This window comes from Gouania willdenowi, chromosome 10 (genome assembly GCF_900634775.1).
Source record: "Gouania willdenowi chromosome 10, fGouWil2.1, whole genome shotgun sequence".
NCBI lineage: Eukaryota > Metazoa > Chordata > Actinopteri > Blenniiformes > Gobiesocidae > Gouania > Gouania willdenowi.
The window spans coordinates 13,479,703-13,591,910 of NC_041053.1; the positions used below are offsets into that span (position 1 = coordinate 13,479,703).

Sequence of the window (112,208 nt, forward strand, 5' to 3'; positions counted from 1 at the left end):
GCTGTGGCTACACTAGTAGCTTACCACCACCATGTATGAGGTTGGCTAACTATAGTTCAGCGTTGAGTTAACACATCGCTATACGATTAGCTGCCACGCCGCTAGAGGGTTGTGTGTGTTGTTATAAATGAGCATTAAAAAGCCCTTGTTTATCTTTCGGTCACAGAAAACAATGTTTTGTGTTTTTTATGCATCTTAAAATGTAATTTATTTCTGGATTTATTACTGTTCCTAACCAGGTGTGTTGCGTTGGACACAAACATTAAAACAACGGTTTCAGAACGCGCTTTGTTTTTCAATATAAACATATGCAACATGCAAACAAAGTATGAAAATTTATCAAGTGGACTGTCAACAGTCACGCTGGGGGCGAGGAGGCCCTGACCCCGGCCTGGGGCGGCGAGGGAGCAGCGAGGTAACCGGGTCCACGGCCCCAGGAGCATAATGTCATGTTTGCTCCTCTGGCCTTCACAGCATGTCAGTCATTGTTTACTGGTAATGAAACACACAAACACATAATAACAGTAAACACACGCATTTGTCTGTGATTGACTCTGTTTGGCGGTGCTTCACGTGCTGCAGCCATGAAAGGAAAAAAATCAAACTCTTTAGTTCGTCTCGGTTCTCTCTTTCACTCAATTCACTGTAGAAACAACTCTCGTATCGCTACGCTGAAAGTTGAAACATAGCAGTGTGACTGGAAAAGGCAGTGACCAGTCACAGTCCTTATGTTCCATGTCGCCTCAACGTGTAGTCGGGATTTAGTCAGGTTACGGGGGGGTCTACGTCTACATAGAGCGCTACGTGCTTCTACGGCGTCAATTTTATGCAGAACCATATATCAGGCTTTACTCCCAAAGCAGAAAGACACGCCCAGTCAGGCAGCCGGTCAGCGCTGTGCAGCAAGTTCACAGCTGAGATGTGTCACTTCTATTACAGGTACACACAATCACAACGTGAAGCTCACACACAGCCTCACAGACACCACTCAGGAGCAAACAGCCCTGCTCTCCCACCATCTCACGTACACACATAAACCGTACACGCACGTCCGCGCGCACTCAGAGACAGACGGGAATACACACACAATGTGTCTGCACATACACACATAGCTTGATCAACCCTTTGATTAGACCAGAATCTGTTCTTTATAGAAAAACAGAGTCAAAAACATCACCGCTGAAGAAAGGAGTTCCTCATTAAAACTGTCAATCAATGCTCACTGAGAGCTGTGATTGAAGGAAACCGTGCTCCCTCCTCTCAGCTTTTATAGGAGGGGCGGGGCCAACAGTGAAAACGATGACACAGGGGAATTGTAAAGAATCTGTTTCAGGCAGGATTTTGAAAGATTCAATTGTAATAGCCGGCGTTCAACCCTTAGTAACTCTGACATTTTACAACTAAATATGCAAAATTTAAATACTTTTACTAAAATGTGAAGAGTGGGAGTAATAAGACATGATAAACAGCACTACTTAATACCCAAAAACATATGCATTCAGTAGTGGGTTTGGGATTTAGTTACTGTAATATTTATGCTCAAACTGCTTTCTGTGTAACACACTGTCTATGGCTGATGTGATGCTAGAGACAGAGTCCACCATAGACAGGCCTCCATCCCAAAAAACATCACTGTATGAATAAATAAACTAAATAAATGTGGATGAAATGAACTGCTCTTTCTTCAGATCTCAAATACCTTCTGTAAAATGCTCCTATGACACAGCAGTCTGTGTGTTTGTAACCTGCCCAGCCTGTAGCTGTACTGTAACACCATCCGTAAACCTGAGACCAACCAGCCCAGTAAATTCTCCCTCCCTCCTTCTTCCTGGTGTCCCGTCATTCGGTGTCATACTCTATTTAGGGCTCTCCTGCTGTTCTTCATTCCCACTCAATTTCTCTCTTCAATCCTTATATCAAGGCTCCAGGATTTGTATCAAGCTAGGAAGGCGTCAAACCCACAATCAGAGATGAAACAGGTCTCTGGAAGGAGAGTGTATCTGTTGGGAGAACATTTGTGACTTCAGATTTTCTTCCTAATGGTTCCTCGGACTGTATTCTGGATTAAAGTCAGGACAAACAGATTAGGCTAGGAAAGGAGTGTCTGCGTTTAGCTTTGCTGCCTCATGGATTCACTTGGAGTCCCGAGTCGATCATCTTCACTCTCAGATGAGGACTCCCTGGGTCACACTCCAGCTCCAGATTCCTCCCGTCACACGTCTCACACGGGTAAGCAGAGTGGGCTCAGCAGCCTGGGCTATGGGGTCTTGGTGTTCTGGCAACAACTGAGACCCTTCATCCCATTCTTCCTCATCAGCTTCATGGTGGTGGCTCTGGTGTATCTGATGCAGGCCATCATCTACGGGGGGCCCTTTAAAGACCCGCTCTTCTTCGTCAAGTTCAACAGACGCTGGCCCAGACCAACCCCCCATCAGGACTCTGTGTTCACCTCCACAGTCTCCACTCACTTCTCCACACTGGAACCAGATCTCCTGGACTGAGAATATGAGAAGATGTGAAAGAAATAAACTCATTTTTTTACGTGTGGGTGTAGAGGAAATACCTCTCCGTGGACTTGTGCACCTTTACTAAGGATGTTCTTCATGTTGACCTTTGAACCTGACCCCATCATGGAACAGGGTGAACTATCGGAGGTCTATCTGAATCTGCTTGTCGCAACAACAATAATGAGACTTCAGTTTTCATGCTGCTATATGATCTAAAGGCAGATGTGAAAGTAATAGATTACAAGTTCTCAAGTACTAAATGTAGCTGTACTTAGTCCGAGAATTTTTTGTTTTTTTTAAATTGAATTAATTGGTGTTATTTTATAAAATAATTATTATTAATAATAATAATAATAATAATAATAATAATAATAATAATAATAATAATAATAAATAAATATAAAAAAATAATTGTACATTTTAAGTTGTGAGATGAGATGTTTACTGTATGCAAGGGAACCGTGGCAAGATTTATTACTAAAAATAAACATGGGGGGGGGGGGGGGGGGGGAAAGTAACTAGTAACTTTTATTATAAATACTATTTAATTGAAGTACTTTTTACTTGTACTTGAGTATTTCATGTATGACTTACTTGTACTTGAGTACAATGTCAATCAAGTAACAGTATTTCTACTTGAGTAGGATATATCAGTACTCTTTTACACTTCCATTTTGTGCTGATATATGGTTTAAAGGCAGAAGTGAAGTACTCACGTCACTCTAATTGAGTTGCTTTTATGGGTACTTGTACTTTTTTGAGTAATTTTCTAAATCAGTTATTTTCCTTAAAGAGTAACTAAACCCCAAAACCATGTTTTTTCCTGCTGAATACAAATGTATTTGGGAATGAAGTAGTGATTGATCCTGGTCCAAGTATTTCAATTTAGCATATTTAGCTGTAAAATGTCAGAGTGACTGCCCTCTATGGGTTGAAACCTGGCTATTACAGTTTATTTTTGCTATTGGCTGAGAACAAGATCATGTGACGTTTTGGGAAACGAGTACTGTTAGCCCCGCCCCTTTTTATAAAAACTAGCACTTTCACTGAGTAGGTTGGATTGAGAGAAGAATGAAAAGAGAGGTATAGTGAGTAATGAGTAACTACTTAACATAGCATTTATTGTTCATTTGACATTTTATAGTATAGACTGGGCGTGTCTTAACTGCCCATAATCAAGGCATTTTTTGAATTTCCCAGATAGTGGCAGGTCAGGAGAAAGTAGGGGTTTAGTTACTGTTAAAGTACGTTTTTTAAAAGAAGTAAAGTAATTTGTTACATTTCTACACCCAACCATTATTGAGTAAATTTTTTTCGTGATTATTTTTTCAATTTCCATTTCATGGTCTCTTCATTGAACATAATCCATATGTTCTTAGTTGTGCCATTTCTGATCAACTGTTTATGGTTCAGGGTGAGGTTTCTACCTTTGATGTTGTTACCCACATGGCACATATTAGAGCCTCAGGATTGTTTTTATTTTGAATTTAATTCATTGGCGTTATTTTATTTAAAATAATAATTATAATTGTACATTTTAACAAACATTTTATTTTATACAGATGCCTTTGTGGAAAATAAATAAAGTTCCAAATAGTTCCAATCCTTTTTAAGTTTATACATGAGATGTTTAGTGTATGCAAGAGAACCGTGGAAAGATTTATTACCAACAATAAACGTGGGTGGTGAAAATAACTAGTAACTTTTACTTTGAGTACTATTTAATTGAGTTTTCTCATCTGTAACCTCCTCCTCAGCTTACACTCGTTTACAGTCTTTTTGGTTAAACTCAATCACAGTCATAATGATGGCAATGTTGTTCTTTCTTACATTAATAAGAAGGTGGCGTTGGGGCATATGAGTCAGATGAAAAAGTGATGTCAAAATTTGAATGTGACGTCTTAAATTGTGTTCCTCACAAACACCAAGGCTCTCACCATAGATCACGTAAACCGGCTTTTTTTTTTTAGTCCATTTGCTGTCAAAATGCCCTTTCTACTGTCAAGTTTTCACATTTTCATTGTTGAAACATATTTCACAGTTTGTAGCACCAAACATGTTATTAATTTTCTTCTGGTAAATGGAGTTCAGTTGAACGTTGGTAACAACAACGGCATAGCATGTTATAGCACTGCATCTGGAAGGGAGGAGGTAATGACAGCTTTGTATATAAACTGGTTAAATAAAAAACTTGGTCATTACCAGAAGCGTCAGGGGCCCGACCTGGCCCACGGGCCACCGATTGAGAAACCAACATTGCAGGGTCACAGAGCCTGAACAGGGCTAACATTCCTCCCTCCACGTGATCTCAAGTTTTCAGTGGGTCATGGGTATTTGAAATAACAAAATAAGATTTAAAAAAAACACACTCACAAAAAGGAAATTATGCTTTTATTTTGATAAGAAAATGTATTATATTACTATCTTACTTCTAACAATAGATTTTAATGGAGTTTTCACTATCTAACTACTGATATTATGCACATTTATTTTTGAAGTTAAGATTTGCGTTTCTGGATTTAAAAAAATATATATTTAAAACAATTTTCTTAGCAAAAACAGAGACGACAAAATATTATTTTACAACTACTTCATGTAAGTGCAGCATATTAATCATGTAAATATATAATATTTTCTTTTCTTTTTTAATAGTAAATAAAAGTGCAGAAGGTTCCTCCTCGATCTCATGAACACATGGAAAGTGTTGTTCATCATCTTCTATAAATAGACACATGACACGGCATGAGATTAACTGTCTTTGTTGTCTTAGTGTGTTTCCCCTCGTGTCATGTTTACTTTGATCTAAGATGATCTCACTTTAATGTGTGTGTGTTCACTGTTTGAGGGGCTTTTACTTAAACAAACAACATGATTGTTAGAAGTTTTGTTGTGTAACTCTGTACGAAGAGTGTCCTTTACCTCAGTAATGTGCCATTTATAGGGTGAAACCACACTTGGGTGGACACGTGTCAGTAAAGTGATGCCATGCACATAATCATCAATATGAATAAAATAAATCCACCATGAAGATAAAGAGAAGGGGTTGAAAATAAATCCAGGTTAATTTCCTTTTCACCACCCTCAAACTCACCACAGTATAGATTCCTATGGTGAACACGTGAAGGAGGAAAGCTCTTTTTTGTTCCTCATAAGTTATATTTAACTGTAATGATCATCTTTTTTCCCTCAAATAATTACAAACAGTGAGAAAACAAAGCAAATATGCACTAAAATTAAATATGCATGTAACTTGAGTTACTTTCATTGTAACTAGTAATATATTACCACTTTTCACTTTTGTAATGAGTTACACTTCTGAGTTACTTCAAAAAGGAATATATTACTGGTCATAGATACACATTCTCATTTGATACCAAATAAAATAACATATTTAAATTTTTTTTTAGTTTAGAAATATTCTAGAAGTCAGAGAAGATTTATTTATATACTTTCTTCTTCTTCTTCTTCTTCTTCTTCTTCTTCTTCTTCTTCTTCTTCTTCTTCTTCTTCTTCTTCTTCTTCTTCCTCTATTAATTAATAAATAAAAAATAAATAAATATTAGAAAATAAATAATTAAATAAAATAAAAATATCTTACTTTGTAAACAATTTCATCAAATCAAAAGTAAAAAGCTAGGCCTAATATTCTAAATCAATTCATTCAGAAAAGCTCAACAACTACTAAGGTACATGTATGTTTTAATAAAAACATTAGTTCAAAGATAGTTGGAAAACAGCCAAAAAAATATTTTATTTTATTCTTCGTGACTCTAATTTAATTAATAATAAATGATCTAGGAAGTTTTTTTTTTTGTTTTTTTTTTAAATCCCTCAGAGGAAACATAAAGTGCTTGTCAATCACATGTTGTGGTAAAGTTGTACGTGGAGTTTTTGTTGTAATGTTCCATCGGTTCTATCACCATCACTGCCCCCTACCGACAGACATGCGCACTGCATCACCGACGGACAGTCACCTGTTGATGATCTTGCCGACCCAGACAGTGTAAAATATTAAATAAAACCCTTAACACTGTCTATCAGATTTTTTTGTAATTATATAGGGGAAAAAAGGTAATTTTGTGTGACTCTGAAGGAGGAAGGCATCGTTAAAGACAGAGAGCTGCAGGTAAGTGCAGGCCTTCCCTCATTAAATCACGAGCCAGTGCGACGCTACTGAGCATGTCCGTTAAACTAGTCATTATTAATTTAGTTGTGAAACACTAACTAACTACCTGCTGGTCAGTAGTGACAGGTTAACACGTTTATGCTGAGGAGGCTTTAATTGTGCGCTCACTGTTAGCTAGTGACCGTGCACATCCATGAATTAGCATCAGATGCTAATGCTAATTTATAGGTGCTCGGAAGTCACGTGTCACATGGCATCTGGAGCAGAATCCGCTTTAAAATGAAGGTTTAAAATCTACTTTTATCCTGCTACTACTTATTACGTTTAATAAACCACAATGATACACATTCATCTTCTTCGCTGACTTTTTTTTCTGTAGGTTTCACCACAGCATCTTATCTTTTTCCATCTCTTTACGTCACTAATGAAATATCAACTATCAAATTATTATTTCACACGCATTAACCGTTTATGGGGTACTGAACATAAAAACTCGGTCACTTTTTCATGTCCTGAACATTTAGCTAATTTTTCTTTCATTTTAGATTTACATTCATGTAAAACAGGTCTATATAATTTTAAAAATGTCTACACATGAAAAATAAATCTAAATGTAAATTTTAAATCTAAATGCCTCGTGATCGACAGGTGCTGACCTAACCACTTATCATACTCATATAATTTCTAAACATTTAGCGTTACACGTAGCGACCGATTTAACATTTAGATTTAGATTTAACATTTTCTTCACATTTTCTAGTCTAATAAACTATGATTGTGCTTTATAGTTGTCAATAATGATCAACTCCGCTCAAATTAGTTTGATACTTTAAATCAGACATAGGCAACTGGTCATATGCGGCCCTCGGTCTAATTCTATGCAGCCCCCAAAGTAAATGTACAAAATGACAGAAAAATACACAAAACAAGAGCAAGAATACATTAAAAATTACAAAGAATTACAAGATTGTGGGAAAATACAAGAGAAAAACACAGCAAATACTCCAAAAACACACAAAACTACTAAAAAAAATTAAACAAATGACAACAGTAATACACAGAGAATTACTTTGAAAAATATACAAAGTTACATAAACTGACAACTAAAACACAAAAAAATAACTCCACAAACCCACAGTACTAACAAACAAGCAAAAAAACAACAGGAATTCTCCAAAAAATGTAAAATGACAGCATAAACACACAATATGACTCCAAAAAACATACATTTTTCAGGAAAAATACACAAAAGGGCAACAGGAATGCACAAAATGCCTCACAATGAGCAAGACAAAAACAAACATACACAGAATGACACACACTCAAAATTACTATAAAAACTTTTTCAATGAAACAAACAGTTTTGTGGCCTCGCTGTGTTAAAAGTTGCCTACCTTTACTTTAAACTATTTTAAAGAAAATCTATACAAATCTCAACAATTGCAAACCATCAGATATTTGCTTTCAAAAGTCAAATATTTGATCTCAGCATTCATAATAAAAGTCCAAAGTTTGTTCACTGATGATGATGATGGTTTGGTGCCAGTTCAGGTTCATCCGTCACACAGAACATTTGTGCTCTAATAAATCCTGTTGTTCACCTTTCATGTCCTCTCTGCAGTGGATGGAGACATGTGGTGCTTCCAGATACCACAGTTTGAAGCCCATGTCATCTCAAAGTTGCAGAAGCAGCAGCAGTGCAACCAGTTCTGTGACACCTTGCTCAAGGCTGAAGGTTCTGCTCACAAAATAATGAACAAACTCAGCTGTAATGAAAAGCATTTGCACAAATATCAAGCTGATAAAAGGGAATATTTGTGAGTCATGTAGAATGATGGACTAAGTAGAGGCTGGTGAAGGTGAATGTGTTTCTGTCCCTCAGGTGTGTCCATACCTGCACACAGCTGGATTCTGTCGGCCATCAGCCCGGGCATCTCCTCTGCATTCGCTTCCACGGCGGCGCCGCCCGTCGGCTTCACCCAGCTGCTGGAATTTGGAGCGTTTGGCGCCTGCTCGCTGTTTCACGTGGTCCAACTGCTGTACTCTGGTCAGATGATGGGGAAGGGCGAGAAGGAGAAACAGGAGGCCTTTTCTGCTGCTGCCAGGCTGGGCATCCACGGGCTGGTGGAGGTGACGAGGACTGACAGGAAACAGAGGAACCAGCAGGAAGTGAGGGAGGTGGGCGTGCAGACGGAGCCGGAGGAGGAGGAGCGATTGAGGAGAGAGACGAGAGGCAGTATCCCGCCACGGCAGCAAGAGACAGCGTCAGGGATTGGAGTCAACATGTGGACTCAGACAGAAGAAATAAAGGCAAAGGAATCTCCTCCTGAACTAGCGGTCACCTATCAGACCCTGGACGTGAGTGCTCTGCAGATGGAGACCAACGAGGATTCCTCACACATGATCCCTATATCTTTCATCTACTCTCCTGATGAAGACCAACCAGCCCAACCGTTGTCTCCTTGGTCACCATCAGAATTCACAGATTCTCAGCCAAATACATTGGTTTCATCACTTCCTCAGTCTATAATAAGTGGTCTTGATGCTAGTTTGGCGATCAGTCCTTTACCAGTGATAGCAGAAGAACAGGACAAGCACTTAAAACAGTTTGAAGGAAACATCTCAGGGTTCATAAGCAACTTCCTAAACCTGAACCGAGAGAGCGGTCCCTGTGGTAGGAGGCCAAGGAGGCCACAAGGTGGAAGGCGGCGAAGGTCGGCTGAGAGGAAATCACCCAGAAAACACTATGTGAGAAGACAGGGTGTGCTGACTCAGATAGTGGATTTTCAGCAGGTGTGGGTGGTGAGCAGGCAGCACAAGCTCTTCATGCATCGAACAGGGTGGAGGTCGTGTCCTAAAGGACAGGGTGGAGGCGCTGTGGGCAGGAGGACACACCTGAAGACCAGAGTGCTGCTGAACACCTCCACCAATCAGCAGAAGACAAGAGTGCGCAGCAAAGTGTGGGAGGTGAGCCCGAGTGGAGATCTACGGCTGAGATGTGGGAGGAACTCCACAGCACAGCTAATGAAGCAGGTGAGCAGCACATCAATGTATCATGTCTGTGGTTTCCCACACCTCTAACACCTGTTCATCAGAAACAAAACTATTTAGAAAAATCACATGTCAAAAAGGACAACTTAGACCTTATAAAACCCCTTAAAATACTGGTTTATTTTTGCTTCATTTTTTTCAATTATTGAGAAAAACAACACAACAGACAATTTAAGAAATACTAAAAGACAAAACATTTATCAGATACCAAATCACTTTGTCACTGTTTGAAAAAAGCTGATTTACGGTCAAACTGGAGTTGTTGTACTTTCTTTGATGCTTAATTATAGGATTATAAACCAAATGTACAGTGTACATTTTAGGACCTCCTCAGGTCATTTGTCAAACCAAACGGATTCACTTGTCAAACTTAACACTATCAGATGAAACGCCCTCAGGCTTCAAAATAAAAGTCATCAGATCTCAGGGGTGATGGGGTTAAGTAGGCGACGACACGTCACAGCAGAAGCATCTTATTTACAGCCGGATTGGTGATAATTAAGGGTAAAAATTTTTTTAATTGTAATAATAGTTGACTTTGAAAATATTAACCTTATTTTATCATGTTTGGTACAATTTTGGGAAGTCTAATTTGAGGAAGCTCGAAGCAAAATAGAGCGAATATAATACAATTTATGGTCTGATTTTTTTATTAATCGTTTCAATAATCTATGACTTGTCAACTATGATAATAGTCGTTAGTTGCAGCCCTACTATTATGGGAATCTTGGTTAGTTTCTTTCCCTCTGCTTAGTAATTTGCGCAAATCCAGTGGATCATCTTATCTGTTCATCAGAAGAAAGAATTTCGTCAATATCACCAAGAAAATAGCATTATTTAGGGTGGCGAGTTTTATTTAGCATTAACTTGACAAATGGTGACATAGGAACTTAAAAATGTCTCGTTCTTCCACGAAAAGTACAACCAGTAAATATGAATTTAAAAATGCTTTTAAGGCCTGTAAATATTTTTGCGGAGCGACCGTGACTCAGTGGTAGAGTGGGTTGTCCAATAACTGAAGGGTTGGGGGTTCGAATTCCACTCTATCCTAGTCATTGTGTCCTTTACGCACATTACGTTGTATGAATCAGGTATGAATTGTGTATGAATGTTGGTGGTGGTCACAGGGGCCGTAGGCGTGAAATGGCAGCCACGCCTGTCAGTCTGCCCCAGGGCAGCTGTGACTACATTGTAGCTTACCACCACTGGTATGACTGGTGTGATTGGCTGGTGTGAATGAATAATTGTTAATTATTGACAGCGCTATATAAATCCAGTCATTATTATTATTTTTCCATGTTACTTCATTCAAAAGAAGTATGTTACTCATGATGACATTTTTGTACTTTGTGCTAGTAACACTTTCCTGTTCACAGGGCAATCTCTCTGCCTCCCTGGGTGAAAGGTCAAAGGCCAAATCAACCCTAACCACCACTGTTTCTACTCAACCTGTGCAAACCTGGGATGCTGAAGCTCCTCCTGTTCCTGGTCCCGTCCTCCAATTGTCTCCTTCAGCTTTACACTTTCTGCACCCTCTTCAGACACCTCTGTCTCCTGATCAGCCTCAGTGCATTAATCACCTGCTGGAGAAGGTCCCAATGGGCCAAGAGATTCAGCCCAACAGAGACCAACTGCCCTCAGATACAGGGACTGTCACCTCTATCTCCTCTGTTGGCAACGTTGCCCCAGACCATCCTCAGGGCAATACTCTGAGTCTCCAAAGAAGCACAGAGGCTGTTAATGGACTAAAGAGAGGTGCTGGTTTAAAACCAGACCATGAGGAGGACATAGCTCTGGAAAAGGAGTGTGAGGGAGAGATGAACCAGATACTGGAAAAGTTCCTGGAGTCGTTTGAGCAGCACATTGACTGTGCCCAAGAGGAAAGAGATGCAGGCAGCGATTTCACAAGCTTCTTTGAAAGCTCCATGACCACGCCCCTCCCACCAAGTCCCCGAGCAACAGCGCCTCAGAGGGATGAAAGACAGCAGATCAGCTCATTGCCACACCCTGAACCCAACGGTACACCAGCCAGAAGTCTGACCAATAGAGGACCAAAGAGCTCTCAGCTGTTAGAGAAGATGCTGAAGGACAGAAACATGTGGCTCAATAAAGACGTGCTGCTGTGGAATCCTGTGGTGAAAGTGAACAGGATTAAAGTGATACCAGTCAAAGCGACGCGGATGGGACTTGACTGTCCAAATCCCAGAAACAAGGTGACGACCCTCCCACTAACTCACCACCAACACATTTATGTGTTCACCCTTGACTGCTGTACTGCTGCCACATGTCCCACTTATAGAGCCTATAAAATCAATTTAGTTTTTTTCCAAAGTCTGTGTTTTCCACATTAATTTTTTTAAATTCCTTTTTTTTTTTTTTTTTTTTTTTTTAATTTCTTTTAGGAATATGAATTAGTTTTGTCAGAAAATATTATTTTTTACTCCTGTGAGGAAACAACATAAAAACTATTAAAAAAGAAAACCATAATTAAACAAAAATGTATGTCATAAATAAAAATGTAGTTTAAAATAATGAGTAAGCTACAATTAAAAGGTAGATATAAGTTGTACTGACATGGATTATTTTGACTGCTCCTTTTTAATTATTTACCTGTCATATAAAGATGTATGAGCAGCATTAATTCCCCCTCAGGGATCAATGGTTTACTGAATCTGAGCCGGTTTATTGATTTAGTTTTGATCAACTTACTTTAAATTATACTGATGACATCATTCCAGCCTCATGTGGCTCCTTGACTCTTTTGCAATAGCTTTAAAAAGTATTGAAATATAGAACTGTTATTTTTTTAAAGAGGGTGTTAATGATTAATGACATTGACACCAAATAAAATCACGATATAACAATTTGTCAACCTATAAATAATTTACATTGTGCAATAACTCGGCCACCTTCCTACTTCACCTCCTGCATCACATTTCATTTCCTTTAATCTGTGGCTAACGTTTTAAATCCCTGGTAAGATAACTACATCAATTAAAAACTATTCTGGAAGAAAATTAAGATTTTAATTGAGTGGGATACAAATTAAATTAACTGCCAATGTGCCGGCTAAATATGCATGCTTGATATGTGGCAAGAAATGTGTTCACCCACATGATCATGTGTCATCAAATTCAAGTTATGTTTTGTAGCCCTTCAAATACATTAACTAAAAAAATGATTTACATTACATTATTCAATATAACTTTAAGTGTATATAATTTTATACACATATTGTCTTCATTGAGAAGGTATTTTTTTGGCTCCAAAAGAACTTTAATCCAGGTGAGATGAGGCAAAATGGTTCCTTTGAGAATAAAGGTTGCACATCAACCAGAATCTAATTTTTCGTGAGGAAATCAGATATTTTATTTTTAGGCCATATCGCCCAGTCCTAGGACCACTGCAATAAGCCCTTTAATCCATAAATCATTAACTCAGTCTTTGATGTAATAACATTTCTACACTATTACGGGAAAAATATTTTCCCCCATAATTTAATAACGACTGCAAAAAGTTTTTTATGTTTTTGGGCTCTGCATCTTGTTACATTATTGACCAGTTATTACAATGTTGGACTCAAACAGGCCTGCAGTTTGGACACACCTTTTTCTAAAACCTGTTCTGTTTACTTGTTGAAAGAATATATTAAGAATAATTAAGGATACTCCGATCAGGTTTTATGCTGCCAATCACCGATGCTGATCAGCCAAAGTGCCGATCACCGATACGGATCACATGGATTGGCTGTACATTTTTCAATGTAGTTATGATGAGTGCTACCGACTAGATGGTTTGGAAAAAAGGAACCATAAAATCACCTAATTTAGACAAAAGCATGTTTTTACAATTTCAAGAGAAAAATACAAAAACTTTGCAGGCACAATGCAGCAACTATTCAGTCAAAGAACAACTTAAAATGACCTGCTATTAGTAACACAATCTTTAACAAATTGAAAACATTGAGGCTCTCAACAGGCTAAATAGTGCAGAAAATCAAATAAAAAAGGCAATATATCTCACAACACTGTCAAGTCACAAAGGATACATTCAAAGTCAAATGCAGGTTGCTTTCAAATAAACTCATCATAAGTTAATAAATCAAAAATACCTGAGAACATGGCTTAGCAAACTCTGTTGTGCATTGTCAAAGAAAAAAACAACTTGATGCTTACCTTTCTTATAATTTATAAAATAAATAATATAATGGGTATGTTGCTTCGCATGTAAAATAAAATTGCCCATTTGTCACTTAAATGACAACATAAATATGGTCTTAAAGACCTTGAAACAGAAAAATAGCACAAGTGAATGTAAAGTGTTTGCTTTGAACAAGAAAAATATGTTAAACAGCATTTGCACATGCTAAATGTCTATGACTTGTTGAGAAGCATAGTTAGAAGATTATTTTTAATAAAGAGTAGCATCTCTGCTTTTTTGGTCATGATGTTGGATGCAGCGCTGAGTAAGCACTCACTCTCCGCACTTGTGCAGGGTGCGGACGGGGGAACTCGGTGTCTTCCACCACTGAGAAAGGCTGGTCATCTAGTTCGATGAATGTAATTATTTTCCTGGTTATTTGCTTTATCCTTCTGACTGTCACGCTCATACGGACGAGTGTTGAGAAGCGTGGACTGTTGCCGTCTTCTTTTCTTTGTCTGCCTGGAGCCTTGAAAACTCACCATACTCCATCAAATGTCAGATCAAGTTTCTTGTGTTGAAGCCTTTTAACGTGCTTCCCCCGCCAGGTATTTTTGCATTGCATGTGTTGAAGGATGCAAACTTTACATCGCTCTCACAGATCTTAGAAAAGCTCCACACGGCAGACATGTTTGTTGTTGTGGTTTGCTGCGCAGTGTCACAGAGACTCTGCTGGTTGCAAAGTATGAGCTACAGGTAGGGATGTAACGATTCACGATACTGGGTTCACGATACGATTTATTTTACAAAATGGGACTGTAGACAAATGATGATTGAAAAATATTCCTTTATTTTTTTTGGAAAAAAAAACTAGAAAATACTGTATTATTTTCCTTTTATTTTTCATTGTCAAAAGAATACAATGCAATTTCACTAAAAATAAATCTTGAATTAAATAAATAAAGGAATAATACAAATGAAGAAGCCTATTAATTTAAATTATTTCAAAAAAAAAAAAAAACAGTCATTGCACAGTATTTATGCCAGATATTTGTTTGAACCAGCAGAGGGCGCTGGTAACCCAGTGGTCGGTTGGCATGCATCCCTAGCTACAGGTGATTGATTTTTGTGATCAGCAATGAAAGGCATTGATCGACAAATGCCGATCACATAGTTTTCCACGGAGATCGACCGATAATGATTGGTGGCCGATCGATCGGAGCACTTTTAATTAAATGCATCTTTTTTTTTAGGGCGGTGGAGAATCTAAAAGGAAGCGTTTGAAAGCTGAGCGTCCGCCAACAGCAGACAGGCGTCAGGTAGGCGTTCACAGAAGGAACAGGTGTGTGAAGAGCAACGGTTCAGATATACGGCCAGTAGACGGTCGGTCTAAGAGTACGGAGAAGATCGCTCCGAAACAAGCTAAGAAGAGAGGAAGAAAGAGGAAATCAGACTCCAAAGATGTAGTTTCTGCAAAGGTTTGCTTTGATCAAAGATGCTCACCTGCAGACGCCACCGCTGTGGAGCCAAACTGCAAAAGAGAGCCGAGCACAGATAAGAAAAGTAACCAAGATAAAGAGGTTGGACACACAGACACAGCGTCTGTTTCAGCTTCTGCTGACGTCAAAACTCTGCCGGAGCTCAAGGTGGAGTCAGCAGGAAACCAGGGGGAAGACGACTACATTGATGTGGTCACAGCTGCAAGTCCGGCCCCTAGTCCAGTTATCTGCTGGATCGAGTCTTCAGCGGGTGAGGAAGAGGAGGAAGACATCGACGTGATTTCATAAGATTGTGAGTGTTGGTCTTCTGACCATAACTGTTGCAAGTACTGCAGAGTTTGTTGAAATCTGAGTGACTTTGGTTCATTTTACTATTCTCTGCTCTCAGTTTGTCATCTACAACAGGTTGGTTCCCCAGTGATTATAAGTGGAGGTCACTAAAGTTTTAAATAATCCAGTGGTTTTAAAAAGAATAAGGCACAGACAGTGTGAGTTCTGGTTATGCTGATGTTTAGAAAGTAGTTTCTAACCTGTTTTCTACAGACTGAGATTTAAAGTGAATCCCCTCAAAGCTCAGAAGTGCTGAAAGAGTTGCATTAAAACACAATTATGTCAATTCAGGGTGTATTTAGATTCTGTTCATTAGTACACAGAGCTGATGTACCAGGGCTTGTTCTTTCAAATATGTTATTGTTAGTTTCTTCTCATATGTTCAGCAAAATGTTGAAGGAAAAAAAAAGCACTTAGCTCAGCAGTTTAGAGCAAGTTTTAGTGAAAATTAGTGTTTTTATGAGACGGCTTTACAACTGTGACTGTTATTAGTTATAAACAAAACCAGGAACGTCAGTGTTTCAGGAAAACATTCCAGTCTTCTTTGTTCCTTGTTTTTTCACTGCAAATGACTGTTAGGTTTGAGTGTTTTTATTATATGTTCCTACAGCAATGACTGTATAAGTTTAAACACAACTAGATTGTTTTTTGTTGTCTCGGGAAAACCATCTAGTCTTTTCTCATGTCTCATCCAGCTGTTTGTCTCTGTTATCTGTTACTTTTGTTACCACGTTGCAAGTTTTCCAATAAAATATCTTCTATTTTTTGTGTGACTTTTGTCCAAACATTTATTTAAATTAAGATAGAAGTGACCACCTGTGTTCATATAAACAAATGGTGTTGGGTGTCAGTAGTAGTTGGAGTAGACAGAGACTGGAGAGAAGAAATCACAGCGAGGGCCACAAAACTGATTTCTGATCCAAGGGCATCGTCAACATGTAAAGCTGCAGCGTGTAATTTTTATTATTATTCATTTAGTCAAAAATACATGCTAATCTTTGATCATGTTGTAATCCCAAGTGTTCTGAGAGCACACTGGACCTCTTTTCCGTCTCTTGGCTCTGTGACCCCTGTGTGACTCTAGCCCGTGGGACTACGGATGGAAATTATCCTTTGGCTACAATCCTGTTTCTTCATTAACATGCCCTGTCCCAATCAAATAAATAAACAAATAAATATTTAAGCTTTAGAAATCCAGAAGCATAACGTAACTTTTCAGCCACTCAGAGATCTTTTTACAAATAGAGTTCTCTGTTAGCTGCTTTGTTTAGATAAAAGACAGAGTAAATAATTTGTAAACCTAAGAGAAGCATATCCAAGGTGGAGAGAACATGTGCATTTTATTCTCCTGTCTGGAGTTAAGCGCTTTTTTTTCGCACTTGCAGTTACGTGCCTCTCTCCTGTGCGTGTTCTCTGGTCCAGGCTCCTGACACGCTTACCGTGCGTAAATCAACCAAAAACACGTAGTCTGTGAATGAAGGCGCTCTGAAGCAAAGGAGGCGGACTGGGCCATGATGTCATTATTTTGGGGCAGTTTAGAAATGATGGAACATTTTTCTGTCTGAGCCACAGTTAAAATCTTTTTTCCCCCTCATACTAATGATAGATTAACATTTGTTTGTGTGAAAAGCCTGATTATATTAACTTCTTACATTCTGCATTCAGAAATGATCATCTGTCATCAATGTTTCACTTGTTATTTACTCTGTCGTGGATCAAACTGTGGCATTATGTTATACACAGTGTTAAAATAGTTTAATCATTCTGTCAGGGTTTCATTTATTGAGCTGCAGCTGACGTGCACACCTCGGGTGCACACAGCTGATCAGCTAAGCGACACAGTACCCCCCCGTCCTCCCAGGACGAGGAGAGGACAGCACGGATAAAATGTAATGAGATGTAACACATTTTGTCCTGTCTAGAACTGGTAAATGTGAACATATTAGAAATACTGATGGTCAATCCTATAGCGTGCCAATGTTATTCCCTCTGCAACCACTGTGACAGTGTCAGTTTGGATAGATTCTCTCTGAGTCTCTTCTACAATATTATGAGTCCGTGTGGCTTCAATTGTAACTAAGTCCAGATTTCTAGTGCAACATAATGTTTCACCTTATCGTGGCTCTGTTCCTATTCAAGGTTCAGAAGAACGTAAAAGGACTTAAGCAGACAGGAGAATACGCGCAAGGCCAGATTAGAAGATGAACGCCCACATTTCAGGGCTGCTCCACCCACAGTGCGTAACTGGGATGGAGGCGTGCAGTGACTGACTTAAGTACAGAGGGAGAATAGCGCGCTGCCAAAAACAACGCCCCTGCACGGCTTTTTTGACTTACGCGCATGGGAGAATAGATCCCTTACTGTCTGGATGCGGAGTGGTGTGGGTCTGCTTTTGAGGACAGTAACTAGAGAATGATATGTGCTTTTTCTAAAACATCAGAAAACTCCAATAACACAAGATAAAGTCCCTACATTTGTCACTAGTCTCGTTTGAAAACAAAGTTGCTCAGAGCTCCACAGTTCTGCGCGTTCACGAGGATACCGGTGAAAAAGGGAGGGGGGGAGCGTGGTTGATTCCATACATGTCATGCGTTATTCTGCACTTTTAATGTCAGCATTTAGAAAAATGACCGATCTGAGCATTAATACAGCCAAGGCTTTTGTGTGTTTTTGTTGTTGTTTTGTTTGTTTTTGAAGCCTTTTGGGTATTATCATTGTCTTTTAAATTTTGTGTGTTCTTGTTTGTGTAATATTGTAGTAGTCTTGTGTGTTTTTGGAGTGATTTTGATTATTTTTGTTGTCCTTTGTGAATTTTTGTTGTACTTCAGTGTATTTGCTGTCCTCTTGTGTATTTTTGTGTGTATGTCTCTGGAATACAGCAGTGCATCATAGCCAGTTTCCTGAATCGATTCAATTTGGATTAATAAGGTTTTAAAGGGGACATATTATGCTAAATCCACTTTTTTAGCCCTTAAATGCATTTTGTTGTATATTTAGAGTGCTTAGAAGTACAGAAAAAATCAAATTAGTCTCTTCAGGTGCTCCGTAGATATCTTTATATTCTGTTTTGCTCATAATTTTCAATCTGTTCCGATTTTTCTATTCTGTATTACGTTTTTTGAACTATTACATCACAGTATTTGCAGTGGAACTGCCAAATTAGTACATCAACTCCAGGTCCAACACTTCGAGCAATCCGCCATTTTTATTTCTCGCTTTTATTTTGTAGTCCAAGCTCAAAGATGCCGAAGTTACGAGAGGATAAGTCAAAATGTTCGGTTGTTGGATGTAGTAACCCACACGCTTCATTACACCGTCTCCCAGCATCAGAACCTTTTCAAAGTGCCTGGTTGAGTTTTATTTTTCACAGAAATGTACCCACATCTGTGGGTAAGATCATTTTTGTGTGCGCGAAACACTTCAAGGATGACTGCTTCATCAACCTCCACCAGTATAAAGAAGGATTTGCCGAAAGACTTCGTCTGATTGAGGGTTCAATTCCTTCTATCTTTGGAGACGATGAACAGAGCACTTCGGTAAGCTGTAAATAACGCTAAAAAGTGTGATGATAAGACGTCCCTGTCATTGTTTTGTTAGCATTAGCAGTTGCACCGTCTTCATATGTTTGCGCTGTGTGCTCGTTTTAGATCCTTGATGATATGGCCTACGTGATTTAATTTAAGTCTAAAGTTTTCATTAGTCATTTCATTTTGCCGTTTTTGTCTCCGAAAAGACTGTATTAAAATGCATTTCGTGAAGTTAGCTTGGCGCTAACGTTAGCTCGGTGCTTGTGTTAGCTCACTTGTTAGTGTTCTGCAGGTTCATCATCTTCATTTTCATCTCGCTCCGCCGGGTCAGACTCTGGCTCGAACATGTAAGGCTGGATGGACAAGTCTTCTGTTGTTGACATTTTGTAAATAACCTCTGAATAAAAAGTTTATGTGCCGCTACATAGCCGTATCTCTTCTATCAAACTACAAAAATGGCCGAGCAGGGTGGAGTTGAACCGAGTGTCACCTGAAGAGGGGGCGGGGTATGGAGTGTCTCATTTGCATTTAAAGAGACCGCACCAAAACGAGTTGCTCTCAGAAGCACATCAGAAAAGTGGTAGAAAATGGGCCTGTGGAGCTATAATAATGAGGAATTCAGACCCAAGCATTGCAGTTCTGCTTTATATAGACCACAACTGTATGATTTATATGTAAAAAGGAAGGATTTAAAACCATGATATGTCCCCTTTAAATCAATTAATTGCAAGTTGATTTTGATTCAGTATTGATTTTTCAAATTTATTTGGATATTAATACGATGGTTCCAAACTTCTGACTTAAAGTCACACACACTTTTTGACCTAAAGAATTGACTCATATGAGTTATTTTAAATGATTCCTCAGGCCAATATACAGCACTTGACAGTATTAATGCTCTGAGCGGGGCTTCCCTCTTGAAATACCGAATATGTAAATTTGAAGAGATGGACCGTCTTTAGCCAGGTCATGTGACCTGAAGAAAGCCTGGAGAACGTATCACTTTACGGCAGTCACGTGACCATGAATATACTCATTGGGCTAAGGCTTTTGCTGGTATTTTTCCACCTATTCAACTCCTGGTCATGGCCGAGGCAAGCAAAAAGTTTAAAACTGCTTCTGAGGAGGCTAAAAAGACGCCGCCTTCCACCCGGCCCCCTCCGCCAACCCGCCTTCCACCCGGCGCCGGACACCGACAGTGCTGCGGCGCCTGTGACGTGAAAGTTACAGGTCTAGCGCCCCTAGTGGCCAAAAGTTACTCAGTGTTCCTTTAAATTAAAGCAGTTTACACAGCGGAGCTTCATCTGCCGTGTTTGCAGTGAACTGAATGCACTCTCGAGCAATACTTGACTTTGCTAACGCGAGACTACAGGAGTGAGAGTAAAAAAAGAATGTATTACAGCACCTATTAATCACTTTTGGAAAATTTCAATGAAATCGATTCAAGATCAATTAAATCGATTTTTTTTACTCAGCTCTACTTTTAAAGCTGTTTTGTGGTCGTGTTTTGTGTTTTTTGTGTCTGTAATTTGTGCTTTTAATTTAGGGGCCAGACAAAGTTAGACGAGGGCCTCATCTGACATTGTTCCCTCTGTTTGTAGACATGTGTGATAATAGTGTGATAATAAATGTCTACCAACAAACAGTGTAAATAACATATTATGTGCAGATTGTTTTGTTTTTCTGATCCGACATAAACCAATGAAATGGAGTCGTTCAGTTCCTCTGCCTCCCTGTAGGGGGAGTATTGAGCACATATGTTTATGCTTTTTCTGCTCTTATTTTTTTTCTTCCTATAATCATAAAATCAAATAATTCAATACGTTGAAGACATCAATATTATCTATCCATTTCAGGAACTCCTCATCCTCTATTCAATAGCTCCTGTAAGTGAAGGTCTACTAACTATTCTCTCCTAGTCAATCCTCAAACCAAGTTGAAACCCAAAGGTGATGGTTGTTGGTTCTAAGCTGTGGAATAATTTACCCCTTTGCCATGAGATTATCACCATCCAGTGGAATATTTAAATCCCACCTAACAACATTTATTTCTTTTGTCTATCCCACTATTCCCATGGAAATACCCCTGGGTTGTATCTGTTATCTGTTATATACTGCATTGTATCTATTACTTGTTTGTTTTTTGTTGTCAAGCCCTTTGGTCAACTCCAACTGTTTTTAATGTGTTCTACAAATAATATAATATAATAATTAGTGAGCATATGCCACAGTTTTTAACTGATTTTGACAAGTAAGGTGTCAAAACCTGCAGATAATTTCTGGACATTATTATTATTACGCTATGTATTGGATTCTTTATAACTCTTTAACCTTTTGAGTTATTCCACTTTTTCATTTTAAATTTTCCCATTCATTTCCCCTGATGGTAAACTTTAATGTTTGTCACCAGCCAATCAGGAGCCAGTAGAGGGAAATCCTCGCCTTTGATGTTTGTCGCCATCATTTTAATGCAATTGATGAAATATGAATGCTTCATTAGGGAAATAAAAACGAAATAGTTTTTCTAATATTGCAAAGCTATTAATTTAAGAATGGAAATAAAGTTAAGGAAACACTAAAATAGTTCAAAGTAATCAACTCTCTCTGCATAAATCCAGTCTATTTCAGTTAGTTTGACTCTTTGGTTAAAGTTTCTTTAATGTGTTGATAAGATGTAATTCTCAGATTAAAATGGACTTTTAGCGTAGTGTGATATTATTGACGACACATTAATTATTTCAAGACATGAAGTGAAAATGAGTTTATTAGTCAAAAACCTGTGTATCAACCTCCAACACTAGACACCAAAGCACACGTGGCTGCACCATCCCAGTCTGCAGCTCTGAGGACACTGCAGTGCCTGAGTGAGACTACAGCTTAGTGTGTGTGTGTGTGTGTGTGTGTGTGTGTGTGTGTGTGTGTGTGTGTGTGTGTGTGTGTGTGTGTGTGTGTGTGTGTGTGTGTGTGTGTAAAGTGACCTTTAAAACCACATAAAAAAAGACACTGTGTGAGTGTCGACCGTGTATGTGTGTAAGTGTGTGTGTGTTTCCCTGTGCTATAACGGTGTGATATTGTCTTTCATCACACTCTGGCAGCGGTTGTAAATCAGTGGTGTTTTCTGGTTTTTGGGGCGGATGTTGAGGCTTAGGTCAGGAGGGAAGGAAGGAATAAAGATGGAGAGGAAGAAATAAGGGGGGAGGAGTTAGGGGGAGTTAGCAGTGGAGCTGTGCCCTCCTCAGTGCTGGATACGCCTGATGGACTGGATCTGGGGAGTCTGACAGTGGGAGCCCCAGTTCCTCCAGTGCTGGTAGTCTCCACTGTGTCTCTCACACTCCATGATGTACTGCTGACCCCTGTAGCCGGGGAACTGGTAGCACACAAAGCTGCAACAAACAAGGAGTCAGTGAGAATCTTTTAGGATAGTGGTTCTCTAACTTTTCATAGTCCCCTTCAGACATTTAACCTGTAGCCACCTGTACCCCATGCTCCTGCACACTTGAAAAACATAATAATGTAATGTCATGTACAATGTAGCCCTACAATGAAATGTGTCTCTGAAATCATCCTATCCTGTTTAGGAATAATATATAATAAAGATAAATTATAATCTGTAAGGACACAAGAAAACATCTTACTCAGAATTATCACTTGATCAATTTATTTAATTAATAAACAGCCTACTGGCATTTCCATCGAGAGACAATCTATTATTTTGGGAAAATAAATCTACCAAACATTTGTTGATTGAACATATATCAGTAATGCAACATATTCATCACCCTGAAACTGTGAAATGCAACTCTACAATGTTTGGATGAATTTGAGAGAGTCAGCGTCTTAAATCGTTCTCCAAAAATAGTCTTGTTCTTTATTTTGTTTTCATGTTCATCAAAGCTGAAAATCCACGTTCACACAAGTACATGGTGGCAAAGTTTGGCTAGCGCAAAGCAATGTAGCTATCGTCAGATTCGTCAGATTTTTTGATGAGCTTGTTTTTCTGTCGCCACTAGAGGGCAGTCTGACAGAGGACAATGTGTCATTTGTGGCAATGCATGGAGGCTCCTGACTACTGCTCTATTTATATTCTAGTTCACAATGTTGTCACACTTTTACATTTTTATTCACGTACCCCCCTATGGCATTTTGTGTACCCCTGGGGGTACCCTATCCCACTTTGGGAACCTAGGGTTTAGTGTATTTTACAGATGATTTAAGACTAATCATAAGAGAAGCTAACTGAAAGCTAACAAAAAAAAGATTCTAGTATGTATAAGAATAGAAAAGACAGTAAAAATATACAGAAACATTACATAAAAAGACACATCAAGACACATTTTCATTACACCAACAAATACATAAAAATACATGATATATAATTTAAGATTGGTAAAAATCTGATTTTAAAGATTTTTTAAATATGCGTAAAGTTAACATGTCTTTCAGGTCCCTAGGCAATTTATTCCATAAGTTAAAAGCTCTAAAAAAGACAGACAAATTGTGATTAATGGCAATTTAATTGTAATTGTAATTGACTTTCAGGCCAAAAATAATAATTGTAATTTTAGTTGTAATTGGAAAAAAATGCTGGTTACTGTAATTTTAATTGAGTTGTAATTGATCATGGATAACTGAAGACGGAATTACAATTGAAAAATATAAATGACCCCAACCCTGACACACGCTATGACTGTAACATTAAGTGTAGTTAACACTTACGCGCCACACTGCACGTGCATGGAGCCGACCTGAGGCATCATCCAGCCCATGCCCTGCAGGGTGGGGTAGTCATCACAGACCTCCACGCTGCGGCCCATTAAGTTCTCCTTCTCAAAGATGATCATGCGGCTGCTCTGGTGGGACTGGGAGCAAAAACAGAAAAGCATGTTGGATGGTGTGTATTTGACAGAGTGATGCTGCAGGTGTACGTACAGCGCAGTAGATGGGGCGCAGGGACATGAGGCGCTCCACGTGGTAGGACAGGGACCCGCTGTAGGCGTCCCAGTGGGGGTACTCTCCTCTCTCCAGGATGAACTGCTGCCCCTGGAAATCGTGGTGCTCAAAGCCCACCCAGCTTCATAGAGACACACACAATATTACCTGCATTACTTGTACATGTGTTCATATTCATTCTTTAACTGTATTATTATTATTATTATTATTTTTATTATTTGCACTGTTTCTGGTTTATTTTTGTTTTTCACACCATCCACCAAGTCACACTCCTTGTATTGTTTTCAACTCTACTTGGCAATAAATATTATGATTCTGACATTTACGTGTTATATAAGTTGATATAAAGCACAATTTACAGACAGAGAACATAAAACAGTGGTTCTCAACCTGGGTTCCAGGGGTTCAACAGGGGTCGAAACACACAGCAAAAATGTATAACGCAAAAAGAGTTTATTAGAAAATAAACTACGATAATGTTGAATTGTATAATATATATATATTCATATATATAAATATATATGAATTTTAAACTAAAATTGAAACTAAAAGCGTTTTAAACAAAGCTAAAAAAAGATGTGACCAAATAAAATGTATACCTATTTTATCTAGTCAATTACCAAGGTTTCAGATTTCAGTACCTTCACTAAGATTCAAAACCAAAGGCATAAGAGGAAAAAAAAAAAAAATAGCCGAAGTCGACCTGAAATGATTTCTTGATTAAACTGATTAGAAAAATTTGAAGAAAATGAGCCGATGCAAAAGATTGTTCAACAATATTTGGCTCTGAGAAGTAAGATCTCATGTAATCTCTGTATTTTTAAACATTTCAAAACATAAAGTTTCTTATGTCGATACATGGAAACCATATATATTTTTATTACATAAAAACAGAAACTATAATGTATACATATTGATAAAACACTTAATAACTCAGAGCAATGATTACTTAAAATAATGTTGTGGTTTTTGCTTAATGTTTAAAGAAGCTGAATTTGTTATTGACATATTGTGTGGTTGGACATGCCCCTATTGGTGTTTATATCGATCTATAAGCAATAATGCACATTATCACAGCCTAAAAAAGGTCAAATTCTGTTTTCTGACTGATGAACTTTGGGAAAAAGTGGTTTTACCTCAGTTTAGCACAGTGGTTGTATTTATTTAGGCATTGTTGTTTATTATTAGGCCTTTATTTTAGTAATACTATTTCAAAATCCACAACTTGTATGTGGAACAAAAAGTGCTCTTGTGACATAAATCTGCAAAATGTGATTTCTCTTATATCATTATTTGATTACTCAGTTAAGTAGTATGAATAGATTATTTGATTACTATTTAAAAAATAATTGTAAATAAATTATTATCAATGATTTTTTTCCCCCCTTTGATTGTGACCCAAAAGTCTATTATAAAAAGGTTTGTATTTAGATGTTTGTGCTCTGGTTGTGTTCAGTGACACTCACGCCCCGCTCTCCACCCTGATGGAGCGGATGTTGTCCAGCCCACACTCCTGGATGTTGCAGCACTCTGTGGTGAACTCCTGGCACTTGCCTTGGAAATGCTCCTGTTCAAAAACTGTCACCTGGAAACAGAGAGAAGTTCATCACACACACACACACACACACACACACACACACACACACACACACACACACACACACACACACACACACACACACACACACCATTACACTACACAGAACCCATCATAATAATAACAACTGATTTAAAAGCACTTTAAAAAAAAAAACTCTTGACACTTTGGTTAAAACAACAACAGTAAGCATTGTCTTGTTTTGAAATATCTGGAATACATGCACATCTGACGACCATTCAAAGCTCTGCACCAGTGATTGGAAACCACTGGCATTTTGAAGGTCCATGTTTTAGTGCTGAATATGAGTTTACCTTGAAAAAAGGAGCCATTCCCATTCCAGAGTTGACCAGCGGCTGCATCATTGGGGATCTTATAGTTCTGTACATCTTTCCTCCTGACAGAGATGACATCATCAACAGAGGACAGAGAAGGATGGAGACTGTAACTGGAGTAATAGCAATCATTATAATAATGATCAATTCATAGTGTGTGTGTGTGTGTGTGTGTGTGTGTGTGTGTGTGTGTGTGTGTGTGTGTGTGTGTCTGTGTGTGTGTGTGTGTGTGTGTGTGTGTGTGTGTGTGTGTGTGTGTGTGTGTGTGTGTTACCGAACACTTTATTGGATCAGCTCGGTACTGTGCGCGCCTGCCGCCTGCCTCGTAGAGCTTTAAGGGAACCTGGCGCCCCAGTTTTATACCGACACCCGGGGCGCGCCCTTTACGCACAGGCTTCGGCCCGAGGCGCGCGCCCGTGTGTTGCGCTGTTGTGTTCCGTGTCCATGATGAGCCAGCTCAGCAGAAACAGTGTGAGAGGCAGACAAAGGCGCTCCGGTATGTTCGGACCCCGGTCAGCAGTCCAGCCCCCCGGCACAAAGGGCCCAGAATGAGGGGATTAACGGGGGCTGAGCCTCATGGAAACATGTCAACCACATACAGCGCTCACCACTACAACCCCCAAGAGAAAAAAGAACACTAATGTTTCATACAAAATCACACTAACACATGTTAAAAATATACGTCACAAATATGGGCCACCGATTGTGAAGTTGCGCATGCTTAAAACAAACATTTAGCTACAAACCACTTTTTAAAAAACGTATGTGATTTTTTTTTTTTTTTTTTTTTTTTTTAATGTTGTTTTTGAACAAATTAACAGCAATATTTATGAAATTTGTGATATTTTTCATTATTTTCAATGTTAACTCTAAATGTTACATGTAAATCTTAAATGTTAAATCTAAATCTAAATGTCACTGGTGAAACATTAATTAGCTTTTAGATTCAGCATTTAACATTTTGAATTAAAATTTCGATTTTGATTTAACATTTCGATTTCGATTTAGCCTTTACCATTTAGATTTAACATTCATATTTAAATGTAACATTTTAACATTTCTATTTATATTTAACATTTCGATTTAACATTTCAATTTTGATTTAACATTTAGATCACAAATTTTACAATTATTGCTGTATATCTGGTTGAAAGTAACATTTAAAAAATTCACATAAGTTTTTTAAGTGTGGTTTGTTACTAAATGTTACAAAAAGCTGCTGCTTATTTTAGCATGTGCAACTTTACAATTGGGGCTAAAATAAACGGAAACTTTTTGCAACATTCACCAACAAAGTTTACAGCAATATTGGTAAAATTTGTGAATTTTTTCTCTTGTAAAAATATAATTTCAATGTTAAATCTAAATATTAAATCTCCATCTAAATATTAAATCTCTATCTAAATATTAAATGTAAATCTTAAATGTAAATCTTAAATGTTAAATTTAGATTCAACATTTAGGATTTAGATTTAACATTTAGCATTTAGATTTAGATTTCATATTTAACATTTACATTTCATATTTAACATTTAGATTTAGATTTAATATTTATATTTCATATTTAACATTCAGATTTAGATTTAACATTTAGATATAACACTAACATTTTACATGAAAAAAATTGCTGTAAATATGGTCAAAAGTAAAAATTCACGTACGTTTTTTAAAATGTGGTTTGTTGTCAAATGGTGCAAAACGTTGTTTATTACAGCAGCTTTACAATCGGTGCCCCATACACAAAAGCCTAATTTCCAAATATTTAGGAAAATGTATTCAATAATGTATGTATGGAATGCACACTCTACTTTTGAAAATGAGTCATATCTTCCTTAAAAGTAAAAACTAGAAAGCCACCCAGTTATTTTCACTATATCAGTGGTTCCCAACCAGTATACCCTTAGGGCTACTTGGAAACATCTCAGGGGGTACTGAAAAAAACAACATTTTAAACATTATTAGACAAACGTATAAATGCACACAAACTCATTAATCAATAATAAATGGGGCACAATTCTTTGAAATACGTTAAAAAATTAAGTTCAAAATCTAAAATGGCCAAAACATAAAAAATAGATTAAAAAAAGACTTAAATCCATAGTTAGTGTTGGACCAGACACAGGAAAGAGTTCAGATGCATAACATGAACTAAGGGATACTCACAAAAATAGATAAAGGGAACATGTAATAAAAAGGTTGGAAAACACTGCACTACATGTTTCATCAGACTTTGATGCTACGCCTGGAAAATAGAAACGTCCCATTTCCACCTCAATATTCAACATAAGTTTGACAAACTGTATCTGGTTGTAAATGCTGTCCATGTATGAGAATATTCTTTCCAAAATAAAATCCATCCAAAGCATGTTTTGATCTGTAAACACTCGGTTAATTGACATTGTCGGAAAAGTTGCTCACATTGCATTGTGGGATGTCCTGTAGAGAGATGCATAGAAGTGTTTGAACTTCATTCTTAGAGTGATTTCTTGTGTTTCTTTGCAGGAGAAGGAGAAGAGTGATTTGATCTACTTGTTCACGTTTGTTCCCAGTATTCCCTGATTTAGATCTTTGCATATAAACCCCAAAATAAACATCCACCATTGCTTTGCCACAACCACCAGTTCATGAAAACACCAAAAATGTGTTGGGAAGTCACTTCAGCAGAGTTTCTGGGGCAAACACACAGAATTGAGAATGAAATAAAGATACCTCTGTGCATTCGTCTGCAAAACTCCACATCCCACAATGCAACGAGCAACACCTTTTATTTATTTATAGATCAAAACCAACTTTCAAAAGGCAATTTCAACCTTTTACAGAGCAAATGATCTTTGATTGATTGATTGACCTATGTAGCTTACACGTTGTCTTTATCTGATAATTGAATGATCATCTCCACAGAATTGGTCACTAGGAGTTGTATGAGATTATTCATAGCCCTCAATAATCTTAAAAGTAGAACCCCTGACTTCTAGTAGAACCTGGGAGAATGTTTGACACATAAACAGTTTTATCTTGGAAGTAATGGTTTTCTTTAGCCACTAAATGTGGATCTTTAAGACTTGAACCCATGACCTTCCACTCTTTGTCCTAAACATCTAAAAGCTACAAATTCAGCGCTAATCACTCAAACTGTCAATGGATATTTATGTTAATAGATGTATTCTAACTCCTAATTGTGAAAGCAAACAGACAAATGAAAGATACCAACATGTTTAGGCAAAGTCTTACTACAACTCTCCCTCTTACTACAAAAAAAAAAAAACAATAAAAAAAAAACACAGACTGCCAGGTTTTGTATTTGGAGTTTGGCAACAATTTTATTTGAAAAAAAGGTCTAAACACTTTTTATACGCCATTATTTGACCATTAAAGGAAATCAAACATTGTTCGAGAACCTTCGAGACGTTCGAGTCGATCAGAAATCATCCCAATGGATATGTTTTATACTCTAGAACCAAAAGTCCTTTGTATTTTGACTTTTTTATACACCTTTTATCTTCTAAAAGAAAAGATACGGGTCAAATCTTTGATACTAAACTTTAACTTATTTGATTCGAACCTCCGGCTGTTCCTGTGTCTATTCGCTCAGCTTCTGTCTCAACTGCCCCTGCCATCCGTCCCTCTATGATGATGCAGATCTTTCTTTTGTGTTTCCACTCTGACCTCAGCAGGATTGCTTTACTCCCTGTAATCCCTCTCCTGTGGGCGCCAGGCTATAAAAGCGCGGGGCAGACTGGGAGCGGTACACACTGAGTGAGGCTCAGCACAGGCACGGCACACACAAACAGGTAAGGTACAACACGAGGGACCAAGACCACGCCACATTTCATCAAGTTTTCAGTTCATCTAACTTTGATTTATTCACAATATGTACTCCTGTGCTTCCACTCAGTGATCATGTCCAGTGGAGATAAGTCCAAGAGTTCCTCCCAGACTGATGGGAAGGCTGCTCAGAGCAAGAAATCTGAGATGGGAATGATGTCCTACAAGGTGTGTTTGTGTGGGGGGTTCTTCTTCAGAACCAGATAACAGTCCCATTAATTACTTAATAACTACTTTCTTCATGCTTCTTCCAACCAGATGTACGTGTTCGACCAGGAGAACTTCCAGGGTCGCATGATCGAGATCAGCAACGAGTGCATGAACGTGTGTGAAATGGGCATGGACCGCGTGCGCTCCCTGCGTGTGGAGAGTGGACCGTAAGTATCAAACGCACTCAGATTCATCTGTGTCCTCACATGGAGGTCCTTCATCAGCTTCTCTTCTGCAGCTTTGTGGGCTTCGAGCAGATGAACTTCTGTGGAGAGATGTACATCCTGGAGAAGGGAGAGTACCCCCGCTGGGACTCCTGGAGCAACTGCCAGAAAAATGACTACCTGCTGTCCTTCAGGCCTGTCAGAATGGTATTAAAGAGTCTCTATTCTGCTTTATCTTCCTCTTGCTGTGAGTTTACAGTTCATCTCCTGATGTTTTCTCTTCATTAGGACCCTGAGAAGCACAAGATCTGCCTGTACGAGGTCGGAGAGTTCAAGGGTCGCAAGATGGAGATCATGGACGATGACGTTCCCAGCCTGTTCTCCTACGGCTTCACAGACAGAGTGGGCAGCATCATCGTCAGCTGTGGAACGTGAGTGCCAAACACACACACAACTCAAAGTAGAAATCCAAGAGAAACTACCAAACGCTCATTGTGTCACGTCTGTTCCTCTACAGCTGGGTGGGATACCAGTTCCCTGGATACCGTGGCAGCCAGTACCTGCTGGAGAAGGGCGACTTCAGGCACTTCAACGAGTACGGCGCCCGCCATCCTCAGTTCCAGTCTGTGAGGCGTATCCGTGACATGCAGTGGCACCAACAGGGCTGCTACACCATGGCCAGCAAGTGAGGCTCGGCCAAGGAGAGGAAGAGAAAGAGTGGAAGTGAAGGAGATGGGAGAAGGAAGAGGGAAAGGAGGAGAGATGTCTGGGATGTGAAAGAGTGAGGAGCATCAAACACCCAGTGAAAGGACCAGCTGAACAACCACCGAACCCCTCTCTAACCCCCCTCCTCCTCTACAGCTCTGCTCTTCTCTTTCTCTCCTTCGGGCTGAGCTTTCCTCCACCACTGTCCTCCGATTTTTTAGTCTCTCACTTTCTTCTCCTCCACAGTCCTGTGAGACTAAAGAAGAAGGGGTAGATCGCACCTCTTCCTGTTTTACACACACATCTGATTCTGGGGTCAGGGTATGGTTCACCATGGGAAAGAGTCCTCAGGGCTCGTCACCCCTGTGCATTGCATGCTCACTCTGCTGTACAGATTACAAAGTTTTCAATAAAAAGAGAAATCTTGTTGTCGAAACATGTTGTGATGTTTATTCTTTAAAGGTTCACTCATTTAACATTGCTTTCCTAAAGCACTGATTTGGCCTCAGAATTGCAGAGCACAGGCAACAGCTGTGTGAAAAATGATGACTATTGATTTCATAAAAATAGTTATCATCATCTCTACAGATATTCAAGTGGTTTAAGGTACATTTTTGAATATTTAAATAGTAACTAAACCCAAAAAATACTTTTTTTTCTGCTCAAATCAAATGTATTTGGTATGAAACATGTGTCATATTTTGTTGTAAAAATGTAAGAGTGACTGCCCTCTATCGGTTGAATGCTGGCCAATACAATTTAATTTTGCAATTGGCTGAGAATAGTGGTTTTGACATTTTGGAGCGGATTAGATGATTTGTGATGCACTTTTGAACTGTAAGACGTTATTATAATTATTATCAGCATATCTAAACCCATTAACGTGCATGTGCATTAAGGCATGTTAGTGGATTATCCCCCGCTAAACTAGTAATTTTTATTTGTATTTTCATTTTTTGTATTTTCATGTTTTATTACTATTATTATTATCATTTTTTTTCATTGTGAAATACACTGCTGTTGTTTTGATGTTCAAAAAAAGAGAAAAAAAATTCTAAATTCTTCTTAAAAAATTAAGGGCTCATTAGCAGATAAACAGCGTGTACTTCACACAGTTTTATCTACACCCATAGGCGATACATATCTTCTTCTGTTTTTATCAAACAATACGCTTTTCATTAGTGTTATTTGTGGAAAATGTGCAAATGAAGTGTTTGAATATAATCGCCTCACAGATTTTTTTTTATTGTTGTAAGTTATTAATGTTTCTGACTTTGTTAGACATTTATTTAATGGATTCATATTGGTACATAAGTGCATAGTAAAAATCTAATGTCTATTTTCATATAAAACATAATAAATATATTTTCAATATGTCCTGTCTGGATGTAGTGTTTTTTTAATGACCCCCTTTTTTTCTTCTTCTTTTGTTTTTTAAGAAAATCAAAGAACATTTAAACCAATACACCCTGTATACAATACACGTTAACACTTTTTTTTAAAACCAAATTAATGTTGGCTTTAAATATGTCAAAAAAGCAGGTAAGCTGTTTACACTAATTAATAATATGAATTTACGTTAGGAAAAAAATATATTTATGGAACTACATAAACATATATTGTATTTACACATACATATGACGGTGCACTGTATAAATATTGTCAATCAATCCAGTTATTGATGACAAATTACGGAAAATCCCAGTTATGTCACTAGGAATCAATGATTTCGAATGACCAGCCACTAACTTCCGGGAACAAATTCGGTCAAACTTCCGCTGTCGCAACTCTCTCTAAACGGCTCTGGGTTAAAAACGATTGTGATTGGCTAAGGCAGCGTCATGTTTCATGGTAGCCAATCAGAGCCAGTGTTTTTACACATGTGCCACACACACACACACACACACACACACACACAGAGATGGTGAACGTGGAGCGGTCTGATGAAAAGTTTTTTAAGGTGACGATACAAACACTACTTTAAATTAATTGTGGTCAAAGACAACAACGTGCATGTGAAGTGTTCGTTATATCCAGGAGTGAAGACTATGTCTACATTTGTTGTAAGCAACTCTAATTTAATGAAGCACCTCACGACGACACACGCATCTAAAAAAATCTGAATTCTTTGACATATAGCAACTTTTTAAAATAGTTACTTTCCTTGGTAATGAGTTACTTTTATTATAGAGTAATTCAATTACTAACTCAGTTACATTTTGGATCAAGTCGTAACTATAACTAATTACTTTTTTAAAGTAACGTTCTCAACACTAGTGGACTTGTGAATAGAAAGCTATAGTGAGTGTTTAGTAGATAGTTAGCATAACATAGATTGTTCTTTGAAGATATTATAGTATAGACTGGGGGTGTATTAATTATGAGCCCCGCCCATATTTTTTAATTCCCAGCTGAGAAACACGTCAGCAAGAACTCTTTTTTTTTTTTTTTTTTTTTGTGGATAATATCAAATAATTTTGACAAAATTTAGCTACATTCAAATGTCATTTTAACCAATAGAGGGCAGTCTTACATTTTACAACTAAAATGTAGAGTTGGAACAGGATCAAGCAACAACAACACAACTTATTACCCAAATACAAATATGTACTGAGCATAAAATAAATAAATAAATGAGGTTTAGTTACTCATTAGAAAACACAAATGGTTACAGCTGCCTATGACTAAATAATTCTTACTCTGTACTTGACACATTATTCTTAAATTCTTTAAACTTCAGTTTTGATTATTTAATTTCCATTCAAATGTAATTATTTTTCTGCTGCTGGTAGTTTAAACATATTTGTAAATGACTTTGAATCACCTTGTTGTAGAAATGTGCTATAAATATATGTTTTTGCTCTGAATTGATTCTCACAGGAAACCAAAAACACACTCTATCTGTGTGAAGAACTAGCAAGCCTTTCAGTTAATGAAATTTGTAATAGTTTTTTTAATCATAAAAATATGACAACAAATTTAAATGTCACAGGTGAAACTAAATATTTAGCTAATATGCAAATTCACCGGAAGTACCAAAATAAATGTCATCCGTGACATTTAGATTTAACATTTAGATTTAGATCTAACAATTAGATTTAGATTTAACATTTAGATTTACTATTTAACATTTACATTTAGCATTTAGATTTAACATGTATATTTAAATGTAACATTTCGATTTTGATGTAACATTTTTGATTTATATTCAATGTTTAACATTTAGATTTAACATTGACATTATATTTTTATGAGAAAAAAATATTACAAATTTCACTAATATTGCTTAAATCTTGTGAAAAGTAACATAAAACATTCACATATACGTGGTTTGTTGCTAAATGTTGCAAAAAGGTTGCTGTTTATTTTAGCATGTGCAACTTTACAATTGGCGCCCCATATTGTGTTACTGTATGTTGTGTTCTCTTCTTGTGGTGAAATGGTTCCTAGTGTGATAGTGCAGATAGTCACAATGCAAAAGAGATTGTATTTATTTAGAAAAATATTTATTTAAATTTTACAATATTACAAACACACGGAGAATAAAAGCTTGTTTATAAAAATATATTGATCAGTCATACAGTTGGTAATGTGAGGATATGTTTTAGCTGTTTATACACGTTAAGCTTCGTTTCACCCTAAATGTTTTATTATTTAACTATAAAAATGTACATTTTTTAAGGATGAACGCAGTGCACAGCACAGCAGAGGGTTCCTGTCTCCTGATGGCGTCCATCAGCGGGACATCATCCGCACAAATTCTGAAAGGACAAATGACACCAGTGAGGACGATTACCATGATGATGAAGGCACTGTCTGACAGATCTAATGGAGGCTTCTTCTGACCCTCAAAGTCCACCTGGCCATCTCCGTTCAGGTCCACGTCTCTGAGGATTTCGTTGATCTCTTTGTTGGTCACCTGTTCTCCCATCAGCTTCTTCATGGCCTCACGCAGCTCATTCAGGCTGATCTGACCATCACCGTTAGAGTCAAACTGAGACAGAGGAAGAATGAGACTGAGATTCAAACAGAAGACTCCAAAGAACCTGAATTTAGATTTTTATTATAAAAGTTGTTTTACAAGTTAGAAAAGTTTTATCAGCCATCAACGTCGTGTGATGGGACTCTGGAAGTCGGGCATCCAGGTAAGTTGTGATGTTTCTGCCTAGCAATGCCAGTCGCCATATTTGTTTGAGGGTAAAACAACATTAACAACGTATTGACTCCCATTGTAACAGAAAAGGGTTCGCCATGCCGAAGGGCTGTTGTGTGTTTGGCTGTTCGTCCAATGTAAAAAATAAAAATAAAATACAGATATAATTTTTTATATCATCCAAAAAAAAAAAATGAAGAAAACGTTGACTTTCCTTCATAGGACGGTTGAAAAAATGCTGTAGTCTGGTCGGGTGGAAATGGGTAAAAAGTGGTCTCCGAAAATGTCCCATTCCTACGTATGCTTTCTACATTGAATAACCGGTAAGTGAGCAGTTAAGATCTGAAATGAGGATTGAGGAATAAAGTACACTGTGATTAATGGTGAGTGAGGATTTTAACGCACAATTTTTCATAAAATGTGCTTTATCAGGCAAAGCGAGCATGAATATGTTGATGGAAATAAAAGTTAAAATACTTTGAAATTCCATGAAAGACTTTAATATAACTGACAGACATCCCTAGCACTGATAACTTAGCTTTATATTGTTCCCTGGCCTATTCTGGTAGTGTTTCTTGATAGTTGTATGCCATACCTCGATCTAAATCCCTCTGGTATTTAAATAAATATATTTTTGTCATTGGACAAACAAGAGGCCGTACCAGCTGTTTTCCCCTAATTCCAGATGGCGCTTATTTATTTACTACCGCTAACGTCATCTGTGACTTAAGCCCGACTTCCCGAATTACAAAAGAACTAAAAACATGAAAAAAAGAAGTGGACAAAAAGCTGGTCCGTGGTACAAGCTGGTACAATGCACGGTTGAGTATGACTAGTGTGCCCACCGTGCGTACTTAAAAAATGTCTCAATATAGTATACATCCGGGTATTTCTCGCATATTAAATATTTTCATACTATTTAAAGTGAACACACTACATACTATCTAATACAAACTTAGTATGAGTAGTACGTTAGTATGGGTAGTACGTTAGTATGGGTAGTACGTTAGTATGGGTAGTACGTTAGTATGAGTAGTATGTTAGTATGGGTAGTACGTTAGTACGAGTAGTACGTTAGTACGAGTAGTACGTTCGTACGAGTAGTACGTTCGTACGAGTAGTACGTTCGTATGAGTAGTACGTTCGTATGAGTAGTACGTTAGTATGGGTAGTACGTTAGTATGGGTAGTACGTTAGTATGACCTCTGACCTCTTTGAAGGCATCACGTAGTTCTTTGACTCCGATCATGTCTGCTGTCTCTGCCAACATCTTTGGTCCCATTAGCTCCACAAAGTCCTCAAAGTCCACTTTACCTCCACCTGTAGATCAGGTCCAAGGACTCTGTTAAGTTTCATCTACTTCATCTACAAGGATATTTGGTGTTATTAGTACTACTACCATAGCGTTTACTTTTTACTGGTAATATATTTGAAGTTTACTAGTACTGCTATTCATGATTTAGCTTTATTATTAGGGTTTACTCGTGCTATTAGCCAGAGTTGTGTAATCGAGTTAAATGACTTGGACTCGAGTCATAAATTTGGTGACTTTAGACTCGACTTAACAGAATCATGAAGGACTTGCAACGTAGACTTGAAAACAAATGACTCGTTACTTAACTCAGACTTGAACCTTTTGACTGGGGAAGACTTGACTTCCTATTGTATAAAATGCAATAATTATTAATGATCAATAAGTCTGCTCAAACAGGTCCACCTTTAAACAAACTGACAGCCAATCAGAAAGCAGCTGAAAACATCAAGCTGGGCTGAGACGTGTGGGCACTAGATTTGGAAAAAAAATATACCTGGTTCTACTTGATGTATAAATGTATGCTTAAACAGCTTTCCATACATGGCAATATATTTGACTTGCTTGATGATGTTTCCATGGCAACACCACAAGGAGAAGTTGAGGATTCACTCACTGATCTGCTGGCTCAGCTCGATGAGCTCCATCTCTGTGGGCATGTATCCCATGGTCCTCATGCACTCACCAAGGTCCTTATGGCTTATGTAGCCTTTTTTATTCTTATCAAACTCCACAAACGCCTCCCGCAGCTCTGAGGTGGAGAAACAGGGAAGTTATCTCACATGTCACACACACACACAGACACACACACACCTGAAGTCAAAAAAAAAAATCTCACCATCGAGCTCCTCAGGTCTAAGTTCTCTGTCCTGGGGAAAGAAAAAGAGTCACACTTTAGGTTTGTGCAATAAAACAATCAGACAAAGCAATAAACACAATGGAAATGTTGAAATGAATAGGTTTGTTATCAACGCACAAACACTTAAACACCAGATGAATTAAACTCAGATGAAACCTATTTTTCTACGACCAAAAAAAAAAACTTCACACAAATAAAAAGTTTGTTCGCTGTCTGAGGAGCAAGTTTTAAGGTCAATTTCAGAGTGTAATGATGTTTCTCAATCCATATGGATTAAATGGAGCATCCCGTGCTGGTATGTGTGTATGTTTCCCAGGAAACACAGTGAATAACCAGATTAATATGTAACATGTAGAGATTAGAAGACACAGGGATGTTAGGGATGCAGATATTATGGACGCATGGCAACAGGTCAGATAAATCCAGACACATCCATACACTGATGTGTAGCTCGCTCACATGCTAGCATTGATGCACGCACAAATAAACACACATTGGAGATTGTGATTGAGTAAAGAGGATGTGAGCCCGGGAGCATGAAAGAGAAGAGTATGGGACAAATCCTCTGAAGAAACATTCAGAACAAAAAGACACATTCATAGCCTCGAGTTCACACACACACACACACACACACACACACACACACACACACACGAAACTACATGATTTCAATTCTTGCTGTTTTTGTCACAGAGAAATTCTATCAAAAATGTCTTGTTTTGTTCATAGGTTTCCGCGTGGATGGTGTTAGTGTTCCATGGTCGTCAGTTTGTTGTTTTTTTATCCCTGATTTTTTTTTTTTTCTCTGGTTTCTGTCTGTGTTGAGGTCCTTTCTTGCGTATTTCACCCCCTGGTCTGTCTATGCGAGGGGTCTCAAACTGTTTTTAGTTCAGGAGGCCAAAAACTGACCTGTTTGATTTTAAATTGGCTGCAGGTTATAGATGGAGAAAATTGATAATTTCAACACAGTGGTTTAGTTTGCACTTCTACATATAAATGATCTATATACGGAAGCATGTAAGGCAAATATTCGCAATTTTTTGACCACTTTTTATTTGATTTGAGGATGGAGCTAGATTTTGGAAAAATAATTATTTCAACAATTTGAGAGTAAATAAATGACTGCAGTCATGTGATATAAGCATGGGAAATATATGAGCCCTTGCAAATATTGTGGACTTCCTAGTCTCTCCAAATTCAGAAATTGAATTATAAATTGACAATTTGAATAATACAGCTGTTGATTTCTTAGTCCCTTCAAATTCAATTTGTGAATTTGTGATTTATGTCTGTCATGTATACTTTCTCCTGCAGGCCAAATTTAATTCTCCTAAAAGCCGAATTTGGCCCCCAGGCTTTGAGTTTGACCCAGGTGTTCTCTGTAAATGTAGAGAAAGCATTAAATCATCTCCATCTTCTTCCCTCTGTTGTCTCACAGGTGAAGCCCGTCTCCATGATTACCCTCACTTCCTAAGGAGTGCATGATGAACATTTTCTGATTGATATGTCTACACCTCGTGGGCCTGTCCATATTTTCCAGTGGCTTATGGTTTGAGGAAAAACATGTAGGACTATTAAAAAGAATAATAGATATTCACATTTTGTATTAGCTCTGCAAAATCATGGGAAAATGTCTTCATTTTAAATTATTTCACTTGTAATTAAATCTAAATTTAATAGTAGAATAATAGAATAATAAAATCTGAAAAATCTTTAAATAACTAGTATTTATTTTTGTGCAGAATTTTAGGAATTTACAGAATGAAGAATTTTGAAGTGTTGAAGTGACTTTCATTTTCAGTTCTCTGCAGTTAAAATTATTATTATTATTATTATTATTATTAATACACAGTCCTGCGTACTTTCTCTGTTGTAAAAAAAAAAAAAAAAATCAAACGTGTTTGAAGCCACCGAGCAGTTGGAAATTCCTCCTCCCCTCTGTGCCATGGAAAGTCAATAATTTCTATTAAAATTGTGATCGACTGTGATGAGAGTGTGGCTGTGGTCCCTGAGGCTGGTTGGATGGCATGACTCTGTGCATTGATGCAGGGAGAGATGACACACTGGGTGTTGGACTTTGGACTGGGATGTTTGAGGGTGAGGAGGATGAATCCACACGTTTACATACAAAAGTCTGAAAGTTGTGTTTGAGAAAGATGCAGGCGTGGCCCAGGGTGCTGCGCAGAGAGGTGGAGCTGGTGACCTCTGAGTGGAGCGCGGCCTTCAACTCGTCCTGATGCTTGGCTCCCTGCTGACCCACTGCCCTCACCTTCCTCCAGAGAAACCAGTGCAGCCCTCCCTTTAGAGGCACACCAGTTAAACCAGCACATTCACACACACACTCAGATGTTACCATCTTAGAGGCTATAAGACCCTCTGCTCTGTAGTCATGCAAACACTAGATGGATTTAGCCTTGGTTCACATAAGCTGCTTTTCATGTTCGAAAAATCTTCCCACGTCCTTAATGGGAAAAGCTATCAGCGTGTCAGCATTAAACAGATAATTACAAATGAGAAACACCAAAGCTCGTCTCATCAACTCACACCAGCTACTTTCATTAGCACTGCATACAGTTTGATACAGATTGAACTGATAAAAGGCTTGAAGTCAGATGATTGGATAAATCTTTGGAATAAATGTTGCATTTATCAGAGTTGTAAAGAGTACTGATATATCCTACTCAAGTAGAAGTACTCTTACTCAATTGAAATTGTACTCAACTACATAAAATACTCGAGTACAAGTAAAAAGTAGCTCAATCAATTAGTACTCAAAGTAAAAGTTACTAGTTACTTTAACCCCCCACATTTATTTTTGGTAATAAATCTTTCCACGGTTCCCTTACATACAGTAAACATCTCATGTAGAAACTTAAAAAGAAAAAGACCAAATGTTGCACAATTGGAACTTAATTTATTTGTATCTGTATTCTGTATTCATCTGTTACACCAATGAATTTAATTAAAAATAGAAAAAATGATCAAGCTCTAAGTATAGCTTTATGAACTCTAAAACAGTGCAGTGCCAAATGTGCCATGTGAGTAACAACATAATAAGTAGAAACTCCAACCTGAACTGAAGTAAGTAGCTAAGCATTGATCAGAAATGGCATCACTAAGAACATATGAATTATATTCACTGTGTCAAGAGACCTTGAAACGAAAATAAAGAGATAATCACAAAAAATAATAATTTACTCAGTAACGGTTGGGTGTAGAAATGTAATGATTCATGAATTACTTTTTTTTTTTAATTGTACTAAGTACAAGTAAAGTTACTGATATAAAAATGTACTTAAAAACGTACAAATGCCCATAAAAGCAACTCAATTACAGTAACGTGAGTTATTGTAATCCATTATCCATTTATTATATAATTCATTCAAATAACTGTAACGCTCCAGTTTAGGGTTAATGTAGCTGAATACAGCCTGTGGTTTTGCATGCAGTGACCAAAAAAGCTGCACAAGGAATAAAGAAAGTAGACATTTTAAAACATTAAAAGCACAGATTAAAAGATTACGTTGCCACCAAACATAGTTTGAGTGGTCACTGATGCAGAAAAGCTTCATTTGGGAGCAACATACCTCATCAATTAGAGAAAGAACAGAAAATTTATTCATTTTGGTTTTGTAACATATTTTTTGATTTCTTAAATAATCAATTGTGTGTAAAGATGTTGAGCTGTTCAGAGGTTACTGTCGCTTCACATGTGGATACACTCACAGGAGAGTTGTGTTGATCTGTCTTAATGGGGGTTTTGCTTCAATGTGTTGCTCTGTCTCAATGGGGTTTGTTACATTGTGTTGCTCTGTTTTAACAGGGTTTGATACGTTGTTTTCCTCTGTCTTAACGGGGGTTTGTTACGTTGTGTTGCTCTGTCTTAACGGGGGTTTGTTACGTTGTGTTGCTCTGTCTTAACGGGGGTTTGTTATGTTGTGTTGCTCTGTCTTAACAGGGTTTGCTACATTGTGTTGCTCTATCTTACCAGGGTTTGTTACACTGTCTTGATCTGTCTTAACAGGGTTTGTTATGTTGTGTTGCTCTGTCTTAACAGGGTTTGTTACATTGTGTTGCTCTGTCTTAACAGGGTTTGTTACATTGTGTTGCTCTGTCTTGACGGGGTTTGTTACATTGTGTTGCTCTGTCTTAATAGGCTTTGTTACATTGTGTTGCTCTGTCTTGACGGGGTTTGTTACATTGTGTTCCTCTGTCTTAATGGGGGTTTGTTACGTTGTGTTGCTCTGTCTTAACAGGGTTTGTTATGTTGTGTTGCTCTGTCTTAACAGGGTTTGTTATGTTGTGTTGCTCTGTCTTAACAGGGTTTGTTACATTGTGTTGCTCTGTCTTAACAGGGTTTGTTACATTGTGTTGCTCTGTCTTGACGGGGTTTGTTACATTGTGTTGCTCTGTCTTGACGGGGTTTGTTACATTGTGTTGCTCTGTCTTAACAGGGTTTGTTACGTTGTGTTCCTCTGTCTTAATGGGGGTTTGTTACGTTGTGTTGCTCTGTCTTAACGGGGGTTTGTTACGTTGTGTTGCTCTGTCTTAACGGGGTTTGTTATGTTGTGTTGCTCTGTCTTAACAGGGTTTGTTACATTGTGTTGCTCTGTCTTGACGGGGTTTGTTACATTGTGTTGCTCTGTCTTAACGGGGGTTTGTTACGTTGTGTTGCTCTGTCTTAACGGGGGTTTGTTATGTTGTGTTGCTCTGTCTTAACAGGGTTTGTTACATTATGTTGCTCTGTCTTGACAGGGTTTGTTACCCTGTTTTACTCTTCCTCAAAACTGTTCAATTAAAAGATCTGGGAGGAAGGTAGAGGAAAAAAAAACCTTACAAATGTCAATGGTGACAGAAAAAAACCTAAAGGAGTGGGAACTGTTTACTGTTGATGCACTAATCAGTTTATATGGGACCATTGAACTTTGTGCGACCTCAACATCAAAGAAAGGATGTGAAAGAGTTCAATACAGACAGTTCAAACTAGATTTAGTAGCAAGTCTGGATGCCTCTACTAAGTTATTCAGACAGACTGAGACCATCTAGTCCTTAAAGGTTGAACCATGGTTAGAAACATGTCTTTGTGATCAAAGCTCTGAGTCTCAGTTGTTTCTAGATTAAAAAATAAAATAAAAAAAATAAACAGTGACTAGAGAGAAAAACATAGACACCAAAGTGCTTAAAAATGTAGATGTTTGATGTAAATCCAGCAAAGAGGAGACAAGGATCTCTTACCTTCTTCATTTTGTCTTTCATAGATGGTTCGGTGCAGTTTCCCATCACACCTCCCCCCCCCCCGCCGCCCGCCCTCACCGCCCCCTCCTCTGATCCTGCTCCACAAAGACCTCTTTCTCTCCTTTTTAACGCACTTGATCTGCTTTCACCTCTTTCACTTTTTTTTCCCTTTAACTGAAGGTTCTAACTATAAATCTCCTGAGCATCTCCACAACGTTGGATTCTGACTGACTCCACTGGATTCTCTGTGACCCACTGATTGATGCATGTCCCCCATCAGAGCAGCACAGACACCAACACGCTGTGAGTCCACCGTGGGTCACTTCTGTGTCTCTCTGCAGCAGCAGAAGTCAATTTTTTTAGTCCCGCCTTCTCTCTTTCCTCCTCACTGTCTCTCCTCCCTCATCCTGCCTCTGGTTCACAAACTGCAGCATTACACGAGCGTTCTAATAAGTTAACAGTATGGAGGAGTTTTAGAGACGGGGATGGGAAAAGGACACAAACATCAAAGGATTAGTGCCAACCGTTTCAGATTAAAGAGGGCATGAAGGGATACCAATAAACAGGTGGTGAAAAGCTTGGCTGAACATTTTTTTTTTTTTACAATCTTTGTGATTTATTTCTTCTTTTTTTGGTGCAATTTCTAAAATTCAATCAATCTGTCATATTTACACAGCAATTGAAAATAATGAAATGCATTCAATGAAAAATTTGGTGCTTGGAGTATGAGCATCCTTCATCATAAGTAAAACTGTCAGTTTGGTTCAAAACAAAATGTCATCTGATTTTATTCAGTGACCTTTAGTGATTATAAGGATATACATGTAACCAGGGTTGGGGTCAATTATAATTTTATTCACATAATTGATCATTTATTACAATTATGTTGTAATTATAATCGTAATTGTAATTTTTAAAATCTGTCATTGTTGTATTAGTAATTGAATTGTAGTTGATTACAATTTAATTAAATGAAAAAAGGTCAATGACTTACATGTATGTAGTTAATAGTTATTAAAATATGTTTTATATTAAGTTTTCCCACTACCTGTCAATTAATTTTCATTCTCATACAGATGGTTAGCGGTTAGAGTTTGGACATCTTTCTTTTTTAAATTTTTTAATAGGGACTATATAATTTTACAGTATTAATGTAACTGATGTTTTGTACAAATAGTTTATAGCTATTGCTAAATTCTAACTCTTGTCCCTAGTTGGGCTTGCTAAACATGTAGCAGCTAGCACCTCAATGCTAAACATGTAGCAGCTAGCACCGCAATGCTAAACATGTAGCAGCTAGACAGACAGTGTCTCCAATCCACACTAAACAAGATGACAGGGTTCAGAGCCAAAATGAATAATTCCATCAGTGACAAATGAACAAAGTCAGTGGAGAAATGATTGTAGTGGACATTCGATGTGGGCGGGGCTAGAAGCACTGCTACAGATAGCATCGTCTGACCCAATTTATCAACTGCTATGTAGAAAGACTATTTCAAACTAAATTCATCAGCTTCATCAGTTGCTCTGTTTATTTTATTATATCCACATATATTCTAACTATTTTACACTGTTCAGTTTCCACTTTTCTGGAATGTTCTGTATTAAGTGCTGTTTTTTTTCTTCTTTCATTTTAATACAAAAACACATTTGTTTTAGAAAGTTTACAAAAAAATCTAGAATATATCTCAGTTAAATAAATTTAAGTTTGTGCTTTGTGAACAATGCGATCATGATATTTTTATTCATATTGCACATTATCACTCAGTGATAAAAATAATAAACACTATTTAGTTGTTTAAGCTCATTTAATGTTTTCATTGATTCAGTCATATACTAACATACATTTAAATTGAAAAACATTGCTTCTTGTGTCAAACGATGTTAGGTGTTTAATTTAGATTTATTGAAATGGATTAATTACAAAGTATGTAATTATTGGATTTTTTTTTTCTTATCTACTTCCACCACTAATCCAAACACATGAATTGATGCATGCAGACATCAAATTGATGAAATATGACAGGTGATTAGCTGTTTTTCCTTTTGCATGTGAGAATTTTTCATTCATTCATTCATTCATTCATTCATTCATTCATTCATTCATTCATTCATTCATTCATTCATCTTGTGAGCAGCTAATTCCTGATAAAGGTTCCTGTTAATGAGAGCAGCTGACGTTTTATGCATGCACAGTGATATTTGATGATTTGAAAGCAGGGATTTCTCTTAGATTAAAAATGAGGTCACTGTATGCTACGCTGATGGATGTCAACGTGATGGAAACTCTGACTGTATTAAAATAAATAAACCAAAAAAAAAAAAAAAAAGATTTATTGCAGGACTGCTTTTTGACTGATTTGCATAACAAGTTTTTTTTAATAAATGAATGTATTTATAGTGGTGAAATGCAATATGCAAAGTACTGGCACATAATCACAATCATGGAGTATTGTGTATTAAAATGAGATATTCTTTAGAAGTCACACAAATGCTTAGATATGGGGCGCCGATTGTAAAGTTGTGCATGCTAAAATAAACTTTTCCCAACAAACACATTTAAAAAATGTATGTGAATTTTTGTGAAATTTGTAATATTTTTTTTTCATGAAATATAATGTCAACATTAAATCTAAATGTTCAATGTTACGTTTAAATATAAATGTTAAATCAAAATGTTAAATGTTAAATCAAAATGTTAAATGTTAAATCAAAATGTTAAATGTTAAATCTAATTGTCACTGGTGAAACTAAATATTTAGCTAATATGCAAATTTACCTGAAGTACCAAAATAAAATCTCATTTAGATTTAACATTTAGCATTTAGATTTAACATTTATATTTAAATGTAACATTTATATTTAAATGTAACATTTAGCTTTAGATATAATGTTTAACATTTAGATTTAAAATTTAGATTTAACATTGACATATGTTTAAGTAAATATCACAAATTTCCCAAAAATTGCTCTAAATCTGGTCAAAACAAAAGTAAAACAAACACATCATTTTTTTAACATGGTTTGTTGCTAAATGTTGCATAAAGTTGCTGTTTATTTTAGCCTGTGCAACTTTACAATCGGTGCCCCATACTTAGAAGATAAAAATATGACAGATATTATGAAATGGTTGAATATTCACTGTTGCAATAAATATAAATGACAGCTAGGGGTCGCTGTACCACTGTGGTCAAAAGACATAGACAGGAGTGATATAACTTTTATTTTTAGATTAAACTCAGGACACATTAGGAAGCTTTAAAGCCAGTATTAGTAGCTCAGCAGAATCAAACACATTTGGTATAAAAAAAAAAAAAAAAAAAAAAAAAAAAATAAAAAAAAATTAAGTGCTTAAACCATGGATTACTCAGGATGGAGGGTCAAATAAATGACTTGATATAAATGGATGATCCCTACGGGATTACTATTACTACGACTACAACATGTCATCACTACTCTTAGGATGGTCAAATCCAACTTATGTTCCCTATTAGTGGATGAATCTGTTTCACAATGAAGATCAAATAATCTTAACCTATGGTTCACATAGAACAAATGTGTGGCCCTCAAAGTAAATGAAGAAAATTGTTCAAAAATCACACAAAACCAAAACATCAATAAACAAAGTGGCTCCAAATATTAAAAATATACAAAAGAACAACAAAACCAAGCAAAAAAAAAAAAAAAACTCTTCCCCTGCAAAAAAATATACAAAAACGAAACAAAAACTAATAAAACGACTCCAAAATGACACCTAAAATAACATACAACATACAAAATAACAAGAAAATTCACCAAAATGTACAAAACGACAAAAAAGATTTACAGAACAAAAGCACACAAATATGAATGAAAAAACATACAAAAATACCAAAAAGAAAAAAACACAAAATAAAAGATACAAAGCCACAACTAATGACACAAAACTGACAAACGAGCACAAAAACACACAAACCCATTGTTGTTTCTTGTGTTAATGCTCTAATTGTTCTTTATTCTAAATGCTGACATGAATGTTTGACATGTGGCCCTTGGATCAGATATTCATATTTCTGTGGCCCCCGCTGTGATAAAAGTTGCCCATCACATAGAACACACATTATGTAAATGTGAATCATTGTGTAAACAAAACTCAGTAATATTTTTAGGGGCGCACAGTTTTCCCAGTGATTATATTTCATGATTGCAGTTATTTTTAATGTTTAACTGTTGGAAAAACATACATTTCTTACAAAATCCTTAAATTTTCTTCAAATTATTACAAAACATTCCCCTTATATAATTAGAAATTGGTTACAAAATCTAGGAAATTTAAAGTGTTGATCCTGTTGGGACTGATATCTGTCACTTATTGCTTGGATGTTGTCAGTTTGTTACATATTTAATTATTTATGTATATATAAAAATGCAAACTAGGGCACAATAATGTTGAAATTAGTGGTTTTCTCGCATATGATTTGTGGCCCACTTGAGATCAAACTGCTTTGTTTCTGGCCCCTGAACTAAGATGAGTTTGACACCCCTGACATAGGAGAACTATGTACACACGTGACAAACCTCCTCCAGGTCCTCACAGTATTCACCTCAGCCACTGAATCATATACAGACGAAGAACTGCAAGTAGAACCTCAATCATCGAAGATAAAAAAAAATTACACTTGAGCGGATTTTATTAAATTTGCAACTAGTCATTTCCATCAGCGTGGGTTGAACTATTGCACTAATAGCGCAATTTAGGGTTCAAACACTCACATATGCTTCTATAAAGGTTTGAAGAGCACATCAAAAAGTCTCCAGTATCATGTCCTCTAATCACAATCAAATTGATATGCATCACCTGCTGACTTATCAGCAGATGTGTCAAAGGCTGTGATGAGTTATGAGCTAATCAAAGGAGGTCTACACAATATGAGGCTGGAAGCATGACTTGCAGGTCCGTAGACTGAGCTGAACTGCTGATCGTCACAGTTTGCATCAGAGGAAAGGCAACCCGAGCCACAAGCGGACTGACGCTCCTCAGCAGGTGCACATGTGCATGTGCATGTGCATGCGGGATCTATTGTGAGGAGGTGTTTGAATATAGCCTTGCATGTGTGACTAGGTTTCAGGTCTCGATAACAGTGTTGGATTACAGTCAAACTTACAACTCGGGGTTCATTTTTGTCGCTGTCACTCAAAGCATGCGAGCATTGTGTATACGTGTGATACCAGGGATTAGCGTTACACAGGTAATGGGAGTCTGCCTTGTGCCTTTGACATTAACTTGTAACTTGTCTGCATGAGTGTGTCCTTATGTGGTGTCAGATGTTTGAGAGATGTCAGGCATGGAAACACTGGTGGGAAACAATGGATAACGCTATCAAAGGACTATCAAAGGATCAAAGGGCTATCAAAGGACCACACATGAGACATAGAAGGTGATAAAAGCCAATGCCTGCACATAATTGCTATTAGACACGTCATACTAACGTACTACTCATACTAAGTCTTTCACATTTCACATAATTGATGATGTTGACTCAAAAAATTTGCACCGAAATGTCGTTTAAATTAATGATCAAATCAGGCCGAATAATTAATTTTTGCTGCAGTACCACACATGGACTGCTGGGTGCAGTGTCGCTTCACCATTTACATTGTGAAGAAGAATTGCGCAACAGAAGACGATGGTCACATGACTCGAGCGCCAAAAAAATAACTTGTATTTTTAAAACAACAACTAATGAATTCATACGTATATATTTTGTACAGTCACTGTGTTTTATGGCAATATTTGTATATTATGTACATAATAGTAATTGTATTTTTTTCAAATGAATTTGGGGAAAAAAAAAGTGTTATGACAAACGTTTGAGATAACTACACAACTCACTGTATTGTGTACATTTGTAGACTTTGGTTGCGTCTCAAATGACTGTACACAAAGACTGCTCTCTCCATGGCTTCCTACGTGTCTCCAGACATTGCTCACTGCTCTCTCCCACTCACTCGGTCTTATTTCAATCACTTGCATCACCACTGACATCACACTTTCCCTTTATAATCATACATTAATATCCTGCTCATCATGCTTCTCTTCCTGTCTCGTGACGTGATTAACACTGGGGTCAGCAGCAGGAAGGGAGGAAAGCTTCCACTTTACTCTAATCTAACTTGATTGTATATGTCTATAGGCATCTGTATTCTTAATTATTGGTCTGTCTGCACCCTGGGGTGAACAGATGCAGTGCTGTGTCCCTTCTTACCCTAAATGATGGGCTGTGATGTGATACTGGGCTAAACAGATAAGGTGCACGTCAGTATCTGTTACGGATTCCACTTTCATAAAGGCTTAGGTTTCCCCACCTTAACTGCCGGCGTTATGTCTTATGCTTTGCTGCTGAGTTTGACGTGAGAGTGTAAACTTAAAGTGAGTTCAGAGAGGTCACTGCAGTGACAGAAACAGATATTCACACCAACCGCAGCCCAGCCGGGCTTTAAATAGTGAATTAGAGGCTTAAGGTTTCAATCAAGTAATTGGTAAGGCTTTGAGACACACACACACACACACACACACACACACACACACACACACACACACACACACACACACACACACACACACACACACACACAACCAAGATATTTTGAAAATTTGGACCACTTTTCTTTCATTTGAGACAGAAATTCATCTAAAACAGCATGTTCTATATTGTTAAAAATGTGTAAACATGAAAAATAAATCTAAATGTAAACGTTAAATGTAACAATTCAATATAAATATATCTAAATCTATATGTAGATGCTAAATGTAAACGTTGAATACAAATGCTGAATCTAAATGTTAAATTGGGCGCTGACTGTAAAGCTAAATGTTTAGAAATTGTACAAAGTGGGCCTGTCGATCACGAGGTCCCGCCCACACTACACACACCCCACCGTCCAAGACCTTTTGCATCTTCTGTGTCTTCATCACTGGCAAAAGTGAGTTGACGTAAAACATGCCGGTACTCTCAGCGAATATACGTCTGTTAAACTGTCTGTCCACACATTCCCTTGGCTGATGTGCAACCTGTACACCAGACATTACCGCTCTTTCGAGTTTGTCAGTATGGAGCGATATCGCATTGTCTCGCTCTTCTCCTCTCCTCACTCACTGAACCGCAGCATTTAGCTTTACACTTGGTAACCGATTTAACATATATATATATATATATATATATATATATATATATATATATATATACTGTGTATACACAGTATATATAGACATTTGAATTTACATTTAAGATTTAGATTTAACATTTACATTTACATTAAGATTTCACATTTACAATTAGATATATTTTATTTTTCATGTGTACACATTTAACAATAATATAGAACAGGCTGTTTTACATGAATTTGTCTCAGTTGAAAGAAAAATGAGCTAAATGTGAGGAAAGCGAGCTAAATGTTCAAAATATGTCAGCTATGAAAAAGTGACCATGTTTTTACATTGGGCACCCCGTACACACACACACTGGCTCCCACCTGTCCAAACACAGAGTCCACTATCGGCAGCAGGTCCACAGGATCTTCCTCCTCTTCGTCCTGCTGTCCTCTTTTCTGTGGTCCCTCCATCCTCTCCTCCTCCTGTTGCTCCTCCAGTGCCTCGCTGTCCTCAGACACGTCCCCCATCATGGTCTGTGGTTGGGACTGTCTACGCTTCTGATGACGAGGAGGCTGAGGAGTTACTATCTGGATGTCCGTGTTGCGTCCTTCCAGCTCACCTCTTCTGCTTTTCTGCTTCTGCACCTTCCTCTTGATGGCAGCCTGAACCTGAGAGTGCAGAGAGGCAGGGAGAGTGAGACTGTGGTTAATAAACATGAAGCCAGACGGGCTGAGTAGATTACGCCCCAATGAAAAAATAAATCAAAATAATTATGAACATTCTAGGAGGAATTTGCTTTCAAAGACGGTGTGGGTTGGCCAGAAAAGAGGAAAAAGTGCCAGATTTGGCCCACTGAATTCAAAATTGCAGACTTCCTGTTGGATTTAAGTCTGAATTACATTTTTGCTAGTCACAGTCAAATGCATATACCAACTGAATGCCTTCAAGCTAGTTTAAACCAGTGGTAAGTTAACAATGCTAAGTGGTCGTAACGACTCCCAAAATGACATAAAAAAACTACACGTTAACTCATTCAGTGCCAGCCATTTTAAAGCATTTTGACTGATTTTTAAAAACCCACAGAATATTTTGTACTGTGACAATATGAATTTGACACCAGATTCTGAAAGAATCAAGTCTCTTTTTCTTTCATCAGAATTTGGTTTGTATCTTGTTTAGCGGAATCAGTTGAATAGAGCAAGTTTTACACAAATAGCCAGTTTCAGAGCAAAAAAGACATTTTCTTAAAAAAAAATCTGTCAGTAACTTTGAAGCAATTTTTTTATGTTTTTTTTTTTTTTGATTTATTGAAAACTATAACTTCTGAACATTGGTTTCAATCCTTTTGATGACAAACTTATTATTATTTTTGCTATCTGGCTCACAGTTAAATGTTTTGCTTACTGTATTTTGTATCTGTATTTCATGAAATTGCAGCCCTCGAAAATCCAAGTAAAGTGTCAAAAGAAAAAGAAAAATAATAATAAGAAGATTAAGAAGAAGAATTGGTACTTTGGTGCGAAGGCCCTAAAAATAAAGAAAAAAAAAAAACCCATATGCACAGCATAGCACCATATTACACTTTCAGCACAACCAAAAAAGTTGACTCTGGTGACTTTCCCCACTCCTTCTACTGTCCCACCCTAACTCTCTCTCCCCTGTTCCTTTCCCCCTCATCCAGGTTTAACACCGCCCACTCTTTTTACATCTTTCCTCTGATAAAGTTTTTCTTACCCTTCTTTAAGGGTTGGTGATGGTTACAATTAAGAAATAAAATCATTGTATTTATGTCATTGCAAAAACAGCTGGCATAAAAAGATTCCACTACATGTAGTGTTGACCTTCGACAGCCTGTGCAGATAAGGTGAAAAAAAACCAATAAAATAAATATGAAGTGACTTTTTCACGCAGTATATGAGCAGCTCAGATGTTTATTCAGCTTTGTAACACTTACACATCTTTGAAAAATAACTAGGGACACTTTAATAGAAGTATTTACCTAATTCCTGGAGGCGCTACTGATGCGATTATGAGCACAAGTCCCTGATCGAAGATGGAACAGTTGGCAAGTGACTGATAAATATCACCAGCAGTTTTTCTCAATAATATAATGCTTTATTTTTTTGCTTAGATCTGGGACACTTATTGTTAAAAGCAGATCTTTCTATTGTGTGGAGTTTTCTCGTGTCTTATTTTGTTTATTCAATTCCACAGGAAGTTGCCTCCATAATCAGATTGAAGTAGCAGTTTTGTAAATATACTTTCTACATTTGCACTCAATACTTCACACATCATCAAACACAAACAAAGCCCTTTGATGTTCCTTCACTCCAGACGAGATCAAGTGTTACCTGCCGCTCATCATCTATACAAGCATAATTTGAACTTGATTCTTAGAAGCAAAATGCATGCATCAGATTCATTTAAAAATTCATTTTTTTGGGAATTAGTCTTTAAACAGAAGAACACATGCAGACACACACCTGCTTGGCGCTCCTCTCGTGTGGCACGTTCATGGCTGCACCAGCGGCTCCTGCAGCGCTCGGCTCTCGAATGATCATAAACATCTCGGTGTCACAGTCTCACGTCCACTCTCTCTCTCTCTCTGTGTGTGTGTGGTCCTCGCTCGCCCTCCTCCTCCCTCCCTCTCTGCAGAGTCTCCTCTCTCTTTCTTTTTATTTGAATCTGTTAAAACTCAAAAGTTGCCTGTGGATGAGTTGATGAATGTCCCTTTAAAACTCATAGTTCTTCAGCTGTGTGTTCATAGTGATTGTAGTTTATCAGTGCTGCTTCAGTCTCTCATCCTCATCCTCATTCCTGCTGCTGCTGCTGTTGACGTTGTTGTTGTTTCCTCAGTCCTGGTGTGTCTCTGGGTGTGAGCAGGAGCAGCTTTTTATCATCAGCTGTTGTCTCGGTGCCAGGATTGAGTTCCTTCACTTCTGCCCTCACCCGCTATCTCTTTAGGTGACACCCTATACCTCCCCCCCACACACGTTATCTACCTCTCCTCTTCTCTTCCTTTTCCTCCTCTTTCTTTCTTTCATTACAGGTAAACACTGCTTTGTCTGGTGTCGGCTTTTCATGTCTCCCACCCTTTGTTATTGTTTATTTATTTATTTCGTTGAAGACATTTGATCTTGATGATTTTATGTCATCATTTAGATCACACGTGTCATACTCATGACCTAGGGAGTCAAATCTGGCCTTGTGAAGCATCCAATTCAGCCCACAGGAAAAAGTAAAAATGACAGAGAAAACGTAAACATGTTTTTCCAGTGCTATATCGCATGATTGCAGTCATTTTTAAGGTCAAAACAAGGTTGAAAAAAACTCAAAAATTCCTCAAATTATGACACATTTCCCTTAATTAAATAGAAATTGGTGAAAAGATCCTGTTGGGACTGACATTTATCACTTATTTTATCGATGTTGTATGTTTCTTGCATATTTTGTATTTTATGTAGACGTAGAAGTGTAAACTAGGGAACAATAATGTTGAAATTACTTGTTTCCCGCATAAAAATGGTGGCCCACTTAAGATCAAACTCCTCCGTATTTGGCTCCTGAACTACAAATAATATGACACTCCTGATCTAGATTTGTAATTGTTCTCAATTTGGGATTTTCTCTATTCCCTGCAAGTTATAATAACTTTCAAAAAGCTGATATCCAAAGTTTCTGAGAGGACGTCTCGATGTCACGCCCTCAACAGCCTCACTTCCTCCCCCTGCCTTTTCCAATCTACCAGAAGCCACGCCTCTACTTTTCTGCACGCGCATCGCAGAACATAACAAGGTCCCATCGGCTCGCATTGATATAGGTCTATGGGTCAGGTAAGAGCCAAAATCAGTTTTACCTGTTTGATGTTGCGATGCGCGGCCTTGTTTCCGTGCACAGTTCCACATTCACTTTGATTGACAGTCTCAAAAACAGGAAGTCGAAGCCTATTGGCCGGGCGCACTCGACGATCGTTTCCATTTGTATAGGAATCTATAGGATGAAGGAGGGACTTATATACATTAATGTATATGAATGACCACCGGCAGTAGACCATAGTACAAGACTAGTTAGGTATTTTTTTTTGCATTTTTTGCAGATTTGTGGGTGAGATTTTTAAATGAGCTTTGTACATGATTTTATATTATATTATGAAATTTTAATAATGTTTGCTGTATACGTATTGGGTTTGTAATAATTCTCAGTGCTCGTTTCTGTCAAAGAAAATGTGTATTTGTGTATGTTTTACAGGTACTGCCCCACACTTCAATACAATAAGTCAGATACGGAACAATCTGTCAGGATGGGGTTTTATTTTGGAGGGCAGGCAGGAACTCATGGCCTCCCTCCCAGCAGCTTTCTCCTGCTGATTGCTCACAAGCTGCAATTGATTAACTGCTGTGTATAAATAGGGAGGCTTTGGTTTAGTTAAGTGCTGGGACATTTACTATGGGTTATTACCTGCTATCTGGGCTGGGTTTCATGCCAGTAATTCCTGGATTCTACAGGAAGTGTTTTTTCCCTGCTTTTGGACATTCTTCTTGTTTTACCCCTGCTTCGTGTTCTTGATTTGTCTTTTTGTGATCTTTTGATTATTTCTGCCTCCCTGGACTGACCACCTGTGTGCTGAATCCCTGCTTGTCTGACCATTTCTCAAGAACCAATGAATATTGGGTTAATGCACCTGAGCTCCACCTCCGTCCCTGCATTTGGGTCTGTACCACCAGCACGTGACACAATCAGTGACTTATACAATATATACAAAGCCTTTTGATTCAGTGACTGCTTTATATTGTGGAATACAGCCAAAATTTGGGATATTTTAACTTTTGTGTAATCTATTTGCAAATTCCATGATAACTTATCTATCGTAATACCCAACAACTTTGTCTTATCTGTTCTTTGTATTTAAATTCCATCAATAAATAAAGAAGCCTCAATATCCAATGATTTTTGACCAAAAATCCTAAATTTGGTTTTACCAATATTCAAGGACAACCTGTTTGTATCACACAGGTAGGATTTTTTTAATGCTAATGGGTGATGAAGCGCTCTAAACCAAAGAGAATGAGTCACACATTTCTACCTATGATAAATGATACATTTGTATGTACTGCTGTTATGGGTACGAACAGCAGTACAGTTTCAATGATGGTGACGTAAATGACGTTTGTGCGCGTGCTTGACGGCTTGGAGAGGCGTCCAAATAACCCGGAAATAAAGAAGAATGAGAAGAAGACGGCTTGGAGACTGAAAGAATACAAACACAGTGGACTAAACTACTGTTTGGTTCCACAAATGTATGCAGAGGCATGTGCACAGGTCTTGCAGGAAACAGTCACATGAATAGCGAGCAAATAAATAACGTGTTAAAGTTGGAGTGCGGATCGGGCCGCCTTTTCTCATCCGAGTCCGACCCGACGGTACTTTTTCTTAAAGAAATTACATATGTACATTTGTTTTAGTGGTAAGCATCGATTTTTATTAAAAAACTGTTTATGTCAACATCAGATCGGTGCATGTGTAACAAGAGAAAGTAAAACACAAACAAGAGACTTGCAAGAGACCCATCTGATCTATTTACATAATCGATGTATCAAAGATAAATACAATGCATGTTATTGTGCAGTAAAAGGAATGTTTCAACAGCGTATTCATTTGTAATTGTCCTCTGCTCCATGGAGCACACCTCTCCCTGTGCATTCTTCAGGGCTTCCTCAGCTGTAGCTGCTACTGCACTCACTTCAGACTGCACGCCAACAACACTATGTGAACGACCCCCAGTTCTAAATATTTGTCTGAACCTGTCCCGTCAGGGTTCGGTCGGGAATCAATCCTCTGTCCACAATATCAGCTGTGCTCCAGTGATAAACAGTTGATGTGCGTTTCCCGCGTTGGCTTGGCTGATGACTGTAGATACACTAGCCACCGTGGTGTCACTATGGAGTTTAATTTATAAATTCTGCACTATGCTCCTTTAAGTAAATGTGACACCGATGCAATATTCACATAAATAAGAAAAAGTATAGGTCCAAGGACTGACCCTTGGGGTACCCCAAAACTGATATTACAAACATCTGATTTTATGTTATTAATTTGGACAAACTGTTTCCTGTATTTTAAATAACGAGATACCCATTTATTTGCCACTGCTCTTATACCATGTTTGTACATTTTATCGCGTATTTTTTTGTATAATTTGATGTGTCAAACACTTCATTATTGAGGCTTTCTTGTTTTTGTTCCTATCATTTTTTCACTTTGATAATATTCTCTGTCAAAGTGACTCATTTTTTTACATCTTTCTCTTTATCCACCTTCAGTTTCTGAAGTCTTTGTTGTATCCCTGATTGGATCCGCCTGCGTCGGCTTCTCTCTTTAATGATAGAAAGAGATGAAGGGATGCAGCGACTCAGCAGCTGCACCATGATGATGAAAGGCTTTTTGTTTTCACCTCACCGTTGTCCTGCTCATTTAATCTAATCCATTGTGCCTGGCTGAGCATGAACATAGGTGAACATGTCACCACTGACCTCTATTTTTAGACCCAGGTGCTCACACAAGCAAGTACATACAATGTTGTGCTCGACACCACTTTATTACGAGCTGCTTCTTTCTGTTATTTGGACCCATTATTCCCTTTTTGTCCTTTTTGTCCTTCCCTGTCCAAAATGAAACCCTGGCAGTCTGAGGACATAAATACACACATCCTGATAGCTTGGCTTCCCTCCACTCCTATCGTCAGGTTTCCATTCTTCACCTCCACCCATCCATCATTTGTCTCCCTGCCTTTGTTCTGCTCCTCTGCTCATGTCTTATTCATTGGAAAGATCTTAGAACCAAACTCTTCTGTTACAAAAAGCTACGTTACACTTGGCTAAGGTTAGAAAATGTTCAACTGTGCGATTGGATTCATCAATGGATCGAGTTTTAAAAAGAAGAAAAAGATCTTAAAATAACTGCTGTAGACGTCTTTCTTTTCTACTATTTCATCCTTGACCCCTATAACAGTGGCGGAACTAACGGATAATGTTTGGACGCCTCAGTCATACGGTAAACATACATTTAATATCAGTAAAATCAACCCTAGTTAAACTAGTGAAGTCATCTACAGTATATGTATAACTAATATCAGGGGACTGGGACAAAAATCTAGCCCTGGCATTTTCTATCCACTACATTATCAGCTGACAACACGTAGAAGTCCAACACGTCGTCTCTCATTCAAACCACAAAGCAGAGTAGTATTGTAATATACCTTGATAGCAGTGAACAAATGACGCACGTTGCTCAATAACAAACTTTTGAGAATAGACAAATCAACACCGTGTGTATAAAGGTGGTGTTCTCTGAGAAGTGATAGAAATGATCCTCTGCAGCCAAACTGGCTTTGAGTTTAAATTAACAATGAAATGGAGTAAACTCTTTTGATGCACAGTATGTGTTTAACCTTCAAGGACTGCTAGTAAAACAGCCTCTAATCAAAGGCACCACAGGTCAGGACCACTGGACGTCATTTTGAACAGGGGGTGCTGTGAAAAAAATGTATTTATTTATTTTACTTTTTTTGGAGAAAAAAACATATTCGCCTATAAACCTATTTAAAATACATTTTAAAAATAAATTAATGGATTGAGATTAATTACTTGTCATATACATTTCAGTGCACACAGCCAGGGTCTGTAATGCAGACATCAGTTGTCAGATGAATATACAGTATGTGCTATTAGTTAAACTTCACAATAATGCTATAACAATGATTTGATCAGCTGACATGAACCTGAGTCATTGCACCATCAACGTTATGTTACGCGACTCTATAGAGGGTTTTCTGGGCAGTAACCTGGATGAGTGGCTATGTTGGAGGCACTCAGAGGTAAACGCTGCAATGGATAAACCACAAAAAAGCTCCTTAAAATGCATAATAGATGCAAAGGCATACAGGGAAGGACTTGGTAGGCAGGAAAGGACACGATATTTGGAAAAGTTAAGCTTTATTGGTGGTGCAGATCCATACGAGTCGGCTCCCTCGTCTTGGATCGATGGCCTATTTCCTCCTTGTTTCTGTCATAGGACGGTAAATTTACTCGTCTGCTGCTGCCATGGCTGTGTGTTGCTACATGGAGCAAGAGGGAAATCTCTTTACTACTTTACCACTAGCCTGCCTGACGTTGAAAAGTAACTACCGTGAAGGTGAACCTGTGTTTAGGCCTAAAAATAATTAGAAAAGATTTTATTTGTCAAGTACAGTTAAAAATGCAACCGCCTTCGTTGAGTAGCAGAAGATAATGAAGTTAGTCCAAAATACACATAAATTCATTTTTTTCTCTTTTTTCCCTCTCTTCTCTCAATTGTATATTGTTCCTTTCCCCCACATATTTGACTATTATTAACTTATTGTCTCCTCCCCTCACCCTCTAATAGCACATTACCATTATTATTTTACATCACACACTTACTGTATTATAATGTACAATATTTGTAAATATTGTCTATGGCATTTATTCTGTAATTGTTTCTAGAAAGGAAAACAGCAGAAGAAAATAATTATTTATTAATCAGCAGTGCACAAAGTATAATTCGTGTGCAGTAAGTAGTTCATGTTGTATAATAAAACATTAAAAACAGTTAAAAAAAAAAAGGTTGCATTTTTTATCTCTCTTGCCACTACAGGGTGCTGCACTACCCCTTGCATGCCCACTTCCCGTGGCCCTCCCACATGTACAAACATCTGGTTCGGCCTCTGAGTCTTCACGTCCACGGTTACATGATGTTGTTTTAATTCGGAATTAGTTATTCCGAATTCAATCATTTGGAATTAAAGTGTTCAGCTTCGTGTTTACATGGAAATAGTCATCCCTGAATTGAGGTTTACATGGAAAACCAGTTAATTCTGCTTTATTCAATTCCGCTTTAGGTCTGTGGGTTGGGAAGGCTCTGATTGGACAGGGGGCCGACATGACGTAACACGTCTATCGGGAGAAACACACAACAAACAGTTTATTGTCGGCTGTAACACAGACGACCACACATAAGAGCTGTTTTTACTTTTATTTTGATTGTTGTTTTGAAGCAACAGCTCGACAATAACACTTTGGTCCACGGAAAAGCCTACAAAAGCCCAGTAAAACTCCAGAAAACAATAACCAGGAATAAATATTTGCTCCCTGGTAAAGACAGTAGCTCTAACAACTTTTAAATAGTAGTAAATAATAATAATTATAATTTCATTAATTATATTAAATAATTGTTAACTACATACAGTATGTGTAAGCTGTAGAACTGTAACATGGTTCCACAGGTTTGTGTATAATTAAATTGTAATTGGCAGTTTTAATAGAATTCCCATTACAATTCCAAAGTAAAATATCTGAACTCAACTCCAATTCAATTATGATTACAACAGCAACATATTTTTCCAATTTCGTCATAATTGTAATTGACCCCAACCGTGTTTCATCCTCAGTGTGGAAGCTCTGTGTAGACCTGGTACCATTCTCTATGGAGTTTGCATGTTCTCCCTGTGCTTGTGTTCAGCCTTAAAGATCTTCTCAAACTTCAATTAAAAACAAAAACAAATAACAAACCTGGCATGGATGAATTAATGTTTGTGCTTTTCAGAAACATGCACAGATTGCTGTGTCATCAGCGTCGGCTTTAATAAATAACAAACCCGAGGCTAAAAAGATGCTAAGCTACATTTCATGTGGAAAGGGAATGACCAGGGATAATGATCAATAACTGGTATTAATAATAAAAAAATAATACACATACACTACTTTATTGATGCTAAATAGTTCAGTTCAATGAATGTTATGTCTTTTAAAACAAATCTTTCATCTCTTTGAGTGCTTCACAGTTCTCTAAGGGTTGGTTCTTTACAAACATTAACAAAGTGAGAAAAAGTTTACTCAGACGTAAAAGTTTCAGTTTGTTCATGATGCGTTTTCACTATTTAAAGTATAAGGTTTGGTTTAGTGTGGTGTTAAATTTCACTGAGCAGGTCATGAATCAATTATATAATGTTGCAGAAAATTGTCCAAGAAGCTGAAAAAGTATATATATTTCATCCAGACATTAGTGACTTTCTCTTTAACTCCACTGTGGTGTGATGATGGTCAGTGGCTCACGGTTACGTCCGTTGATGATTGGCCAGGGATTAAAATAAGGGAAAACCGGCTCCTTGAATTTAGCATCAGAAAATGTAAACAGGTGACTCATGTCATCAGCATCATAAAAGGCCACCTCCCCGCGTCCATAGTCCAGGTAGACTCCCACTCTCCTGGGGGGTTTGGAGGGATGTAACAGGCACTCCTCTGTGTCGGTGCACGCTTCGTAATCGCTGGTTCCGTTGCCGTTATCCCTCAGCACAAGTGTCCAGAAACCGTCGTCCGGGCAGAGGCTGATCTCCTCCTTCCTGTTGACGGATGCTCTGGCCACACCCAGTCCCCACGCCGTCTTAAAGCCCACTTCCACCTCCCAGTAATGTCTGCCTGAGGAGAAGGCCTCAGTGCCCAGGACGATGTTGTAGCGAGTGAAGCGCTCTGGGTTATTGGGGAGGTTGGTTTGGATGAATCCCATCTGGACCCTGGTGCGACACTCAGAGACCCACAGACAGGGGTAGGCTGTGTCTGGGTCCAGGATCACTGCTGTTACTGCTGGGAAAACATTACAAAAAACAACAAAGTATTTAACAGAGAAAAACCAGTCTGTAATGTTTCATTTACAGTGCCTATAATGACAAGATGCAGTAAAATGACAAAAACTTTGCTCAGTAAAACAGCCGATATTAAAATATAGACAGTAAACTAGGGGCCAGTGAGTCTAAGGTGTTGTAAACCAGTGGTTCTCAACCATTTCAATCAGGAAAATGATCATGACTATGATAACCTTATTTATTTATCTGAATAAAATCCAGTTATCCAGCAAGTGTATTATTATTTACTCTGTAGTATATAGTCATCTTAAAGATGTAAATTATTGTTTTTTATCAGAATTAAAATGGGTTAAAAGTGATCAAAAATGGTAAAAAAAAAAAAGGTAAAAAAGGTGGTGAAATGGGATTTTAAAAACCACAGGAATTGGTTAAAAGGTGCAAATTAGAGTGACTAAAACAAACAGAAAATGTGGTAAAAAGGGTTCAAATGGTCAAATTTGGTTTATAAGTGGCAGAAAAAGTAGGAACAATTAGTTTAAGCTGGCAAATAACGGGCATGACAAATTGTGAATGTGGTAAAATAGGCCAAAACAAGCATGAACTATGGTGAGAAAGAGGTTAAAAGTGACAATAATGGGTCAACATATGTGATATTAGGTGAGAAAAGTGGTGGAAAGGGGTTATAACCAGTATTGGGAACGTTACTTTAAAAAGTAATTAGTTACTTTTTTGAACAAGTAGTGAGTAACTATAGTAATTTAATTACTCTATAATAAAAGTAACTCATTACCAAGGAAAGTAACTATTTGCCTTACTGTTAAAAAAGTTGCTATATGTCAAAGAATTCAGATATTTTAGATACGTGTATCGTTGTGAGGTGCTTCATTAAATTAGAGTTGCTTACAACGGATGTCGACATAGTCTTCTCTCCTGGATATAATGAACACTTCACATGCACGTTGTTGTCTTTGACCACAATTAATTTAAAGTAGTGTTTGTATCGTCACCTTAAAAATGCCAACTTTTCATCAGAACTGCTCCACGCTCACCATCTCTGCTGATTCATCAAATTTGTAGTGGTTGTGTGTGTGTGTGGTGCGTGTGCTGGCACATGTGTAAAAACACTGGCTCTGATTGGCTACCATGAGACATGACGCCTGAGCCAATCACAATCGCTCACCTTGTTTTTAACCCACCTCCTCACTACAGCTGCGTATGAAGCCAGGGTTGCTTTCAGATAACAGTTTATTCAATCAATGCATGTAACGCATCGCATTAACGTGAACGGCGTTGTAACGGCGTAAAAAGTAATTAGTTAAATTACCCCGTTACTGAAAAAAAAAAAAGCTATTACCCAACGACGTTAATTTAAACATCGTTATTCCAAACACTGGTTATGAGTGCTGGAAATGTGAAAAAGGTGTGCAGAAAAGCCTTTGAAATGTGATGTAGAAGTGTCAGAAATGGTGGTAATGTAGCAAAATGCATTAAAAAGAGCAAAAATATGGCAAGAAAAAGTGATGAAAATATGTTAAAATATGGCAAGTTTGGTTTAGTTGCAGAAAAAGGGGAAAAAAATAGCAAAATTGGGTCAAATTGTTAAAAGATATATTCTTAGTTTCTTGAAGGCATCTGGCGACCCCCTCCCAGTGTCCCGACTCCAATATTGAGAACCCCTGCTGTAAACTATTGTTATCCTGCATGTTTTTCATCTTCTTTTAAGGAAATCCTACTTCCCATGTGCAAACATTCACCACATTTTGCACAAAGCTCCAGTGAAGTCCCAAATTGCTCCAGCTGCAAAATCAGGCCAATCGTCCTAAAGGTGGCGCTACAGCCTGCCTCTAAAATGTCAACATTTTGAAAATTCACAACAAATCAATCATTACGTGGCACAGATTTTCTATTTTTCCCAAAACATATCCCCAATACTGACATTTTTTGCACATTTAAACCTATTGCAAATGATGGAGTTTATTACTCTGCTTTTTCAAAAACGGTAAAACATATTAAAACTATCTACACCCACAATTTTTGCTCAATTGATTTTGTATTTAGTTTTCTTGCTTGCTCTTTGTGTGTTTGGCTGCTGTAACACGTTCATTTCTTCATTGTGGAATAAAATAAAGTATAATTTAATCTAAGATCATCTTTAGATTGTCCTTCACGATCCATCCACACATTTTTCATTTATTAAAAGTTGTGCATCAAAATGTTTGACTGTAAACATCTACTTGCAAATTCTTGCGAAATTACATTTTCAATGTTTTTATTTTAAAGCATTTCAAATTGTGTTCTCATATGAACAATTGTAGTCAATGCAACAATGTTCATTTTAAACATCAGTTTTTCACTTACGGAGCCAATAAATCCTTGTTTAAAACAAATGACCAACCTATCCATGCTGTATTGATGCAGTTGGTGTATTTTATTTTATTTTTTTAATTTTTGTCTAAATATCTGAATTTTTGAAAGTCGTTTAAAATCTGCCTTTAAACGTTAACAGCTGCTGTCTTTGGTTTTGCATAAAAGTGGCTGTCCCTGACTTATTCTTTTTAGATTATTAGTAATAAATTACTTTTGCTCCAACATAATTATTATTTCTTCACGAGTGGCGTGTACAGGGTGTGCATGTTCTCACGCGGTTGAAAAACGGAGCTCATTTTCCTCCAGGTTCTGTACTGCAGAGGACCCAGGAACTCTGTAGACTGTAGATCCACGCTGACCTCTGCTGGACGCTCAAACAAACCCTCAGCCCTGAGAAAAACACAGCCAGAGACACTGAGTCATGTTTTCATGACTAAGCTGTGAGAATAGTGAGTAGGAAAAAATAAACAAGCCACTATTCTGTCATATTTTATTGATCCAAATGTAAAGAAACCTTTAAAAAGCAAACAAAGGGAGTGTATTTTATTCATATCAGACTTTTAATAAAAGTAACATTTAACAAGAAAACGTCTCTTCTGCTTTTCTCTGTGCCGACTCACTACCTGAAAACATTAAAGCTGAAAATGAGTCACAGAACAATCATCGGGCTCTAATTTTCCTGTTTCAACATGATTGCAAACTAGTCATGAAAAAGCCCATAATGCAACTGTTTTTTATGCAGATTAACTGAGATAAAAAAAGAAAACAATAAAAGAATCGCCAAGAATTTAGATGAAATCTGTAAATCAAACGTCAAGACAAATAGAAAGAAACTCACCCTCCGATGAAATCTTTGATTCCCTGAAAGAGAGCAGATCACAACAGGCCTGGGATTACAACACAGTCGGTCACCGCGGCAACGTGCACATGCTTTCCTGTCACTATTTTAGAGTGTGGCTGATAAACACTCATACCATTATGACACATGGTATTTGTAACCATCATGTGTCACTCAGGGATCTGTTATTGCATTGGGCAATAGTAAATATTCTGAGGTCAAGTTGAAGATGTTTTCCATGAGATGGAGAAGTGGAGCTCAGGGCAACGGAGGAAAACCATGATTCTTTCAAATAAAGATCATTTGGTGCTTGTGTGTCCTCTAACTGGGATGAAGTCAATGTGATGATATGGACACTGTTGTGTTGGAAATCTGGGGTCTATATTAAATGTTACATTGACGTGGAACATAAGCTTTTTTCCCACTAAAATAAAGTAAAATGAAAAAAAGCAAATTTTTGCTTATTTTTAATGCATTTTTGCTACATTACTCCCATTTCTGACATTTCTCCATCAAATTTCAACACCTTTTCTGCACATTTTTTTCATTTTCAGCACTTATAAACCCTTTGCACAACTTTTCACACCTAACGTTGAATACGTTGACCCATTATTGTCACTTTTTTCACCATATTTCATGCTTATTTGTCATGGCCATTATTTGCCAGTTTAAACTAATTGTTACTACTTTTTCTGCCACTTTTAAACCAATATTGGCTCTATTTTTATTTATTTTTTACATTATTTGAATGAAAAGGCAACTCACATGTACTTGTTGAATGCTTGCATTTCTTTTGTGTGTATTATTGAATATATATTGAATATAATGATATATTTTTAAATTATGATTTATGTTGGAATATTTTTTTGTTAGACTGAAACAAACAAATAAACTGAAACTTTGAACCCTTTTTACCACTTTGGCCACTCTAATGTGCAACTTTTAACCAATTTCTGTGGATTTTAAAATCCCAATTCACCACTTTTTCCACCAATTTTGGTCACTTCTAATCTATTTTATTATAAACTTCCTGGATAACAGTGGATATTATTCAGATCAATAAATAAATATGGTTATCACAGATTCATAGAACAATGGACCATCATTTTGGACTTTATGGCTGGGCCCCAAAAACTCTCCCCTTTAATCCCCCTCATAGATGGACCTGTCTACACATGACTGTTCTTCAATGTTCATGTCTGTGTTCAACCACCTTCAGCTACAGTGGGGGTCCCCGCTCTATGGAACCTTTATTTTGGAGGAACAGGTTGAGAACCACTGGTCTTTCTCTTTACTTTACCTTGAGCTGCTCAGGGTTTTCCTCCTCCCTCAGTTTGAGGCGCAGTTTGTCGGCCGTGTTTTCCAGTTGGCTGATTTGCTCTGTGGCCTGAGTGAGCGCTTCCTCCAGCTGCTCCAGCTTCTCCTCCTTCTTCTTCTGCAGCTTCTCCTTGAGGCGCTCCTCCTCCTCCAGGAGATACTCCCTCAGACGCTCAAACTCTGCACTCACCAGGTGCTCCAGGTCCCCCGCTCGCTCCTTTCGAACCACAGGAACAAGCATTAGCCACGTGTGCTCTGTCCGCTACTCTTTAAAAACACGTTACATCAGTGGTTTTCAACCCATTTAGAGTCGTGACCCCATTTTGAAATCATACATTTCTGATGACAGCAGGCACATTTTAGTTTTCAAGAATTAGTTTTTGATCATGTTTATTAAAGTGTGTTACAAATACAGAGTAGACAGGAAAGCTAGACTTGCAGTGTAAGTGAAATATATAGTAGGTACAAGTATTGACATTTTCTTTAAAATGTTTTCTATAAAATGATGCAGACTAAATAATAAGAGCAGTGAAGTGGCATTTTATGAATATAATTATTTCTATTTATTTGAACTCCTGATGCTTAATGATGGTTTTGGCTGCAATTATTAAATATTAGAGCTGCAAAGATAAATCAAGATGACAAATACATTTTCTCTGCCTCGAAGACACATATTATTTCATTATGATTTATTAAGGGGCCAAGCCCGAGGGGCCTAAGGAGCCTATTTTTTTGGTTCTGATTTTTATCATTATAGTTCCTATTTTTATTTTTCCATTGATAAAAGTGGTGCTGCAGGCTAAACTGTGCAAGGGAAGGTGGTGCAATTTGGAGGGTTGGTCCAGACCCCTCTACGCACCTTGGACGCAAAAACTCACATGTCTGCCAGTAGGTGGAGCTATAACAAAGGTCAACGCGTTTTGGTTTATAACTCCCACACCGTATGTCGCACATTCAAAAACCTCATATCCACAGATTCCCTGAATAGCACTGAATCACCTGGGCTAGGCCACGCCCATTTCTGCCTATAATTGTGCTGGTGTGAAAACTAGAACACACTAAAAACCTACTTTTTCTCCTTGTGTTTAAGCTGTTTCTGCACCAAACTTTGCACATACATCTCCAGACTTGTCTGATCGCCCCAAGCCCGTCATACTTTGTGACGTACTTCCATGGGCTCCGCAAAATCTGGGGGCCGAGTCGCGTGGGAAGGCTTGACCCCCTTTCATAACTGCTTGCAGTTCTAGTTTTAATTGTTTTATTTATTTACCAATTAATTGTTTGTTTTTTTTACCATGTGTGCATCTGCCATCTTAAATTGCCAGTCCATGTAGGGGAATCTTTTGGCGACAACTTTGCATAAATTTCCTGAAGAACGTTTGTTTGAATAAATAAAAACGTAACATATTCAAAAAGTACTTCCTGAAATGATGATGAAGACTGGCAGTTGATCATGAAACAATTCAGAGGATCAAAGTTAATTTTCTGAGGAACAGTTGTCTGGATAAATGAAACCTTTACATAAATATTATAACTTTGCATAGTTTTTCTCTTTCTACTTTGCATAATATATTATGCATGTAATATAAAATGTCATTTCTTCTCGAAAAGGAAACAGTTTGGTAAATACTATTAAGTGGTCAGTCTTATTTTCTGTCGTATATTTAAAATTAAGCTTTATTTGAGGAAAAAGTGTATTTAGTGTTTTTTTTTTTGTATCTTTTAATATCTGCAGCCCAATAAAAGCTTTACATTTTACATTTTTTTGTTGCTGTTGAAAAGAAACACCAAAGCTCCCTGCACTATATGGACTAAGAGGTTAACTATGAAAGGAATGGTGGCTCACAGTATTATCTAACAGCTCTAATTACATGCTTCTCAAACTGTTTTTCTTTTCAACATTGAAACCTTCCACAGCGGTCGTGTCCAACATCACAAATAGCATGTTTTCAGAAGCTGTGGCTGCATTCTTTTTCTTTATTTTTAATGTTTTGGTTGAATCACTCGCTGTAACACAGGGATATACTGGTCATCTGGCAAACCGGGCATCGTCCCGGTGGGCCCACTTTCTTTTTTTTTTACAAGTGAGTGGAGGCAGACATGATAACAGGTGGCAAAAAAATGGCAAGAAAGAAGTGTAAAGTGACTATAATGGGACAAAAGTAGTCAAGTATTATTGGGTAAAAGTTGGCTTATTTGGATGAAAACTGGGCAAAATAAGTGTCAAAAAGAACTTTTAAAAAATGGACAAAAAATACAAAAAAAAAGGATATTTATGGGCAAAATGTAGCTAAAGTTGGAAAAGGGGCAAAAATTGGACAAAGGAAGTTAGAAAATGGACAAAGGAAATATAGGTAAAAAGGGGTTACAATGTTTCCCCCTTTTAAGGTTTTCTGGAAGAATAATAATTAAAATGAAGACATAAAAAGCCACATGTCGAGCCTCACTGACGACTTCTACGTTGTGCTGAAATGCCAGGGCTGAATTTTTGTCCCAGTCCATCCCTGCTGTAGCATCACATGGGGTCAAAATGGTATGAGGGGGCCGACAAGCTGGGACACGTCTGTTTTAACTCTGTGGATGTAAGCGCAGCACGGCACATAACTGGGAAAAATGACATCAGAACACAAGGTTGACTTTTAAAGTTGAATGACAACAATAAAAACAAGAGTTAAAGCTAGTTAAATGACATCACATTTGTTGTTAGACTGTGGTAGTTTAGTGGGAATGTTGACCTAACCTGATATATAATAAATCATGTATTTACAGCTTTTAAAACCAGAAGTAACTCTTGGAGTGTGTTTGTTTTGGGTCGTCCTCGCTGTGTGTTGTTATAGTTCTCATGAAAACATTGACTGGTGCTGATGTGGAGTCTAACGTAAACCACTCATACATATTGCTCTTCATCACAACAGTCAGGGAGTTTGAAATGCTAATAAGGGTGTAAGAAAAAAATTAATTTGGCGATATATCAAGATATTTCACCGTGCGACTATCGCATCGATCCAAATAATGTCTGAATCTATTTATGTTTTTTAACTGCGCTACTATAAGCATAGCACGTACACGCCCAGTCACTAGGTGTGAAAGCAGTGACTCCTAGAACAATTTTTTTTATATATCTATATATATATATATCTATATATATATATATATATATATATATATATAAAGGTGATATATTGAGTTTTCTATATTGCCAAAATCTAAAACTCAATATATTTTGAATCTTGACATATTGCCGAGCCCTACATCAGACCTTGTTAAACTCCTCAATGCATTTTAGCTGGAAGTTGATTGCACTTTATTTTCATAAAGCATGCTGGGAACTTTTGTAGATCTATACGGTTACTTTAAAATAAATAAATAATTTAAAACTTAACAGAATCAGGGTTTGTTGAAGAAGCAAAAGTTAAACCTTTTTGAAAAATGTAATTTGACCGTTTGATAATCATAGCACTTGTTTCTGTTATTTGTACTTGAATTACAGTTAGTTACCATTTACTTGTTCTTACAAGTAAAAGAGAACAGGAAAAAGTAATTCATACAATTCTGCGCTTGTGAAGATGAAACTTGATATTGATATTGTGATGTATATCGTATCGTTTAGTATCGGTATATATCGTATCATGACATGTAAATCGCGTATCGTATCGTCAGATTCATGGTAATGCACACCCCTAAAATTTTATTTCTGTATTTTTCAATGTCTGTCTGGTTAGTTTGAACACACACATTGTGCATATGATTAAGTATTTTCTGTGTTTACCATTGCTGTTAGTTTCTTTTTCGACTTGTGTCTGAGTTTTTTAAAGGCGCTTATGAATAAAAATGAATTAACATTATATGAGCTCAAGTTCATTGATGGAGCTGAGGAGACCTCGGCTGCACTGTGATATATGGCTAAGACACGTCTGTACAAGCCTCCTCTTGGTACAAGGAGGGTCGAAAACGGTTAAAGGGGGGTATCACATTTTTTTCAGGCACATAGAACCATTCTATAGCATCCTCAAATAACTATGCGACCCAATTTTTTGGGGAAAATGCAGCAAATATAAAAATAAAAAAAACTTTCCAGAAGTTTCCCTCATGACGCTTCGATTTCGCCTCTGTCTCTTTAAGAAACTCCAAGCTTGTCTGATGTGCCCATGAACACGCCCCCTTCAGAACTCATACAAACACGCATGGATATTTTTCTGTGCGCTGTATTTGGCTACTTTCTACATTTTTACAACGCTACAATACATTAATATTTCTCACTTAGATAATCATTCTAAAGTACGGATGGAGATCTCTCTTCCTCATATCTCTCTCACACACACACACACACACACACACACACACACACACACACACACACACATCGCATTGTGTCAGTGTACTTATTAATCCACTTTCAAATAAGCTCTTGTATTAAAGCAGTCATCTGAAAAGTACCTGGAACAAACAGGGCCACTTCATAGGATCAATTCCAACCATTGTTGATGAATTGTTTCATCCAAAAGAGAGCTGTTTTCTTCACATCCAAAAATAAATGTTCTCGCTGAAGGCATTTTTAAAAACTAAAGGCAACTGTACCTGATTTGATGGAGCTGGAAGTGGGGGAGGGGTACGAGTTTTAGTTACATTTTTATTTTTCATTTTAATGCGTACATTAATGAGTACAGACAACATAAGCCATGGGTTTCTTACAAAAGGACTTAAAATAAGTAAATGAAAAGCTAAATCTGTGGAGGCGGGTGCTGTGGGCTGAACTAAAGAAGAGAACATAGGAAGGGGGAGGGGCTCTTCTGTGGAGCGGTGGGCGGTACTTGGCTGGTGACGAAAGATCTGAGGCGTTCCTAGGAGGACTCAAGCGTAGCTACACCTAAAATGGCTGCCGTCAGAGTTTTTAAAGATTACTCAAACATACATAAATGAACCAAGGCAACACCCCGGGCATGTTTTTAATGAGGGAATGACATAGTAACATGATATAAATCTTGAAAAAGTCGATTTTACCTAATATCCTCCTTTAAATGCAGAAATGGACAGAATCGGCATGAAACGTTATCACTGTGAGGCAAAGAACGTTTTTTTTATTTTTTATGGGGAATTGTTTCCGGGGACCGCTTATTAGGTGCACCACCCTCTCCCCTCCTGTCCTGGCTGCATTAAACTCTGTCTAAAAACAACAAAAATCATCACCGACTCCTAAACACAGAGCCTCCAGTGCCCGTTTAACTTCACGGTGCTCCAGCTTTAATCATCTTCACCTGCTCAGTGTTCAAACTGTTGTCTGGCTAACTAAGAATAACTCAGTCCGTGTTGTCTTTTAGTTCTTTTTATTCCAGCCTTTTGTCCATGAGAGGAAATATGGTGCCATTAATGCTGTTCTCATACATTTTTATATGACATATACATAATTAAAAAGGAGCCGTCAGAATAACCCATGTCATTACAACTTATATCTACCTTTTAATTGTATCTTACTTTATTTTTGACATACATTTTTTGTTTAATTATGAGGTTTTTTTTATTAGTATTTATTTTGTTTCCTCACAGGAGTTAAAAACTAATATTTTCTTTAAAAAAAATGATAAGTATTTCTAAAAAAAAAATGGAATTTAAAAAATGCAAGTGGAAAACATGGAATTTGGGAAAACATAAAACGATATATGGAAAAAAATAAAACAGATTTCATATGGCCCTAGGTCTAGAAGATGCATAGAGAGACACGCAGACATGGAGAGACATACAGTGGGGCAAAAAAAGTATTTAGTCAGCCACCAAATGTGCAAGTTCTCCCATCTAAAAAGAGGCCTGTAATTTTCATCAGTCTTCACAAGGTATTCACACACTGTTGCTGATATTTTGGCCCATTCCTCTATGCAGATCTCCTCTAGAACAGTGATGTTTTGGGGCTGTCGCTGGGCAACACAGACTTTCAACTCCCTCCAAAGATTTTCTATGGGGTTGAGATCTGGTGACTGGCTAGGTCACTCCAGGACCCTGAAATGCTTCTTACAAAGCCACTCCTTCGTTGCCCGGGCGGTGTGTTTGGGATCATTGTCGTGCTGAAAAACCCAGCCACGTTTAATCTTCAAAGCCCTTGCTGATAGAAGGAGGTTTTCACTCAAAATCTCACGATACATGGCCCCATTCATTCTTTCCTTTACAAGGATCAGTCGTCCTGGTCCCTTTGCAGAGGAATAGCCCCAAACCAGGATGTTACCACCCCCATGCTTTACAGTAGGTATGGTGTTCTTTCTTCTCCAAACACGACAACTTGAGTTTTTACCAAAAAGTTCTATTTTGGTTTCATCTGATCATCTGACCATATGACATTCTCCCAATCCTCTTCTGGATCATCCAAATGCTCTCTAGCAAACGTCAGACGGGCCTGGACATGTACTGGCTTAAGCAGGAGGACACGTCTGGCACTGCAGGATTTGAGTCCCTGGTGGCGTAGTGTGTTACTGATGGTAGCCTTTGTTATTTTGGTCCCAGCTCTCTGCAGATCATTCACTAGGTCCCCCTGTGTGGTTCTGGGATTTTTGCTCACCATTCTTGTGATCATTTTGAGCCCACGGTGTGAGACCTTGCGTAGAGCCCCAGATCGAGGGAGATTATCAGTGGTCTTGTATGTCTTCCATTTTCTAATAATTGCTCCCACAGTTGATTTCTTCACACCAAGCTGTTTACCTATTGCAGATTCAGTCTTCCCAGCCTGGTGCAGGTCTACAATTTTGTTTCTGGTGTCCTTTGACAGCTCTTTGGTCTTTGCCATAGTGGAGTTTGGAGTGTGACTGTTTGAGGTTGTGGACAGGTGTCTTTTATACTGATAACAAATTCAAACAGGTTCCATTAATACAGGTAACTAGTGGAGGACAGAGGAGCCTCTTAAAGAAGAAGTTACAGGTCTGTGAGAGCCAGAAATCTTGCTTGTTTGTAGGTGACCAAATACTTATTTTACCAAGGGATTTACCAATTAATTCATTAAAAACCCTACAATATGATTTTTTTTCTCATTTTGTCTCTCATAGTTGAGGTATACCTATGATGAGAACTACAGGCCTCTCTCATCTTTTAAAGTGGGAGAACTTGCACAATTTGTGGTTGACTAAATACTTTTTGCCCCACTGTAGGTTTCTTCGTCCGGCCACCTGTATGTATTTTAATTATGACTATAACTAGAATAAACATCATTGAAACTATACTACTCTTGTCATCTGTCCTCGGACCCGTTCATTTAAAAGATTCCGGAAGGTGGTAGAGAAAACCTTACATCCCTGAAAGCTAATATTCATTTTTTAAATAAAACATTTAACAGAAGTATCTATGTTTGTGTCGTTTTAAGCCTTAGAAAGACATCTGCAGGAAATGACAGATTACCCAATGTCCCTTGAACCTTGCCTGCACACATCCTGTGTCATGCTGACACAAGTAGAGAAGTGAAAATCTGAGAATGGGCACACACTGGGTTAAACAGAGCTGGTTATCACTCTCTGCACATCCTTCCCTCATATCTCTGACACACACACAAACACACACAAGCAGTTCTCAAACTTTTTTGGCTCAAGTTCCCCTCTTATGTCCGACTACAATATTTTGCTCAGAATTCTGTGAAACAACAAAAACAACTATAGAGCATAATGATGGAATAAATTAGAGATAACACACATTTCAAAGAATCTGATTTTGTATTTAGTGCCTCGTTAATAGATTTATTTCTATAGTTTTTATCATTTCTTGTCACTCCCTGCTGATGTGGGACCGAGACTGACACTTGTAGTTTCAGTTCATGTTCCAATCAAGATTATTTCTATCATTATTTTGTGTTTTTGTGTCTTTTTGTTGTTGTTTGTCTGTTCTTCTTATTATTCAGTATATTTTTCTTATTTTTATCGTATTTTGTGTGTTGTTGGTATTATTTAAATTATTCTCTCTGTGTGTGTTTTTGGTGTTGTTTCTTATGTGGTTTTATATGTTTCTCTGTTATTTTAGTGTATTTTGTAGTGATCTTGGGTGTTTTTCTTTCATTTAGTGTGTCTGATGTTGTTTCGTGTGTTGCTGGTAATAGCGAGTATTTTTCTCTCTTAGTGTGTGTGTTTTTGGTGTTATTTTGTTGTTTGTCTGTTCTTTTTATGATCAGTATATTTTTCGTGTTTTTGTTGTTGCTTTACGAGTTGCCGTTAATATTTAGTATGATTCTCATTTCTAAATAAAAATAAATATAATAAAACAAACCCCATATTTTTATTGCTTTCATTTGTTAATTTTCCACTATCTCTCTCGCAAGTGACCCCTGTAGTGCCATTGCGTACCCCCATGTGAGAAACACTTATTTAATCTAAGGAGGGACTTCCTGAGGGGTATTCCATAAAGGAGGGTTAACAAACTCTGAGTCTATCCATAAACTCTGGGTCAACATATCCCACGATGGGAAACTCTGGATATTGGATTCCATTACAGCTGGTATGAAGTGGGTCAATCAACCCTGAGTATGTAAACCTTGGGTTACTTACATGCACGCGTGCGATAAAAAGCCATCATCAATGGAGCAAAGATTACACGAGCTGCCATGGCAACCACCCAAAAGAGAGTGATTTATTCACCCTGTTGGGTGAAATAAGCTGGTGTTTGTGGATTATGAGCTTGTTCTACAGGTGCATTCACTAAGAACGTCACTTCAGCGACTATAGTTGCTTAAATCGCCCGTGATTAGTAACACTTTTTGGTCACTTCATCGCTCCAGGGACGTGACGGCCGTTTAATAACATGAATAAAATGTGTCTGAGGCTGCTGCATAGAGAGCCCTCCCGCTACAGTGGCTATAATGACAGTGAAGGCAGCATGACATTGCATCATTTATATTGATTTTTAATGTAATGTAGTTGCCAAAGTCATCTTGATGTCCAAAAAAGACGTCATAAAAAGATGACTGGGCTTAGATTTGAACACCGAACCCTACGCACCCAAGAGTGGAGCCTTAACTTTATTTGTACCAAGGGAACTTTACTACAGACGTCAGTAGGCGTTTTAATGCAGATCAACCTCTCAGTGTCTTTCCCTAAATGATCTGCATCCACAATGGTTTAAAAAAAATTACCATTTGCAAAAAAAAAAAACTTAAAGCGACACAGCATTTGTAATCATGTGACCATGTCTGCGTTGTGTAATGTTAAATGTGTGTCAGAGAACAGTGTCAAGGTACATTAAAGTGTTCCTTGAGAAGCGGTGTTCAGGTGGGCGGAGCCAGGTAAAAACCCAGGGTTTCTTAGACAAAACCTGCCAGCGACCAGGTTTAGTTCACAGAGAATGTTACCATGGTGACATACTCTGAGAAGAACATACAGTGCCTCGCCTTCAGGAATGGGACACTCAAGAGTTTCCCTCATTTGAGCCCAAACATACTCAGAGTTTGAACATAACCTGCTTTCTGGAATACCCCTCTAGTGAATCATCAGCTTTAACACTGAAGTACAAACTCTGCATGGAGGAATGCAGCTGACGGTGCAGGGCCAAGCTTCCTGATTTACTGGTTAACACTCAGAGCACACTCTCACACACAATCAAGCAGACAGGACAGGTACCTTAATCAGGACGATTTTTTCATTCGTGTGTTTTTGGAAGAGCAACGCCTCCTCGGTCTGTAGCTGAACTCTTTCCAGGGCCACAGAGAGCTTGTCCTGTTGTTGAACAACCAAAAAAAGAAAAATAAGGCAAATCACATGCAAACATAATCCGATTCGGAGCAAACACACTGATCATTTGATTAGGGATTGCTTTGAACGTCTTGTGATGGTTAATAAACTTCTCTATGTGCTCTCTGACCTCTTTACTCAAATAGGAATGGAATCTAGCATCAGTTAAACATGTCAGACCCTGGAGCCTCTTTAAACAAACCAGTGAGACGTTAAAAACTAATGGAGAGATCCTCAGAGAGAGGTAAAGTGTTTGCTCTGTGAGGCTTTTGGGTTGACCCAAACTCTTCAAACTGTTACCAAAGAGTGGAAAACAATGGAAGAGGATTAGGGTCAATTCTGATGGAGAAAGTTATTTTGGGCAAATCAATAATAAAGTTGAAAAGATGAAATTAAAGTTGAAATTTCAAAAATGAACTCAAAGTGGAAGGTTTACTAATGAAGTCAAATCTACGGTAGTTGAGAAGGGCCAATTCACCATACGGCAACAAACAGCAGATCATGGCCATATATTAGGGTTGCACATCTCCCTGTGATAAACGATTCGATATGCAGATAAACAGGTTACGATTCGATTCAAAAACGATATCCTTTTATTACTGATCGATTTGATACGAATTGATTCGATACAGTGTAGGAACGATACGATTCGTTTCTACGGTAAATATTTGTTGTAGATATTTTATGAAATAAAGAAGCCAAATTCTAAAGTGACAGTATAATATTTTTTTCTCAAATATGTAAAAGACCACATATCCCCAAGCATTGTGGCTTTATGGCACTGGCAAAACAAAAAACAGAGCAACAAAATCACGTCAATGTATTTATTTTTAAACATGGACCAAAAAAAAACCAAAAAAGTCTGGCTGACTCATTAGATTGGAACTCCAGAGGTAAAAGTAGCACAGAATACTAACAACAATGTGCAACATTTCAGCCTGAGCAGTGTTTTGAACACTAGAGGAAGGTAAGAAAGATGCAACATTTCAATGTAAACATAAACAAGTTACACACCAATAAACAAACCATGTAATCTTATAAAAATGACTCCTGGTGGTCATCTCAAAACATGGCCTCGGGCTTGGGGAACTGGAGTGGAAGGATAAAGCAGCAACCACATTCTTATCTTTACAATGCTTTAAATACTTGTCACTTTTTTTTCCAAACCTAAACTCTGCTATGATCATTAGTTATTAATTATCACCCTACATTGTGTTCAAGTGCTCATTTTTCAGTGAAGTTTGTTTTTAAATAACTTATTTGAGGTTGAAAAACGGGATTTAACGTCACGTTTTGCGTAGCTCTTTGTGAATAGCATAAGCAGGTACGTCAGTTTTTTGTCATTTTTGAGCTACTAGTACTAATCTCTATGATCTGATCATCTGAACAAGACATTGGTAGAATTTCCAGTGGGAAATATACTTAAGTTCGTGGCGTAGCTGGGTTACGTAACTCAGGGGAGTACGCTAAATGGGTGGGGCGTGTTACCCGAGCAAGATGGAAGCGCCCCTAAGCGCTGTATTTTGGCTTCAAGAACATTGAGTGAGAACAACTACAGTGCACGCCCACATTACTCGATCCATGACTCAACAACCGATTCATCATGGAATTCATGGCTGACTCATATCGAGTGAGGAGGCTGCTACCGATGCAGCCGTATCTCTCACTTGTTGAACCAGATATCCGGTCGCATAGGTTTATCGTTCACAACCTGACCGTATATCAATGAATGCCTTAACCAGTTGTTTACAACTGGTCTCACCCTGGGACCCACATTTTGCCACCGTCATTAAATCACGACCCACTTTTTTTTTTTTAATAGAATTCAACCCAAACAATTTTAAATTTAGTTTTTCAAAAAATAGCGGTTGAAAACACACACATGTAATCTTTAAAACATAAATCTATACATTTTCCTGTGTAACATGCATTTCACAGCATGCCTGTCAAAAGAAAAGTTTTTTTCAAAATAAAAGACAAGTCCAACATGACAGACATTTTTGACCAGCTGTCTGCGATTCACCCAGTGCAAGTCCACGACCCACTTTTGGGTGCCGATCCACCAGTTGAGAATTGCTGCCTTAAACTATACTTCAAAAGTTGAGTTTAATAACAAAGAAATTCTTTCTTTTTTAGCTCATAAACATGACGTTGTAATCTCTTTAAGGACTCTGAAGAGATATTGGCAAAAACTAAATCTGTTCAGAAGAAAAAACCAGAAAAGTTTGGAAGAGGTGGAAACATTCAGTCCATCTGTGGATATTGAGAAGCTACGGTAACAGATTAGGACCATTTTGGATGGAGACTGTCGTCATATGGTGAATTGGCCCTAGTCAGCATCCCTAGATTTGACTTTTATAGCAAACCTTCGACTTTTATCACAATATTGCATTTTGAGTTTATTTCCAAAATTTCAACTTTGATCTCAACATTATATTTCAACTTTATTCTCAAAATTTTGACTTTATTCTTGATTTGCCCAAAATTATTTTCTCCATCAAAATTGGCCCTAATCCTCTTCTGTAGAAAACAGAGAATGTTTGGATCCAAAGGAAAACTAACCTGGCAATAAGCCACACCCACCTCCTTACATTTTGTAAGAAAGTGGGTACGGTAATGCGACAGCTCACTTCCTCGGTTTGAAAGAAAAGAAAAAAAACGTCACATCTCCAGCGCTGAGCAGTGTCAAAACAAACATGGCGCCCGCCACGGAGAAGCCGTTTGGAGCTTCTGCTCTGTTTTAAAAGACCTGGATATATTGTTGAAACCACAACAAAAAAAGGATTTGAAACCGTAATTCTGTACCATACTACACTCCATTTTCCTCTGCCGGCTCCGTTTAGGGAAACAGATTAGTTACCCTGTGCGTGTTTGTCCCGCCCCGCTCAGCCCCCCAGAACACAGACGTGTTTCCAGACTAATCACCTGGAATAAACATGAAATAATACGAGGAGATAAGGATGGATTCCAGGCTAAAGGAAGCCTGAGGTTGGAGATCATCTGTTCAGCCAGAGGTTTTCAACCTTTTACAGGTTGTGACCCCATTCTGATGTCACAAATTTCTGGCGACCCCAGCAACATTTTTACTCTAGAATTTGTTTTTGAAATTTGAAATATATTTATTTACAAGGACAGTGCATATTAACATAACAGCTCAACTGTAGGATAGCCAGAGTTAGCCAAAAGGCTAGTTTTCATCTGTAGTTCTAGGCCAGATGTACAATAGGCACCCTGGAAATAGGTCAAGCTAGTTGATTATCACATGGCAAAATACAGTAAACATGACATCACATGTGCTGCTGCAGCAGGAACAAGACACCAAAACAAACAAGCAAAATTTTTTTTTGAGAACCTCAAAGTATAATAATACATTTGTTTGAAATTGTGTGTGGTAAAGAATAGTTAAAAAAAAAATTTTTTCAATCTAATTTTAATCAGTATTTTTTTTTTTTTTTAATCAATAAGGCCAGTGCATGGTTCTCAAACTTTTATGGCTCAAGTCCCCCTTTCTCTTATTTCTGAATCCAAGTCCCCCCTTTGTACGACTACAACATTTTGCTTATTTGTTCATTCTCCTCTCTCTCTCTCTCTCTCTCTCTCTCTCAAGTACCCCATGTAGTGTAATGTACCCCCATTTCAAAAACAATGATTAAGGCCTACTAAACATTTCAGGTGACCCTACATAGGGTCACCATCCCCAAGGTTGAAAAACCCTGCGTTAAATGAACTAAGTGTAGTGTAGTGTAGTGTGTGTGTGTGTGTGTGTGTGTGTGTGTGTGTGTGTGTGTGTGTGTGTGTGTACCTTATAGATATCAAAGGCCTCTGTGATGGGGATGACGTTGTGCGTCTTGTGGTCTCGGGACATCCCGCACACGAGGCAGATGGGCAGCTGGTCGTCCTCACAGTACAGCTTCAGCTTCTCCTCGTGCTCCTCGCACATGTCCAGGGTCAGGTGAGGCCAGTGTCCGATGGACGAGGCCACGCTGCTCATGCTCGAGCCGCGCTCGCGCTCCTCGGGCATCTCCAGCGCGCCCTCCTGGTCCCAGGCGCTGACACCCGACGGGCCCGCGTCCATGGCACGCGCTTTACGCACGCTGTCCACCACGTTGCACAGGAGCGAGTTCGGTCTGAGCTTTCGTCCGCACGACTTCCTGCACTTGGGGCAGCTGGACAGCTCGTCCGCCTTGGCCTCCCAGCACTGGATGATGCACACCTGGCAGAAGTGATGGCCGCACTCCAGGATCACAGGGTCACGGAAGAGCTCGAGACACACCGGACAGGTGAGCTCACACTGCAGCTCCTCAATAGCACTGCTGTCCGCCATTCTCAGAGGAGCTCATAGTCCAGGACCAGGACCAGCACAGGAACTAGTGCAGACTATAGAGCAGTCTGAGAGCAGGAGGGAGTGGCACTGACTGACTACTGACACAGACAGACAGAGGGCGGGAGGGCGTGCAGCAACAGGCTGTGGAACAGGAGGAGGAGACTCTGCGTCAGCATGAAAACTGGTTTGTCTAAAAGGCTGAGGAAGTTACAGACAGACAGACAGACAGACAGACAGACAGATAGAAACACACAAAGAAAGAAACGGACAGAGACAGACAGAAAAAAGAAAGGAAGAACAGACAGACTGACAGACAGAAAGAAACGACAGAGACAGACAGACAGAAAAAAAGTAAGAAAGAACAGACAGACAGACTGACAGAAAGAAAATAATTAATACAAGTGGTGCCAAGCTCTACTTTGAATAATAATAATAATAATAATAAGAATATATATATATATATATATATATATATATATATATATATATATGGATGAATTTTTTTTTAAAGCGAATAGAACAGAATACAACCCCTTACAATATAAGATTAAAGATTGAATCGGTGCTTTCACCTTTATTGGTCATATATGTTATAATTAATTACATATATGAAATTTGTATAGCAGTATAATACTATTTTATAATACTATTCTATAGGTAATAATACTCCTTGGCAGATAGGAATAATAAATAATTATTATTATACACATGGAGATTATTTATTAAAAAAATACTAGAATACAATCTATTACAATAGAATACAATACTATTTGATAAGTAACACTTAATACTTAAAAAGTAATAATACTGTATATCGCATAGTAAAAATAGGAGAGCAGTGCAGTTGGAGAACCTGACTTACTATAGAATGTGACCAGCAGGGGGCGGTGAGGAGGAGTTTCTTTAGCTTTCTGACTGAGGAAGGAAAGTTTTTTTTTTTTTTTTTTGAGGAAGTAAAGTGTGCATTCTCCTGTTGAAAGGCAGTGTTGACTTAGTAGTCAGTGTTATCTGAAATGTGGACGCGAAGGAATGTAAAAAGCTCCTCACCCTGTCATCTTACTTTATCTGATATATATTTGTGAGTTTTCCAAAGTAAATAAACCACTGGGAGCAGAGCTTTCAGTCACTCCAATCTGCTCATTTTCTGTCTTTTTCTTTTTTCTGCTTCTTTGTATTGTACTGTTTTTAATGTATTGCACTGTTTTTATTATTCTGTTTTTATTGTAAAGTGGCCTGAAAGGCACTTTTTAAATAAAATGAAATTATTATTATTATTATTATTATTATTATTATTATTATTATTATTATTATTATTATTATTATTTATTTGTTTGGCTTTGATAAGGTCCAAGTTGTTGTTGTTTTGGTGCTTGTTCTCCTCCCTGTAAGATGACTGCATATTTGTTCCTGGTCAACTCGTCTAAACTTGATAATAGTGTTTGTGATGAATCAGCAGTCACAGATAAACAGGAAGAAGAGATGAAAAACAAAATAAACCATAATATTTTACACATGCACGTTTTAAAAATCAGATGTAAATTATAGGGGTGTCCCAATCCGATATTGATATGGGACATCGGTCCGATATCAGCCAGAAAACGAATATCGGAATTAATCGGACTGCATCTAAAATATTTGATATATATTATTCAATTGTAGAATACGATAGATATTATGTTGAAGGTTAAAATGTATGTAACCAATTGGTTAATAATAAATGGGTCAGTTTTTCTCATACCTACTGTTGCTGACTATTGTTCTCTGTTTGAGTGACATCACTTGATCAAGCCTTTTCTAACATTCCACACTACAAAATAAGTAATAAAATGTGTATGATTCGTGCTGATATCAAATCGGATCGATATCGGGATCGCCCAATACTCAAGGCCGTAATATTGGTATGGTATTGGAAGTGAGAAAGTTGTATCGGCACATCCCTATTAAAATATGGAACAGGGATTTGTAGGATTACAGGAAATCTCTTGCATGCTTCATTTATTGACACATTTTCCAATGGTTTACTATATACAGTATTTATAGAAATATTATTATACAATTATAATCTATCCTGGAGCAAAAACAGCAAAGCAGGTTCACTGAACATGAAAACCACAATGACTCACGACAGTTTAAATGTTATAGGAGAGATTAATCATCTGCATTACTAAAATATGTGAACAGAAAAAAAAAATTAATTGTCATATATTTCTAGGTTGTCCATCAGCGGTCGCAAATTAGAATATCAGGTAAAAGTTCATTTATTTTAGTAATTAATCTTAAAAAAAAGTTAAACTAATGTATTAAATAGACTTTTTCTATGCAAAGTGATAAATATTTCAAGCTTTTATTTATCATCATTTTGACGAGTCAGATTACTTCTTATGAAACCCCAAGTTAAAAATCTCAGAATATTGTGAAAAGGTTGGATGTTGTAGGCTTAAAGCAGTGGTGGACTGGCCCTCTGGCATACTGGGCATCATCCCGGGGGGCCGTCAACCCGACGTGGGCCGGTCTGCTGGAGGCAGACATGGTAACAGGTGGCCAAAAAAGGTCCAAAAGTGGCAAAAATGTGGCAAGAAAAGAATGAAAAGTGACTAAGATGGGCCAAAAGCAGTCAAGAGTGGCTCAAAATGGGCAATTAAAGAGGAACCAGGTGGTGTTTAATGGCTAAAAGGAGCTTTAAGGGGCAAAATGTGGAAGAGAAATAGGCAAAATGTAGGGTAAAAAGTAAACGAAAAGGTATTTATTGGGCAAAAGTTAGCTTGTTTGGGTAAAAAGTGGGCAAAAAATTAAAGTAAGGAGAAAAATTGGTTAAAAGTGTCAAAAAGAACTTACAAAAAATAGGAAAACAGGGTTATTTTTTGATAATAAATTAAAGGATAAAAAATGAAAGGAAGCTAAAGTCTGAAAAAACTGTCAGAACTTTTTGAAAAGGGGCAAAAATTGGACAAAGCAAGTTGCAAAATAGCCAAAGGAAATAGGTAAAAAGGGGTTAAAATGTTTCTCTATTTTAAGGTTTTCTGGGGTAATAAAAATAAAAAAATGAAGACATAAAGAATCAAATGTTGAACATAACTGACTTCATAGAGAGTTTTCACTGACGTCACGTTCTGGGCAGTATCCCGGATGTGCGGCCATGTTGGAGGCACTCGGAGGTAAACACTGCGATGGATAAACCACAGAAAATGCATAATAGATGCAAAGGCATACAGGGAAGGACTTGGTACACAGGAACGGGCACGATATTTGTCAAAGTTATGCTTTATTGGTGGTGCAGATCCATACGAGTCGGCTCCCTTGTCTTGGATCAACGACGACACGGAGAGTCTTTCCTCTTTTATATACCCTGATATCGTCAACTACCTGGTTTTCTTGCCAAACCCATTCACAGCATAAGACCTTAAATCTTATCAAAGTTTGGAGGCCTAGAACCAGATGTTGTGTGGATCAAATCATCAACGACAGATGTGTCATGAAGGCCAAAGTAAGTGATACAATAACGGTAAAAGGTCAGACATTTAACCTGGAATACAATGAGAAATACAGCACATTTTAATTCTACATTTTAACAACTGTTGTTGCTAATGTAGCAGGCTATTAAATGTGATTATATTAAGTTAATAATGCCACATGCAGTAGCTTGATATGAATTATATTATCATCACACTAGAAAATTAGTTCAGCTAATAGCATCCATGCCACGCCGCACTGAGGCCGTAAATCACGCAAAAGGGGCCCAAACCAAGTACCGAGTACATATACATTATTATTCCTTACAGAATGCAAACATTTCTATATTTAAAATACTTTTTTTTAAAACTGATTTCATGTAATATTCTAATTTTCTGAGATTTTGAATTTTGGGTTTTCATAAGCTGTAAGCCATAATCATCCAAATCATAATAAATAAAGGCTTGAAATATCTCACTTTGTATGGAAAGATTCTGTATAATAGCATTTTTCAACCTCTGGGTCGTGACCCCATGTTATGTCTCCTGGAATTAAAATAAGGTCACCTGAAATGTCTAGTAATTGATTACATTTTTGTTTTTAAAAATCATTATTCAGTTTTTCTATTATTATTGAAATGTTTTTCTTTACCACACACAATTTCAAACAAAAGTATTCTATACTTTCACTTTCTCAAATAGAACTAATCGTGTGCACTAACCTTGGCTACTCTGTATTTGTAACACAATCTAAAAAACATGATCAGAAAACTACATCTAAAGAAAAAAATGTCTCCGGGGTCACCAGAAATGTGTGATATAAAACTGGGGGTCACGAGAACCACTGATAAAATATATTAGTTTTACCTTTTAAGTCGAATTGTGAAAAAAAAAATGAACTTTTGCACGATATTCTAATTTTTGAGTTTCACCTGTACATCATACCTTTATTCTACATTTACAGTAGTTCTTAAACTTAAAATTTATGAATCCAAGTACCCCTTTTGTCAACTACAACATTTTGCTTAGAAAACTATTTAAAAACAACTATTGAGCGTAATGATGGAAAGGACTAGTCATAACACACATTTTTTATTTTTTTTTTTTTATCATGATCTCATTTTTAAAATTTTGATATCAAGACTTTCTGGTGACCCCAAAGACACATATTTTCTAGAATTAGTTTTTAATCGTATTTGAGCTCGGACGTTTTTTTTTTAGTTGAACTAGATTCATATTTCACAAGTAAAAGTACAGAAATACAGTTGTTTAAAATTGTTTAATTTTTTTTTTCTATAGAATTATAATTAGAAAATCTAAAAAATCTATTGCAATTTTTCAGAAATTTCAGGCAACCCTATTTAAACTTCAGACGATCCCACATGGAATTGAAAACACTGAATCAGTGGCTCCTGAATAAATGTATTTGTATAGTTTTTATAATTTTCAGTCATCTCACCTCTGGTGTGGGACCAAAACTGATACTTTAGTTCCCCCTGCAGCGCCATTGCGTACCCATAGGGGTACACGTACCTCCATTTGAGAAACACTGGTCGATAACAAACTGGGAATCCCGACCGATACCTAACACTGAACAGCAGGTGGCAGTATTATGCATTATTTATGTTAAAGTATTATCAGTAAAGTTCCTCAGTATAGACCCTTTGGTTGTTTGTAAACATTGTGATGTATTTTGTTGGGCGGGGCTTAGTCTGGAGGCAAAACCACAATTGTCTTCGTTTTTTCTCAGCACGAGTGTTCGCTGGAATCCTATAAAACTTTAATTTACGTCCACTAAGGTTATTCCACCTATTCTGGCTCCCAAACACACAACATTCTCATCTGTAACATTACTAGCTTCAGTCTTTAGCCAGCGGCGTTTCCTGTTTTTGCCTCCAGCTAGCCAGTTCCACTCAGATTAATCAAAGACATGAATGCAAGAGGTTTCATTTTATTTTGAAAGCTTTGAAAACATGGGCTGGCAAATAAAGCCGAAGTAGAGTAACTTTTCTCATTTTTTTTTTTTTTAATAATTCACGTGTTGCAGCCCTCATCATCAGATGAGTAACTAGAGACACATTAAGTATATTTGAATATTTTGTTTATACTCTTTAAAAGTATAACCTTCTCTTTTTTATGAACCTGAGAGGTGAACTGAAGTTGGAGGAAATTAACCAGAAAGTTAGAAAATCATTGTTGTATTTCCTGACCACAATCACCAAAATAAAGGTTCCATAGAGCGGGGACCCCCACTGTAGCTGAAGGTGGTTGAACACAGACATGAACATTGAAGAACAGTCATATGGAGACAGGTCCATCTATAAGGGGGAATAAAGGGAATGGAAGAGCTTTTTTGGAGTCCATCCATAAAGTCAGCAAAATGATGGTCCATTGTTCTATGAATCTGTGATAACCACATTTATTTATCTGAATATAATCCACTGTTATCTCGGAAGGTTATTATTATTTGCACCATAGTATATAGTCATCTTAAAGATATAAATCCTTGTTTTGATCAGAAATAAAATGGGTCCAAAGTGACCAAAAATGGTGGAAAAGGGGTTGAAACGGGATTTTAAAAACTTAAATAGCACAAATGAGTGGCCAAAAATGGACAGAAAAAGTGGTGAGAGAGGGTTTAGTGTCATTATTGGCTTAAAAGTGGTTAGTTAGTTTAAATTGGTGAATATGGTTAAATGGGCAAAAAATAAGCATGAATTAACTATTTTGTCTGCGACTTCCATGCAAGTGCGAAGCATGAAATATGGTATAAAAAGGTTAAAAGTGACAATAATGGGTCAAAATATGCAACATTAGGTGTGAAAAGGGTTTATAAGTGCTGAAAATGTCTTAAAAATGGAAAAAATGTGCAGAAAAGGCATTGATAATTGATGAGGAAGTGGCAGAAATGGGAGTAATGTGGCAAAAATGCATTAAAAGGAGCAAAACCATAGCAAGAAAAAGTTATGAAATTGTGATAAAAAAAAAAGGTTTAAAAAAAAAAATAAGCAAAAATGGACTCATTTGTTCTCAATTTCTTGAAGGCATCTGGCGACCCTCACAGTGTCTCATGACCCCAAGGTTGAGAAGCCATGCTCTCGAGCAACATGCTACCTGACCCGAAGTAGCATTTGATGAAAATATGATTTCCTCCTCAAAGTTTGAAATAAATGAAAGTAAATACATTTGAAATAAAGTTTAGACTAAAAGGTTTGGGAGCCCTTTGATGATAGTAAAGTTTATTTGTTCACAAATAACAAACAAGGTCATTCACTCACTAATAAAACAGTAAAATTGTGTGATTTTGTTCCCAGCTGAGAGAAAGTGTTGATACAGTGTACATAAAGAGAAATAGATGTAGAAGTGTCGATGAGAAACACAGCCTGATAACTTTGGGTCCAATCAAATCCTTTAAATGCAGTTTAACACAAGTTGATGACATGATGTCATGGCTGTATAATTCCCCAGAATTCTACCACGATTGCAAAATGTATTTCTTCAAGTTTGATCAGAATCTAAAAGCAGTGATGGTTCTTGAGTTGCTCCACCTCACTAAAGCCCGCCCCACAGTTGGAGCACTGCAGCGTCACCTTCTCACTGCTGTGTATCAGCTGGTGTCTCCTCAGGTACTCCACGCGGCTGAAGCGTTTCCCGCACGCCTCGCAGCCGTACGGTCGCTCTCCGGTGTGGATCCGCTGGTGGCGCTCCAGGTTCCCGAGGCGGCTGAAGCTGCGCCCGCACTGCTGGCAGCGGTGGGGCCGCTCCCCGGTGTGGACCAGGTGGTGGCGCTCCAGGGAGCGGGAATGCGTGAAACGCTTCCCGCAGATCTCGCAGCAATGCGGTCGCTCGGCGGTGCATGCGCACTCGTGGTTCTTCAACGCCCAGGCGTGGCTGAAGTTGTTACCGCAGTGCGCGCATGGGTACGAGCCGCACTCGCCGCCGCTGCTCTGCAGGTGGGCGCCCCCCAGTGGGCAGGGGTGGTCCTCTAGCTCCGCCTCTGATGAGAAGGCTCCCCCGCACTGAGGACAGAAGTGGAGCAGGTCTCCCCCAGCCTCCTCCTCCCCCCCACTCTCCCCAGCACTACCTGGAGCAGACAGGTGAGCCACATGCTCCGCCTCCCTCACATCATCTCCAGCTGTGTGAGCGTCTCTCAGCTTCTTGGTCCATCCTATTCTCATGTCTAATCCATCCATAAGCCCCGCCTTCTCACTGCTGTGTTTGAGCTGCTTCTCTCTCTGAGACCCCTGCTCCCCATCCTGCTCCATCCCATCCAGACCAATGTACTTGGGGAGCAGGCTGATGTCACTCCCTCGCACCACCTCTGGTTCAGGGCTGTCAGGCTGTGAAGCTCCTCCCACAGTCTGCTCACGGCCTCGCTCAGCCCTGAGAGCAGACTCCAGACCCCTCAGCTCCTCCACGCTCATTCCTCCTTGGACCACGTCTGCAGCTCCCACGGTGAAGTTCTCCACCTCTGTCTGTCCTGGATGAAGAGTCAGAGGACACTCCGTCAGGGTTACTGGGAAACAAAGGAACAGGGAGTTAGAAGCAAACACGACCCATTCATCTTGACCTATTGCTCTTTTAAAATTAACACAAGCTAAACTAAATGGTACCTGAATGTGATAATAGAGGATGGAATGTGGGAAACAATTTGTAGTGGTTGCCATAAAGGTTTTATGAGTAACATGTGGAAAAACAGGGTTCTCTCCAGCGCTGTTGAGTGTAGGCGCCCCTTACGCTCCGTTTCCAGCAACGTAGGGGGAATTTTCTGTTGTTTTTTCCTTTTTTAATCGGTACCGTCGTAATAATTGTAGCACACTTGCATGGGTTGTTTTAACTGTCTTTTTAATTTGAATAACCCAGAAACACACACATCAGCCGCACTAGATGCTCCCGTCATTACCTGAGGACCCAGAGGACCGCTGCTGCCACATAGCTGCCCCTGATGATGCCTGTCTGCATACTCCGCTTGGTAACCGTAATTACTGTCCAATATAGAAAGTGTAGCGGCACACGAAGCTGCTAGTCATGTTTATAACTTGCAAAGGATCATTCTACATGCGTTGACATGGATGTAAACAGTATCTGGTTGAAACACGTTAATCCTTAAAGAGACATTGGCTTCATTCTGGTCGAACGAGTTGGGGCCGTGTTCTCTCGGGTCTGGTCTTTTTTTTTCAGCCCAGTTAAAGCTCTACTGTCTACTGTGTGCATCCTCCGCGTGTCTGTGCGTGCGTGCTTATGTGTTTGTTCCAATATTACTGCGGATCCCACATAATACCTCATTTAAATTTGAAAAGCGTCTCGGAATCAGTCTTTTGAATAAATTATTTCTTGTCTTTACATCGTCTGAGAGTTTATTAGTGGAGGAATTATACCAAGTATGAGTAAGAACCTGATTAGGGGAAAAAACATCATTAGGTTTTAAAGTTGTTTAAAAAAAAATAAAAATGTGTTTATTTAGTTTTCTACATTATTTAATGTTTGTGCAGCAGACAGATAAGTCCACCTGCCTCCAATTTAACTTCTTCAAATGTCATTGTGTGCTTCTGTGCACTCACGTCTACATATTGAACGAGCAAAATGCTCAATTAAATAGAGGCGGTCTGCACCACTTCTGCACGCGCGCTAATCATTGCTGCAATCTTGGTGAATTCCCCGCAGCAGGTGAGGAAACTGCATCACCAAAGGCCCCTCAATCTCAAACAAAAGTATTCTATACTTTCACTTTCTCAAATAAAATGCAGTGTAAAAATATCTGAGCTGGCTACTTTGTATTTGTAACACATAAACATTATCAAAAACTGTGTCTGTGGGGTTGTCAGAAATTTGTGATATAAAAATAGGGGTCACAACCTGAAAAAGGGTGGGAACCAGTGGATTAGATAGTCCGAAAATGATTACCTTCACTTTTGGTTCTGGAGCACGAACGAAGATTGTGGTTGGGCAGCTCCATCTTTAAAGCATCCTTGATCAGCTGCAGAGAAGCAGGTTGATAGCCCCCGCTCTGTGTAAACTGTGAGAAGAAAACATGGTTGAGATGCTGATGCTCATCGGTACGTTTACACTGGACACGCCTTTTTATTCTCCTCTGTGCTACCCTCAGAAAAATCATGTAGCCATTACTAAATACAAATGCTTTCATTACGTCTTAAGAAAAGGTGGAGAAAAACATTAAGGTGATTACACTTGAACTGAATTATTAGACTGACAGATAATAGGGGTGCAATGGGTTTTCATAACCTGGCTGCTTCAAATAAGCGGCCCTCACATTAACAGGCAGAACTTTCTTTTTTTCCATCAACCAGACCACCGAACACAGAAATCAATAATGATCCGTTGCACCTCCAATAGAACGTAAATGGATTCATCCCGAGGGAAATTGAAAGTATTGAAATTAGCCAATTAAACGAGGGAAGTGAAACACATTGACAAGTGGTTATATTTTTAGTAATTGGTAATAAAGCAGAATTTTTTTTTTTTTTAAATGAACTTTCGGTCACTACACGCACAGACAACAAAATAAAAGGTTTTGTGTGTCAGTCAGCAGTACCAGGTTGTGGAACAGTTTGTGTGTAGAAATAAAATAAGGTCTGAATTTAAAGTAATTTAAACATAAATACATAAAATGTATCTTCGTAAAGCATAAGTGTTAAAGGGAAAAAAATTATGAATAGGTGTGTATTGTTTGGACAGATGAATGTATAGTGGATTACATAAATTGTACAATTATATAGATATATATCGATGAATTATGTGTATATATATGTATATAGTGTAAATAGGTGCATATTATAAGAAGATTATATGTATATTACTAGATATTACAATGGGTAGGATCATATAAGTCGATACTTCTTTTCGAACAACAGGCTTCACATGTAGGATTTTGTAACCATTTGTTTGATTTATTATTATTTTTTATTTAATATTACCATTATTTTCTTATTGTGGTCGATACACTGCTGTTGTGTTCATGTTCAAATTAAATTAAATCAATCAATCAATCAATTTTTTTGTTAAATCAAGCAATGCAAACCTTTTCAAAGTTGTCGCTTTTTTAGCCTCGTTTTGTGTGCAACACTAACAACAGCCGGACGTCGTTCCACATGTCTTTAAACAACATAACAACATACACAAGAGCAAAGAAAAACATGTAGCAAATGATTTAAAGCCATTAACAGCTTCACTTTACCAGCTTTGTGTACTTAGACTTCCAAAGCCTCATCTTTGAAACAAAGGCACCAGCTGCTAAGCTAAGCTAAGCTAACAGGGTGAACATATGATCGCTAACAAGCCTTAAATAACTAAAGGTTCCTGCCTGTTCGGCTGGTGGAGGAAGTGGAACAGTCACAAAGTGCACAAAGCGCTGGAATGTTGCTGAGTAATAATAACATCTATCCTCTAACGTCACAGCAGAGATGGAGGAGCAGTGGAGAGTTTATAATACTGTATATTATTAAAAGTGGTGGGACTCGATTGCATTTTTTAATCTAATTAATTACAGACTTTGTAATTAATTAATCTTGATTAATATAAATTAATCGCATAACAATATTTGACTCGAGAAGCAACACTTTCCAATTTAAATGGTATATGACTGAATCAATGAAAACAATAAATGAGCTTAAACAACTAAATTGTGTTTATTATATTAATCACTGAGTGCTAACATAATGTCCAATAGCAATAAAGATCTGATCATATTGTTCACAAAGCACAGACACAAATTTAACTAAGATATATTCATGCTTTTCCAGATTTTTTGTAAACTTTCTAAATTAAATAACAGCACTTAGTACAGAATATTCTAGAGAAATGGAAACTGACCAGTAAAATAGTTAGAATATCTGTGGATATCATGAAATAAACAGAGCAACTGATGAAGCTGATGAGTTTAGTCTGAAATAGTCTTTCTACATAGCAGTTGATAAGTTGGTTCAGACGATGCTATCCGTAACAGCGCTTCTAGCCCCGCCCATATCCTCTACCACAGAGAGTGGTCGACTGTTCACTACAATTATTTATTCACTGACTTTGTTCATTTGTCACTCATGGACTTATTCATTTTGGCTCTGAACCCTGTCATCTTGTCCAGTGTGGATTGGAGACACTGTCTGTCTAGCTGCTACATGTTAGCATTGAGGTGCTAGTTGCTACATGTTAGCATTGAGGTGGTAGCTGCTACATGTTAGCATTGAGGTGCTAGTTGCTACATGTTAACATTGAGGTGGTAGCTGCTACATGTTAGCATTGAGGTGCAAGTTGCTACATGTTTAGCATTGAGGTGCTAGCTGCTACATGTTTAGCATTGAGGTGCTAGCTGCTACATGTTTAGCATTGAGGTGCTAGCTGCTACATGTTTAGCATTGAGGTGGTAGCAAAGGCTAGAGGAGCTCCGGTGATCGACAAACTCTTTCTTGCTAAATTTGCACACGACTGGGCTTTTGTTTTCCATCCTGTGTTTTAATAAAAACTAAAATTAACGACTTCTCCTGTGGGGCTGTGTTGTAAATGTCATACTAACGTACTACTCATACTAAGTCAGATGTCAAAATTACTACGTAGTCTATTTACATTAGATAATATGGAAAGATTGAGTATGCAAGAAATACCCAAATGTATACTATATGGGGACATTTTTTAAGTATGCACAATGGACACACGAGTCATATTCAACCGCCCCATGATGCATTGAAAGCGGAATGCAAAATCGTCTTGGGACCCGGCTTCAAGCTAAAAATCAAACATCCCTTTTTCAAAAATAAAAGCATCTCTTCTTGTCTTCCATTAGTTTTTTTTTAACACTTTTGTAAACAGGGCTCTTGTTTTGAAGTTAACCGAAAGTTTTGTCAGTAGCACAATGGAGGGCAATATGAAATCTTCGAAATGTGGAAAATGAAAAGTGTATACTTGAGTTTTATGGATCAAATGAGCACATGAGTATTTATTGGTCACTTTCTCGTTTAAAATGTTTTCAGAACTTCCAAAGGTGGAGAATAAACAGAGATATTTAGCCTCAGTGTGCTTCAGGTTTTTGTCGTTGTAGGTTTTAAATGCATCTAAAAAAAACTTGGAAATATATTTCAGTGGGAACGCTCATCATCCTAATCATTCTAAAGTATATAGTACAGTATATACTCATTGAGTTTGTAGTATAGAGAACGTTAGTGTGACATTTTTTACACAGCCTTCGTCTCCCGTCTCGTGTATTGTAGTCTGTGCATCAGTATTATGGGAATACGGGAAGTAAAGGTTCCGCACTGTTTGAAGCGCAAAAAACAAAAGCTATTAACTGCATTATTTTTCTGTAATTAATTCATCACAATTAACGCGTTAAAGTCCCAGCACTAATATTTTCAAATAAAGGAAACATATACATGTTGTAATGCACATGCAGTAATGTTGAACACTTGTTAGAGTGGTTCACTTCCCCTTTAAATACCAAGAAAACATTAGAAAATGAGATGAAGGCACAGTGTGTTCCAGTCAGAGGTTAAATAGTGGAATATCTATGATACTGAACTCACTACAAAGAACAAACTAAAAATCTACAACCTTTGTTTTATCCACTTTGTATGTGCTGCATGTTTAATGCTGACTGTGTGGGATAAAGGATGTGCTGCTATGCCACATTCCTCCTCCTCCTCCTCTGAGAGAGCCCATCTTCCTCACCTCCACTTTGATGCTGGCTGTCTCCACCCTCACACCGCTCAGGCTGTCCTCCTCTTCCTCCTCATCTCCCTCCATTCCTCCTCTATCATCATCATCATCATCATCATCATCCAGAGGGAACTGTGTGAGACAGATCTCTCTGGACTCCTTCCCTCCTCCTCTTCCACTATGTTTCGATGATGCCATATCTGTAGCTTCTTCACTTCCTTCATCCCCTCCTCCTCCGCAGCTGTTGCCACTGCCTCCTCCTCTTCCTCCTTCTTCCTCCCACACATCTCCAAAGGCTGCTGAAGGGACTTTTTTTGACTTGATTTCTGTTTGGGGGATAGAAGAGAGCGCAATCAGAATCAAAATCAGAATCAGAAAAAACTTTAATGCCCAGTAATTAGAAAGGCAAAGAGCAGTATATCAAAAAACGCAGTATATTAAAAAACACAGCACTAATAATAAAAACTATACATGCAGAAAACAAGGAGCAGGACTACACAATAAGGCCCAAACAACGAATCGATAAAACCGATAAAAATTGACTATTAATTAATTCACTGCCAGCTCTTTTCGGAGCAGCCAACCCCATATTGCCAGACGTTTTAGATGATTTTCACTGATTTTTTAAGACCCACAGAATATTTTGTACTATGACAATCTGAAATCTGCACCACGAGTGTTTGTGTGTGCATGCACGAGTTTTTGTGTGAGCGTGCACAACGAGTGTTGTGTGAGCGTGCACCACGAGTGTCTGTGTAAGCGTGCAAGAGTGTTTGTGTGAGCGTGCACCACAAGTGTTTGTGTGTGCGCACGCGAGTATTTGTGTGTGTGAGCACACGAGAGTTTGTGTGCGCGCGCCCGCCAGTGACTTGCGTGTATTTCCGTTTAATCAGCTTAAGCAGGCTTTAAATGTGCTTTATAGATAGTGTTTTTTTTTTTTAAATCTAATTCATTGATTAAGTTATTGACCGAATTAATCAATTATGAAAATAATCGTTAGTTGCAGCTCTACTTCACAAAGAGATTGTAAGGTAAACTGAATGACAAGGTGCAAATGAAAGATAAGGTGCAACGTGGTTAAACGATAAGTTAAAAATATTAAAATAATTTAAATTAAGATAATAACAATAATGAATAAAAATAATGTGTGTCGGAGGAGACAGGAAGGAGAGCTAAAGAAACATGAGCAGCAAGGTAAGTAGGAATAGATGATCGAAAGATCAAGCAGTAGAAGGAGAAGAAGAGAGAAGTGGGTGGAGAGGTGGAAGATTAATAAGACGTTGAGGGGATTGGAGAGGTAGAGCGGATACAGGAAGAAAAGAGTGAGAGATGGAAAGAAGAGGAGGAGGAGGAAGAATGATTAATGAGTGAGGAGAGGGGGCGTAGAAGGACACGTGACAGGAGGAGAGGAGCAACAGAGCCGGGGAGGAAGAAGAAAAGAATCGGTTAGAATATTGAGTGGCGAGGAGAAGAGAGGATGGAGTGGAGAGGGAGTGTGTAATTATGGTGGGAGAGGATGAGTGTGAGTGTGCAGCAACGTGATGAAGGAGAGGAGGAGGAGGAGGTGGGAGTAACAGGAGAGTGAAGAAGAAGAAGAAAAGCACAGTGAGAAGGAGAAGGACGGAGGAAGTAGGGGAGGGAAAGGAGCACAGCAGGAAGGGAGGGAGGGAGATAGTGGGAGGGATAGAATGTTGTGGAAAGGAGAGGGGGAGGGAGGTGAAGGACAGAGGAGGAGGAGGAGGAGGAGGAGGAGGAGGAGGAAGGGAGAGAGATCAGCTCTTGCCAGATGGTTTCCAACAAAACAAGTGCGTCCTCACATAAGCCACGACTGCACCATAAGAACCCAGGCTCACACACAGTGTTCTTATGGTGCAGTCGTGGCTCAGGCTCACACACAACTAATGCTGTGCGATATAACGATATATATCGTAGTGCGATATAAAAACGTCTACCCTACAATATACAACACTCGGACGTGAGCTTTAAGATACAGAAATGAGATGGTATGCAGAGATGCTTTTTTGGGGGGGCCAGATTGGGTCCCCCGTCAAATCATCTATTAGCCCGGTTACAAACTGTGTCACTACGGCTAATATAAAATAGCTGCAAACGTGCCCACAAATGTGGTGTTCATTTGTTTAACTTTTAAAGAATATAACCTCTACTATCGTATATAATCTTTGATGGAGTAAAATTCACTACAGGTACGGTTTTCAACGATAACAGCGGACATTGTTGTTGTTGGCATTTCCACATACAGATTTTCCAAATCAGAACACATGTGACCACAATACATGTAGCAAAAGTCCTGAACATTCCTTGATTGAGAAGATTCTTAAAGGAGAAGTACCATTTATTTTGGGATTATTGTATATAATAAAAAACATATAAAATGAATAGCAATTTTACATTCATTTCATTTACTCTGTGCAATATTAATACTCAGTACTCATTGGAAAACGCCACTTACCGCTTATTTAGATATTTTTCTGTACCGCAATCTTGACCAATATCTATTATTTACTGATTTATTTTATTTTTTCCTTTCTGTATTTGTATTTAGATTTCTTGTTTGCTTGGTTTTTGGTCTCTGGCTGCTGTAACATGTGACTTTCCTCCCTGTAGGATAAAATAAAGTATAATCTATCTATCAATCTATGTAATTTTAAGGAAAAAATACTATATTGGGATTTATATTGTTGGAAATTCAGACAATTTGGAACTGTGCAATATATTTATATTTATACTTAGTGGCTCCATCCCCTTGTAAATACACTTATTTATCTTTCTTTTTATTTTCTCTGTATCTTGCACCAAAAGTTGTCTCTTAATTTTGTTGTACCTTGTGTACAATGACAATAAAAGCATTCTATTCTATTCTATCAGGATATAAATCTACCCATATCGTGATATAAAATGTTCTGCATATCGCACAGCACTAGGCTAAACATGTTAAAACCTACTACTGCCCGTGTCCATCTTTCTCTTCAGACGCCCCCCGGGTTCACCCTCCACTGGTCCAGCGTTGCGCCGATTGGCCGCCCAGCCCATCCCGTACTTGCGTTCTGTCCTAAGCTTGTTCTCAGTGAGCCTGAGCCGCAGCTTCAGAGCCTCGTTCTCCTTCCTGTTGAGGGACAGCTCCACCAGGTAGTCGTTCACCGTCTCCTGGAACAGTTTGGTGATCTCACAGACGGACGCTCGGATCAGGCTGTCCATGACGGCGGTCAGGTGTGTTTCAAAGGCGGACACGGATTCCTCCATCATCTTGGCACACGGATCGGACCAGGTGGCTGCTGCAGACCTGATGTGTACATCAACATAAGATTTCTTAAAGATAAGGGTGTTAAACTCGTATTCAGTTCAGGGGTAGGGCTGGGCGATATGGACCAAAATTCATGTCTCAATATTTTTTCTCAAAATACCAATATACGATATGAATCTCAATAGTTTCAATTCAAATAAAATCTTACCAGAAAGACAATTCTGGGTTAAATTTACTGATGCAAAAAAAAAAAAAAACTCGACAAAATTGTGCAAAATAAACAGAGAAATACACAAAAGAAAAAATAGAAAAAATGCACAATGGGACCACAGAAATACATAGAAGAACAAAAGTAAACAAAAGGACAGCAAAAGACACAAAAGGAGAAAAAAAATACACAATGGGACAACACAAATACAAGAACAACATACATACCAAAAAATACAAAAAACAACAATAAAAATACATAGGACAACAAAATACACAAAAGGAGAAAAAAATACACAATGGGACTGAGACATTTATTAACAAGCCGCTGCACAATATGTGCCACTTTAGGCTTTTTCTCCTCTAAGGGACAGCACGTGTGAGTGCGTTTTGTAGTGTATGGGTTAGGACACTCAGAAATCCATCTAACTGTGCTTTTTATTAGGGGTGTCCCGATCCGATATTAATATGGGATTCAAATTTCCGATTTTTTTTTTTTTTTGCAATTGTAAAATACTGTAGCTATTATGTTGAAGATTAAAATTTATGTAACCAATTGGTTAGTATTAAATGGGTCAGTTTTTCTCACTTAATCAAGATTTTTCTCACATTCCACGATAAAAAATAAGTAATAAAAGTATGTATGATTTGTGCTGAGATCGTATCGGATCAATATCGGTATCCGCCGATAAGCAAGGTTGCAATATCGGTATCAAATAGGAAGTGAAAAAGTTGTATCGGGACATCCCTACTGTTTATGCTGTTCTGAGAAATAGTGAGTGCAGTGACTCCTAAAACAAGTATTTTAATCCAAAATAAGCAATACAATAAAATAATATTGATATAGGCGATATTGTAATTTTTTATTTTTATCACCAAGCTAGAAAACTTGATCAATATATCTTGAATCTCAATATATTTCCCAGGGCTATTCAGGGGCCAAATACAGAGCAGTTTGATATCACGTGAGCCACAGATTTTATACAGAAAAAATTAGTAATTTCAACATTATTGTGCCCTAGTTTGCACTTGTACGTACACATAAAATATGTAAGAAACCGACAATATTCCAGCAATTAGTGATAGATATCAGTCCCAACAGGGTTTTCACTTTAAATTTCCTAGATTTGTGACCAATTTCTATTTATTTAAGGATAATGTTATGTAATAATTTAAGGAAAATTTAAAAAAAAATTTTTAAAGAATTTTGAGGTTTTAACATTAAAAATGACTGCAATCATGCGATGTAAGCACCAGGAGTGTTGAGTTTTATTTACACAATGATTCACGTTTTCTGTCATTTATTTATTTATTATTTTTGCTTTCTCCTGCAGAGCCGAATTAGATGCTCCAGAGGGCCGGATTTGGCCCCCGGGCCTTGAGTTTGGCACTCGTGCTTTAAGAACACATAATAATGGGAAATATTATTATAATGATATAATAGCAGCAAAGCACTTGGTTTAACCCATTATTCCAAACATACTAGTCAGTGTGTGTATAACGCAATGCAAATACATGTGAATAAACACCATAGCCCAGTATTTACACATAGGTGATCGAATGCAGAAGATTAAACATTTAAATACACTGTTATGTTCATGTTAGCCTGTTAGTAAACACAAAGTGGGACTAAAGCCTTTCAGTCGCTAAAAGAATAGAAGAAGAAGAAGAAGAAGAAGAAGAAGCTAGCAGCCTCGCTATTTAATAGGATTTAAAAACGCACCGTTAGTCCAGAAACCCAGAGGAATGACTCAGCGGTGGGACACACGGTTCGTGCCCTAACGGAGGAGGCCAGTAACCGTCCTAGAGTCCAGGAGCACCGCGACAAAGGACAGCGCCATCAGACTGCCCGTCTCCGTCCGTCGCTGCCGCCGCCAGCCTCTGTTTTCCTTCCAGCTTCAGCCTGCGCTGAGGGAGCCACTGCGCAGGCGCGTTACCGCGTAATACCAGGCTGCAACAAGCCAAGGTAGTGCACGCGCACACGTACCCCCCAAAATGACAAAAAAAAAATAAAATAAAAATGTTTTTCAATACTGCACGCGCCCTCACTTCTATGAAAGTTCATTCCCGTCGTTAAAAAAAAAAAAAAAAAAAACTCGGAAAAGTAAAATAATAATTAGAAAAAATTGAAGTCATAATTATGAGATAGTATGATATACTGAGTCATAATTATAAATTAGTATCTCAGTATAATATAATATAATTATCTGTGTAAAAAATAGTAAAAATGCATGAATAAGTCTTTGTTGCAAAACAATTTCGTCACATTTTTATGGAAGCCTGTTTCTGCCACTAAAAAAAATAAAATTCATGATGGCAAGTCATAATTATTCAATTCAGTTCAATTCAACTTTATTTAGAGAGCGCAAATTAAAACAAAGTCATCTCAAAGCACTTAACAAAATATAGAGTTCATAGTAAGAAAGAAAGAACCCAACAAGATCCACATGAACACGCATTTATCGACAGAGTTAGTAAAGTCATAATAACGAGAAACAAAGTCATAATTGTGAGAAACAAAGTCATAACTGTGAGATAGAAAGTCAAAATTATGAGAAAAAAAGTCATGAGAAAATAATTTTTTTATGTAAAGTTGCAAAGAAAAATTTGACATTTTGCAATTAAGACACATTTATGTACTTGTACTATTTTCTACACTATGTACCACGTGTTGAATTCTAAGAACTGAATAAACAGCCAAAATATGTGTTTTGGAAGTTATTGTTAGCCAATGTGTAATTAAGAATGTTTACAGTCAGTGTTGGTAGAGTGCTGCAAATGCTCTGTTTGTATCTCATAATTATGACTTTAATAACTAATAATTATGACTTGTCATGGTGATTTACTTTTTTTTTCTTCTTCTTCTTTTTGTGGTGGAAACGAGCTTCCATTGACTCCAGTTTCAAAACATTAGAATTATGTGTCAGTTATTATTAAATTATTTAGGCTTTACAGGGTTACAATCTTTGAGGATGTAATCTCTTTTAGCAGAGTTAGTGGAACAGGAACTCAAAAAACGTATTTCTTATTATTATTTTGTTGAACTGTTGCTCATGTGTTGTGATGTGACCTCCAGGGCGGATGGTGGCGCTGTGGTTGCTGTTCCTCCATGATATGAAAGCTCTTTGCTAGTTGCTGCTCACTGCTATATCGGAGCTGAGGACCTTTCTACAGGCTACAAAGGGAACATAAAGTAGAGCTTTTTGTTAGAATTGACTGTAAACATGCCGATTTTCGTAGTAAATACCAACGTGGCCAAAGACGACGTACCTGCTGCTCTCCTGTCTGAGGCTACACAGAAACTCGCTAGTGCTATGGGCAAACCTGCTCAGGTAGGCCTACGCATTTATTACACACACAATTACACATTTTAAACTATAAATATGTAATCACTACGACTACTATGATGCATTTACTGCTTTGATATAGTTTAACACATATTTCCTAGGGTTTTTAGGTGTGTTTATATCATGTTAAAGCTAAAACATCCCATTCCTACACAATCTGTTTCATTAGCACAAGAACAGGAAATGTTTATCATTAAACAATGATTTTGACTGGGAAAATTTAAATGGATTAAATAAAAAATCAAGGCCAATGATGATATATCTTTGTGATCAGCATTTTATTTATTTATATATTCATTTAGAGGAAAGATTTAATAGGATTTAACATTTGCACATTGAAACTTCGATGCATCCTCATTCAGACATAGTAATTTATACATGCATGTACAATAATCGTTTATTTAAATGGTAAGTTACACTAAACACTGTAGAAGAATATTTTAATGGATTTAATTATGTTTTAGTACTTGAGTTGCAGATTTAGTTTAGGCAGTGGCTATCAGTACGTAATACGTGTCAATAGACTAGTCTATCCATAGGCAGCGCCCCTCATTGGACAATTTAGGTCACGTGATAGATGCACCAATGTGACTTAAAGTTCTGTCAGTTTTATTTGAGCTCATATTTATTTTTAGCTACCCCCGCTTACCCTTTAATTTTAGCCCTAACCCAGGAAATACCCTAAAATGTTTTTTTTTTTTTTTTTTTTTTTTTGTGTATATGTATTTTTAAAGGTGGAATTTGCTGTTAAATATGTTTAAATGAAAAAATGTATATGACAAATGTGGGATTCGAACCCACGGCAGCAGAAGGAAGAATCCTACAGTCAGGTTCCTTAGACCACTCGGCCATCCTGATACGGCGTTAACACGGCCACATTACGCTTATGTGGAAAAGGTCTGGCAACGTCATCTTTTGTACGGATAGACTGTCAGTATATGGATACATATTACGTACTAGGAGACACTTCCTTTAGTTTATATATGATAAACATTTAGAGCAGCCTGCTTTGTTTATTGCATGTTACAGTAAGGATGCTACTACTTTGACACTTTATTACCATGCAGTTCTAACTGAACAGTTTTTATTAAACCAGGCCAATCCAAGCACAAAATATTCTACAAGTTCAAAACACAATATTAAGTGCATTTAATAAAATCTGAAAACATCTACACACTAGGTTGTTACTTATGTCACCGCAAATTTGCGGTTGACCTCATTTGGAGACATGATTTATTGCTCTGGTTGAGTGATGTAGTCCAGGCGAGGCATTGATGATTTTATAAAAAAAAAAGGTTTATTATAAAACTAAGTAAAAAGGAGTACAAAGATGGACAAAATTAGTGACCGCCCCGGGCGGACGTCCGATGATCGAGTGGCACAGTTCTAACTCATCACGTATATTCCCCCTCAGTCCCCCTCCCTCCTCCCCCCAGGAGATAAAGAGGACAGGGTGGAGGTGAAAGAAGAGGGTGAAAAGAGACAGTTTCTTCTTTAGGTCAAAACAACCAGTTCTTTGGTATCTCCTGATTGTCGTGAGTGTTGGAGGTGTGTGCGTGTATGGTGTTTGTGTGTATGAATGGATGTGTATTGGATGTGTATGTGTGACTATGTGAGTGTGTGTAGGCATGTGAGTGTGTCATGCCTCTGTGTCTGAGGGATAAGATGTGTTTTGGGAAGCTGACCTCGAGAAGAGAGCAGAAGAAAACATGAGACAGCAGAAATGAAAAGTCTCAACTTAAAGCCTTAAAAAGAATAAGGTCTATGAGTAAATATGTTAATAAACATAACTAACAATTTTGCCCTGACACTTAATATCCAAATATCTCACAAACACAACAAGATTTCATTTTAAAACAGGAAAAAGGAAAGAAAGAAAAAACGCTGCTTATCTGGTTTTTGTTGTTTCCGTATTTCTGTTTTGGTTTTGAATTAGTAAAACAAAGTAATCACACTGTTTATTTGTTATTTTGATTTGGTTTTTAAAATGGTATAAGCAAAAAAAAAAAAAGATAGTACACAGATGCTGATTGCACCAACACTTACGGTAGTTTAATGTTGTTGTGAATCTCTGTCATTTACCAGTACATTGCTGTGCACGTCAACGCTGATCAGATGATGATGTTTGGAGGAAACGGGGATCCGTGTGCTCTGTGCTCCCTGCACAGCATTGGAAAAATCAGTGGTGCACACAACAAGGAGTACTCCAAAATCCTCTGTGGGCTCCTCGGCAAACATCTCAGCATCTCCCCTGACAGGTAGCAAACGTACGCATAGCTGAGCACATGCAACTCACAGTAACTGAGGAGTAGAAGAAGTTTGTTCACAGAAGTACGCAAGTTTTAATACTTCCAACATTGTTTGTTTTTTTTTAATCAGGATTTACATTAACTTTGTGGACATGGACGCAGCGAATGTGGGATGGAGCAATTCAACCTTTGGCTGAGATGAAGAACAACACCCTGACAGAAGATCATTCCACTTTGTTTGTAGATATACGAGTATAATTTCTCTCAGTGAATGGGTTGCACTGTTAATGTTCCACAGGTTTTAATTTATGACAAATCCCTTGAAAGCACTTATTTTCTTTGCACTAATGTTTTCTCAATGACATGCAATAAAGAAAACTCTGTAGGACATCAATAGTGCTGCTTTTTTTCAGTGATTGATAGAAACAAAGATACAATCCTGGTATGTTTTCAGTGTATTACAGATATTTACACATTTGTAAACAGCAAAACAAGATAGCAGCGTGTCAATATCAATATTTTAATCACGATTATTTATTATTTTAGGGAAAATGTCTGTATTTTTATTTAATTACTTTTTAACAAACAATATGTGAACAGTTTTGAGTGTAAAAGAAAAGCTTTAAACAAGAATATTGATTATTACTAAAATGTACTACAGGTTAACTATATAAATACACTGTTATAGAGTGCAACTCCTTGAAAACAATTACAGCATTTAAAGAAAAGTTAAGAACATTAGGCTTAAGCTACAGGTTTTGAGCAACAAACACCATCCTGTCAACATTTTCTGGCTTGAGTATTCGCTGGATTCATTAATTAATACTAATTAATAAGGTACTTATGTCAATCAACTCATGGGGGGCGTGTCAACACGTTTCACACTAGAGCCCCACCTAATAAAAAACCAAAAAACTCCAGTTGTATATCTTTCAGTGGTTCAATTTTCAATTAATATTATGTTAATTGTGCAGCCTTATTCACTCATTTACATTGTACGGATCTTTTATTTTTTGTCATGTTGTGGATTTCCCTTTATCTAACTGTTGATGTGAAGAGGTCATCTGACAGCTCCATGATATAAATATAACATTTATTATTACATATACAGACACCATGGCTTGTCTGGAGAGTGCTATATACTTCAGTGATACGCCATCCAACATCTGGTTTTCGTATTTTAAGATTAACCGAGGATTTTACCTTTAGTGGTCATATACTGTATGTTACTACAGATATGAAATTAGTCCTCTGCATGTAACCCATCCCTGAGGAGCAGTAGGCTCAACATCCCACAGTGATTCCGTTTTTTCCACTTTCATTTTTTTTATTCCGTTTTTTTTTTAGAAATGTTTTTCATTTTTTAAAGAAAATATAACTTTTTTACTACTGTGAGGAAAAAAAAAATAAAAAATAATAAAAAAAAAAAACTCAAACAAAAATGTATGTCAAAAATAAAGTACACACAATTAAAAGGTAGATATAAGTTGTAGTGTCATGTATTATTCTGACTTCTTTTTAATTATTTATATGTCATATAAAGATGTATGAGAACAGCATTAATTAACAAAACAAAACAATGTTCTGGCTAATAAGCCATGCACTCTCTAAATAGAAAAAAATATTACATTTTTCATTGCTTATTTAAAAAAAAATCAATTAAGTATAAACTTTGTTTTCATTATTGTGTTTCATTATTTTTTTAATTCGTTATTTCAACATGCATTTTACTGTAGCTCTGATGAGATGTTAGAATGTAACATTATAATAACGTTGCTCCTGTTATGGCAAAATTATTAGTTATGCTTAATATATTTACTCATATATTTTAATCCTTAAGCCTTGGGTTGTAACTTTCCATTGTGTTATTCTCATGTCTTCAACTTTGCTTCTAGCTCTGGGTCAGGCCACCTCTTCAAAAGCACATGATGTCTTCCCAAAACAATACTGAAATCTCACAAGGTCGAGACGCACAGGCACCCTCTGTGTACAGACTCACATGCGTACACACACTCACATAGTCACACATACACATCCATTCATACACACAAACACCATACACGCGCACACCTCTAACACTCACGACAATCAGGAGATACCAGAGAACTGGTTGTTTTGACCCAAAGAAGAAACTGTCTCTTTTCACCCTCTCCTATCACCTCCACCCTGTCCTCTTTATCTCCTGGGGGGAGGAGGGAAGGGGGACTGAGGGGGAATATACGTGATGAGTTAGAACTGTGTGCCACTCGATCATCGGACGTCCGCCCGGGCGGTCACTAACTTTGTCCATCTTTGTACTCTTTTTTTACTTAGTTTTATAATAAACCTTTTTTATAAAATCATCAATGCCTCGCCTGGACTCCATCACTCAACCAGAGCAATAAATCATGTCTCCAAATGAGGTCAACCCCAAATTTGCCGTGACAAATTGGCGATCACGAACAGGATCCATCTTCTACTCTGGGGGGCTTCTGCCGTGGACCAGCACCGGAGAGTGGACGCACTTAAAACCACAAAGCTGCCCCTCGGACAGAGACTGGACCACGAACCATCGGTTGACACTCAAACACCAATTCGGACTATTAAGGACCAAGCTTCAGAAGGAAATCGACTATCAAAGGACTCAACTCTCCCATTCAGCAAAGCAATGCTGCAACGAAATAACTCGCTCAGTCCCAAATCAACTCTTCATCGTCTATGGAATGGGCCGCATGCCAATGCTGGGATTAACACATCCTGCCCCAACATCAAAGACTGAGAACCTGTGGGCGTCGGAGTTGGTTGGACACTCCCCCACCAATGAGTTGCGGGTTAAACGCCACGATTACTGCCTGAATGATGGGCAGCAACTGCAGACTGATCACACGTCTGCTGGAACATCTTCACCAAAAAAGACACTGTTTCAAAAGCCACGAGGATACCAAGCCATAAGAAGTCCACCACAGCCTTTGGTGGTAGTGCTATATCACTTTAGCCTTGAACTTCGGCATGGCGGGGGGCAACTAGCAAATAGCCAACAAGCTTCTCCTTCGATAGGACAATACTAACCCCTCTTTTTTCTGACTGTACGCTAGATTATTTTGTTTTCATTTATTCTCTCACACGCTTTAAGATACACTTAAAAGGTGTGCTCTAAGCAGACAGACCAGACATACAGTCACACACTCACGTTCATAACTATGAGCTGAAACACAGGACCACACAGAACCCTTCTGTTTGCCACATGAGACCATGTGTGCCCATCATTTATCTGTGCTTTTATTCATTATGTTGCTCATTTATTTACACTGCTTGTGCCTTTATGAGAAAAAAACAAACAAAAGGGAAGAAAATAGTGTTACTAATAGGTTTGTTTTTGTTTGCTTTTCTTTCCTTTTATTTTCTTGTTGAGGGGAGACCCCCCCACAATGCAAGATATGGTTACATCTGTTGAAGAAAGAGCCCTCTGTTGCCTCAGCTTTTGGAGCCGAAGTTTTAATTTTTTATTCTTTTATTGGCCATGATTTTTTTGAGCTCACACGTTTTTTCTCCTCTGTTATTTCTGAACGATTCTTCTTTTACTCTTTTGTTTTTACTCAATTTCAGGAAAATTGAGACAGAGATTGAGGACTGCAGCCTCAACCAAGTTTACATTTTGACATTTTTGACCGATACCCTCGTAAACAATCTGTACCTTACCCTTTTGAAGCTGCTTGCGACAGACAGCCTAGTTCAACATTCATCGTTTTCATTTTGCGCGCCTCCTCCTTACCGCGTCAGACTGTCTTGCCGGCCCGAAGCCACTCGACAGCAGGGGGGGTACCAAATTTTTCCTGAGAAAACTGTCCCATTAGTTGCTATGAGTACATAGGCAATTACTTTTCAAACAAGAAGTCCTGGTTTAATGTGCATAAAAAGGATAAACCTTGCTAGGGGAAGCGCTCTTTGGGGGATAGTGGTCCACCTGATTTGATACATGCTTGGTAACCGAATACCGTTCTGAACAAATTTCTACTGTTACAGCAAAATTTGCGGTTGACCTCATTTGGAGACATGATTTATTGCTCTGGTTGAGTGATGGAGTCCAGGCGAAGCATTGATGATTTTATAAAAAAGGTTTATTATAAAACTAAGTAAAAAAAGGTACAAAGATGGAACAAAGTGGAACAAAAATTAGTGACCGTCCAGCCGGACGTTCGAAGGCAGAGCCGCTCTGTCTAACAGTTTCAGCTTAAGCTTTTATACAGATATGAGAAAAGGTCCCAACCCTGAAAGAAAGAAAAGGAGGGAGTCAGATGCTCCCACAGTGGAAATGTTGGAGGATGATGAAGATGTGTATATTATGAGGAAGATTGGGCGCCACTCTTATCTATCCTTGATAGTGTGTGCGTTCGTGTATATCTGCATGTGAGTTTGAGTTTTGGCTCAGCAGAGACTGTGTTGCACTGAGTACAATACGATCTGTACTGTTTAATCTAACATGATTCAGCTGTTCAAAAGTGTAAAAAGTAATGGAGTCATCATGTATTAAAACATGACAAATTGTACACATGAACATACATTTGACGATATGATGATGAATATAAAAATCTGCCATAACACTACGTTCCCTTAGAGTGAGGGTTATTAGAGGTTGCGTGCTCCGTTCAATGTTGAATAATATTAGAGGTGCCCAAAAAGTCCTGGCAGTTGTGCGAAATAGGGGACCGAGGTTGAGTTATTCCCAAGCCCCTCATTCTTTAGGGGTGGCGGTTGAGTTCCTGCTGATTCAGAGTTTTTCTTAAATTTCTGGAGACGGACAGCGGTTGAGTTTCCCCCGGTTGCGGACCGGGGTTGAGTTTGGTTATTAGTGCACGGCCGTGCCATTCCTGCCTGATCAGCAGATAGCAGACTGTCAGTACTACCATGGGCAATAATCTAAGTGTAGACTCCGCCAAAGCGGTAGTAAAAAGGAGCGTACCTCTTATTAATCAGATGATACCAGTAAAAAGCAATTAATTAACGCTAAAAGGTTGCCAAGCATGGGGGGCAATAAGAGCTCATTGACCCCAAGAGAGGAGGTGGACTGGCTATCGCCACTGGTGGTTTAGATGAGGCCTATATTCTACTTAGACACTATGCAGCAAACCTTGTGAATGCATGGACGTGAAAATTGAGGCATGAACGTGTGCGGTGCATGAATGACTGAATGATGACACGTTACGTATGCCTGAGAGAACCGCGTTGTGAGTGCGAATGTGCCGTGGACGTGTCATTGAGTGATTGACCGATGAATGGCTGTTTGACTACACATGTTCCTCTGTTTCACCTTCCTTTCCTCCTGGGTTTTGATGCACTTGATCTTCTGCCTGTTTTTGCCAATTATGTAGTGGGGTGTTCAGATCTCACTGCTGCTTGTTAATAGAATTATGGTTTTAGGCCTTGGGCCTTCTAAAAAGTTTACCAGGTTTTAAAGGTTATTTTTCTGGGTGTTTAAAAACACCAAACGACATTTTTAATATATAATACCACTTTCAGTGGAATGACTGGCTTTGACCTTCACTGAACTTGCTGTTCATGTTCAGTGTCCATGTTTTTGTTGTTGTACAGTATGTGTATACTCGTTGTTGTGTATACTTGTTTATGTCTTCGTCTTAAGTTGTTGTTATTGTGTTTTCTTTTTTTCAATATACAGGTCGCTGGCTGTATACTCAAAGGAGATGAATCAAATCCAACTAAAGAAAAGGGATATTTTAAATTATTCATTTAAGTCTTAATGTTTTCCTCTCTTTCTGTTTCTGAGTGTTTCCTAACAGAAAATGCCACCGCCTTTTTGACTCCGATCCTGCCTCCTTCAGCCGTCATGCCTGGTCACTGCTTCTTATGATGAAGGATAAGAATTAAAGGCAAGTATTTTCCATAACTATAACTGGGAAGCAAAGGGGAAATAGATTGAAATAGACACGTGACAGTATGACATATTGTGGATGTTCTAACATAATATCTATTCCAGAGACTACAGAGACTTCCAATCTAACTGCGGAAGTGGGGACAGATCTTCAAATTTCCAAAGGGAGCGTACAGTTGACCCTGGCTTTGACCTTTATGGCTGAGGAGGAGGAGGTTGAGGAGGCTGGAGGGCACAAAGGCAGGCGGACACAAGAGAGAGGAAAACGGAGACACATCCAAAATGATCAGATAAGTGATTTTCCAATGATATTTATCATATGGTTTTAAGAATCCAAATGCATTCTTATGTAAAAAAAAAAAAAAAAAAAAAAGGGAAGGGAGAGGGCCAACGTCCCTCTGATTTTTGATTTATATTTTATCATGGGAAAATAATATACCTCAAAACCCTCCAACCATTTTCTTCTTGTTCCACCAGCACTTAGCGTGCAAGACCATAAAACACTTTCACTGGGTTTAGACACTTTTAAGAGTAAAATTAAGTGTTCTCAACATTGGGTTGGTGGCCCAATCTGGGTCGCCTGAGATTTAAAAAGGGTCCTCCTGAAATTCTTGATAATTGATTGATATAAGAGATAGTTTAAAGTTAAGTAACTTCCAAGCATTTAAGGAAGCTCTCCAAACCGTGCTAGGGCTCGTCACTCCTACGAATGGGATAAACACAGAGAGCAAAAGACAATATGATTGTTCGACTCAACTTAACTTTAATTCTGTCTAACCTTGAAGGGCCAATAATCTTGCTTAACTCTGGTTCAGACACAGGATAGGAGACACTTTTGCCACCAATTTACCTTCAAAATTAAGTAAATTACATCTCAAATAATAATTATGAGGGAAAATAATGAAATAAATGAACTGACAAATTCAGCTCTATAAAAGAATTAGGCTATGTAATTGGATGTTGAGTGTTAACATTATTCAGAATAAATAAAGGATAGAATAAGATTTCTCCTTCACAAATAAGAGATAGCAAAGAAAAAATAAAACAAACAATTTAAATAAATAAATAACATTATTTATTTATTTGGTTAAACTTATTTAGCTTTCTCACATCTCCATGTCTCCCAATTGTATGTATTCATCTTGAGAAGACATGTAGTCACACTCCACACTTCTCCGTCCGACTTGCATGTCCTTCTCCGTCCGGCTTGCATGTCCTTGTAAACAGTGGTTCTCAAATTGTTGCTTCTCACCAGGTATCAGCGTACCACTGGTAGTAGACGTACCACAGTTTGAGAATCACTGCAACTCCAGCTATGCTTCTCCTTGCTCCAAGAAAGGAGAATCGAATTAATACTTCCTGCTTTTCTCTCCGCCTCATATTTTCCCACTCACGTGTGAATGGGCTACAGATAACATTGAGCTAGGCATGGCTAAAAGCTCACTAACCCACGCCTAACCATTGTGTGATTGTGCAGCAGCACCTTTTAGGATCTGAAAAGCTCTCAGATCCTGACCTCTGACCTGTCTCTGCCTTCCTGGAAGCTATAACTGAGCACCAGAGCCACACTAACTATTGATTTAGTTAGTTAACTAACCCTAACACCCCTACTCTTTAAACTTTTTATTTTATTTCATTTTATTTTATTATTTTATTTTATTTTATTTTATTTTATTTTATTTTATTTTATTTTATTTTATTTTGTTTTGTTTTGTTTTGTTTTGTTTTGTTTTGTTTTGTTTTGTTTTTGTTTTTTGTTCCCCCCCCTCTTTTCTTCTGTTCAGGTACCAATCGATCCCAAGAGAGGTTGCCAGGTGTGTGGAGACTACCCTTCCTCTGACAACAACTGACGAAAAGGGTGGACCGACCGAAGGTGAATCGGCCCTTTTCAGGTTCAACTGACGACACACACGGCTGTGAAGGTTTCAGAGCGAGCCACGTGGATTCACGCATCACACTGCAGGAAGGTGCCAACACCAGCCGACCCTGATCTTGAGGCGACTGGTCCAACGGAGGAAGAACCAACATCAGCACTGATCGAGAAACTGCAGTAAGGAGCGTTTCCTCTCTTCTGGATCGGGAGCAGTGCTTTGATGACCTTTCGTTTGCTTTGAAAGTTGCAAACGAAAGGGAAAAGGAAAAGACCTCGGGGGGTCACCAGCTGACCTTTCTTACGAGGCAAAGGAAAAATGACCTCGGGGGGTCACGAGCTGACCTTTCTTACGGGGCATACGGTCTGTTGAAGCCTTTGAAATCCAACCTTGAGGACATCGTGGGAGAAAAGAGGTCACAAGCCTTTCTCGCTGTGATTGAAGTTGGTCATCGATTGACGCGATGGTCCTGTCAGCAATTCCAGTACTCCTCTGGCTCCTGGCCTCCAAGGGGGCAATCGAGGACACTGGGCTTGAACCAATGAATGCAAGTGTTGATCCTGATGTGAATGTTTCCTTTTACAGGGTTACTAATGCTAGCAGAAATAAACGATGGATAGACGACATCGCCCTGCACGACACTTTAGCTGCGACCAATGTTACTCATCCATTTTTCACGAACACCTGGTACCGATACGCGCACTCTCAAGCTAAAAGTAGAAGCCTATCCAACTGTTGTGTTTGCTCTTACATGCCTGTGTCATCAACACACCCCCGCTTAACCGCGATACCAATGGATGCTTCCGACTCCTTTTGTTATTTGTCTTACTCTAACTTCGGCATGGGGGACCCCAACCGTTGTTCTAAACAGCCAGTAAAAAACTGGCTACACTACACGATGAGACATCTTCCACTATGTACGTAGATTACACGTGATCCACACTTTTTCCCTTCTGTTTCGCCAGAAATGGAACTCATAAACTAGGCCAGATTCCCGGTCACAATTGCAATTATACCCTGGGTCCTGAATGCGACACCGCACATAATTGTGCCCACGTCCATACACCCGGGACTAATGGCACGTTTAATTTAGATCACACATACGTAGTCTCAACTATTCCCCTTTTGTCACGACGAAAACGCGAATCCCACACTCCTTTGGGCTTTAATCCACACGACGCGATCTGGGGCACGGACGTTCCCCCCGAACATAAACTGTGGACGACAGGCCAGAAAGTTACTTATTCGCCCTTACTGGCCTCTCGGGGGAAATCACGAATATACGCTTAATGGTCCTACAAAATAGAATGGTCCTAGACCTACAGACCGTGACCAAAGGAGGCGTTTGCGCAATGGTAGGTGCATCTTGTTGCAGTTTTTATCCCGAATAATACCGCTGACGGTCAGATTATTGCAGAGGCAGTCAAAAACATTTCCAGGCTACGCGACGCCATGAACAAAGACCGCCACGTCCTATAAACCAACCGCTGCCGGAAGTCCAGCCTGAAGTGTTTATGATGCGTGTTTTTTGATGTCTCAGATGATGACTCTGCTTACTGATGACACCTACATATGTTTTTGTTGCTGTGCTGTGCTGATATTTTTACCATGTGTGTTTTTGCTACTAGTGATATATATATTCCATATTCATTGCCGTGATTGCCAATGATTTTAGTAGCTAAGGATATTTGATTTTATTGTGCATATGACCTTGTCTCACGTAATATTCATTATGTGTTTATGGGGTTCTTTGCCTTTTCCTCCTTTCTTCCTGCTCCAACTTTGGGGATGCCTATGTCCCCTGAAAAAAATAATGCTTATATCCATAGTGTTATGACGGTGTCAATATCATTTGTCCTACAGACCACGAGGTTGCGCTACAATTACACTAATTTTTTTATCAATGTTTTATGTGTTTTGGGCTGTGCTTTGCTAAGGTTAAACAACATACTAACTAATTTTGCTTTTTTTTGTGTTGGACTTTGTCCAAAAAGGGTGGATTGTTATGGCAAAATTATTAGTTATGCTTAATAATATATTTACTCATATATTTACTCATATATTTTAATTCTTAAGCCTTGGTTGTAACTTTCCATTGTGTTATTCTCATGTCTTCAACTTTGCTTCTAGCTCTGGGTCAGGCCACCTCTTCAAAAGCACATGATGTCTTCCCAAAACAATACTGAAATCTCACAAGGTCGAGACGCACAGGCACCCTCTGTGTACAGACTCACATGCGTACACACACTCACATAGTCACACATACACATCCATTCATACACACAAACACCATACACGCACACACCTCTAACACTCACGACAATCAGGAGATACCAGAGACTGGTTGTTTTGACCCAAAGAAGAAACTGTCTCTTTTCACCCTCTCCTATCACCTCCACCCTGTCCTCTTTATCTCCTGGGGGGAGGAGGTAAGGGGGACTGAGGGGGAATATACGTGATGAGTTAGAACTGTGTGCCACTCGATCATCGGACGTCCGCCGGGCGGTCACTAACTTTGTCCATCTTTGTACTCTTTTTTACTTAGTTTTATAATAAACCTTTTTTTATAAAATCATCAATGCCTCGCCTGGACTCCATCACTCAACCAGAGCAATAAATCATGTCTCCAAATGAGGTCAACCGCAAATTTGCCATGACACTCCAATGAATTTTTATTTTTTATACCGGAAGTTCCCACTGAAATGGTTGCACTTGAGGCTGCTTGCTGACTGTGAACGTGAACCTACGAGACACGGACACAAATCTGTAATAAAAAGAACTAAATTACAACACGGACTGAGTTATTCTTAGTTAGCCAGACATAACAGTTCGAGCACTGAGCAGGTGAAGATGATTAAAGCTGATCAACGTTCTCACGGAGCACTACTGCGCTACACGAAACACGGGACGGAGCTTCACAGACACAGCACAGTTAACGGGCACTCGAAGTTCTGTATTTAGGAGTCAGTGATGATTTAGTGAGTGTTTGTGGTGATTTAAGATGAGTTTAATGCATCCAGGACAGAAGGAAGGAGGGTGGTGCACCTAATAAGCGGTCCCCGGAAACAATACCCCATTAAAAAACGTTCTTTGCACCACGGTAACGGCGTTTCATGTTGATTTTGTCCATTTCCGCGTTTAAACATTATTGGTCGATTCTGCGATTCCGTTAACGCGGATTTTATACCACTCCCATTTAGCTCATACATCTGAGAATAATGGTTCTGCTGTCTTTGCAATAGATTAGAGAAGAACAAGCTATCAGTCATTCTATATACAGAAGACATATGATCTTGAGACTTAAGGAGAGGAAAAGGGCTGCTAACAGCTAATAAGATTGTTAGTAATAAATTTAACTTTTGCAAAGTCACAGAAAGAAAAAATAAAATGTATACACACAATTGTAGCCCCTGCCCATCATAAATACCTTCAAAATTAAGTGACCGTAACAA

General features: G+C 38.1%; 7 protein-coding genes across 9 annotated transcripts; 3 read left to right on the forward strand and 4 right to left on the reverse strand.

Annotated features, from left to right (window-relative positions):
- Nucleotides 1-6,355: 6,355 nt before the first annotated feature.
- On the forward strand, nt 6,356-15,986 carry LOC114470598 (uncharacterized). The gene is made up of 5 exons (XM_028458869.1): nt 6,356-6,633; nt 8,255-8,368; nt 8,516-9,666; nt 11,061-11,897; nt 15,078-15,986. The coding sequence occupies exons 2-5, from the start codon at nt 8,266-8,268 to the stop codon at nt 15,609-15,611; spliced, it is 2,625 nt and encodes an 874-aa protein (XP_028314670.1). The 5' UTR covers nt 6,356-6,633; nt 8,255-8,265; the 3' UTR covers nt 15,612-15,986.
- On the reverse strand, nt 9,476-26,393 carry cryba1l1 (crystallin, beta A1, like 1). Its single transcript, XM_028458892.1, has 7 exons — nt 26,336-26,393; nt 26,041-26,123; nt 25,596-25,714; nt 24,109-24,250; nt 23,896-24,038; nt 22,199-22,562; nt 9,476-9,487 (listed from the first exon to the last, which is right to left on the reverse strand). Exons 2-6 carry the CDS (start codon nt 26,113-26,115, stop codon nt 22,415-22,417), a joined length of 627 nt encoding a protein of 208 aa, XP_028314693.1. The 5' UTR covers nt 26,116-26,123; nt 26,336-26,393; the 3' UTR covers nt 9,476-9,487; nt 22,199-22,414.
- Nucleotides 26,394-29,825: 3,432 nt separating this feature from the next.
- crybb1l1 (crystallin, beta B1, like 1) lies at nt 29,826-31,019 on the forward strand. The gene is made up of 6 exons (XM_028458891.1): nt 29,826-29,852; nt 29,957-30,054; nt 30,145-30,263; nt 30,335-30,467; nt 30,549-30,691; nt 30,778-31,019. The coding sequence occupies exons 2-6, from the start codon at nt 29,962-29,964 to the stop codon at nt 30,947-30,949; spliced, it is 660 nt and encodes a 219-aa protein (XP_028314692.1). The 5' UTR covers nt 29,826-29,852; nt 29,957-29,961; the 3' UTR covers nt 30,950-31,019.
- Nucleotides 31,020-34,553: 3,534 nt separating this feature from the next.
- On the reverse strand, nt 34,554-52,506 carry LOC114470610 (calcium-binding protein 2-like). The gene is made up of 7 exons (XM_028458890.1): nt 52,140-52,506; nt 50,037-50,324; nt 37,269-37,299; nt 37,047-37,181; nt 36,329-36,438; nt 34,812-34,959; nt 34,554-34,726 (listed from the first exon to the last, which is right to left on the reverse strand). Exons 1-7 carry the CDS (start codon nt 52,221-52,223, stop codon nt 34,701-34,703), a joined length of 822 nt encoding a protein of 273 aa, XP_028314691.1. The 5' UTR covers nt 52,224-52,506; the 3' UTR covers nt 34,554-34,700.
- A 6,912-nt stretch (nt 52,507-59,418) lies between these two features.
- LOC114470603 (zinc-binding protein A33-like) lies at nt 59,419-78,939 on the reverse strand. 2 transcript variants are annotated; one of them, XM_028458879.1, is made up of 6 exons: nt 78,321-78,939; nt 74,408-74,503; nt 64,816-65,049; nt 63,516-63,538; nt 62,952-63,067; nt 59,419-60,308 (listed from the first exon to the last, which is right to left on the reverse strand). In XM_028458879.1, exons 1-6 carry the CDS (start codon nt 78,840-78,842, stop codon nt 59,746-59,748), a joined length of 1,554 nt encoding a protein of 517 aa, XP_028314680.1. In that variant the 5' UTR covers nt 78,843-78,939; the 3' UTR covers nt 59,419-59,745. The 2 variants fall into 2 exon arrangements, with proteins under 2 accessions (XP_028314680.1, XP_028314679.1); XM_028458878.1 differs by having other exon boundaries at nt 59,419-60,311.
- A 6,574-nt stretch (nt 78,940-85,513) lies between these two features.
- On the reverse strand, nt 85,514-97,339 carry LOC114470602 (zinc finger protein with KRAB and SCAN domains 3). Of its 2 annotated transcripts, none has more exons than XM_028458877.1 (5): nt 97,147-97,339; nt 94,918-95,255; nt 91,967-92,280; nt 88,196-88,307; nt 85,514-86,771 (listed from the first exon to the last, which is right to left on the reverse strand). In XM_028458877.1, the coding sequence occupies exons 2-5, from the start codon at nt 95,216-95,218 to the stop codon at nt 85,807-85,809; spliced, it is 1,692 nt and encodes a 563-aa protein (XP_028314678.1). In that variant the 5' UTR covers nt 95,219-95,255; nt 97,147-97,339; the 3' UTR covers nt 85,514-85,806. The 2 variants fall into 2 exon arrangements, with proteins under 2 accessions (XP_028314678.1, XP_028314677.1); XM_028458876.1 differs by having other exon boundaries at nt 85,514-86,807.
- A 1,163-nt stretch (nt 97,340-98,502) lies between these two features.
- On the forward strand, nt 98,503-101,413 carry mif (macrophage migration inhibitory factor). The gene is made up of 3 exons (XM_028458894.1): nt 98,503-98,755; nt 100,856-101,028; nt 101,150-101,413. The coding sequence occupies exons 1-3, from the start codon at nt 98,648-98,650 to the stop codon at nt 101,214-101,216; spliced, it is 348 nt and encodes a 115-aa protein (XP_028314695.1). The 5' UTR covers nt 98,503-98,647; the 3' UTR covers nt 101,217-101,413.
- The last annotated feature ends 10,795 nt before the right edge of the window (nt 101,414-112,208 follow it).

Coding starts and splice junctions, on each gene's coding strand:
- LOC114470603 (XM_028458878.1), bottom strand. CDS start 78,842: ATGGCGGACAGCAGTGCTATTGAGGAGCTGCAGTGTGAGCTCACCTGT. Junction 74,504..78,320: donor AGGCCTTTGATATCTATAAG/GTACACACACAC, acceptor GTTCAACAACAG/GACAAGCTCTCTGTGGCCCT. Junction 63,539..64,815: donor AAAACCCTGAGCAGCTCAAG/GTAAAGTAAAGA, acceptor GCTCTCTTTCAG/GGAATCAAAGATTTCATCGG.
- mif (XM_028458894.1), top strand. CDS start 98,648: ATGCCGATTTTCGTAGTAAATACCAACGTGGCCAAAGACGACGTACCT. Junction 98,756..100,855: donor CTATGGGCAAACCTGCTCAG/GTAGGCCTACGC, acceptor GTCATTTACCAG/TACATTGCTGTGCACGTCAA. Junction 101,029..101,149: donor CTCAGCATCTCCCCTGACAG/GTAGCAAACGTA, acceptor TTTTTTAATCAG/GATTTACATTAACTTTGTGG.
- LOC114470602 (XM_028458876.1), bottom strand. CDS start 95,218: ATGATGGAGGAATCCGTGTCCGCCTTTGAAACACACCTGACCGCCGTC. Junction 92,281..94,917: donor AAAGATGGACACGGGCAGTA/GTAGGTTTTAAC, acceptor TCCCCCAAACAG/AAATCAAGTCAAAAAAAGTC. Junction 88,308..91,966: donor CAGCCAGCATCAAAGTGGAG/GTGAGGAAGATG, acceptor TTCTTCTCACAG/TTTACACAGAGCGGGGGCTA.
- cryba1l1 (XM_028458892.1), bottom strand. CDS start 26,115: ATGTACAGAACTATAAGATCCCCAATGATGCAGCCGCTGGTCAACTCT. Junction 25,715..26,040: donor GAATGGCTCCTTTTTTCAAG/GTAAACTCATAT, acceptor CTCTGTTTCCAG/GTGACAGTTTTTGAACAGGA. Junction 22,563..23,895: donor ATGCACGTGCAGTGTGGCGC/GTAAGTGTTAAC, acceptor TGTTTGTTGCAG/CTTTGTGTGCTACCAGTTCC.
- crybb1l1 (XM_028458891.1), top strand. CDS start 29,962: ATGTCCAGTGGAGATAAGTCCAAGAGTTCCTCCCAGACTGATGGGAAG. Junction 30,055..30,144: donor TGGGAATGATGTCCTACAAG/GTGTGTTTGTGT, acceptor TCTTCCAACCAG/ATGTACGTGTTCGACCAGGA. Junction 30,468..30,548: donor CCTTCAGGCCTGTCAGAATG/GTATTAAAGAGT, acceptor TCTCTTCATTAG/GACCCTGAGAAGCACAAGAT.
- LOC114470610 (XM_028458890.1), bottom strand. CDS start 52,223: ATGTTTATGATCATTCGAGAGCCGAGCGCTGCAGGAGCCGCTGGTGCA. Junction 50,325..52,139: donor ACGAGAGGAGCGCCAAGCAG/GTGTGTGTCTGC, acceptor CTGCACTCTCAG/GTTCAGGCTGCCATCAAGAG. Junction 37,182..37,268: donor TAGACCTGAGGAGCTCGATG/GTGAGATTTTTT, acceptor TCTCCACCTCAG/AGCTGCGGGAGGCGTTTGTG.
- LOC114470598 (XM_028458869.1), top strand. CDS start 8,266: ATGTGGTGCTTCCAGATACCACAGTTTGAAGCCCATGTCATCTCAAAG. Junction 8,369..8,515: donor CACCTTGCTCAAGGCTGAAG/GTTCTGCTCACA, acceptor TCTGTCCCTCAG/GTGTGTCCATACCTGCACAC. Junction 11,898..15,077: donor GTCCAAATCCCAGAAACAAG/GTGACGACCCTC, acceptor CTTTTTTTTTAG/GGCGGTGGAGAATCTAAAAG.